At 42.8% G+C, this 144179-nt stretch overlaps 2 protein-coding genes and 1 long non-coding RNA gene across 11 annotated transcripts; 1 reads left to right on the top strand and 2 right to left on the bottom strand.

Moving 5' to 3' along the window:
• Positions 1-72391: 72391 nt before the first annotated feature.
• Positions 72392-99514, bottom strand: MAPK9 (mitogen-activated protein kinase 9). Of its 9 annotated transcripts, none has more exons than XM_042826076.1 (12): positions 99447-99514; positions 95356-95530; positions 91210-91339; positions 90010-90068; positions 89511-89649; positions 87807-87972; positions 86452-86523; positions 82707-82889; positions 81637-81761; positions 81074-81137; positions 80518-80589; positions 72392-79898 (listed from the first exon to the last, which is right to left on the bottom strand). In XM_042826076.1, the coding sequence occupies exons 2-12, from the start codon at positions 95475-95477 to the stop codon at positions 79756-79758; spliced, it is 1275 nt and encodes a 424-aa protein (XP_042682010.1). In that variant the 5' UTR covers positions 95478-95530; positions 99447-99514; the 3' UTR covers positions 72392-79755. The 9 variants fall into 9 exon arrangements, with proteins under 9 accessions (XP_042682010.1, XP_042682003.1, XP_042682011.1 ...); XM_042826069.1 differs by lacking the exon at positions 99447-99514 and adding an exon at positions 98962-99130; XM_042826077.1 differs by lacking the exon at positions 99447-99514 and adding an exon at positions 98962-99130 and having other exon boundaries at positions 72392-79826.
• LOC122164249 lies at positions 98874-101872 on the top strand. Its single transcript, XR_006170172.1, has 3 exons — positions 98874-99175; positions 101419-101487; positions 101570-101872. It is a non-coding gene; the product is annotated as an uncharacterized LOC122164249 (long non-coding RNA).
• GFPT2 (glutamine-fructose-6-phosphate transaminase 2) lies at positions 100612-116492 on the bottom strand. Its single transcript, XM_042826068.1, has 19 exons — positions 116391-116492; positions 111751-111858; positions 111030-111128; positions 110249-110374; positions 109652-109710; positions 109014-109148; positions 107428-107489; positions 106516-106595; positions 106122-106239; positions 105266-105429; positions 105062-105157; positions 104854-104951; positions 104404-104524; positions 103962-104119; positions 103712-103826; positions 102990-103117; positions 102176-102343; positions 101622-101783; positions 100612-100979 (listed from the first exon to the last, which is right to left on the bottom strand). The coding sequence occupies exons 1-19, from the start codon at positions 116395-116397 to the stop codon at positions 100935-100937; spliced, it is 2049 nt and encodes a 682-aa protein (XP_042682002.1). The 5' UTR covers positions 116398-116492; the 3' UTR covers positions 100612-100934.
• Between the last annotated feature and the right edge of the window lie 27687 nt (positions 116493-144179).

Raw genomic sequence — 144179 nt, 5'->3', positions numbered from 1 at the left:
CATGCCCCAAGAACCCCCCAGCTGCAGCAGAGCTGCCAGACCCACTAGCCAGGCGTTCCCTGGCAGGAAATCTTGCCCTGCTTTTTCGATGGGGGGGATTGTGGACCCACAGCTCTTTTACAGAAAGGTGGATAAATACAGGAGAAATCAGAAATATGGCAATAGCTGCATTTCATTACTTACCTCGTTAGTCATCCAGAAAGTTATGCTCACAAAGTGATAGCAAACATGTTTATCTCTGTGTTCTGGGTGGGTGTGAAGTATAACTTGAAGGACACTCTCAAAGCTGCTACTGGCTTCCTTTAGGTTGTAAATTTCTCTAATACGACTGAATTAATTTCTTTATTACTGTATCAGAGAAAAAGGCTGGGTTTACTTAATATCCAAAGGTGCTGGGCCTAGATAGGTGGCAAGGCAGCCCTTCATCAGCAGATGGAGGGAAAAAATACAGCCTCTTTCTCTGGTGTATTTGTTTTAACATTTTTCATTGCCAACATTCAATTAGTCAGCAAGGTTAATCTTTAGCTAGAGCAAGAACTGTCTTTCTTTCCTTCTCTGTGCCAGAGTTCCCCATGCATGGAGCCTTTGTATTCAACAAGGCAGGAACTGACCTGGGGAAAAAAAAAAAGATGCTGCCTTCTCCCAAAATCTCCTTGAGAGGGCAAGCAGTGCACTGGGCTGCATTAGAACACCCCCATGGACCTAAGCCTTGTCCAAAACAACAACCCCAGCCAAACCACCAATATCTGCTCTTAAATGTCAAGCAGAGGAATTCAGTCCAGATGTGTCACTTCCTCTGCTGAAATCGCATTTTGGCAGCCCTGCTGTCCCCACCAGTCAGAACTAGCTCCTGTTGGGATTCTGAGTGGGTTTGTTGCAGATCAGAACTGTTGGGAGAGGCTGAGCGGGGACACTTCAGGAAAAAGAAAAAAAAAAAGAAAGAAAGAAAAAAAGCAGCAGTCATACTTCACACATGAACTCATTTTTTTCTGAAGTTATTGAACTTCAGAAGAAAAACTCCAGATTGTGAACCTCAGATCTCTTCCCAGCAGAGTACCCTTATCTTGGCCCAGACTGAAATGCAGACAGTGGGGCAGCTGTGAAGGGATCATTCCTTTTCCTTCTGTTATGCGGAAGTTATGGGAGGACCAAACCAGGACAGATGATTTGTCTATGCATTTGTCAGCCAAAGAACTTGGACTCTTGCAACATAAAACCACTACAGTAATAATTCTGGCTGTCCAAGGAGCACGTTAGGAAATGTAAAAGCTGGAGAGGAGGGGGAATACTTGTTTCTTCTTTGTGTGAACAAAAGACTCGTGCCAGTCACTCAGGGCAGCAGGCAAAGGCAGCACACGTTCATGCCACACGACCTGCAAAAACTGCAAATCTGCTGTTGTGGAGTTTCCTCAACAAAATTAGGTGAAATAACAACATGTTTGACTGCACAGGATAGGCTTGTGCCTTTGTATCTCATTTGGGGATTTATCTTCCTTGACACTTCAGAAAAAACAAGCTCTGTGAGATGCTGTTGGTTGCAATTAAACATAAAACATGAAGCAATGGGGGAAGATTGTAAATAGTTCCTTACAAGAATTTGCTACAGAGCCTCCAAGCAAGAAGAATAACCCCTCTATGAAATAACCAGTCAATATAAGAGGATATGGAGAGGCCAAAATCGTAGCAATAGATTCTATCTGTCCAGTCAAACTAGAAAACACCATCAGTGTAAATTAAATTGGAAGTCTGCTTGGTCTTGGTGCCGGATTGTATTTTTAGAGCTGAAGTGCATCCAACAGGGAATGAAGTCATACAAAATTTCATTAAGCAATAAAGGAGCCAGAACTGAACTTAGGCAGAATGGGCAGAACAAAGCACAGATGAGGAAGAGTTTAAAGGAAATGTGCTCCAAAGGAGAAAAACAAACCTCTTCGAATGGCAGGCAGGGAAAATCTTTTTTCAAAGTACATCATTCTGTGATTAAATGATAAATCTTGGCATTACGGTATTTATTCCTGACAGCATCCAAACCTTTTCTGTACATTACTTAAAAAGTCCACGGCTATTTGGCAAACAGGACAGAAGGAGAAGTGTCAGCTGTTAGGGGCTCCCGCTTTGAAGACAAATAGATGAGCAGACAAAGAAGCAAGGAAAGGCTCTATGGTTTCAGCTGCGTGGCCACAAGCCACTTCTTTGTAGCATATGGCATGCACTAACAGGTTTATTTTCCATGAGGAGGATGTATAAACTGTCTGCAACTGCTCTTCACACTTGTCATTCTAAGTCAGAAAATGTTTCTGAGGCATCCTGCAAAAGCAGCCCCTTGGTTGAAACTGAACAAAGAATCCATGGGTGCCTTGCAGGTGATTTGTGGTTGGTCCACACAGGAGTGCAGGGAAGCACCCAGGGAGGTTTATCACAGAAGCTGCCAAGGATACGGGGACACAATATGAAACAAGAGCTATGAAATGAGGAGGGGCAGGGCTGGAGGGGAGCACTGCTGGGAAATGAAGCTAAATTCAGGTCAGGGAAGAGAAGCAGCAAGTGGCAGCACGGCACTGTGTCTCTCCCCCAATGCCTGTGGGCGCCAGGGCTGCCAGCACCTGCTGCATCTCCCCCAGGCTGCAGCCTGCCCCGAGGCCCATTAGACACCATGATTAATATGCAGGGACTAAAGTGACTGGCAAAGATAATCACGCAGCAAGTCAATTGGCTGGCAAAGTTAATTATGCAGTGAGTCAAATGAGTGGCAAACCAACTGACTGAGGCAGAAGAAAGAAACATTTGGCAGTGACAAATGGCAAAACAAGTTACTTCGACAGGGGGTCAAGCGGGCTGGACACGAGATGTTTCCCAGCACAGATGCTGGCAGGATGTCAGCATGGCCACTCCTGGCACCGCTCCCTGGGAGGAGAGCTGGCAGCATTCAGCCCAATCTGCCTTCTCTTCCACTCTTCAGTTACCTGTGACCATGAGTCACTTCTCTCTGCCTTAGGCCTGCTCACTGTCCCCACTGTACATCAGTTGAGAAAGTATTTTGCATTTTCTGCAGCTAAATATAAAACAGGCATATCGACCTGCAAGGGAAAAATACGAACCAAACCTGAAGCAGCCCATGGGTACACCCCTGGTGCAGCCATCAGCAATAACCTCTCCTGCACATCAGAAGCTAAGTGGAAAGGAACCATTTTTCTTTCACCATTAGCAGTCTAAGGGGGAAGAAAATGCATGGGCTCAGACAGAGAGGTTTCTGCTAACACACACCAGCAGAGCACACGGTTTTGGAAGCCAGCTGGAATTTATTTCTCCTGACTGTGAGCAGTGGCACATCTCAAGGGCTTAGTGATGGAAGATGGCAGAGAGCTTAAGATCCCTCTGGGAAAGGTTACGTATTTTATTTCCATATATCTAATATATATGGAAATATCCTATATATATGGAAATATTATATTATCAAAAGAGTAACAGACTTAAACTGATCTGTGAAAGGCTTAAGAGAGGCAGGCAACTGATTTTTTTGTTCTTCACGATCTATAAACATACCCAGAAGTGGTGAGATTCTCAACAGGTTGGTTTGGTTCCTCGTTTGTTTCTACGCTACGTAACTCACAATAACATCACAACTATGGACCAGAACATTTACAGACTGCCTAGAAATTAAAGAAACAAAGTTTAACCCACTGAAAAATGAATGTTAAGTCTTGCGATCTGCAATAATTTTGGTTTAGTCAGCATTTATTCTACTGGCTGATTGACATTGTTGGACAACAGGGGGCTTTGAGACTACATCTGTAGGGAAAGCTCAGGTATCTATAATGCAAAATTGTACTCAGTTCCTCCAATATAATAAAATAATTAATGTAAACTTTTCTTAATTGCCTATGAAGACGTTTTTTCAAAACGATACCTTCTGTCTGCCAAATAATGCAACATTTGCATATCTTACTCTTGCATTTATTTGAAAGCAACAAATGTTTTTTGGGATGATTCATGTTAGTGTGGTGATGAGATTAACATGAAAAAAAAAAAAGGAAAGGAAAACAAGGAAAGGCAACCCCAAAACACCAGGCAGTTTAAAACAAACAACAATAGCAAAGAATCACTCTGGTGCATGAAAAATAAATCCTTTCTAGGTCATGCTTAAATTTGCATTAATGGCCTTCTTGTCAAATTATCTCAGGGGAACTTCAGATTAGCATGCAAAAGAAGATGATACAAACTAGAGCAGTAATACTTGTTTTATTTACCAGACCATTTTCTCCAAAGGAACTAAAAATGAGAATTTTGAGGGATCTGACTTTCATCTTTTATAAAGGAAGTGCAGTTGGGAAGAGCTCACTGTAATTAGCAGCTAGTCAAATAACATATAATTCCTCCCTGTATTTACTCAGCAGTGTGTACTTTAATCATGGAAAACATTAAGCTGACCCTAACACCTCCTGCAAACTGGCTCAGGAACTCATTTCTTCAATTCCTGGATCAGCTCTTCGGAAAACAAATCTTAGCAAGCACACTTAGAAGCAAACAGGGTATCCCAAATCTGCAAATGAAAACGTTTAATAAATAAGATAGGGACTGAAGAAAAAAAAACACATCATAAGCATTTCATCTGCCACTCTGATGCATAAGCAGGGTGAGGTCACCGAAGGTTTGTTGCTGCTGTCATGGAGTGGCAGGGCTGGGTTTGGATGAGATTTGGGAGCTGATAGGGATTCTGGCTTGTCTTGTTGGCTGGAGCTCCAGCAGATGTGTGGGGCACTCATCGCATCGGGGTTTGGATCCACACCATCAGCATGAAACAAGACCTCTGATCCTGCTCTTTTCTTCTTATCATGCAGCTGTACAGAAAGCACGTGTTATCTTTAGCACTGCATGTCTCAAGTGGTGCTAGGAGGTGGAATTTCGAGACTGTGCTTACACTGCTGACTCTCTCCCAGCAGGTCATGGTACAACCATGGTACAAAACATCAATGACGTTTTTATTTGGCAAATCTGTTAAGCTTCACTCCATAACCAACTGACTTCCTGCTTGCACTAAGGGAATCTGGAGATAAAAGATGGACTTCTGCACCTGATGCTGAAGGGCATGTGAACATGCAGATATAAGGGTTGCCCGACCAGCAGAGGGTACATCATTCATGTGGCTGTATATGGGCCACCACAGCACAGAGCTGTGCCAAGAAGCCACTTCTCAAATGCCAAAATCTCACCACCATCCCAGCACTATAAACAAAAGAACAGCAGATAGAAGAACGCTGCCATTATCATCACTTCAGGCTGAGAAAATTGAAATATATTCTTTGAATTAACAGTCACCTTTAATAAGAGCTGAGAGCTGCCAATTTCTTGGACTTTCTTGAAACTCGTCTGAATTTTGAAGATAGACAAGACTTTCCAGCTGGAATGGGAATAGATAATCCAGCCCAGACAGTGCTATGGGAGAGAGACTTGGCAGAACAGAAGGACAGACACAGAGCACCGCGGCTGGCAGAAACTGTTCACACCTATTTATGGAGTCACCACAAGGGCGCAAGGCAGTGGAAAATCGTGCTCAAAGAAAATCTAAGGCAGCCAGGTCAAGACACAAGAAAGTGGCTAACAACTTGTTCTTAAAGAATTAGCACCTACAGCAACTGCACAGCTATCTGCTTTCATCCTGGTATTCAAATGATGATTTTTGGTAATGTAAGTCCTATACATCACTGTGGTTTGATCCGCAGTTCTACACTGCTCAGTCACGGCTTCTTTCCTTATCTGCCACCCATCTGTACTGTTGGTATGCTTGGCTCTTTTACAGTGTTGATCATGTCTGATTTAACATGCCAGGTTACATTAACAGCTCTGAAACCCAAATGGCCACACGAGTCCTGAAAAAACGTTTGGGCTGCTTTGCTGTTGTTACACATTATATTCCTCTCCTCATTGTCAGTAATTCCAACCCAAGAAGCATTTCTAGGGGACACCATCAGCCACTGAACACCCCAGGGCATCGCAGCAGCCCACAGAGCTGACACTTCATGCCAACCAACCAGCCACTGTAGAACATGCAGAGCCTGTAAGCTTTCTGGGCATCTCTCCCCCCAGTTACTTGTACCACTGACTTCTCCATACAAGGAACGAGGAAGAGGAAAAAAAAAATAAAATCAGCTTCTCCTGTGGCTTCCAATTTAATAAAAGCCTTTAAAGTTCAGTGAATTCAAAGAAAGTAACCTTTGGGGGTCTCATGAAGAATAATGAAAATAATAAGAAACTATATTGTTTCTCATATAAGCATATTCTTAAAACTGCTAGAAATGTTAGCTGTTTTGGTGGAAACTTAAACCAGAGGCAGCTCAGAATCTTGTCACACTGCTATAAGATTAAGTAGTCTATTAATCAGAAAACAGATTAGCAATACTTTGTTAAAACTAATTACGTGAGGAAAACCAGCCTGTTGTTGCATTGCCAAAATATTGGATTTTTTTTTTCTTTATTCATTGCACCATTTTAGACCAAATGTTTTGGCAGCTTAATTAGAAGCAGGTGGTGTCGTTGCCATAATTACATAGAAGTCCTCATATTTTGTCATCATGCTTAATTAGAGCCGTTGATTTAGCATGAAAGGAAAACATCCTGGCCAACTAAATACTGCAGCAGCCTTTATGGGAAACACAATGCACCTTTAGCTGGGAGCTGCTTTAGATGGCACCAGGTGTTTACTTCAGGTTTGGGACTGCATTGCATTCTCCAGTAGAAAGTAGTTAAATTAAATTGAAAGTCATTATTTGCAAATGAAACCCAGGCCTGCTGCAGTCAGTGGCAAAATTCCCACTGACTTAATGGGGACCAAAACCTTGTTGGCTTTCTTGAGCATAGTAAGAGTGATTCTGATTTATTCAGGACAAATATGGGACAACTCTACAAATATCACTGAGAACAGAATTTGGCTCATTATCTCACAGGAGTTGGGCTGGCTGCATCCAGGGAAAGTAGAGCTGGATGTGGCTTGTGTGACGCTTCAGGAGCACAGCCCTCCCCAACCTCTGCTCTGAAAGCAGATAATGACGTCACAAAGTCCTGCTGAGATGTTGTAAAGAAAGTGGTCATCTTCAGTACAGGGTCATAGAGGCTACAGCCTATCAATGTATGCACCCAAAGATCTGAACAAATGACAAAAATTCAATTGATGTATCCACCTTCATAGACCTCATTTAGAGCGGGATGTCAGCTGGGGCACTGCACCAGCTGGCACGAATGGGAAATTCACATCCAATGCCAGCTAACTAGCTGATTTTTCAGAGTGAGGAAGCAAGTGTAGACGGCAAAGCTACAGTCTGTACAGCATAAGCAGCCAGATAACCTCTCAGCCTCAGATGGTCTGTCTGGGTGAAGGAAATCATGCCACAGCACACAAAGAACTGGTGCAATCTGCATCACATGCAGCAATTTTCAACAGCCCAGACTCAACTCCACTCAGAGGCACTTGGGCTAACAGGTCTCTGAACGCAGCACACGCTACAGCTGATCCTAACTGAAACGGATAGAACAGATAATAGCATTTTTAACACCTTTGCCCTCTTTTCCACTTCTGCCATTCCATTTTTTTTTTAACATGCACATGAATTATCTTATCACTGTGTTCCTTAGACTGAGCTCCAGGGGCCTTGCATAGCTGCAGCACAGGGAGCTCCCTTTGATTTGGATACAGTGCTTCCAATATTAGAGAGCTATTAATCAAAATCACTACTACAGACTGTAGGTAATAAAGTCCTTCAAGAACCATACTTCCCTTATGCCTTCTCATTTATCCCAGCCATCTTACACTGCCTGTTCAAAGTTAGTGACAGGATTCAATTTCCCATCCCTACTTGCTAACTTCTTGCTGATCCGAGAGGCTTTAGACCATTCAATCCAGGTAGCTCTTCTGGGGGAATGGGGACACGTTAACACATTTCAAAGAACAAGCCTGGAAAATCACTTGAGGAAAACGCCCAGTTCCCCGTGACTACTTGGTCATTTGGGAAACAATCTGAAGAAATTAGTGCTATATTTCTATCTGCTTACCCAAAGGATATTTTGATTTCACTGTGTTGGGCTATTTCCATGAGCCTGATTCTGCTGCTGCACAATGGTTGGAAGCTCAGCTTCTTATCAGGAAGATCAGAATTTCCCCACTTCAACTGGGCAGAGTGCCAGAGGAGCTAGGAGTAAATACCAGCATAATCAGTGATACATTTTATCCCATTTCCAACCCATGCATCAACTTAAATCCTTGTGGCTATTATTATGTTTAATGCCAATAACCTAGTAATAATCTTATTACAGCTGTAGCTTCAATGAAGTACTTAAAACGTCACAAAGCCTTGTAAAGTGTAATCAATTTAACCGCAGATTATCAGATTTGGGGTGTTTTCCATATACATGGCTAATAAATCCTGAAATGTATTTTAAAAGCCCAACAACGAATTAAGATGATGAGGCTATAAAAGACCTTATTTATTTAGGATATTTTCATGACTGAAAGAAACAGCAAGCACATACTGGCCTTTGCGTAAACTCTGAAGCCTGCAATGAAGAAAAAGTTCCACAGAAATCTATCCCTGGACTTCTACAATTTCAAAAAAAAAAGAACAAACTTGTCCTGCAGCGTTTACCTGAAATGAGTGCTCAGCCAAGAGCAGAAACAAGAGTCAGGCTGGAGACAAAAATCTACTTTTTTTTTTTTTTTTGCACAGAGAGAAGAGATGAGAAGACAGGATCTAGCAGTTGTTAGAGCAATGGTTTGATCTGAATTTCTGTTTTGGATAAACTCCAAGCACCAAATGAGAATACTCTGTCCTATACTGCAAGGGAGTTTTAATCCACCCCAAATTCAGCAGCAGCAGCATCCTTTCCCTCGTGGCAGTGTGCATTTAGCAGAACACTGCAGTCATTCCCCAGTTCTCTGAATTCACCACTACAGAGAAGCTTCATGCTTCCTTTTTATTATTTTCCAAATGAAATGGCAGGAAAGTTTCCCCAGGGGAAAACTCACCACTCCGTCCTACAAGCTGGCTGGCTCAGCGTGCAGCACAAACACTGTGGAGCCTCCAGCAGGAACAGCAATGCCTCTGAAACGCTCAGCCTGAGCTGCCAGACACAGGACAACTCCATCCACCCAGGATGTGCTGAGGCCAGGCTAGTGCAGGTGCTCCCAAGCTGTCAGCCAGGAGCACAACATAGGCAGCTGAACTTCACTCTATACAAGTGCACAGTTGGATATGTACAGCAGTAAGGATGGTAAATTAGTGAAATCAAGCTTGGGAAATTGTTAAAATCAGCTTGTAGCAGCTGAGCTGAAACTAGGCTGACTCCTTTAATTTCTGACAGAAGAAAGGAAAAATCAATACTTTGAGCTATCACAGCTGGGGGCCACATTCCTCACTACTGCATTTTGCTTTGTTTTATTACCCAGACTTTTTCCTATTTAAATTAAAGGTGTTTCCTGGAAAGGGAAGAACTGCAGACAACACAAAAAGTATGTCTGTAGATTTTAAAATGATATTTAGGATGGAAATAGCATTAAAACAGGTCAAAGATACTCCACATCAAATTCACAGTGTTTGAGCTGTACCTCTGAGATATTGGATATCTGAGTGCAAATGAAGGAGAACCCACCTCCATCAGAGACTTTGATAATAATAAGCACCCCACCTGTAATAGCATATCTTTACATCCCAAATGAGAAAGTTATTTTTGCTTGACAGACATGTGGAAGTCCCAAAAGCAATAGGCTGATTTTCCTCATGGAAGAGTCAGAGACCAAAGCAAATACTTTGTTCAGCTCCACAAAGCACCCAAGTGGACCAGTAAGCTCATTATTCCTCTATTCATCGAAGTCCAGAACTTAGTGCTTAGTGAAATGCCCAAATTCACATCTCAGCAAAAGTTATTAGGTACACATTGAATCTAGCACTGCATTTACACACATTTTGCCTTGCACTCACCAGGGTCATCCCCATTGGCCCAGGAACTTCAGCTCAGCACTGAGTATTCAGCCCCTGCCTGAGCTGTGCCAGAGGAATATCTGTCCCCATCTCTCCAAGTTTCAATTTTAGCAACTCCTGCAATGGTCTATAAAATAGATCATTTTTTCCAGCCATAATAACTCAAGCATGTAAGATGGGGTTAAAAAGTGTATTTATCTGAAAACCACCTGAATAAAAAGATCCCTGTCAGTTTTGTTCATTGAATATTTTCTAGGAAGAGAGAATGCAAAGCATAGGTTGCTTAGGCAGTTCTTATTTCTGCCTTGCTAGAAAATTGTTGATGCCATCACACAGGCACGTGGGAAGGGTATGGATGTAATACTCCTACTGGTATGGAAGGGATATTATATAACTTATTATCATTAGTATTCACCCTTTGATCATGCACTATTGGCTTGTGTGCTGGTTGATTCACATCCTGCATAAATACCAATACAGAGGGAGTAGTTCAGCCCATTCCATTTCCTTTATGGAGGCTTTGTAACGATGGTTGTTGTTTGTTCCTTGTTGCCCAATACTGACATCACTACAAACTTCCGGGGCAGCGTAGCAGCCATCTCCCTTTCTGGTTCACCCCATTGCCTGCAAGAAATGTCAGCTCGAAGAGTCGTAAGATGCACAGCTGCAATTACGAATGAAGAATATTGCTGACCACACTGCTATGAGTGGTACATAAAGCAGCAATTAAAGGATAAGTAGATCTCTTCGACATGCCTACTTCTGGTATTTCCCTGCATTGCTCAAGCAAAAATAAAGACTTTCCTTGCTCCAAGGACAGGCCACTTGTTTCTTTTAACTGTCTCCAGTGCTGCCAGCCTGGCCCAGTGTTCCTTATCACAGAAAATAAAAATTTCCAATACAAAAGCACCCAAAGAACAGGAGGAACTCAGTGCACTACATGCAGTGGCATTTGTTTGTTGGATGACAATCACAGAATGGCCATGCCAGCATAGGCTCCTTTCAGTAACAGGCTGGTGAGGGCACATGGGACAGCTTCAGGGCTTCCTGAGTTTGCTGAACAAAGCTGTTATGCATTAGTCCCACTAGATTTCTAGGAATGGACTGCAGTCCCACATCCACAAGACTTAACAAGTGCAAAATCACTTTCAACAGAGACTTCAGTCCCAAACATGAAAAGCTGGGTGTCCCATTACCAGTCCCCCAAGCTCTCTTGTCGTTGCCTTATTTTGCTTTGATGCCTTTAGCTGTACTTCAAAAGCCTTGGCCCTGCAAACCTTAATCAAGGAAATCAAAAAGAATTTCACTAGATTAAATCAAAAGCAGATTTACAAGATTAAGGACAGCAGAATCAGGAATTCAGGTTGAAAATGAGAACTCTGAAGTGCTCAATATACAATAAAGAAATATAGTCTTCCTTATATGCCTGGGATGGGGATTTCCAAGTAGGTGTGATGGAAAAAGCACCCAGATCCCACTGAAACTCCTGGGAGTCTGGAACCTAATTGCATTAGGGTACTTAAAAAATCTCAGTCATGCTTATTAATTGTCTGTGATAAAATTTAAGTGATATATTTGCCCTTCTCTTTTACAAAGCAATAACCCAATTAATGTGTGGATAAACTAGGAGGCCAAAGGGAATTGGATTATGTCTTAGGAAAACAGAAGAGCAATTAAAGTATCACTATTATAGGACAGATTGAATTAACATAGTAATGAAAACATTGCTCCCTGTTTGGGAAAAGGGGGCTAAATCTCCAGTTATGTCTGAGGATTACCAGCAGCGAAAGCTCCTCGTCTGTGCATTGGCATCACAGCCATCATTTCATTGCACATGAAGTGGCTACACAGGAGGACTGTAAAAAACAAAGATAAAAAGAGTGAAGGTTCATTCACCTCTTTCTAATCCAAAGCTCCACTCTCCTGCCAACCTCAGTCTGCACACCCAGGGGATGCTGCTGCCCTGCTTCCAGACAGTACTTTAATTTGGAGTCCAAATGAATTCTTTAATTAATGGAGAGCAACTTCTACCTAAAGCAAGTTCATTAAACACATGAATCCAACATTGGTCATAATTTGCCCTCGAAATTAAAATAATGCCTCCAGGAAAACATAAGATTGTCTTACAAACCCATAGAAAAGTATAACCATAAACCAAAATGCCTTTTAGCAACAGAGCAACCTTATTTTACCCAGACTACCAAACCTACGGCGCAATTATAAATCTAATCTATGGGCCAACTTGGCTTTACTAAGTATAAAAGTCATGGAAAAGGGTATACAGAATGGTTATCACTAGCTCATGGCTTCTTTCTCTGTATTGTCCAAGGGCTGGAGCCTCGCTTATAGCTCAGACAGAAGTATCAGTGTGCACAGTGTTGCAGAATGAGTTATTGCCTGCTGTAACGGAATGGCTTCTGAAATCGTGGTGATAATGCTTAATCATGTATTTTGCAACTACGTTCCCCAGAGTCATAAGGGTGCAAAACAGTGCTGGAAATACATTAGCAAGAGAAAGAAAGTCTTCAGTCTCTCTTATGACTATGTTAAAACGCTGCATTTTGCTTTGTGCTTGCTGGGATGTGAGTTTAGCTTTTGTAATATTAAACAAACTGACAAGCTAATGAGTTTTGCCAGTGAACAGACTTTCAAATTTAAAAATAGGGTCAGGTTTATCTTAATGTTAACGTATCCCTGCTCTTACAGATTGTCCTGCAATAAGCACCCAGAACCTAACACACTTCACAGTAACTAAATCTTCCTTCTTAACTCCACCTCCAGTAGCAGACAATGCTTGCTAGGAATGGAGTTACATAGCACGACCGGATGTCAGCACCAAATGCAGTCCTCCTCTCTGCCTTCCTTCAGCTCTGACATTCATCACCTCTTGAATTTTGCTACCTTTTTTTTCCTATTTGCCACAGGTGGGGTGGACCCATGGAGAACCTGCCCCAGTCTTATGAAGTGTACAGACAACTTCAGTTATTTGCACTTGAATCAGTCATGGTAGACAAACATAAACTACTCATCTCAGATGACCAAAGGTGAAAGCTTGTGGCTGATGTTTGTCCTTGTCTCTACAGTTACTGCAATACGCCCATGGCAGGCTTCATTCTTCTGCTGTTTTACCCTTGGGCCCTGTGGAGCCCAGCTGTGTGATCCTAGAGATAGACAAGACATGCACTGACCCTCTGCCCAAGCCAGCAAGCTCCACAACAAAGATACTGCACTCGCTTCAAAGCTGGCTGTTGGCTCACTTTGCCCTTCTCATTTAAAGTTGATCTGATCCCATAGGTTACAGCACTTAAGAAGACTGCAGGGGATACATGGTATTAAAAAGCAGAAGCACTAGGAAACACCAGCCCTGAAGATTCCTAACCAGAGCTGAGCAATGGGTATTAAGCAAAAAATATAAAAGGTTATGAATTATTGAGAAAAGAGAAACATTTTTCATGCAAAATATCCTTAGCAGAATTGTATGAATCACACTGACTGGAGACTGGATATTTAAAGATATTGTCCTAGTTTGGGCCAATCTCAGTCCCTATTAATGCATCCGTTATTCCAAAATATCCATCAAATTTTGGCAAAGACAACATTAATTTCAGCTGGTCTGTGCTCACTGTCACGTGTGCATAAGGTCAGGATGTTGTTTCCTCCTGTTTCTGGCTAGAATTTTTCAAGTGAGAGGACATTTTAAAATGATTTTGGTGATTGTTTTAAGAAACTTGTTTTGCAAGGGTACATAGAAATGTGATCAAACATGAGCACATCCTCATGGTAAAGGGTCTTCACAAGGAAGCCTTCACTACAGCAAATATGGTCCTATGCTCTCCTTGGTGTTATCACTACAACATCTCAGATACCAGAAATATTAAGACCACAGAGAGCAAGAGATAACAAAAGAGGTACAGGGATCATCCTGGCAGTAAAGAAGAGAACGTCAGTTTCAAGATCCTGTCCAAAAGGAGCAGCTATCAATGCATTTCGAAAGGACATCCTCTTTCTAATAAGTTACAGCTGGTTGGAAGAGATTGTAGCTAGAAAAAATGGACTTTGGAAGTCTGCATTCACAATTTACCCACACATCTCCCCATCACCACCCAAGAGAGAGTTGACATTTCTGCACACTGCTAAAACCTCAGCTTGCCCGGAAAGTCATCATACAGAAAGTGTAGCCTTAAACTGGCTGACATAAGAACTGCAGTTTATCTTTTCGAGTGCTCAGCACGGAGCAGCTGTAAATTTACCAAGGGTGGGTTTTCACAACCTGCCAGGGCACGTACATATGCATACCAGGTCCAGTGTCCTAATGCAGTCATAAAAGATCAATGCTCATAAAAGCAGCCAAACAAATTTTCTGGCTCATTTGATTTTCAAGTGTGCAACCAGAAGATCTGAACACAGATTTTTTTTTCCCTCTGTTTGAAATTCTTTTAATCTTCCTAGCAAAAGAAGTTTCTTCAGATTCTGTCCTCACTTTCTTCTTTGCCTCCCCTCCAACAGCAGCCCCTCTGCTGTTTTAACAAGCTATCAGTCTCTTAACGCTTCAGAGCATTCAAACATTTCCTAACAAGTGCCTGGAGAGAGACCAGGAAGAAGGAAAATGATTATTTTCAATCCATTCCCTAGTCAAACCTCTTACATTTTAACTGCACTTGAGCTGAAATTCATTAGCAAATTGTAGGTAAAGAATTCAGAGAAAGAGTCAAAGTAGCTTTCATGGAGTCTATTCCCTGCAGTCTGGTTACCGAACGGATAAGGGGAAAAACTCACATCAATATAAACATTCATCCTTTGAAAAACCCTTTTTTTTAAGCTACTCCTCTGAAACACTGAACTTTTTCTTTCCATGGTTAATATTAATAATTCACTAGTACTGAAGTGATTCCAGCATTTTATTCCATTTTTAAGCTAGAGCATTGCTTTTATCTTCACAGACTTAAGTCAGGCAGCATTTAACTGAGATCATGTTAACATAATGAGACAAAGATCGTTCTGTGGTTAAGGCCCTGCTAATGCTTTGGAGCTCTGAGTTCAGTTCAGCTTCTGCCCTGGAGTACTTGTTGGACCCCAGGGAAGTCATTTAGTCAGATTGCTCCCAAAGGCATCTCTCTTCCACGTTTTCTGTTAGACAAAAAAGTAGAGCTTAATAGGAAATCAGTTCTTGGTTGCATGAAAAAAGCAGAATTTACAGAAATGTTTTTGGGCAAAAATTACAGCCTTTGTGGAACTGAAACCTCACATTATTAATTAAACTTGATGTGGCATTTTGGAAAGACTGGGACTTCTAAGTAAGTGAAAAAATAGTGAGCATGCAGAGATGCATAAGCTCTGTCAGAAGTGTGGGAACTCCAGTCACTTCCACACAATCACTGAGATTTGACAAGTGGAAAATTCCTGTTCAAGAAATTCCCTACTAGTCTTGCAGACAAGCTCCAACTATAAGCTCTTCCATGTAGAGATGAGCTCTAGTTACCCAAACCTATCAGTATTAGGAACAGGGGATACCTGCCATTCGCTGATACATCCATGTGCTAAACAATAGCACATGCCTAATAAGGAGCAGCTTCTTTAATATGCAAGATGGCATTATGAAATTAGAAAGAACCTTCTGACAACAGCTGCTTTCAAATGTCTCATTTACACTGTAAAAGCTGCTGCTTCCTGTAATAATTGGGAGGGAGAGGAGGGAAACCGCACGTAAGCTGATCCATGCCCCCAGGTACTGTGCACGCAGCTCCTGTCAGATCAAAGAGGAGCCATGCTTCGAGTCTGAGGGGAGAACTTGGCCTCTGGCACTTTAAAGAGAAATAAGCTGGAGCATGCCTTGTATTTAGTCAGTACTCAGCCCATATCTTTGATGTGTGATAACAGTGAGGCAGGTAAAGCGTAAGGGGAGGCCTAACAAGTCATAGCGTAAGTGGGAAACGCCGTTACAAGTCGAGGGAAGGCTGAATGAAATAACATTTGTGCTTTTCTGAGAAAGCCCAGACGTATGTCTCAGTCGTGAAAAGGTTCAGACAAAAAAAGAAAAAAAGCATAGAATCCAGAAGCCTGCAGTTACTAACCTTGGAGGTAAGGTGAGTGGCCAAAGAACCAATCCATCTGCACTTGGTGCAGGGGCTCAGAAGGAGGTGCTTGGACTGCAGGCACACTTCATATTTCATGCACACACAGAGGACCAACCCTGCTCAGGACAAGAAGAACAGCAAGATACCATTTGAGTAAGCTTTGGGTAAGGGAATCTTTCTATCCTGGTTAGATGTGCTTGAAGTCCACAATACCTCAGTGTGCAACGTTGGTAGGTTTTATACTTGCTCTTCATTTCAGATTCGTTGTTTCATAAGAAAAAAATATCCTAGGATATACATGGGGCTTAAGTCAGTACATAAGGTTATGCAGGAAGTCATGCTTGTGCACGTTACACGTGTTTAAATGGCAAAAATAAACTACTGTGTAGAAAGCATGATGTCATAAGATACCTAACTGAGAGCCAAAAACAACAAATTGGCCTGATTTGACTTGTTTTCCATTTGCAAGATGCCTTCAGCAAGTTTTTGCTCATGCTGACTTTTCAAGGAAACAAATACAAAGACTGGAAGATGCTCCTTTGTCACTTTTTGTGTAGAGGGAAGAGAGAATTTAAGTTCTCAAAATGGAAAAAAAAAAAAAACAACAACAAACTTAGGCTGCTGGTGAACATTCTTATGTCCTAAATAAATCATCTTCTGCTGCTCCTAAAGATGTGATTGATTCGAGGGTCAGAAAGAACATGACAATTGAATGCACTTGCTAATAGCCATTAGTCATCTGTCTTCAGTAAGTGACCAAATGTTGGTTTAACCTTCCTAATCCAACAAACACCATCAGCTGATCTGATGGCTCTAGCAATCAGTGTCACCCCCAGGAGATGGGAGAGGAAAAAGACTTGACAAAGTGAAAGGTAAACAGTGGCACCAGATCATCTCTGACTTTGACACTGGGGACATCCTCGTACAACCAGGATTGTCACTTAGAGCTGATGGATTTATTTATTTTCGGAAACCAATTCATGATATTTAATACCAGCTTCAATCTCAGGCTCCTTTTAGAGAACAGTCTATATGAGAGATTCCACACGAGTATAAATCTAATTATATCCTTGGCCTCGTCCAATTGGCTTTTCAAACTTCACTTATGAACCACAGAAGAAATTTGTTTGAAAGGAAGAGTATTTTTCAAAAAATAAGATGTCTGTCATACAGTTTTAACAAACTTCACACAAGTGCACGCCAGCACTTTTCTGAGCCATATGGGGATTTCTGTTGTCAGTTAAAAATTGTGAATACTCCATGCACTGGTTACTGAATAAAGCTTTTTTCATAGTAGAAGCAAACAGAAAATTTTTAGGTGATTCTTTGCATCTCATTATTACCAGCTTAAGGCACTTTCACATTTATTTAAGTTTGTATTGTTCAAAAAGCATTAAATTAGCATTAAATTTTATGAGTAGAAGCAGACAACATTTAATCTGATCTTTTCTACAGCAGCTGTAGCTGGCTACACAGCTAATGCTTTTCAAGCCAAGAGCCAACTTTTTGTTTTTGATCACACCATGTCTCATACTGGAAGTTTATTCTTAAACCAGTAATTCTTCTGACAAAGGTTTACGTTTTTGAATCAATCTGGCATAGTACAGGAGAGCCCCATCTTCCACTGAAGCAAATTCTCCTGACTCTTGTCCCCTAGAAAAGCTGAGGGTTCAAACAGGAAAATCCTGAAAATGAGGAACTCCACAGTGTCAGTTCCCTGTTCTATCTCCATCATCATAAAAATACAGGAGCGAGGGCCTTGCTCACAATCCAGCTGCTTTGGCTGATGCAGCTCCTTAATATCTCTGGAATTCCCCAAGTACTGCTCTTGCTTTGCAGCAGGATGAGCCTGAGCAACTTGTTTGTGTGAAGCCTAACACTCAGCACACAGCATTCTCAGCACGGATACAGCCTTCTTCACTGCCATTGGAATCCACCAAGGAAAGCAAGCTGAAGAAATGCTGTTTTCTTTCCACAATTAATTCGTGCTTTTCTCTGTTTCCTGAAGGCAGCTAATCTATAGGAGGCCACTGAGGGTGCACCCGGAGGTGCAGATGGCACTCTCAGGTGCAGAGATGGCATGTCATGTCAAAATCCTGACAGTGTGAAGAACAGTGGGCTCTGCAGTGACAAACTTTGCACACAAGAGGTCTTAGCAGTGGGTTCTTAGCAGAAGCCACTCCTCTGAGTCCATGTTGTTGCAGGCAAAGGGGTTCAGTTCTGCTGGAGCAGACGGGTAAGAGATTGAGCAGAGGAGATCTTGGCTCATGTTCTGTTGAATGCAAGCATTGGGATTAGCATTATGGTCAATACCTGGCTCTGCCACCAGCATTCTTCCTCTGCCCTGTTCTAGGAATGCCCTGGGGTTTATGGGGAAATGAATGGATCTTGCCTGTGCCTTGGAAACTGCCGGGTAATGGTTATTTTACCAGCTCTACTCCAAGCTACAGGACAAGCCCTGGTTACCTTCCAGAGGTGGGTCTAACCTTCTGAGATGCTACCAAGAGGCAGATGCTTTCAAAGCTGAGACACCTGTGAAGCCATTTCTTGGTATCCTACTGGAATTAACTGATGGACAAAGCAACATTTAGTGTTCATGTTGCAGAGAGACCGTGACACTGGAATTTGAGTGTGCTAGGACCTAAGAAAACACAAGTGGGCAAAGCCATTGCTTTGATATGGTATCACAACAACAGTCCCCAAAGCAAAGTAAGACAAGATAAGACAAACAACAATTAGAATACATCAGGCGATGTGAATCCCTCCATCACGGATCTCCTCTTCCTTCAGGGCTATCTCAATACTGTGTCACAAGATTTCATTGCTTCCCCAGCTTGTCTCCTCCCCCAGTCCTCAGAAACTGGGCTCCTGCACCAGTTCTGTGTGGACTGTGCACATCCTGAGCACATTTTCAATGCTAGCAAAATACCCAAAGTGTTATAACAGACAACACATCCTTCAGTGGAAAGCTGAGTCCCCATTTCAAATTCCTCTTGAACTATTAAGAATCAGTCTGTTGTTCTTTTATTTTTTGCTTTTAGACTTTTCTCTCAGTTAAAACACAATCTACATTTCTAAATGCAAATTGTCAAATCTTTGCTATTTTGGAGAATGATAGTTATGAGTTGACAAACAGTCTACTCACCATCTGAGAGAGCTTGTCACAACACACATAAATTAACCCTCCCCCACACAGAGTATGGGAGTCTATAAAAAAATGGATTTGTCTTTTCTTCTACTTCAACCCATGGAGAATTATCTTCTTTGCAGAGCTTCTTGTGATGTATTGCTGCTCAATCATGCATGCACCTTTGAAACAGCATCACAAGTTCTTCCTGACAGCAAGGAATGTGTTCCTACTCCAAGGTTACCTTTGTTCAAAATATACAATAGAAAATAGATGCTAATGAGAAAATAAATGCACAGCATAGTCTTTGGAAATGGCAGTGCTGAAGCTATCACCTTGCCTGAAGCAATAAATTCCAGGATAGCATAGGCTGTATTTTTTAAATTTATCACCTAACAAACCAGCAAGCATTGATTATATGTTTTTCCTTGAGTAATTGCCAATATCATTAATACGTTCAAAGCGATACTTAAGAAGAAAAACAGATTCTATACACAGAATACACGTGAAACGCAATGACTGAAACTCGCTGCCACAGTCCTGACAAGAGCACTACTTCAGTTAACTGGGACAAGCTCAGGAAGGAGATGAAACTGTCCATGATGTTAAGAGCAGCAACAGATCGGGAGCAGCGACCTTATGCCCTACAGCTGGGCCAGTCATGCTTGCATGGGTCCCAAGTCCCCCTCAATGTTCCCAGCTGTCAGCCCCTGTTTATGACCTCATGGAGAAACAGCTTAGAAACTGTGCAAGTACTTACAAAGCAGAATACAGTACAACTCCTGCTACTCTTTCCGCAAAGTTGGACTGTGTCTCTCTATGGTAACCTAATTTATATCTAGCTATGTTATCCAAAACTGGCTTGAAGGGCTTCTTCCACTTTCATTTGATGGAGAAAAGCCAGGTTAAAACCATCCTACAGAATTTTTTCCTGGAAGTTAATAGCAATCCTTAACCATTCACATTTAATGTTTATGTCGTCACAGCCTTCCATTGAAAGACATCCAAGAGCAGAGCAGAGCAATGATTGTCTTCTCAATTGCTACCAAGAACACTGCGGAGTGTTCTTGGTAGCAAAAAGAGTGAGGAATGGGCAACATCTTATTTTTCTCACTGTGTTTCAGTGATGTTTCCCAATCTCTTTACACTAAGGCATATCCGTACATGACAACCATGTCCCTCATTCTGGCTGTAAAAGAACTGACCTTAATACAGAAGATAGCTGTTAAGTTGTTAGAATACCAGACAGAATGCTCCTCACCTCTGTGAGAACTGAATTACTACTATTCCCCAGCAAAAGAACCGGTCCTACCCTCATTAGGAAGGTCTTCAAGTACCACTGGGTTACTGAAACAGGAACAAAATAAAGAGGAAACCTCTGTAAAAGTCCAACTCTATAGTCTAACATCTACTCTGCAAACAGGGGTTTCAGAATCAAAACAAGACCTGGATTAACATTTATGGCACTTATCTATGTTGCATTTCTCACATTACCAGTTTATGTTTCAGCTGAGGTGCTGAAATCCTATCTCAAAAAGGCGGCAGGAACAGAAAAGCCCTGGATAAGGAATAATACATTTTTCCCTATGCAACACTATAGACAAGAAATAAGCTTCTCATTTATTGCTTGTCACCATTCTAACAATGCTAAAACACTTTCATTTCTGAATATCACCCTTAAACATGTCCTGAACAATTAGTTAGAGTAAGAAGAGCAAAGTAACCAGAGTCCTGTGCAGATAAGACAAATATCATTGTAGAAGAGGAGCCTTAAGAAACCCAGTGAACATTAGATATATATCATGCACATTCTAAATTTAAGATCGAGGGTAATTATTTTAATGTGGAACTTTCAATCACTGCTCACCCTACAGAGCTTCCCCGTGGATTTGAGGTTGAGTAATGTAGTAATGACAGTATTACCACTTGTAATAGAAAGAAACATTATAGTATCATTATCAAGGAATTACTCTTGCAATTAGTAATAATTCCCACACTCACAGTCAAATAAGTAACACTTTCCCCATTAATTTAATTTTCCCTGTAAGGCTCGAGTAAGCAGCTATTCTTATCACTGTTTCAATACATCTGTCTGCTTGTTCATCTACATAGTCCCTAGTTCTCTGATTTTGAAGAGAACTGTGTCTAGTCAGATAATTTCTCAAGAATTGAACTACATGATCTGTCAGCTTACTGGGCAGGTATAAAAAGAAAGAAAGGAAAAAAAAAGAATTTCTCATGTTTGACCTGGTTTTACAATGTACTCTAAGTGGAAATCACGCCCTTCAGGTGCATTTACAGCATGAGAAGAATGATAACTCAGGACAGGGTAAAACATCATCCTGCGTGCATCCTATTTGCAATGGCTTCCACACTATTACCAATAACAGTAGCTCACAAGAGTACCACAAGAGTACTGCAGTGTAACTACTGGTGCTCCTGGGATAAAAACTCTATTCACAGGAGTGAACCGGTCTCTTTAACCTATCAGAAAGAGCTGAGGAGTTCAAGACTATGCAGTGCATGGGAAGGATTTTGATCACTTGTTGTTCCAAGTGTGTATCCTGCTCCATGGAGGCACAGCATCCCATTCAGGACCCCGGCTCCTTGATAGGGTGCTTAAGTGGGAGCCAAAATCTTACCTAGACATGGGCACTGAATTTCTGAAATCTTTGTTTTAAGTTCCAAGCACACAAAGCAAGAGAACAAAACAACTGACCTCACAACACGGCCTATGTAGTATATTAGATGGATGTGCCAGTTTTATGTATAATTCTATTACATCCCCCTTCATCTCCCAGCTGAACTCTTTGCAGAAGCCCTCCTCAATGAGATCTTACAGCTGCTTCATAAGAAAGCCTATGAATACATTCATTCTTCTTACACAACTCGAAGGCATACAGCTTCTTAGTAAATCAGACCTTCAATACACAGAGGAAAACACTGTAAAACAGTACAAGATACAGTAAGCAGTACTTGGATTGCTATGAAAAATTAAATAGAAACCACTGGATAATAGTACCATTGCTGGTGCTCCTCATGCAAATTTTGCCCGCTTCACTGATGTTACACATCATCTGTTTATTTCAGCTTACACTCCTTTAGAATTGCAAAACATCTCTCGAGACATCACAATTCTGTTATCATGCTCCAAGTCATGCAATCCTTCAAATATGAATCAAATGCCAGTTTACAGTAACTTCAAGGTGCCTCGTCTACTTCATACCTACTGCAACATCGTTCCAAACTCCTGTAGTTTTCATACTTAGAAAACTCTTCATGCCCAAATTTTTACTCATCCGGACTGTTTTAGTGCTGAGCTTAAAACTGCCCTAGCTGTTTTCGTCCAAGACTGTAAGAAGAGCAAATTCTGCACAGAGAGGTAACATCTTTCATTAGGTCAGCTTATAGAAAGGGAAAGCACTGGGAGAGCTTACTGATGCAGAAGTCAACACAGGCTAACAAAAGAGGTCTCCTTCCTGCCTATCCCCCTTTGTCTTTACAGCCAGCAATCCCATTCCCTCCATAGTTTCCATTTCACAAAGTTATACACACCAAACTGCTTCTTCTGGAACCAGGAGCATCAATTAGGATCAGATTTCTTGTTCTTCATGGCAAGATTGTCAGCCATTTTGCACCTCTCCCTGCCTTGGATAGCAGCTTGCTGCTCCTCTCTTTCAGATGCTCATTACCAGAGTCTGAGAGGCAGCCCAAAGCCTCACCAGAAGAATTATCTCTGGTTAAAAAAAAGCAAAAATTTTAAGCATTCTTGAAATGGATCTTTTTGTTTGTTTCATTTGCTCAGTCTTTTCAGAAGGAAAAGGCATGGTTTGTTTACATTAACAGTTTTAAAATCAGGAATGGGAGCGTGTTGGCTGAGACTGACTGATGTTTTCCATTGTTTAGTACTTAAAAATCCCTATGTGCTTTTCTTCTGCTCCTTAAAAGTAGTCATAATTAGAGATCCAATTCTTGCCTGCCATTGTACAAAACAGCATTTCTCAGTTCTAGCATCAAAGGGGAGTAGTGTTGAGGGGCATATCACTCAGATGATTAATGCCACAAATAGGATTTTTGTCCCCACATCACTTGTGCAAATGAATATGCAGCTTGCTTCATAGGAAAGCCTCGTTCTTGGATGATCCTAACTCATTGTGCTTTGTAAAGCCCCAAGGTCAGTAAGTTTTTTTTGCTATGAGTGAATGAAAAAAATCTTGGCGTTTCCCCAAACATAGTTAAATGAAAAACACAGAAATATCACTGAGCAGTTTGTTCTAGAGCAGTGCTCCAGCTCTGGGACCCTGTCATGATCCTGCAAATCCAAACTCTGCAAACAAAGACCTGCATTTATTGCAAAACATCTCCCAGCATTGCTGGGATTTTAGCTTGGCAAGTGCAATATCAGGACTCAGCTCAGTGTAAGATGCCCCTATTTTTATTCCTGTACAGGGCAGTGACATTCATGTTTTCTCCCAGAATCCTGGAGTCTTGGTGAAAGGAAGACAACTACGTTGTGGATCAGTTTCCCCTCCTTAGAGCCCACAGAGGGAAAGTCCACATCAAGGAGAATGTGAAAGAGTAACCTCCACAGCCTATGATTTCAGCTCCAGAACAAGAAGCTGAACTTGCCTGACCCTAAGCTCAAGCTAATAAATCCCATTACAAAGCTGCTATGTTGTTCACGGGCAAAGAAAGCCTCACTTCTGCTCTGTGATTGCTTTGTACAGCACCTAGCACTGTGGGGGGCAAGGGGTGATAGGAAGGGCTGGTGACTGTTTGTTGTCTTATTTGTGTATCAAGTGTTTTGTTTACAGAGGCAATCGCTATGCTCAGCAGACTGAGTGCTGCAGAAAGATCATAAAAAGAATTTGCCATGAATTAAAAATGAACAATACTTAAAACCCCCATTTTCCTATTCTCAACAGCAAGCAGCACAGCAAGGTAACATTTCAAAGCAAGCTTCATCAGTTTTGACACTTTAAAATGCAAAGCCTGACCTGTTCAGCATTTACATAGTTCACTGATCAATTAGGATGTGGCACTAAACAGCAGTGCTCGGGACACAGTTATTTCTCCACCTTGGCCCTTTTGACCTCCTCACGCAGTAATGAATTTTCTTCCTGCTTGCCCTGCAGAATGGCTCAACCTTAATTATCCCACAAAAGACCAGCACTGACCTAGATTTATTAGAAAATTGAGGACCTATCATAGAAAACTAGAAGTTTGATGTCACATCAAAATCAACTGTAGCACTGATACGTATCTCTGCAGATAGGACTGCAGTGCAAGCCAAAGTATCAGTATCAGCAAGCCCAGGCTGAAACGCATGGCAGCCTCTCAGGGAATCACCTCTTAACCAACAGTCCAGCACTGTCAATAAATCTCCATTCTCTGTCAGCTCTGGTATCTCAGCATCTTGCAAAGTCAAGACAGATGTGAGGGCTCACTAGAGGTGCTGAGTGTCATAAAGGTGGAGAATAGCAGCCACGAGCCACCCTGCGTGGGCAGCAACACATATCTGCAGACATGGGAGGATGAGAGCCTGTGGATCACAGCACTGATTTGGTATAAGTGGACTCAGTAGAGACCTTGAACAAGCCATTCAGCTGCTCTGTATCACACAGGGGAGACTTTCCTCACTAATTGCTCTGTTAGAGGATCAAATCCTTCACTAATTGAAGATTGTGGTTACAAATGTATTTGCATGCCCAATTTCCACCAGTTTGAATAAGTTAGGCCTAGACTGTAAGGACCTATTAAGCGTATAGGTAGGCTTCAGACAAGACAAGTTAATTAAAATCCAATCATAAATCAATGTAATTAGAAATAAAACAAATGTGAGAAGTAGCCATAATGAGAGAGCTCTTCATGAATACAGAAGAGACAAATCATGCAATTGGGTGCCAGTACTCCCTGATCTGAGATTCAGCAAGCACAAAAGCCTTTGCAGAGTTTCCTTTTGCTTTTCAGTGCCGTGTCTGTCCTTGTACATGCCTAGAGCAGTGGCAGCTTATAAATATAATCACTATGGATTGATGCACATACAACAGTTCTATTTTAAGTATTACTTTTTCGGGGGCACTCACTGGGACTGAGAGCTGAGCTGGAGAGCAGAGGCAGCTGCAGAGCAAATCTTTGGTAAGTCAGAACCTTCTTGCTGGGAAATCCACATCTTTTAAAATATGAAAATGAGACTACGACTGAAATATCAGAAGTACATAATAAATCCAGAAAACTGATGGTGGAAATTACTGCTACATCTTTGTTCTCCTATGCCTTGTCTGAGCAGTGTCTTTTTCTGGGAACTGATGGGAAGCTGTGCTGTTCAGTGTGTGAAAGAATCTTTGCATAGGAGGTTATTCAAGTAAAAGATGCCAGTTTTATCCATATTACAAGCAGTAATTACAAATTCTCTTAGTACTTTATTTTATTTTAAAGAGCCTGCATACTGAACCAAAAGCATTAAAAATATACTGATGCATCTGACTGCAAAAGAGGTCCTGAGTTACCCCAAATCTGTGCTGCCTAATCCAAGAAGAAGCTCCAAATGACATCTGGAGATCCAAGAAGGCCACATCACACAACAACGACTCAGACCTGAGGGGACACCAGGCCTGCATCCTGTGGTCCAGTAAGGAATTCAAAGGGAACAACAATTAATTAACTGAATTAGTGTAATTCAACAGCTCTGAAATACTGAGAACCTTTAAGCAGCTCTGTAATGTGCATCAGAAATCCCTGCAGGTCTGTGAACTATCTGATCTACCCTTTCACACCAAGTCAACTTGCATATGTTTGAAAAAATGCTTTTTGAATCTCTAGTTTACAGTCTTCATTAATGATTATTTCACAGTGGAAGTAATGGAGCTGGAAAATGATGTACTTAATACACCAAGTAGCTAACTTTAAAGCAACTATTTAAGTTCATGTACTACTCAACTTCAAGTCCAACGGAAGCTGCTATTTTATTTTTGTCAGATTCTCCACTGGTGTGTAGCAATGTAACATCCAGGGAGCGATAACTACTTCCATCAGATAAGAACATGTCACGATATTATCTGTCTGCCCAGAGGAGCTGGCTAAAATTCTGAAGCCCATGAGACATTCCTGTCTGGAGAAATAATTACTAGCGGAGTCTGATGCCTTTGACACAATCCTATTTGCTTTTAAATTATGTACAAAGCCTTGTTTCTCTTCACACACCAGGAATGAAACAGCAGGAGAGATCTCCAAGTCTCTTTTTAGCCAGCAAAAAGCTGCAGTCAGCATCTTCTCAAAACTGTGCTGCCGGTGCTTTCTCTCTGTGCTTTCCGTGGCTGCTATCTTTCTCAGATGCTCTGATGCCATTCTGCATTCATGCAAACCTTCACAGAAAAGCAACTTATAAAGCCTCTACAACTCCTATGATTGGTGACTTCAGACTGTGCTTTCGGTGAAAGCAAGCAGGGAGACCAACTACCTCCTTATTTTTTCTGAAACAAAGCAGCAGCCATTTACACCAACATTTACTGCAATTCAGCAGTTACTCGATTTAATGCAACTCATAAAATTTACAATTTATACTTTCTAGAGTCCTGGGGAGCTTTCAGTCGCTGAAGTGTTTTGGGGTGTGGATAAGTTCCATGCACATTGCTCTACCACCAAGACAATGTTTGACTCAAGCTACTTCTGTGCCTTCTTCCCTTGCTTGGGTCTGATCCCAGAGCAAGGAGCTTGGACTTTCACTGCAGCCTTTTTAGCTAAAAGGCCAATATTTTGGCACTGTAACCAGCTCACAGAAGCTGTACACACACAGAGTCCAGGCATCCAGCTGCCTGGCACTGATATACAAGCAACTCAAAAGCACTGCATGGTGCGTGCTACATCACTGTATTCAGCTTCCTTCTTCTCCTTAAGCAGAATGCTTCAAGATTGAAACCTTGTCGTTAGCTTTTTGAAAAAACTTTCACCGTTTATTTATGATACATCCTAGTTCAATTTTAACCTGCATGCTGAGGCAGCATCCCACGTTTTGCTGCTTGTTCAGTGACTATGGACAGCATCTCTAAACCATGTGCACATGCATGCAGCAGCACAAAAGACAGCCCTACAGGAGTCTGCTCTGTACCTTTGCAAGTTTGCTCAGCACCATGCATTCCTCCTCATCACACTACATTGCTGTATTTGCAAATGGGAGGCATTTGCATTCAGACAAGTATTTAGAAGCACTCTGCATTTGTTACAGAAGTCATCATTGGAAAGGTGGTATAAATCAATGTGCTAAGGGTGAGAAATATTGATTTTCCTGCAAGGTTTATTTGCAGTATGACTGAAAGACCTAATATTAAGAGACAACAAATTGAGCTATCTCACAGCTCGGGGGCAGTTTGGACAGAACTACACAGTAACATGGGGAGAACAAGCAGGCACCATGCCACCCTATGGCTAGGGCCCAGCAATGAGAGAAGCACTCCCAGAATACAGCCAGTACTGAGAATAGCAGAGGATCAGAACCTGCAAAAAAGAGTACTCCTACATAGCAACCCCAAGCTCACCTGCTGTGTCTGAAGCTCTTCCACACACCACAGAGTGAGCACAGGTGATCTTCCACCTCTTTGAGCTCCAGTTGCTCTCCAAGAGCATTTGATGGCCACTTCTCCCCCAGCATCCTGCATGGGGCTGCTGTAGGGAGCTGGGCTCACCCCTTGTGCCTGCTGAGGGCCTGGGCACAGGAGAATGCATGTAGGTTTGGTGCCTAGAAATAACAATCTTGTTATTGTAGATATTTAAATATTTTTTTTTCTTCGTTCTTATGTTTGCATCGTAAGTCTCCATCCACCTGGTCCCTGCAGGCCCACCACCTGCTCCTCGTTCCGAGCCCAGGTCCATGGTGTGCCCTCTTTCAGGGAGCAGCAAAGAGGGCAAACACAGCCTGGTCAACTCTGCTCACTGTCCAAATTGTGGTGGCAGGAAAGTGCTGGAAGTGTTAAAACCTTGCCAGCACAGGTTTTTGCCTGTTACTTCAGGAAATTAATTTCTACCAAGTTTTGCAATTTCCCCTCCTGCTCCATGGACCCAGTGATAGTTGTTTGTCACTGCTGCTCAGAAGAAAGGTGGTTCTCAGGAAGGCAATGAGGCATTTGACAGGCTTTCCAGTGAGTGTGAAAACATCACACAATGTCATACAATAGCACTGTAAGCAGCAATACCTCTCAGAGGACCTGTACAGTTACATCTTGAGGGAGTGATGAAAGCTCCTTTTGTGAGGATAAAGAAAGAGCTCAGGGAGGATACAGCCCAGAGCAGGGAAAAATATTAACAAGCAAGAGATCGTTAGATGCTTGGTCTCACTGACATCATGCAAATAAATTGGTGTGGAAATCAGAAACCCCTTAATAGAGCGAGTCAGCTTCTGCCATCCTTGCACAGCCCAGCGTCCTGCAATAGTTCAGCCTGAGGCCACTTCCTGGTAATATTATTACTTCGTTAGTTTGATAAGCCTCCTCCACACACACTCTGATCTACATCAGCATATAGACAAACCGTACAGATGACATTTGTTAGAAACTTTCCTAAAGCTTATGTTGAATTAGCTTTTCTCCCCAGGCAAGCCAGGCCACGGTGTTGAAATCCTGAAGCATTTCCTTACAGAGCAGCTAAGTCCTACCTGATGTAACCTGCGGGTGTTTATTTAGTGTCAGAAACAGGCTACAATGCAACCAGAACCCTCCTGACCTTGCCGAGTAAAGAGATTGCAAAGCTTTGTAACTATTCCTTATTTCAGGAGTCATTAGTTTACTAGTGACCAGCATTGCTACCCGTTAAAAAGAACGGTATTGTTTCTCTCAGCAGCCTGAGAACACGCCTTTCTTGCCCAATCAGCCTCCTAACCTTCTCAAGTTTACCGCTTCCCATTTTTCCAGCTAAATTCTTTCATCACAAACAAGATTTAACTCATAGTCTGGATACCAGGCAGAGGTCAATGGGAAGGTATAAAATGGTATACATTACCGTAGGAATGAATAAATTAATTTCTTGGCTCCTATGGAGAATGAAACCTAAGAGGATTTGCAGTCTGTTTCAGTCAACACTTCCATATTGCTGCTTGTCTTTCTAAATATATCCTGCTCTTCTGGCTCTTTATACAGAGAATACCTCAGGTAGAGTGAGCCATATCCGTGGTTGTGTGCGAGTAATTACAATATAAGTGGGTGTCAATCAAAGAGCAACAGAACTGGTTTAACTAGCACACCGAGGGGCCTGGCAAAAGGTGCAAGTGATACCAGTTTTGGATTGGTTCTGAATTTTCAATCGTCATCCCCATCACAGTTTAGTAAGAGAGAACTAAGCTTTGACTCTAGCTAGCCAGTTCCTTCCAGTTCAGTTCTTAATGGGTAAAATGCAGGGCTCATTTCCATGTCGCCTTGTGCAGTTCAAAATCCCATTTTGAAAAGATCGCAAATTACAGCCACTTTCACATTTACCTGCGCCTTCATACCTGCATTGCACTGGTAAAAGGTTAAGGTCTAAGACAAAGATTGAAGCTTGTCTGTGATAAACAGCGAGGAGCCAACCTCATACAATGAAATTGCTTTCTTCATGAACTAAAGAGCATTGGAAACCTCCCTATCCTAGCAGCTTATTTCCTTCACGAGCATCCAAAGCAAATCCAAAGGCAGAGACACAATGAATGTCTCCAGCAGACACTAAGCAATTTGCTCAGTGATTACAGGAAGAGACTTTGACACCATTATTGGAGGTTTTACAACAGCCTACACAAATGGAGATACAAATCGGGAGATTCCAAAGTGCTCCTAATAATGCAGTCACTTTTTGCTGATGTCCCTTGTTTAATTTGGCACCAGATTGTTTCCTGCAGTGTTTCTGACACTGTGTATGGATTGGGATTTAAAGGCCACCTGAGGGCAGCCAGTGTTCTGCAAACAGTATGCTGCGTTTCAACTAACAGTTATATCCAGAAGAGGCTTTGTCCATCTTGATGCCAGTACACTCGGAACAAACATGTTGAAACACAGAAAGAAAAAAACCTATTTAAGTAGTGCTCTAGCACAAGCTGGAGCTCTTCTTAACCACATACTTTGCTTCACTGGAGCTGGTACAGCTGAAGTAAACTTCCTACTGAATACATCTCCAACTGCAACTGCAAGGTGAATAACTTTATAGAAATCAATAGGAAGGAAATTTGTCCCTTATCTCAGACATCTATAGATGTGGAATTTTTTTTGCCCATGGCAATAGTATGGGTTCTCTTGATTTTCTATCTGTTCAATCTCTCAGTTAGGTTTGTCACATTTCCAGCTGTTTAGAACATCACTTCTCACACTTAAATAGGCACAAAGCAGGAAAGTGTTCTCAATAATATAGAACAGTCACTTACCCCTGAGCAAGTAATTTATCTCAGACCAGAGTGCCAGAGTAATAACTGGGATTAAAGATAGAGCAGTCAAGACAAAAAAAAGGTAAATCAATCACTACATTAGGATATTTGAAGAATCATTTGCATGTACTCAGAAAGTATGATACTTGCTATTAAGCCTAGCTGTAGCAGAGTATCAAATTAATAAATATTCATCAAATAACCTTTTAGCAAAACTCAGTGACTACGATGGTGGCCAGCTACTGAATTCAATCTAATTGAAAACCTGAGAAGTAATGAAATGATTGCATGTCTGTCTCTTCATTAAATCAGTGTGCAAATTTGCATAGATTAATTTGTGTCAAATTAATAGCTCCACTCTTGGCTTTACGCCAAGAGGACTTATCACAAAATCAATCTATAGTTTTAATTCCGTTCTGCACTCCCAAAGTGTTGCATGGCTTGTGCTATTTTAGAAACAAAAAAAAAAAAAAAAAAAAAAAAAAAAGGAGAGCTGAATACGATTTTCACCACTTCTGTCATTTTCCCCTATTTCTTATGTTACAATGATTAATTACAATAAAATATGCACATGATTAAAAAGAAAAAAGGAAACGTGCAGTCCCAGCCATGGAGAAATGAGATCTGGTTTACTTTTCTGGGAGTAAAGTCACACTGGAATGCATGAATGCTCAACTACGTGAAATTCAGCACAGGGTTGGATGTTGGGGGCTGAAACAGACAACTTACTGCCTGTTTTATCAACCAGAGCAGCTCCCAAAACCAGTGGGGCTCTTGGTATTTTAGTACAATTCTTATTGCTTGGGTCCCCAACCTATTCTGTCCTTCCAGAGGCTGCAGAATTTGCTGTACTTATGCAGCTGTTTGATCTCCATGATGTGTAAAATAAATTTAAGCATTCTGATGTTCACTGTTTTGGAATCTGTCAGGAAAATAATTATTCCTTCAGCCCTCAGTTATTTGAAGTTAATGTTAGGGACTGCCAGTGCACTCATTTCCATTTTCAGTTTGTTTTGACTTTTCAGCCTTTTATTTTTTTATTTTTTTAATAAATACAATCAGGCTTTAATTCAGGACATTTGATTAATCAAACTCAGACCATCTGCTGCAGTCCTGTCTCCTGCTGATCTGCATTGCCTGAAGTCAGTGACATGCTTCAGGGCTGCAGTCTCACACTGTCTCTTCCTCTGTCAGCTGTCTTATTGCTAATCTGCTCTTTTCACCCAACACACAGTGACTGGGCTTTGTTTACTGTTGATGACCATTTACGATAGTTGTAATGCTAGACAATTTGTATCAAAATACAGTATGTGCAAAATCCAGTTATACAACAAACACATCAGAATGAAAATAGCATGAACCAAAGATACCCCAGTAATGTAAAAAGAAAAACAACCAAAAGAAACCTCCTCACTAAGACAACTCAAATATTTTCTGTAATACCATTAAAAGCAATTTTAGCTTCAGCTTTAATTTTAAACTTCCTACCAGTAACAGGGACTCTGCATTCACGTGTTGATTTCCCTCTCATGTTCAGAAATTGACTCCGAAACTCAGACTGAAGGTCTGTACAGAGATAACTTGCACAGCTTGGAGATTTTGATGGGAATACACCAGTTTTGTTCTAACAGAACACCTTCTGGTCATGGCTGGTTGTATTTGAAAGGGAAGGGGAAATATGCCCCTTCAACAGCTGCACCATCCAGAAGGTCCGTAATTGCTTTCAGAGACTGTCAGGTTCAGAAGTAGCACGGTTAGAAGGCAGTAATGGATAGGAGAATGTCCAGTCCCTACATAAAACCTTGATTTTATTGATGCATAGGCCTCCTGCAGAGGGATAAACATCATCTCTCTTGTTGTCAGATGTTAGAGTCAGTCTCAAAAGTCAAGAAGGAACAGCACCTTCAGAGAACAGGCCCCCCTTCAGCATCAAAGCTTATCAGAAGAAATCATTACGTTAGATATTGAAAACATAGATATACAGAGATATTTGACTGCTGTGTTTCTGAATGCTTGAGAATGGGATATAATACACTCATAATACTTGAGCATGGGGGAATTCACCAAGAGGTTTATTACTGTATGACCAAAGAATCAAAGCTCTCCTAAGCCAAATATAGAACAGAAGAAGAGGTCCATGTGCAGCTCTAGGAATGTATAGGGTAAACAAACAAATAGAGGGAGAGAAACGGGAGCCCAGAAATGTCAAGATTGCAGAGAGTAATAGCATCCACCCTTTTGAGGCAGGGACTGGTTTCCAAATGCATTATATCCTGTTATTTTCTTAGAAGCAGTTTTACTAGCAGCAAAGAAATGGACGGAAGTCTGCATCATACTGACTTTGTGATGAAACTACAAGAAAGGTTTGTCACCCTACTTAAGTGGTCACAAAAATGCAGTGCTGTTTGCCATGATACTCGGCAGCAGAGTATATGGGCTTCTCTGTACTTCCGCAGCATTTTGCCAGCCAGGAGGCACAGGAGGCAAGAAAAGCATGCAGTTTCCACACAGGGTTTTGGTTTACATGGGAGAAGAGAATAGTGTGGAATTCAGATCAGAAATCCCAGACAAACACACCCAGAGAAGCTCGCTTCTACCACTCCAGTTACTGCCATGGACAAGGCACAGCTCTGCACACCCTTGGGTTTGAGCCAGCCCTTGCTGGCACCTGTGGAGCTCCATAAGGGACTGAACACGCTGTGCTCTCTGCAGGAACAGGACAATAGCTATCTGAATGCTTATGATAACAAGCATCCTCCAGCTACTGAGGCTAATGCAATAAAGAGAATTTCATTTTGGCATAAGAAAAACCAAGGGAATGACATGATGTATTGGCAAGATTTAAATTATATGAGGCCAAAGAGGCAGCTTAAAAGAGTTAGGCCTTTATTAATCGGGTAACAGTGATGCTGCATTTCAAAACAGGCTTAACACCTGCTAATTTCATTTCAGTGCTGCTGAAGCTGAGTCAGCTAACTGAGCCTGCTGTGGATCAGGCACGTTCAGAGCAGCAAAGCTATTCCTTGCCTTCATGAAAATGTTTTTCTCTCTTTAGTAAGGACACTGAGGGGAAAGGGGGGAGAAAGGATGACCTCCTTTCTCCTTTAAACACACCAATGTCCCATGCAGCTGGGAAAGAGGATAAGACGCATCACAGAATTCAAGGAAATCCCATAGCTAATGATTATATATTTGCAATGCTGGTGGAGGAAAAGGCATATTACTCTTTCACTTGCAGACAGAGGTTTGAAACAAGCATAGTGGCTTTCTGAGCCATAGCATAGGTCAGTGAGAAGCCAAGACCCAGTCCCAGGTCCCCGTCACCACAGGGCACTACAGATTCTCCCCCTCATTGCTTTCTACCCCCTGCTAGCTAATCATCTCCTCCATGTTTCTCCATTCATTGTGAGCTCCAATTTTACGGGAAACTCAAGCACCGCCCAAGAAAGTTCATCTGTTGTTCCTATCCACATTGCACGTGTAGACTTTTTAAAAATATTGTGTTGTTCTTCCACACACTGAGTGTGATAGATGCTACCATACATGCATGCCATAAGACACCACGACCCTGAGGTATGTTATGAGACTGTAGAACAGCCACGGCCCAGACACAGAGCCAGCACAGATCTGCCTGGGCTCCGTGAACACAGGTTAAACGTTACCGGAACCAGACTGTACTGTTGGCTTCACAGCATCATCCTGGCTCTGAAAGCAGCTCAACAACTTCTGCTCTCTACTGAGAAGTCATTCTATGCTAGTTCTGCTGCTTGCAGAGCATGTTTTTTCAGTTGCCAATTTGTTTATTAAATGCTAAGGTTTCTGTAACTTCACAGAGGACTTGAAGCAGATTCTACAATAAAAACATTAGCGTGGGCCAAATTATTTTTGTCTCGCTTTCATTCTGCTTGGAGACAATTTTCACCCCAAGGCTAACGATGAGAACCTTGAGTCAGATTTTTATAATGGAGGCCATTTGCATCCTAAACTGTAACATTTGCTGTCAGCAGAAATTATAATGCTAAAACTCAATAGTTAATGATACAGCACACACCTCATTTTCTATGACAAAAAGGCATAGTAACAGCAAGAAGCACTGCAAACCAACCATAATACACTGAAGCAAGAATTACTTTACCAGGATTGGCACTTACTACAAGCTTAAATGGTTCATATATGGTACAAAAGGCAATTGTGAAATGACTGGAAATGTATTATGGAAGAAGGTAATTGGTCTTGCTGAAGATTGATTGAAGGCCATTTATTGAAAGTAGTCATCAGAAACAAAGGTTGGATCGTCTTTTCAGTTTCACCAGAGTAAAGCACTGCAATGGCGAGATCAAAGAAAATCCTAGATTTTTACTGTCTAAAGGGCTCAGGCTGATTTGAAGCAAGTGCTTCAACAGAACATTGGATCCTACCAGTCCTTGCTGGACAGCTGGAGTCTAACATTCTCACTTCTAACTGAAGTTGAAAATGTCCCCAAAGTAACTCTAGTTATTTGTGTCATTCAGCCAGTATTGTTGTTGTTGAAGAACAAAGCAATGTGTTTAAAGTCTGTTGTCCTAAGCAGAGGAGCTGACTAAACTTCTCATATCAGGACCTTTTCTGTAGTTACAGAAGCAAAGATCACTGTTGTCCCTTTCTGACGCCATTTCATTAAAGTGAATGAAGCGACAGTCTTGCAAGAATACCCAGCAAGCACCTCAGTAAGGCACAGAGCCTGGGGCATCTGCCTGTCTGCTGTACATCTGGAGAGTGCAGATAAGACAATGAGGGAAGGGAGACATTTCTGTGCAGTAACAAACAGAATTTTGTTTCGTGTCATGTAGATGCTCTACAATCACCAGAGGTCTGCAGTTAGTGAGGGATAATTGCAGCAAATACTTGGGTCACCTGAAGAACACTTGCTACAACTGACCAAACAACACTTCAACACCAGCCATCATCATCCCTCACCCACCTTCTCTCCCTCCTCCCCAAAGAAACTAACAAATTCTTATGCATTTACAACAAATCTAGGTGAAGGTTAACTTCTCCACAGTTTTTCTTTTCCCTCCTCTCCAAAGCCCTGTAAGTTATCATGTTCTGGCACTGGTATAAACCACCACAAACTCCTGTGAACTCCACCAAGAGAAAAGTGTCCTAAGTAAAAGGACATAGCTCAGAAATGTAGACTATAGAGAAAGAAGCCACAAGATTCGTCTTTCTCATTTCAAGCATAAATCTGGTCCTTCGTAAGTGCGTCATATGGCCTGCTGCAGTGAGACAGCCATGCCAGGAGGATGCAGCAGACACAGCAGGTCAAGTGCTTTCTATTCTCCAGGATCAAACATCTTTCATCCTCTGTTCAACGCTTTTTATTTTCAGAGCTCTCAGTGCAATAGGTGTTGAACTTCTCTGAAAAGCAGTTGGTGCCTGTCTACCAGGAGCTGCTTTATTGATTGCTCTGGAAGTAGACAGACATACATTTCATAAACAGCGTATCAAAGTTCAAGCATAATGGCTGTGGGCAGAACACCAGCAGAAGTACAAGAAAAAGTTTCTACTAGTAAGCGAATTAACTTGACCATATATCACTGAATTTCCTTGTACGCCCAAGCAACCCACAAACAATAACTGTGGTTACAGAGGATGATAAGCAATCACAACAAAAATAAATTAAAAAAAGCAGGGCTCGTATCTGTAGCAACCCACAAACAATAGAAAAACCTCAATCCACTTTGCTGGGTCACAGATGTTCTTCCCCAGCAGACTGTCCTAGGGCACGTGGAAGAGCCAAGGAGCAAACTGAGAAAACAACCTAGGTGACCTCACCCCATCTTCAAAATCCATAGGAGAGAAACACCACAAGTGAAAACATTCAGCACCAAATTAGCCCACGGACTACTGCTTACCTGCAACTTGAGAAACATTCAGGCTACAAGCTTCATAAAAACGTATGGTACAGAACTAAGGAAGGGGCCTAGAGGTAGGATCTTCCTCAGATATACCTTAGGGTAGCTACATTCTCTTAATTGATAGCTCAATAAAGTATGGCTGTGTAACATCTGCTGGGAAGGTGGGAGTTGCAGGATGGAGTTCAGGGGCAGTGTGCAGCTGGCAGTGATTGAGGGCTTCTCATCAGCTAAAAGGGTGCCCCACCACCAGCTGCTGCTGGGGAAGGTGGAGTGACACAGGGGAGAGGCTGTTTGGAATGATTTACAAAACTAATAGCTCAAAGAAGGAAAATGTACCCCCCTGTTCTGTTCTAACAACACAAAGAAGTGTATCTCACTCCAAAGGGAAGCCTTCTGGGGTCGCTGTGTGTCTCTTGCTGTGCTATGGGGTAATTAGAACAGTTAAGAATGAGACACAGTAGCTGACCTGATTTCCAAAACCGTCTAGATCTTTGGCATTTTGTTAACAGCAGCATGCTAGCCTGAGCTGCAGGACAGCACAAACGAGGAGTAGGAATAAAACCCAACAGTGCAGCAGTCACATACGTTCCTTTGGGATATTTCTCTTCAGACTCTGTAAGAAGAGATGAGACAGGAACGTGAATGAATCTCCCCTTAGTACTGGAGGTCTGCCTGGGAGCAGAGAGTTCCTGGAAAAAGAAAGCTGATCTCTCTAAGGGAAGATTTGTTTTTTCAAATGACATTTCGAGACAAGGAGGCCCATTTGTATTTCAGCTACAACAGCTAAGCAATAATATTAATGCTTTGAATTTGCACAGCGCTTGCCACCAGCAGCCCTAGCATGCTGACAAATATTTAAAGTGGGATTTTCCAGAGCATCTGTAGGAATTAGAAATGTAAATCACAGGATCTGTTATGCTTTAAAAGAAATCACACTCTTCATTTCCTTCTTGTGGTGCTTGTGTGCCTTTGGTGTTATCAGGGCCAGTGTTCTCAGTGCTGCTAAAAACTCATGCCTAAAATTAGGAATGAGACTTCAGCCCCCAAATAAATATAACCTCAATAAAAGTGACATGTTTGTGGTGTTTGTTTTTTTTTTTTAAGCTATTGTTGTGTCCCTGAAGAAAACACCTTTCTTTAGAAGATTATTTAAATTCTATATCTTTTCACTTAAAAGTGAACATTATCTATCAGCCACAAAGAGACATCCCTAAATCATCTCGCTTTTTTGTTTTCAGAACTTCTCAAGGACATTTCATATCCATACCTTCTCATTTGCACCAACCATCACAGCTCTAATATTAAAACTGCTTTACCTTGCACTCGGTTTTCTCCCAGATCTGTTGTGTCCAGGACATTGAACGATTCCTTTAGAGGAGAGTGCTGGCACAAGGATATATGAGATGTGGAGCTCAGTGCCAGCTCCTAGAAAGCGCTGCCCTTCCCTGCTGTTTCCCTGGAGGATGACTGCTGCCTCCCTTTGCACCAACAGCACTGAGGCCACCATGGGGATTCCTCAGCTGCCACTGCAGCAGCCAGGCACAGGGCAGTGCTAATTTATCACTGACTTCAGAGGCAGCGAGCTGCTGGCTTCCCTGCGGTCCTCATTGCAAAGTCTACAGGTAAAAATCTCTGCTAGAAGAATGATGATTCACTGAGTATCTGGGGCAGTGGCTGCTCCTCTGGATCAGGACTCTGCACTGAGCCCTGCTGAGAGCCAGACCCTTGCCAGGCTTGTTTATATATTATATATAATATTATATATATGTCAGCATGCTGGAAAGGAGTCTTTGGATATATTTTCAGCTCATGTCAGAACATCACACATGTTATTCTGATCCCAGCACTTAAATTCCAAAATACTTTAAATCTGCTCTCATATTTGATATTTTTAAAGAAGAAATGTTTACATATACATTGCCATGGTGACAGGAAAATAGAAATAAAGACAAGGAAAAAATTCTCCTAGTGCACTGAACTCTATTTAGAATACAATCACCGTTAATATATCCAAGCTGATCAATAGGGTCTCAACATCTGCTGACTACCATTTTGATCAATAGCAGTGTAGGTATGAAGATAAATTCCCATTACAAATTCCTTATAGATTTTAAGCTCTCTGCCTAGTTCATCAGCATCCACCATATAATTGACCTCAGAGAATGTGACTCAACCTCTTCCTCCAGCACCAGTCCTCCCCATGGTGAACCCCCATCCTCTGGCCATTGGTATTACTGCCCAACCGTGGTCCACGCCAGGTGACAATGTTTTCTTGGGGTTTGCTTCTGAGACCCCTGAGGCACCCCAACCTGCTGGCTGCCTCCACTGACATCTTCCCTGAGGTCTTTCAGATCTTGGGTAGGAGTAGGCTCCAGTCCAGATAAACCATTCCAGCAAGATGGGTCCTCTTTTTTGAAGGACTGTTGATTTTCACAGTAGTTGAGCTCTCAGAGCTCTAGGAACACAAACACAGGCAGAGTCATTCTGTAACATGAATGTTCTCTAACCACAAATAAATATCCTTAAGAGTTTCCCAGGCATCAGAACAAATCTTACTTTCAGGAGAGTTCTATTTTAAAGGATGAGAAAGCCAGAAAAAAAAAAAAAAAAAAAAAAGTAAAAACAACCCTGCTGCTCTGCAATGGCAATTTTTATTGAGGTCTGAAAGCAAATTGCTTGCACTTGCAGGCAGTACTTACTAAGGTCTGGGAAGAGGAGCAAGAACATACCACTTGTCTCCCTCGCACTGCCATTTATGACGGGGTCACAGACTACAGTTCTACTCTTGGATTTTAGCTATTGAAGTTACAGTCCCCGAGGGCTGTAAAAAGTTGCTGCTGTCGTATATAAATCAGTCTTTTTCATAAAAAATGACACGGTTTGACATGGAAGGATAACATTATAAGGTAACTACCGCGGAGGTTTCACGCTTGGATATGTTCAAAAGGATGTTTCTCTTTATCCCTGACCACAAATACTCACTGATGGTTTCTTGTCAGCTGCTTGAAAGCCTTAAAGAACTGCTATCTCCTCTGGGGTCTGCTCTGTGGCCAAACTTCTCATTCACCTTTGATCATCCTCCAGGGTGTTTTTGGTGTGCTTTTTTTTTTTTCTCTCCCCTGTCTGAAGAATTTCAAGTGCTACAGTTTGTTCCGGTGTGTGGGGGAGAAGAAAAGGAGGTGAAGATTTTTACAGTCGTGCACGTACATCTTGTACAAATACACACCCAAATCCTTACCTCTGTGAGAACACAAGTTCTTCTATTTTTAAGATTTTGTAAAATTAGATGCAGAAGTAAAAAGGATTTACTGCCCCAGCTCCCTTGTCTCTCACACCGCCATTTCACTCGAGGAAAAGGAGTGATTTAAAGGTATTTCCCATGCAGGCATTCAGGGCATGCTGTGAGTTCATCTCCCTTTGGGGTGTTAACACCCAGCCTAGGGCTGTTGGCATAGTCTCACTCCAGAGCAGCCTGTCCTATACACAGATAGATCGCTAGGTCTTTTCATTGGCTACACTTGCAAGCAGGCAGCTGCACCAAGTTTTACAGATTATGGAGCAGCTGTGCCACATTTTTTCCTGTTTGGCCCAGGTTGGGTGATTGCCTCTGGATGTAAACAAGCACCTGGTACAGAAATGTGTTGGTTTTGGAGCAGGCTGGGAGCTGTAGTCCTTTGGGAGACCTGTGTCGGGGAGGAGGACAAGAGGCTGCAGTGCAGCTTTTATGGCTCCTCCTGATTTGTATGTTAGAGGTTTGCATTTTGCATCCCTACATGAGTTTTTCTGTACTAAGTACATAATCTATGTCTCCACGAGTACAGAAATATAACAGACTGCTACTTCATCATAGAAAGACATGGAAGTTGAATTATCTGAGTGCCCCTGAGTGCTGGGTTTGGTGCCTGTGGGTCACAGCTGTAGGGCAGCCTCATGCAGGTGCAGGCAGGGCCAGCAGTCAGCATGGCAGGGATATCTCAGGATGGCTGTGGAGCACTCGAGTCCCTGCACCCAGCGTTTGGTTCTGATGGGGGAAAAGGATCTGTGCTAATGATGTATTTGATATGAAAGGGCACAGTGCTTCAGTGCGTAGCTTGCAATAAGAGGAAAGCTGATATGACAGCTGAGGCTTCGCAGTGGTAGAAATGGGCCTTTCAAACTCTCCGACAGGGAAAAAACAAACATTGAAGGACAAATCCAGAGCCAGCATAACAGACTGGTGGGTTTGGGGGGACATGCTTCAAATAAGCCTCCTTTGACAGCTGCTATATTTGTCTCACACTGCCTGTTCTCCACACAACATCCCCTCCCCCAGGAGCCCCTGGGCTGTAGGTAGAATGGGATTTAACCAATTCCTGAGAGTGCAGCCAAACCCATGGCAGGCAGCACAACAAGGGTGAGCACTGGGCTGCAGGTGGGAGAGAAGTACCTTGGTACAGCCTGGGCTGGCTGTGCTGTGAGGAAGGGCTGCGGGATGCTTGGGGTGCTTTGGTTAAGGAGCAGGGCTAACATGCACAGAAGGCATTCACAAATGGCAGCAAAGTTGTTTTTTTGTTTGTTTGTTTTTTTTTTTTGCTCACTGACAAATAGATGACAATAGATGACAATAGATGGATTAAATGCAGGGATCACGGAAAGGGGAAGCTGGGTTTAGAGTCTGAGCGGGGTGTGTCAGCACACTGTTATCTCTGGTTATACATAGCAAGGAGAGGAAGACATGGGATACATGGGGAAAGACATGGGACACGTGGATGTACCCATGGTTACTCGGCAGCCTAACAGCACAGCTTGGCATTCTGTGCCATGCACTCTCCTCCACCATTGTTCCCAAAACAGCACTGGGTATGTAGTGGTTCTCTGCATTAACAATCAGCCCAGACGTTAACTGCTGCAGTTCTGCCTGGTGCTCTCCATTCTCTATTTATTTTTTAATTATTATTTTTTTAATGATGATGCTTCTTTCTTCACTTTATCCCGCCGAGCCCTCGGGGCATTGTTAGTGCTCAGTGTCACTTGACCTTCTCTGTCTCAGTGACCTGCCACATCTCAACACTCTCCTTCACACACTGGCCAATTTTATCCATTTAAATGCTTCCTTAGATACATCAAAAGAAGTTGTATAAATACGTTCTTTTTTTTTTCTTTTCCCACCAAGCTTTGTGTTTCTTCTTCATTTATTTTCTCTCCTACTAATTGTGTATCTGCTTTCATTGGCCAAACCTTCAGTATCAGGTTACTGATACTGCAGACGCATCCTTTTTAAACTGAACTATGAACTAAACTATTTCTTAATTTATCTTTTATGTGCTACAATTAAATGCACTATCATTCCAGCTTGTAAACATACCAACATATTCCATGAATGCTTTGGCCTTTTTGAGTTATAGAAAGTTTAATTTCCATAAAACCACACAAAGAAACTGTGTCATTTTCTACAGTCTCACAAAATTGAAGGGGCAGAAAGACTGCCAGGATGACTGCTGAACAAATGGCTGCACAAATAAAACAGCTCAAGCATACAACGCACTCAACTTTCATTTTCTCCTGATATGTGTTAGGTGGATCTCCATTTACATTTTTTAGTATCTGGGCAGCCCATACACATTTCAGGGAATTACCCGTGCTCGGTTGGCAGTTTCTACAAAACAGAGGTGGAAGATTTTCTGAGGAAATGACCATATTTGTCCCCTTGCGAAGAGGGATGCATTTGTTTCATTCAAATGCAGAGAGACCTCCAACTGGCTCTCAATTGCAAGTTCAGGACCCAAGTATTTGGAGATATTTATCTGACAAATCAGAACAACTACCAAAAAAAAACCCAAAAACCTCCTCTAAAAATGAAAGACATGGTTATCACTGAAGATTTGCTTTCCTGTCCTTGATACCCTGGGGATCCGGACCATTTCCCAAAGCTGGTGAGCACATCACACTCCTTCTAGGTTTCTCCCTGATCATTCTAACTCTTTTTTAGTAACTCAAATGCACAATTTCTAGCCAAAGGGCTCACTGCAGCAGTGACTATTTAAAGCCTGGCCAAAATATTTGGCAGCGTTCTTCTGCCCTCTCTGGTTCCCTACTACCCCAAGCTGCCTGGCTGCCTTCTGTTGCCTAGCAAAGACTGCTTGTGTGCAGGCAGCCAAAGTGCTTCAGGTTCACATTAGCTTTATTCCAGCTTCCAGTGATCTTAAAACCAACCAAAAATGTAAGTTTTTGAGGTGAAGCTCACTAAAGAACCAATATTTTAAAGGCTTGAGGACACAAGACTATTTCAGTATGCTTTTATGTCAGGAAGCCCTTAAAATATCTTTCACTTTTTGTTAAAAAAGTTTCTTACATAACTCCCTCCCAAAATATACTTGAGGCTTTCAGTAATGTAACCAAATGCTAATAGAAAGCGAGTGCCACAGCTAATCTGCTGTTATGTTAGGTAAGTTTATATATTAGCTTGCTATATAATAAAGTAAAATAAATTATTTCCTATCAAATGTTTCCTGAATGCATTCCAGCAGGAGCTTATTGTTATTTATTCATCTCTTGGACTGCGTCTCGAAAAGCTGAAGGAGTGTATGTGACTGGAATAGCCTAACTGGAGGAGCCATAGCTCGAGAATGAAGCCAGCAAGTCATTAATTAGGGAGCTGTACAGTTTGCAGTCAGCCTTGTGTTCCTGCAAACTGCCTAAAATCTGCCTCCGTCCTCCTCCAGTTGTGAAGCACTTGGGGCTTGAGGGCATTGCCTGGGGGGGAGCTGGGGATAACCCCAAACCTGAGTGTGCTCCCCCACTTACACACGGGGCTGATGTGGTTCAGGCTCACACACTTTTCAGTAATGTTGTAAATTGTCCTCAAAATGCCAGCAGCAGAGATTGCTGTAGCCTTCAGTGTTGGAGGCAAATGCACACAAACAGATGAGGCTGTGCAGGGCTACAGCGCAAGGTGACAGCTTTCTGCTTCTCACATGACATGACTTGATCTTCCTTGGAGATATATAATATTCTTTGCATCCTATACGATGCCAAGTCTGCATTTCTGGCCATATCTATCTGCCTGTGTTTGAATGAACACCGTAGCAGAAATAGTTGAGATGGAGATGAGGGTGACATAGCAGCCATACTTTAAAACAGAAACCACTCCAGATCCTCCAGGTCTTATTTCACAATGTTGCTTTTCTGCCCTCTCTCAAATGCAATGCAGTCAGGAGAAAGGTGCCTGGCTGGCACTACGGGCCTCTTCTGTGCCACTGCCCTTGTAACCCTTTTGATTGCACTTTTAGAGGTGGCTCAAAATGTTTCAATAGCAATAGAAACAGGTATTTAAATTACATGCTATCATTACAAATATGTACAGTTACACGGCCAGTTTGTCTCTGGAAATGATGAAGTGAAAAATTCACCAGAGCTCAGCAGCTGCTCAAAAAGATGAAAAGAGTTTTCTTATTTTGTTCACTCTGGAACAAAATGCACAGGTAGAGCATCTGGTCCTCCACGAGGAGCTTCTTATGCTGCTTCCAGCAGGAAGGACTGAGAGTTGGAGCGATCTACTGACCTTCCTCAAAGCTCCTGGTGCTGCCACCTGAAGCAGACCAGAGCACCCAGCTGGATGCCTTTCATGCTACTCCCTCAATCAGCGCATTTCCAACACTGTTATTGGGATTTCATGTGCTGTCAAAAGATTGAATTCCAGTGGTTCTCTCACTCTCTGTGTTGTTTATCCTTTGGAGCACTCTAGATTATAAATTATTTTAACCATCATTTGTATATTTTGCTCCCTTTGTGCCATAAACAGAACGTGGCAAACCATTCCTACACTTCTTCCTGAAGAAAAGCTGGGAAGTTGTAAGACAGAGAAAGAAGTCTGAGTTGTAGCTGAAGTCCTTTCTCGTCCTCCAAGTGGAGGCTACGTGTTGGGAGGATGGTTCCTTGGCCTCACCTCCTGCAGCATTCCTGCGGGGAATGGCAAGGTCGACATACAGGCACCCAGCTGACAGCTAGATGAAATATTCATTTTGGTTTGAAAAAAAAACCAGTGATGTGTTAAGACTTACAGGAAAGGGAGAATGCCACGAATTTTGATCTGTTCCCAGAATGGGTGAATCCTTCATCTTCAGCTCCAAACCTGCACCCTCCAGCCAAAAAAAAAACATAGAAGGCAAAATCCCATCCAATCCTGGGGCATGGAGGGAAACAAGCTGCTTGTTACTGTGAGCAGAACATGGTGCAGGAGAGCAGCAGGCACCTTTGTCTTCTCATTAGCACCAAGGGCTGAAGCTCTTTAGAGAATGGACTTTCCTGCTGTGTATTTGCACAGAGGGAGCTGATCCAATGAGGGCAGCTGAATGCTGAGGTATAAATAATGAATTACACAATAAACACTACAAGACTGGTTAAGTTGAGGACAAAAAATAAACACAGCAAACAAAGAAATCCATCACATTAGTTAGAAATCCCATGTCAAGGTCCAGCAGGGATTCTTATCAACTTCACCCATGTGCCCAGCCCACAAACATGATTCCTTACAAACAAAATCACTTTTACACACCAAACTTTGCTATGTCTCACACCCACTCAAAGGGCAGAATGAATGCAGATTTCCCTTTCTATCTGCATTCACGGTTTCTAATTTAATCCTAACCTGTTACAGAATCAGCTTTTTGCATATTCTTTCCCAGCAGCAGTGGGGAGTTACTGCTCGATCTCTCCTCTAAAAGAAAAAATTAACAAAATATTTATTTTGACAATGGCTGCATATCAGTCAGCCAGGGAACTTTGTGACGTGCAGGGAAAATGTCTGTGTAATAAACCATGAGAAGAGCTGTGAATACTGCCAGCACTGCAGAGCTCTGGGCTCAGAGCCACTCTCCTGGCTTCATTTGAATGTTGCTATTGATCTAATCCAGAGAGAAATGATCCCAGGAGACGCTCCTTACATTATTTGTCTTGGATCTTGGGGCTGGATGGGGATTCTTTTTAGTTTTCTTCTTTATTTGTTTCTGTTATTACTGATATTAGACGCTGCTAATGAATTCCACAGACAAATGGCTCTCACCTCTCATGACACATTAACTGTGAGTGCTGAAGGATTCTACATTCTTCATCTCTTGAGCCATGAGGCCAACCCCAAACTGTCCACCTACCTGCAGCGTAACTCAGTGATCAGCCATGGGGAGCAGGGAGAAATAGGGCGCATGGGTGAACACAGCATGCAGGAATGCTCTGCAGGGCAAGCAGTGGCACACGCTGGGTCTCTTGATTCCCACACAGCCCTGAGCCGAGCAGGAGCATCTGCATCTCTGTTAAGCAGATACACAGGGAAGACAGAGCCAAGAAGGAGATGAGAGATGCCAACTGTCTGAGAGATTGATATCTGACAAGGGAAATAACAAACACCTGGCTAAAAAAGATCTGACATTCCAATGCTCAGCTTTGCACAGTGTGCACATGGGTGCTCATGACTCCTGAGCTCCTCATGCTGCACCTGTTATTTGGGTCTGGCATTAGTGCCCCCTCCAGTCCAATCAACTCAGCTGAGACACTTCTAGAAAGATTTTTATGGCAGTTGCAATTGTTGGTATGGAGAATATACAGAGTGACTCCCTGGCTGGTCTTTTTTACCAGTTTTCCAAGCAAGGATCATACAGTATCCTGTGTTGGAAAGGACCCACCAAGGATCACCGAGTCCGACTCCTAGCTCCATACAAGACCATGCAAAAATCGGACCAGGATTTCTAGCTGGGGTTTCTCCTGCAAGCAAGAAAAGTCACCAAAAGATTTTGAGAAGCAGAGGATGAAGCTCTCGTATTTCTGGCTGGTTCTCAACCCAGCAGCAGCACAGCACTGCTCCATGGGATGGCAGGTTTGTGCTCCTGCTGCTCTTGAGTGAAAGGAGGATGGGACAAGAAGGAGCGACTGCAGTTTTATCACACATCATGTTGGCTACTGGGAAGAGATCAATATCATTAGATGTACAGTATTGAGCTGAATGTGACCCAGGACACGGTGGCAAATCTGCAATACAAGCTATGCAGGGGGCACACGGGGCTCCCCACCTTTAGTGCCTCCTTTGTTTCATTATTATTTCCTTCTTTTTCCAACACCAAAGTTGCTCAGCATGAAAAGCTGGGGAGTTGGACTGAATGACCTTTAAATGTTCCTTACCACTCAAACAGTCCTAGAACTCTATGATAAAATACCTGTTTGCTCCTTGCCCACGAAGGCCCTGCAAGGTACCCGTGTGCCGAACAACCGCTCCTGTACATCCGTAGATCAGAAGTGTCAAACTCTTCTCCTGAGGTTGTCAGTAGTAGTTATCATTGCAGCCTAAGCTCTTCAGATTGTGAATGGTAATGCTGAACCTTCCAAACGGGCGATGTCATCTTGTCACCGTGAATGACAGATAATTTTGGCTCTTTCTAGATGCCTGTAATTAACATTGCTTTCTAACTTTGACACTAGCATCCAGAAACCCAGCAGATTGAGATATCCTTTGAAAACTTCGGCTTTCTCTCCTTGTCCGTTTCTTTACCCTGCAGGTCTTTAAATAAAGAAATCGCCAGCTGTTTAGTACAGAACATCCTAGAAGGGAGGTTGCAATTCAGAGCCCCAAATAAATACATGGATAAATATCAGAGTGAAGGCTGAAGCCAAGCGTTGGGTGCACACAGCCCTTCCCCGCCAGCATTCACACATGAATAATGCAGGGCATGGCGCCGGAGAGTCACGGCCTTATCTTCAAAATCAGGATTGACTGCTACCAATCTCCCTCTGCCCTGTGCTTCCTAATATCCTCTGCCATTTCTGTCTTTTATCACCTTCATGCATCTATTTCTTCACATTTTTTGCTGCTGACCTACGGCAGCACGCTTGATTAGGGCAATACAATTTAATGTGTGGTGGATGCATAATGTCAGCAGTGGGCTCAGGTACCTGAAGAGCCCAGCAAAGAATAATAACTCCCTGCTCCACAGCCTGTATCGCTGCTTAACTACGTGACGCTGAACATCAATCAGGGAAGGATTAGGCTCTCCTGGTAATAGATAAACAGCAAAATGAACAGGATCATCTAAGCTCTTCAAACAAAATGATGTATTTTTAGTCTATGAAAATTCAAACCAGGTCTCAGCCAGAGAACCAGAAAAAGCAAAACAAAGATTATTGAAAGCTTATGTTTAAACAGTTTCAGCCCAAATATTTACTGATGACACACAAAAAAATGAGAGTATGTTTTGCAAGGAAGAGCTGAACCCTTTAATTGCATAGGAAGCCAGGTTTGGGGAATCAAGAGAGAAAATAAACATGCCCCCTGCAGAATGCACTGCAAAGCCTGCACATTTATTTACATTCCCATTTCTCTTAACCTACATTCCCCATGACAGAAGTGTTGTTTTGGGTAATAATCCTTTTCATATAGGCCAAGACTACAAGAAACTATTTGCAATTCATTTCAAATATGGATTTTGGAATCTACAGTAAATCCCCTCTGCTAAGATAAAAAAAAAAAAAAAGCACAAAGAAAGAACAACATGCTGCTTAATCTTTGGGCTCATCACAGTCTGGAAGATTATTTTGACAGTTAATTTGATACATTTAACTGGGCTCCCAGTCTATATTACTCAAAGAAAGCCATCACTCATGACTTGCTGTTGTGTAGGAGCATTCCAGACAGCTGCAGCTTCTTTTGAAGAAATATTAACAAGGGGAAAGAGTGTACGTTGCTTTTTCCTTGCTGTTGGAACTTAGTCCTCCCAAAGCCCACAGCACATCCTGAGTTCCTCTCCCTGGCTCTCAGCAGCTGCTCCTGAGACAGTGCACAGACAGCAGGAAAGCAAAAGGTCTCCTTTTTGCAACCGTGGGGTTGCTTCCAGCTGCGCCTCCTTGCAAACCATGGTGTAGAAGTGTCTTCATCCCTGCATCCCAAAATACAGATGCACCCTCAGGGACAGCTATGGCCATTGGTGCACAGATACACGTGGCTGTGGGATCCGTGGAGAAGTGGGAGGCCACCACATGAGCTCTGCCATCGGCCTCCCCTGAAACTGCTTTCCTTCCTTGGGGCAGATTTGCTAAGGTGCAGCTTATTGCAGCACAAAGCACCGCTGCTCCTGCAAGTCAGAAAACAAGGGAGGCTGTTGTGCTGCAATTACAAAAAGTAGGTCAGATCCCACAAATGCAAACAGACGGGGAAAGGTGCTTGTGTTTCTCTATGCTCATCTTTTGGAATAGCTCTGTAGCAAGCACCAAAAGTCCTCAAAGGAATGGTGCTAAAGCGTAGCTGCCCAGCGTTGTTCACTGGTCCCCAATGATGCTCACAACTGGGCATCCCCTGCAAGAAGCACGGCATCCTCACACTGCAGCTGCTCCAGGCTGGAGAGCAGATGCACCAGTGCAACAGACAGAGCAGGAGGAGATAGCAGCTGCCTCTTTTCACACAACCTCTGCTGTGTGTTCTCCTCCCACAGACAATGCCAAGGAGTTGCAGAGATCAGAGACACTGGATAGTGGTCAGCAGCAGAAGCAGGGTGATTCCTGAGGTCAAGCCAGATGCTCTGGGATGCTTTTGGCCAGCAATCTACACTTTTGGCTATGTGCATACTTGTTATTTCCTGTCAGAACACGGGGCTAAAGGCAATAAGCCAACAGTTTTCTAAGGCAAGGTGAGAACTGCAGCACCATTTAATTAAGCTGTTGCTTTAAATGCGCTCCAGCGTTCCTCCAGCCTGCTGGAGACACAGGAGCTGATGAATACGTCTGCAGCCTCTTCCTCCTCTGAGAGCACACTTTAATTACCCCCCGAGCCCACTTGCACCAGATGGCACTTATATACTCTCTGCTGAGTGATGGCACTTTCTGTCCCACAGGTGATGCCAAGCACTGAACCAAGGAGGCTCCTGGACCAAAATCCTTGGGGACACCAAACAACCTGAAGGACAGATCATCCAGTACAAGGAGCTGGCTTGGTTGTATTGAGCTAAGAGAAGAAAGAGGAGCCAAGGCACCAAGTGTTCATTGTGTCCCCAACATGGATCTGCAATGTGGTTCTCCCATCTCCAAACCTTGGGGCCAAGTGGCTTTGTTGCCAGACTTGCACCTCCTATCCCCAAATCCCAGCATAGCTCAAAGAACATTCTGCTGCAATTTGCAGCAGTAGCTGCAGATGTGGTGCTCCCAACAGTGTGCTTCACACGTGCAAGGCTTTTTCCAGACTGTGCAGTGTCAAACAGTTGGCACAGGAACAGTGGTATGGGAGCAAGCTCACAGCAGCAATTCAGGTTGGCTGCATATTTCCTCAGCAGGAATATCCCTGTTCCTCAACCATGGCTGCAAATCAGGAACTGCAATGAGAAATGCTTAGTTTTCTAGAAGAAAGGACGTGGCTTTCTCTGGGGTCTGACTTCAGATGATGCATTGCTGAGGTTTGGGTTGCCCTGCCCAAGTTGTGCCCACAGACCACAAATGCTTTCCTGCTTTTTAAGATCTCAGAGAGAAGAGCCAAGAGAGATCTGTGCCTATACTGGCAGGCTCACAGCTCCCTGCATTTCTTCCCATCCATGCTGGCAGTCATCTGGATCCCCACACAGCGAGGTTCTGCAGGTATGCACAGGGACAAGCCCTTTGGCTTTATGAGGTGGGAATCAGCCCTTTGAGTCACCCATTGAGAACTACCCCATGTGCCACAGCGCAGACAGGCAGCACAGACCTTCACTCAGTAGCTGAACCTTTGTTTATTTCAGTCATCACCAGACCCTACAGAGAGCTGTGAGAGATCTCTTCTCCTTCACCACCATCACCCGAGACACCCAAAGTATTTCCAACCAGAGATTCAGCATATTCTTACCATAATAGATGTGCATAGCATTAAAAATAATTGCATTTTTTTCATTATTTTTTATGACCTAACAACTACAATTGCCAAATGCTTTTCTGCAGCCTGGCTATTAGAAGACTGCATTAGCGAATGGGAGTTCATTTGCTCCAGCTGACTCACTTTGGGCCTCATCTAAGCCCATTAAAATGACTTTCTGCTGTCTTGAGAATATTTTGGATGAGGCTCTGCTGGTGCTAAGCACACTTGGAAGAGCACCCCTTCATAGCAGAGTGCAGATGAGCCAAGGCCATGCCTGCAGTGCTCTGCTGGTGCCCAAAGGGCAGTGCCAGGACAGGATGGGGCCATTCCAGGTCTGACTCTATTGTGCACATCTTTGGGAAGCATCAAACTTGTTAACCATGAGAGCAGCAGAAAAAGAATTCTCACTATAAATATTCACAAGATCACAGGCAGCCCAACAAATCCTTTCTAAATGAAGGAAAATAAATTAGGAGAGGACGCTGGCCTGCTGATTAAATCTTAACCCCCACTCCCTGCGATGAGCTGACATTTGCTGGCTCAGATGCAGCAGTTGCACAGACAGCCCCTCCGGCTGCTGTTGACATTCAGGGATGACTCTGCCTTGGTTTTAGCACAAGAAGGTTTGATGGCACCAGTTCTGCAAGGAAAGATGAGCGCTGGTGCCCCACCACCACTGCACGGTGCAGGTGGTGCTCACCCCCAGCTTTCCTTCCTCGTACTGACAGCAAACCTGTTGGCTGTCGTATAGCCAGATCCCAATTCGCCTCAAAGAAAGGCAAACTGGAAGAAAAGGAATGCCCTTTGCAGTGTGTACTGAGCCCTGTTTAATTTTTCATTTACAATTATTTCCTGAGCAGCACTCGAGAGTTCAGGTGGTAACATTAAAAATTCCCCGCGCCCTCAGCTTTCCCTAATTAAAATTGACAACCCTCATTTTGAACCACAAACATAATTATCCAGTCCTGCTCACCGGCATGATGGCTGAGATTGTTTGTTGATAATTTATGAGCGCTGGGGAAGATGAATAACAAAGCGGAGGCTCAGAGAAGCCTCTCAGCTCCTGCCTTTGAAGTCACAGAGGTGCCAACACAGACATCCCCTTCCCGTGCCATCACTGCTAAGGTGACATCCATGGGACGTGGGCTTCTGCTACTTTGGGGGTGCTTTTCTGGAAAGTTCCTAGGAATACCAGGGCAAGTGCTCAACCCCAGCTGCTCTGTAGTAGGGAAAGCATCCCAGGTGGCTCAGGGCACCCTTGGAGGAGTTGTCATTGGGTGAGCTCTGCCCCTGCATGAGAAGTCTGTGCCACAAACCAAGCCAACAGCACACACTGCGTGACTGCCCAGGAACAGCTTGAAAAAATAGCTCCCCCAAACCAAACTGATCTTTCCCCCTTGGTTATCCCATACTTTCCTTACTATCTACGAAAAAATAGTTGCATCATAAAGCTGTAATAAATCATTTTTTTTGTGCTTAGCTCATCCACAGACCACTGTGCACAGCAGCAGCTCCTACAGCAGCAATTAGCCCCTCCATATGCTGGAGATGGAGCAGGATGCAGGGGGGCAAGCAGGGTAACATCAACCACAGAACCCAGACTCCTTCCTCAGAGCCATCACAGCTTCTTTATAGCTGTGCAGTACTGCAGGGGAGGCAGTTGCTACAGAAGGAACAGCAAGAAGACAAAGATCAGTGCATCCTCTTCGAGGTACTTTTTGCCTTCTGGAGCCCATACCTCAAGTGGGCTCTCCAAAGCCAGCCCCATGAAGCATGCTTGTTCCATGCAGGCTGAGTTTTGGGGAGGGTTTTTCATTGGTAGCCATGCAGCTGCAGGTGGAAAATCAGGTTAAACGATCCAGAGGACATGAGCAGCACCAACCACCCCAGTGATGGAGCAGACAGGCACCAGGTGTTGGCCAAGTCACTGTTTACCAGGTGAGGAGAAGCAGTGAAATAAAAGAGATGCATTTCAGTGATTGTTCAGTGTTGGGGTTATTTAGGGAAAGTTTTTGCTCTCAGGCATTTCTAGCATGGGAAATGAAGTGCTAGTTGGATTGGAGTTTTTTTCTGATAAAAACTATTGCTTGTGTTTGCAGATGGCAAGAGTGTGGGGTTATTCTGCAGACCAAAGCTGCTGTATATCTGCATCTGGAAGGAAGCTGGAATTAACATTGTGTGGCCATATACATTTATCTGTAAAAGATTCCCCTCCTGAGAGCTGGCTCAAGATGGCCATGAGGATGTTGGGTTGGACTCAGCACAGACCAATTACAGTATTCTCCATCCAAGCTCTGTCCATGCTCAAGGGTTCATCAGGTCCGACATCAATAGATGAACTACTGCCACTGCAGAAGTTTGTCCCCAGCAGGAAAAATAATTGTGATTATCATCAGAATTCATTTGCAAGATGACACCACACTGAAAGAAACAGATAGAAAAGATTCAGATCTTCCAGGCATCAAATAACTCATACCTTTAGAGTAAAAGTTCTTCTCCTGTTTTCATTTTGGAGTTGCATTAGGTCTGTTTGGTAATTTTTTCCCCCCTTCCCAAAATGGAAGTGAAAGATTTAAAGGAAAAGCAAGATGGCTCTTTCTGAAAGTGTTAAAGTTTCAATCTGAAGAGATTTTTTTTATACCAGCAGCTTAGTGAAGCCAAGAAGAATGCCTGAAATATTAAAATATTAGCACATCCACTCAAAACCCTTCTGCTTAAAGCAGAACTTGTCTCTGCCTCCAGCTGTTACGGGGGTTTTCCTCTGATTTCAGGTCATTCTCAACCTGTTTCCCTGCTGCTGTTACCATTATTCCATCAATAAGCCACATGAAAAATGACAAACCACTGAGAAACAATTAATATCCATCTATATCCTTTGACATTAGCAAAATGCTTCATTTACAAACCAGCTCTGCATGCAGCAACCCAGACACATGCCTCAATTGCACCCATTTGTCACCAACCCATTCCTCAGAGCACATAGGGTGAGTGCCAGACCCTGAACCAGGATGGGACCCTCAGCTCCTGGAAAGAAATAATAGGGGAGCTTAGCATCACCCCAAATGTGGCCTGGGTAAATCAGGAGTGTGGTTTTCTCCAAAGACTCATGAAGACTTTGGTTATGTGTGAGCATCACATGTAGCTTGTTACCTGACTTGGCTGTGTTATCAATCCCATGCAGGAGCTACCAAGATCTGTACTAAAGCTGCAGAGGAGAAGTGTCACTACAGACTCTCTACTTTTCCCTCTGAAGCATGAGGGGCAGAGGTACGAGGTGGGCACAGATGGGATCGTGGAATCTTTAAGTTGGAAGAGACCACTAAGTTCATCCAAGCCAACCACCAACCCATCCCCACCATGCCCACACCACGTCCCTCAGTGCCACATCTACCATTTTCTTGAACACCTCTAGGGATACAGGCAGTCTCAGAAAGAAGGGCTCTTCCATGAGATCACCAGCATGCGCTGAATTAAGAAGCACACAAGTTGTGTGTACACAGCTGCTGGCACCAGCTCTTATCACAGGTTTGCTATCAGCACAAAAACAGATTTAAACAATCTCTCATGAAAAACAAGGGTCAGGATTTCCCCAGTCAACACAAAGAAATTGCACATCTTGGTGTGCTGCGTGCAGGAGCAGAGCTCGCGTCTGGGATCACGCTGCTACTCCAATGCATATTAATGGCCTGAATTTAAAGCAGAGCGAGGGAAGCAGGCAGCTGGGTTGCCAAAATTCCCCATGCATACTGTGACCCAGGCAGGATGTCACCATAGCTCCCAGTGCTGGGGTCAGCATCATACCCTGTGACAAGAGGACCCGTCGCTTGGCACAGCTACCAGCAAGCAGAGCTTGAGATGATTATTCAGCTCAATCATTGGCACAATTGTCAGAAATTTCTTTTACTTTTAATCTGCCCTGTTCAGCATCTTGGTTATGCAGAATCAGAGATACTGCTATGCCTGGTGCTCACTATGTTATGTAGTTCTGGTGGTTCAAAGACAGCAAGTACTGCTACCAAGGCAGGAGTGGAGTCCCAGCATCTGCAGCTGATGGATGGAAATGAGAGGGTTTGTGTTAATTGAATACATGGATTTCATTTTCTTGTGGAAGCTTAGATTTTAGGTTACATTCCACTCTCTGTACTACAAAATAGAAGAAAAATATGTTTTTTAGTATTGAGCTAGTATTTGCACAGCTCTTGTCATTCAAGCAGAGCATCTTACAGTCACCAATTACCTCTATCTTCCCAGCATCTGCGTGAAGTAGAAAATCCCTGCATGCAATGAAGGGTGGAGAAATAAAGCACTGCAAGTTTCAGCTATCTGCAGATCCAGGAGACTCTGAACACTGCCATGGGGAAAACCCAGGGCTACATTGAAAACCATCCAAACCTATTGTGAGCACCACAAACCCCATGGCCCCGTTGGGCAGCCTGCTGACAGTGGCCAAGTGCAACTCTGGTGACATCCATAAGACTGAACCACAACCAGCCCTTCTCCTGAGCTGGGAAGGCCAGGGCAGGTTCTCCCAACCACAGATCGTGTTGTGGTGTTTGCCTGAATCCAACATCAGCACAAGCCTCCATGAGCCTACCTTCCACCTCTGCTGCCTTCATGAGTTCTGTGCTGGCAAAGGAAAGCCCTGTAGCGTGGTGATGCTCACCATCCAACAAGGGAGGAGTGCAGCAAGCCACCACCTGGGATTATGAGAGCGAGTGGTTGGCACAAAGCTTAAGGGAAGAAAAAAAGCCCTAAAACTACCCATCCCACCTCCCCTCAAAACTCATCCCTTAAATTAATGGCACCCTCAGCCCATCCACGCCGGTACAAAGCCACAGCAGACACCGCACTGCTGTTGTCAGTGTCTTCAAAATAACAAAAAAATGGGACAATATACATAATACAAAGAAACCTGCACACGATGTAATCATTGTGGTTATAATTTCCAGGAAGATCTACATGGGTTAGACTTTCTATATAATTAAATCTATAGATTTCTCTCTCATGCTTACCTTGCAGTTCCCTGAGCTCTGATGAAAAGTGTGCTGTTTGCAACAAGATTTATTGCATCCAGCATTCTATATTATAGCTGCTCTGCTAACCACAGTAAACAAGATATGAAAAGCAATCACACAGATAATGCCATAGAGGAACAAGCACCCACTCTGTCTTTAACCCTTTCTTTCATGCTGGAGGTGTCAGGCAGCATTTCCGTGCCAGCAGTCTGCTGCATTAGGGGTCTTGTTTCTGTTGTTACAGAGCCAGGGCTTGGGTTTCTCATTCACCTCATTTCCAAATTGTCAGGAGAGGTGGCTTTAACCTCCAGGGCTACCAGGGGGCACAGCCCACAGAGGGAAGAACACTAAATAGGCAGAGCCAGGCCAGCTGCCTTGCTGGGACATCCTGGTGCTGCTCTGGGCTCAGCAGGATGCCGGCCCAGGAGATGGTGCTCTCATTTGTAGTGGTTTGCACCACAAAAGCTTGAATTTGACCCTGGAGACTTAGAACCATTATTTAAAGGGCACATTTTCATACAAAGGTCAAGTGGAGATATGTACGCTTAATCAAGTCATTGCTCACAAGCGGAATAGGTCCCCTGCTGCCCACATGGCACAGAGCATTCCCTCAGCCTCCCCTCTTTCCCTCCTTTAAATCTTCATCAGATCCAGAAAAACACCCCAGGGACAGGAACAGCAAACAAAGACAAGAGTAACAATGATAAAAATCTGCTTTTCACCATTCCCATGCTACTTATGCAAACAGTGAGCACATATCCCGTGCACCTAACCAAATAAATAAAGCCCTGCTAAACATCAGCACGCGGGAGGATGAGGAAGCAAGCAGCCACTTGTTTGCTGCCTTACAGATGGAAATTGTTGTCCACTCCAATTCAGTGGAATGAGAAAAATCACTGCTCTATTACAGTATTTTCCATCCCAAACTCAGTTAACCATTTACGAACAGGACAAAGGCTCCAAAGATGCTTAATTGCTCCTTTATACAGAAGCAGCTGCTCCCTTTCCTTCCTGCCCACTTTCCTCCAGCTGTAAGCCTGCCTGCAGCCAGACAGGAGCTGTCACAGCTCTCATCCAGGCAGAAGTCCTCTAGAATAATGAGCTCCTTCTGAGTGATGCTGAGGTCGGACAGCAGCTGAAGTACAGATCGAACTGTTCTATCAAGGATAGAGAAGTTTAAACGTGCTGGAAATAAATGTAAAAATAGACCAGGGTCTGCAGCCCAAACAGAGCATATATTTAGAAGCTGTGAGTGGGAAAGAGCATAACATTCCTGGAAAACATTCAAAAAGCATCCAAAGAAGATTAAAAGATTTCCAAGCAGAGGTTTTTAAGGCAGGTTGCTAGGGATGCTGGAGAGGGCCATTAAACTCCACCCCTCAAAACATGTTCCTTAAAAAGCCATTTTTGCAAGGGGAATGTTGGTTCTGGAAACTTCTGAGAAAGGAGTTCTTTGGTATCTAGCAGGCCTGAGAAACAGCTTCAGGGCTGGTGACAAACAGCTCTGGGAAGGACCCAGAGTGACCCAACCCTTTCCTCACCCTGGCAGTAAGGGTTTGTCAGAAGCATTTTCCGCATCCAGGCTGTTCTTCAATTTCTCGAGGCAGAAACTGTCATAAAATCATTAAGGTTGGAAAAGACCACTAAGATCATCCAGTCCACCTGCCATCCAACCACCCCATCCACCTCCTCAAGTCAACCCCATCCCCAGCTTCCCTTCCTATGCCCCACATGCCCTGCTCACTGCAGCTTAACACTGCTCTTCCCTGCCCCATCCATTATATACATACGTATATATAATTTTTTTTTCCTGTATAACATATTCAGATGTTTATGCCAAATAAACTTTGGCAGGAGTGGGTCTTTCAGGCTGATAGACAGCAAGAGACTCATCTTCTGAGAAAATGACACTAATAAGGCTGAAGCTTTCTTTGCTAGTTTTTCTCCATGTTATTTCTCTTAAGAAAATAAACCTTTGTGACACACGCTGCATATACAGCTCATTAGTGCAATGCATTTGATGGAGACAGGGTGTGTAAGAAAGGGCAAGAGGCAGAGCTGGCCCTCAAGAGCCACCAAAAGCTGTCTGTGCCCCAATTTCTGCCTTCACAAGCATGGTTCCCTGTGACATAAGCTGGATCCATTGATTTTTGGCCCAGCTGAGAAACAGTCCAAGATTTGTATACAAAAATGAGGATTCTGTTATTGAAAGATTACTGTCAAGGAGCTGAAACGTGTCTGTTGTTCCAGAGCACAACCACGAGCATCTTTCTAGAACACAAAAGTAGTGATTGCTCTTGCTAGGGACAGGGGCTTAGCCTATTTGTAATATAATAGAAGAATTTCAGAGATTTGTGCCTTATTGATTTTGCCTAATGGAACAAGCACATTTCCAAGGGTTACTGTGTACTCCAGTCTGCAACACAAAGGGCAGGAGAAATCCCCTCTCCCATTCTAGCAGGCTGTCAGCATTTAATTAATCCAGCAGCTGCAGGGTAGATCCTTAGTGCAACCCTTCAAAAAAAAGACAAAACACCAATTTATGAATTGTTCTGAATGCCCCTGTGCATTATTATACTCTTACAGCTCCTAAACTGGAGGCTCCAAGGCGAGACTGCCAGGAGCAGCTGAGCACCTGTCAGGTTTCTCCCCTTTAAGGCCCTTTCAGATGCTCTCTATCCTTTAAAGCATCAAATGCTTTCCAGCAGGAGATCCTTTTTGATGCTCATTTTCTGAACGTAGATAAATGAATGCTTCCTCTGTATTTGGAAGCATGGAGGAAGTACCTGGCATTCCGTAACTGCAGCATGCACAGCACAGTGAACCCAGACATGTTCTTTGGCAGCATCCCATAATGCTCCAGCCAGTCACTCCTGCTTGTCCCCACCTCCCCTGTCATTCTGAATGCCACCACTCAATAGGTTTTCTCCCCATCAGTGCTACAAGCTACTAACTGCTTTGTCACTCCAATCTCTCCTCTTCCCAGCCCTGCAAAGACCTTCCATTCACATGAATGACAGTGGTAATCATCACCTGGTTTGGTTCATCTAGGAGAAAAAAAAAAAAAAAAAAAAGCAACACCAATTTATGAGGAGAAAAATTATTTTTATAAGCTGTAATATCTTATGTATGCTGGAGCAAAGCCAACACCTCTGTATGTCTTCAGGGAATGATGCAGAGATCAGGTTCACTGCCTGATAATTAGAATCATGCAATCTTTAAGGCTGGAAAAGAGCACTAAGATCACCAACTCCAACCCCAATGCACCCCTACTGACCATGTCCCCAAGTGCAACATCTCCACAGTTCCCAAACACTCCCAGGGATGGTGACCCCTTCCCTCCCCCACCTCCCTGGGCAGCTCTGCCACTGCATCACACTCTATCAGAGAAGAAATTTTTCCTAATATCCAACCTGAATCTCTGCTGGTACAATTAAGGCCTTTACAGAATCACGGAATGGCCAGGGTTGGAAGGAATCTCAAGGATCATGAATCTCCAACCCCCGTTTACTTCTCATTCCAATTTGAGGCTCCTGGGAGCTCCCTCCCTGGTGCACAGGGTTGCAACAAGTAGTGTTGGCCAAAGGAAGTGGATAAACAAAAGGACCCTGTGTGACCCAAATCTCCTGTTGCTCTGCTGGCCTGAGCATAGGAATGCAGAAAAGCAGCAGGTACCTTCAGAGAGGTATTAACTAAATGGGGAGAAAAAAAACCTTATCACAATACAACACAGCTTTCCATCTCCTAGACTTGGCAGGGAGTGGATAATTGAGGGTCATGTCTGGGAAACAAGTGATTTTGCAGCTTGGCATGGCACACTCCCCATTTAGAGGAGAATACTTTCTGGCACTGGGCATGGACCAGAATTTGACACCAGTAGTGACTCACTGTGAAAAGTGGGTGTTGATTGACTTGGCTTCTTCCAAACACAGCGCTACCCACAGATCAGAAGCCACGTGGCACTGATGGAGGAAACTGCTGAATTTTGGGGAGCCTTTCTCAGCTGCCTTGAGGTGTTTTCAAACTTTTTGTCTATTTTTTTTTTTAGAATCAGCAGGCTTTTACACTTCATGCTTCCTTGGCATTGAGTGAAGTGGTGCAGAATGAGAGACCCAGATACAAGAAGAGAGAAAGATGACACAAGTCAGTGTCTCTTTGGGTCAAGGCTGTGTGGCAGTGGGTCTCTTTGGATCAAGGCTAGGGTTTCTGTTCTTTTCCATTTCAAGAAAACCTTAATGGGACTCTGTTGACTTCACCTGTGGTAAACCATTAGCCTAAATCGTGGTTTATAAACAGTAAGAGAAACTGTGTCTAGGGTACCCATTACCAAGAGTTCCTCCACAGGGGTTCAGGGTGGTTGAAGAACTCCTTCAGCCATTCATTCAAGTTATACCTCCGCTGCTCATACTCCATCAGCACTGGTGGGATAAATGCTGGTTAAAGCATGACTTCAGGCACCCGATCTCCAGTTCTTACATTAAAAGTGGATGCAGCAAGAAGGGAAGGCGTAGGAAGATGCCCTACCCCTGAGCAAATTCTTTGCCATCCATCCATCTTCCCCCACGTTAACTCCCAGAGACACCACCAGAGTGCAGATAGCTGCATGCTGGACTGCCGCCAGCCCAGCACAAGTAAGGGCACATTCAAGCCCAGCATGTTTTCTGGCAAAAGCATCGAGCTTCATTTCTAACAGCTAAAGATGCTCAAAGGGCACTGTAATGGCTGCCTGAATACCAGAGGCGTTCCTGCGGCCACTTGGTTTCTTCGTGTGCCAACGCGTGGTCTGATTCACACAAGGTTCGCAAAGGATCAAATCTGCTCTTTTCAGAGACAGCTGGGAATACCCCCAGAAAAATGTGAAAAACACAGCATGTGTTGGGATCAGTGTCTCTCCCTCATTATTCCATGTAAATACACGCAGCCTGACCCTCCAAAAAGACTTTGCATTTCTCAGAAAGTGACCATCTGTCAGGCAGCAAGGGACGCTCGTTATTTAAATTAAGGAGCTATTCCCTGCTGCCATGTTCACTCACATCTTGTTACACCAGCAGTTCTCAGACACCCCATGCCCTTCACACCGTGAGCTGAGATCACAACCCACCCTGCAGCTATTGCCCATAAGGGCCCTGCTAAAGGATGCCAAAAAGATGTGGGCCAGAAGAGCCCTGGATTTGCCATTCAAGGGTGTTACACAAAGCAGAACAAAAGCATAGGGAGCCCCATAACCATACAGTGATGATTTTGGGGCACCTTAACATGCTATCTGAGTGCACTTGAGGGGAGCAGAGGTGCCACAGAGAGGTCTGCCTGCAGGCTGGGGCTGGCAGGAGCTGCCCCTGCATGCTCCCTGGGCTGCTCAGAGCCTACTGCTCCTGTGAGTTTCCAAATCACCTACACCATGCCGAGTGAAATCGGGTGAGGCCACCCAAATATTAACAGTCATTGCTGTGACTCACTGCAACACCTCATGCACAATTGCAGAAGCATGGTAATGGAGGATACCCAGCACGGCCCCAACTACACATGGTTGGCCTAAATGCTCTGAAGTGGACTTTTCCAACCCTAACAATTCTAGGACTCCTTTGGCATCTCAACAGCTTCTCCAAGCATTTGCTGCACAAACCACTCTGGAATACATTTTCTGGCTAGTTGTGCTAATCATGGGCAAATTATGTCCAGGGATATCAGGGATGTAAATGAGCAGAGCTGGTCTGAAGAATCATCTGCAGACTACTGCAGGGGCTGGAGGGTCTCCAGAGTTTCCCCCAACCCCTATGGGTCTATGATTCTGTGCATCCCCAGCTCATGCTCAGCTGGTGGAGCAGGTCCAGCTTCTTGCAGGCTGACATCTCCACCACCAGATACCCACAGCACCAGAGAGGCATTGGGATTGGAAATGTGACTTCCCTATGGCTGCAGAGACAGGCAGGAAGTCTGTGCCAACCACAAATAGAGGGCTGACTGTGGCACAACATCCAGAGGTGCCATGCAGGCCGAGAGCATTTTGCTAGAGGTAAGCTGCATGGCCAGGCACCAGAAAGGGTTGTGAAGAGCTGGAAAGAGCCATGAGAGGGCAAACTGTTCATTAAACTGAAAGAAAAAAAAAACTCTGCACTTTATGTTTTACATGAAGGGAAATGAATCCATTTTCTCATTTTTAATAAGGCAAGTCCTAAATGCCATCATCAGAATAGATCCCTTTCCTGTTCTAAGAGAGCAAATATTCTCCACAAGCAATCCCAGGCTGTGTTTATTATGGATATTGCCACATTTTTCGAGATGCAGAAATAAGAATCAACAAAGCACAGGCTGTTTATCAAACTGTTCTAAAAAAAGCCAGGAGGGAGCGGAGCTTTAGGAATGCTGAAATGACATCAGCTCTTCTTCTGATCAAAATCAAGACTGAACAAGTAGAGGTATGTGATCTTCTCAAGTGCTGAATGCTAAGTGACCACACACCAGGAAATCCTGAGCACCACATTGTAGATGGAGGTCGATGTTGCTCAAGGGGAAGCAAAGAGAAATGGAGTTGATGTATGGCAGTGCTGGAGCTGGCAATGGGTGACCACAGGCCTGATCAAATACTAGGATAACTGGACAGCTCGAGAACATGCAAAGAAATCCTGTTAAACAAGGCTAAGCAAAGATTTAGAAGGATGGATGGTCTAACAGTGCCTGCTGCCTGCCTTCTTGGCATGGCTGGGATTGGGATTTTCAAGACTTGAAGCTCTGCATCCTGAGCATTTGAGTGTTCAGTGTCCAGCCACAAAAACAGCCTCTCCTGAGCTCCTGCTACTGCCAGCCATACGATGGGGGAAAAACAAGTAAGCAAACAATATCACCGGTACACAATTTTGGAGAGCTGGACAAAAATAAATCAGAGCTTATTTCTGGAGCATTCTTCAAAAGAAGAAAGTTAAAAGCAAGTCAAAGGCTATCAGCCAGAGACAGCAATGGAAATGCCTCCTAGTGACACCAGTTCAAGCAGCCACTACAAAAGATAACCAAGCACAAGCAAGAGAATGCAGCACTTTGTGCCTGCCCTCTGGAAGTCCTATTTCTATCACAAGGCGTTTTGCCCCTCTGTGTGCCTCTAGGAACAGGCTGTACAAGGTGCAGAAGCCCCCCAGCTGCACACACAAACAAGGAATTCATTTCTTCTTGATGGCCCACAGGAAAGAGATTCCAGCAGGAAGCCCTGCTGAAAAGTGGTGCTGTCATTGCACAAGCAGGAACCCAGCCCTACAAGAGTGAACCCCCTCTGTTTTGCACTGGAAGTACCTGAGCTGAATTATTTGGTCTAGATGTGCATCACACCTCAGCAGACCCAGAGGAAAACAAGAACAGCCCAAGGAACAGTGGGAAAAAAAAGCTGAATGAACAGGAACTGGAACAAAGAGATGAGTGATAACCTTAGGTACACAGACACTCACATAATCTCTTGTAAAAGTCCAGCTCTGCAAATAGGGAACTGTGTGCTTTAACATCCCAGAGCACAAGAGCCTCTTCCACCCATCTCACGACCAATATCTGCTGGGTCCTATGGGACTGGAGGGAGTCAATTCATCTCCATGTCTCCCATTAAAGCTTTCTCCTGCTGCTTCCTGAGCAGGAGAAGCAATTCTTCACAGCCAACAAAGCACCTTTGCTACCAAATTGAGGTTAAATGAGAATTCAAAGAAATGCTTAAAAATTTCATCAGTGCCACTTGGACATATGCCTTCAGGCTGTTTATCTTTAAATGAGATGTCACATGTAATTTAGTGGCTAGATTAAGCACTGTTTTTCACACAGTCGCTTGCTATGGGCAGCCCTGTATCAGTGCACACCTTCGTTCTTTATTAGGCAAGATAAATGAAAATGGCACCATTTTTCTGCATTAGAGCCCAAATATCTGACACGTCAACACCATCTAATGGAACAAAGCACTACAGATTTCTAGAGCAGGTGTTTAATTTGCATGCTATTACCAACAAGCAGGATTAATGCTTTACTAAGTACTTACGTTGCAGTAATGAGCGAAGCAGGGTGGGGTTCTTCCTCAGCATGGCAAACAAGCACTAAAGCTCCACGCTCCTTTTACTCCTCAGGTTGTACTGCCTTGAGAGCACCAGGTGTGCTCAGCCTTGACTTCTTAGATGCGATGCTCTCCCTGCCTCCACTGCCAAGCAAGCTTGGAAGAATCTTTTTTCTCTCTAGTTAATGTTTCTAGCTGTGAAGTGGAGGCTGTGTTATGAATCCTGCTTTATAAAGCCCTTTATAACACACTAAAGTTTAGAACACATATCAAGAAGTTTCCTTTGCAGGCTGATGGGAAGTCTCACTTTTGGGTTTCACAGGCATTGGCAACCACTGCTCTCACTTGCAACTGCCCTACATATCATATACAGAAAGAAGAATGCCTGAACTTTCTGAAAGTTGCTTTCATTAGCAGGGATGCCTCCTGTTTTTCACCAGGTTGGTAAGTCCCAAGTGAGCTGCACCTGGGGCACAACACATGCACATGATGACAGCTCCCACAGCAATATGGGCCATCCCCTGCCTCATGAACCAGAGGGAAGGGAACAAAACTGAGGAGTATGACAAACAGCTGGAGGAGGACACACCAAGATCTCCTGCAAATTACTACATAAATGAGTTTAATTTTTAAGAAACACATCTCACCTGGTTTTTTCTTCAGTCAGTCAGAGGATTCTCTGCAGGTCCTTATGCCCATCAGGTCAGGAATCTTTGGTAAAAATAACTCACTCTCAGTCTGGGGCTGCCCATCATTTTTATCACCCACCCCACCTTTTGCAGAGGCTCCACCTCTCTCTCCCAGCTGTAAGGGACTCATCCATCCTTGGGTACCTCGTGGCAAATTGGGCTATGAGGGATGCGGGCCCGGAGCTGATCACACAGCTGAGAGCACCTTACCTCATCCTTAGCACTGCTTTGTTAAAAACCATCCTCATTTTCCTGAGGAGGAACCATGCTAACAAGCAGCTCCATCAGCTGCTCCTCCTGTGACAGCTGATATGATGCAGCCCACAGGCCGGAGGGAGCTGCTGCATCCAGTCATTAAATAAAGGAAAAACCTCACCTGCCGTGTTGCTGTAATCCTGCTGCATTGCCTATCATAGGAGAAATGAGGAAAAAATTCATTACTATTGATTTAAATAACCGTGCTCGCATTATTGGGTGGTGGCAACAAATGGCCAGCTGCAGGGAAGGCACTTCTGCACAGCTGTGTAAGCACTGAGGCCATGCTGGAGCCTCAGCAGAAATGCTGCAACAAATGGGGGTGTTTCAGTCTTCTAGTCCCAATGAAAACAGCGCTCAGTGATGTCAGCAGAAACTCCAGTGCGTGCACTGCTTGCTGCTGGGGCACTTCTGGCACCTGAGGGGTCTCACGGCACCTTTTAATAAAAAATAATGCATCCCCAGCTCTCCCATTCCTTCAGAGGTGGCTCATTTGCCATTTCCTAGAGCCCCATTTCTGCTGAGTGCAATTGTAAATTGAAAAACTCCTTTCAGAACAGGCAGATGAGAAATTTGTTCCCCTTTTCACTTTATGTCCGGGCATTTGCTGTGCACGAAGCTCAGATCTGTGTAAATGCCACAGCAGCAGGTGCCGTGCTGGGGGTGCCACTCTGGGGACAACACTGAACACTGTAAAATGAGTCAGGTGCTATTTACCCACCTCTAAAGAGACACGGTGAAGGTCACTGTTAGGGAAATACAGTGGGGATGTATTGGTGGCCTTTGGGGGAAGTGTCCCCATGCCGTGCCTGCTGGTTCCTGGCCTGACTGTGGAGCCCGCACAGCCTGCAGTTATCATGGAGCCTGGAGGATGATGAACAATAACTGAAAGAGGGTTGTATAGAAAATGTGAATTTCTGGAAAGCTTGCATTATTTACATGGGAACACACAGCCAGCAGAGCACAGGGTGCACAGCCCTGAGCTCAGTGTGGCAGTGGTGCTGAGCGGCTGTACATGAGCAGCTGAAAGGCATTTAACAGCTCACCACGGCCAGCAAGCAATGAATTATTTACAATATTTTACTAAGAATAATTGCTGTTTTTAAAAGTGAATTTTTCCCCCCTTCCTCCCCAGGGTCTGTAAATGGTACGGTGGCAGTAATCAGGAGTAAAAGGAAAAAACTGAACTAAAATACAAAGTCACCCAATGGTGGCTGCATGGGGTCCACTCAATCATGGTGCAGACGAGAGCATCTTGAATGTGGATCCAGCAAACGTTTATTCATTCAGTACACAACTGCAGAGATCCAAGTGAGCGTGCTGCCAGCAGCCAGCCCCAGCAGCCCAGGGATGGAGCACAGCTCTCATGCATTCATTAGAATGTCCCCAAAATGGTGGGGATGGTGAGAGACCTGCAGATGACAGCATCAATGCTGTTCTGTGCACAGAGCAGCACCTGCAGTGGTTTGAAACTCGGAGGGTTTTCCAGCTGCTGCTCCCTGCACTCCCCATGCTTCCCTCAATTAGCAGTGCCCGCTCTTCCTGTGCCTAATGATGATGTGCTCCAGGCACAAGTCCTCAAGCAAGATGCTCTTTATTGATTCCTCTATTGATTTTTTATCTTTTCCCTTCTTGTTGTTGTACATGCAAATGGATGGTAATGACTCTCCATTACCACTGCTCTTCAAGAAGCAGTGCTGCACTCGCTCGGTGCCCATGCTGAGCTCTCCCCTTCTGCCTCAGTACAATTTCACTTTTTTCACCCCAAAACAGTGCCCAAGTGCAGGGCATGCATTGATTCCCTCCCTGGGTTTTGCTGGTACCAAACCCTGCTCAGATGAAATAATGCATCTGGCGATGGGCACAGGAGGGAATGTCCCTTCAGGAAGGGGTTTTCTTAAGAAATCAATGAAGAGTCAGCAGCACGTGGGACAGATGCACAGCACCACATTAATGGGAGAGAAACTCAGAGGCAGTTGCAGAAAACCCATCAGTTCCAATTGGCAGCAGATTCCAAGTGCAGTGTTGGTGGCAAAATGCAAATAGTGCCTGGAGAATAATTGCAGAGGGATGAGGGGAACAGGAAAATGACTTCTTTTCTTCCCTCTTCTTCAGCATCTTTCCTGGGGTGGGAAGACTTTGCAGCATTCCTCCAGAGCAGAGCAGTGCTGCACTGAGCAATCCTCATACTTATGGCATGTCCCATCCCACTCCATGTAAACGGTTCCTTGCACATCAACCTCATACACTGCCCAATGCAATTGTCAGTGGGAATCACAAGAAAAAACACAAAAGCATAAAATAAGTTCCGTCTGAATGTGGTTTTGCTGTTTTTTTTGTTTGTTTGTTTGTTTGTTTGTTTCCCTAATCCCTGTCAAAGATGACCTCGGAGCTTGTGGTGGAGCAGCAAACCCACAAGTTCTGGTTCTGGTCCATCCCATCCAGCTCTGGACAGTTCAGATGAAGAACCAACAGCTGAAGATGATATTGGGAAATTCCTGACATTTTCCCCTTTTTGCAGGGGCCAAAGAACAGCACAGGAGCAGCCCTTCCCTTGGGACTGTGGTGTTCTTTGTCTGAGAGCCATCTCAGGGCAGGAATGCAGAGCAACCCAAAACAACAAGAGATGGAGCAAAACGCACCTCAGCTCCTGGATGTGCAAACGAAACAAGTACCAGCACTTGCCAAATAGCAAGGGATTGGGCTCATTGCCAACTCCTGCAATGTTTTACAATGCCATCGCCCTGCAATGCAGCTGGCTGCTCTGCCAGAACGAAGCATCCATACTCCTGCCCCAGGAGAATTCCCCTCTGTGAATGCTCTGTAGGAAGCTGAAGATTTCTGAGCATAGGTTTTCCTTGCCCTATTCTGGCCAACGCCAAATGTGCCAGGCTAAGAGCTAGGTTCTTGCTTATAGCTGCTACTAACGAGGTTAACGTCAGTAAATGAGTGTCATCATAGAGTGAAGTTGTTGTTCATGAAGGAGGTCACCAAGTGTGAACAGCAGAGGAGGAAAAGAAACAGGAATGGGATGGAGGAGGGGAGGGATGGAGGAGACAGGGAGCCCCGCAGGGCCGTAGCTGCCGGCAGAGCCACACTGCCTGCTCCTAGATCTTAAGAAGCACAGAGCTGCGGATGTGGAACGTACACCACGTTAATCTGATGACTCTCACAGATGTCTGGAGCGTTGTTGGAGCTGATGTGGAGCTGGTGTTATCTGAGCTCATTGAGCCTTTCTTGCTTTCTCTGTTTTTAAACTAGCAATAAGATTCTTTCTCATATTATGCACTGCTGGAAAGTCCCGTTTGCATGCAGACAGCTGCTGTTTTTATAGACATCATCCAAAATGCAGTTAAACACGACAGCTCGCTTGGAGCAGCAGACATTTGTTACACTGATAGCTTCCAGAGGGATTGCGGGAGCACTCTGCTTTTTTGCTACTTTAAAGCCAAAGCCTTGTCCTTATGCAAGGACAAAAGTCTCAGATGGAAACGTGCCTTGGGAAGACCCTGAGAGAACGCCGGGTGCAGCCCCCCAGCCCTACTTACAGCCCTCAGGGTTCCCTTGGGGCGGCTGCGCTCTCCCTATTACAGAAGCTCACCCCACGCACACTGCCCTTGATGTAGCCCAGCACATGGAGCGCTCTCCTCCCAGCAGCCTCCACTTTCCACCCTGTCCCCCTCACTCAGCTTTTCGCCTTTAAGTCATGAAAATTAATTCCTGGCTTGCTTTCATAAGGCGTTGCTCCCAAAAGTCTGCTGAGCTTGGCAGCGCTGTGAGTTCCCACATCAACCCAAACCCAACCGTGACACCTAGTGGGTAAAAGGTGAATACCTTTCTCGGAGTAAAAAATAAAACTTCCTCTTTGCTTTCCCATCCCGCTTCGGACTCCAGCAGCAGGAGCCCATACACCGGGCCATCAGCTGCAGGGAAGGGCTGCCCGGCCTCATCCCCAGGCACAGCCCAGCTGCTAGGGATGGCTGCATTGCACCATCGAGTTATGAATGTTTGCTTTTCTGTTTGTTTTTCTTTGCCAAAAACTTGCCATCCAACAGGACGGGACTGCTGCCAAGAGATGGGAAACAGCGAGAGACACCTGAGTGGGGCAGCCAGGAACAGGAGCCGGGCCAAGCAGGGCACAGCAGCTTTGCTGCAGGTGCAAAGCAGAGCTTTGCTCTTGTTCCCATTTGTTCAACATTTCCAGCACAGCAAATTGATCATTTACTGTTAAAAAGATCGAGTGGGATGTAGAGAAAAAAAAAGACACAACAACACAAGGAACTTATTTTCCTCTTGCAGTCAATCAATTAAAAATAAAATTATAGATGAGACCATGGGATTCACTGTTCTAAAATCATTGGAACCTGGGCTGAAAACCAACATGAGAGCAAAAAAAGCAATTCTTTAACAGAAAAACCAAGACAGCACTAGAGTCAATTTCAGATGCAGAGCACCCTGACTGCGGGTGGTTTAATTTCCTACAAAAATCAATTCACGCGTTTTCATCAAGTTCTGATTTCTAAACACAGCTCGTGACAAACCCACGTGTAAAAGGCTCAATCCTCGAAAACTGCTTCTTTCATTACAGCACACAGGTCTGGAAGCTCTGTCTGAATAATGCATGCAGGTGTCACGCAGCCCCAAAGCAATGGCACTGTGCTATCTCAAGGCACAGAGCTGAGGCCCCAGGAGCCATCCTGTTGCACCAGGCTCTCCCTGGAGGAACCGTTTCCAACACATCAAGGTTTTGACCACACTCTGTGCTCAGGATGAAGTACAAGCTCCATTCCGAGTCAGTCCAAAATAAGACATAATTTTGCAAGATATCTCAACTCCATGCAGAGTCTGGAGTGGAGTTCTTCTGTTGTCTCAAGACAAAACCACAACGCTTTGCCTTGCTGATCTTTCATTGATGAGGAAAGTCATACAAATCAAGGTGAAAGAATATGGTGCACAAATAAAGGTCAGTACAGAGGTGGAGCAGTGCCAGCAGTCTGGGTGAGCAGCACACAGCATGGGGCTGTTGTGCCCCACTGATGCTCTGAGGGCTGCACATTCCCCACCTGGAGCTCAGTAACCCCCACTGTGAGGTTGCCTGCAGACATGGGCAAAGATGGTATCCAGCCTGAAGAAGCCATTTCTTCCCTTCCCACATGCCCCGCTGCCAGCACGGAGCTCCAGGAGCAGTGGGAAGCCACGTCCCTGCTGCTCCCTGTAGTGGCCATGGGCTGTGCTGCTTCATGGCACTGTGGGCAGTAGGGCTCAGCGCACCCATCAGTATCTTCTTGTTATACATCAGCTCTGGGATGGCTTCAGGGTGAGCAATCAGCAAAATGCAGAAATAGAGAGTTCTCCTGCAAGCATTAGAGTGAATGGAAGTGTCTGTGGCAGCACTGAGGCCCACAGGTGAAGCAGAGGGGCCATCCTGGCACTGAGCACCCATCAGCTCTGCACACTGACCAAAACCTGCAGCCACCACAGGGTCCCAGCGGCCTCAAGCAGAGGGATGTGCCTCATCCACTGCCCAGAGCTCCTCTGCACTGCTGTCTCCATGTCACGCTTCCACATCACCAACCGTGCCGTCACAGCAGGGAACAGCAGCTGCTGCCTCCCTTCTCAGTGGAAGAAAACATCCATCCACGAAACTGAATCTGATCCATCCAAAACTGCAGCCATCTGTCACGTTATTAATAGGCACAGAGCTCACGCAGAGCGCCAGCACTGTCAATGCAGGAGTGGTTTTGCCGCTGGAGGAGAAGTTCAGGTTAGCAGTGCTGCTCCATCATCTGACTCGTGCCTTTCCTGACCCATGCAAAGGGAGCACGAGGAGCCCTGCACCTGCAGAGTGAAACACTTTCTTGTCACTTTTTGGTCATGTCCCAAATCTCCCAGCCCAGAAATGAAATGGCTGAGGGCAGCTCTGCAATGGGCTGTTGGTCAAATAACGTCAAAAGGAGAGGGGGAAGGAGCAGATCGTGGGGACAAGAGCCAGACCTGCAAGCAAGTGGATGCAGCACTCCATTCCCAGTATGCAAAAACAAGCGCCTGCAAGGAACCCAGGCTCCAGCAAAGTCAACTGCTTCCAAATATCTGAAAAGCTCCAAACAGATGTGGGGAGGGAGAAAGCTCTCACAAGCTGTGACAAGGCAAAGGAAGATGGGCACCAAAACACATCCTGCTGTAACAGAAAGGCACTGAGCTCTGGCAGGCACCTGCCCTGAGCAACGTTCAAGGGAAATCCTCCTCTGAGAAACCTGACAGGGCTCAGCTGGCACAGAGATGCCCAAGAAGCACAGACAGCTGCCCTGGGGGCACAGAACACAGGACCCAGGGGACAGCAGTGACAGCCACTGTCCCACAGGCCCTGGCCCCTGGCAGTACTGCTGGCCGGGCAGAGGCAGAGCGCGAGGCCCTAATTGCATGGCTTTAACCCAAGGCAGCATTGCTGTGGGCCTCTAGATGCTGAACACAAGGGACATCATTTCCAAATGGTGCTTTTCCATCACATAAATAAGAGGAATGAATGCATCACATAAATAACCCCGATGAACCGACATCATTGGCTGTAACTTGCAGGTATGTCATGCAAGCTGACCGTTTGATTAAAACACAATACACCTCAACATGCATCTTTTCCACAGACAGAAGCAAGTGGCTTAATTTAGCATTTACCATCCTTTGCCTTGAACACTGTAAAGAAAGAAATCCATTAAATCTTTTTACATTTCTTTATTCCCTTCTATTTTTTTCACTCATCTCTTCTTAGAAAGCAAACTTCTCCTAGGCTTTGGCTTACCATTCTTATTAAACTCATTACTGTGTTCTGCTTACATTTTTCCCACCCTGGAAGTCACATAAGTGAATAACTCTTCTACCTGCTGCAGAGCTGTAACATGAACAGTGGCATCTGTATATTTAAACCTGTACTGAATGTAAAATTGTACCAACACATGGCTCAGCCTTTGTTCTTCAGAAGGAATCCCAGCAGTGACCATGCAGCTGATAGCCACATGTCTCACGGGAAGATCTTATGACGTGTACACAGAAACAGCAGATTTTTCTCCTTCCCCACAGAACAGTTTGTTTGAAGATCAAATATGAATCCATCTTATTGCACGAGGTGAGAGGGGTGAGGCAGCACTTCCTTGCAGGCGTGTCAGGGTGCTGCTTTTTTGCTTTTGTACTCTTCTACTGAAAGCATTAGGTCTACCTCTGTAGCTTAAGCAACCTGAAAAGCATTCTATCATCACATAAGCAGGAGCTGTGGGATCTGCTGTGCATCCCTTTATCCAGATAGTCCGTTGCAAAGCCCTGCGGAGAAGAGATAAAACTACAAGTTCTCCATAAAAGAGCAATATTCCTGTAGGAATTAATTCACGCCATCACATCACAGGTGAAGCTTTTTCAAAGCCAAAGCCTGGCTGAGACCCAGCCCCTTAGCATTAGAAAGAAAAATGAAAAGCAATTAGATCAAAATAGCAGATAAGTTTCACTACAGCTCTCTCGGATGGTTTACAGAGCAAACAAAAAACCGTATCAGCATCTTTACAAGCTTAACTCTTCCAAATGCTACAACTGAACATTTTTTTTTTTCCTTTTTTTCCATTTAGCTGTACATCTGCCTTGTTCGGTGAGAACAAAGGGAAACACAACACTGTTAGAGCACAAGGTGAAAAGAGATTTCTACCAGTGTCCTTTTATATACATGCAGATAAATCACACATGCCCCTATGGCCACCAGTAGTCCACCTGCAACCGGCAATGAAGTCTGAAAATCCAATTATGGCACGGTCTGGATGTGAATACAGACCTGTCAATATTACCCAGAAGGGTTCTGCAATTTAGAAAAACAAATTTGAAAACACACTTCTTACTTGGCAGTAAAACCAAGAGCTGTTTGTGTGCCCAAACGTTTCAGTTCATCAGCAGAAAGCAGCTCCCAGCAGCCTCAGAAAGCTGTTATTCATTTATTTTTCATACTCAGAGTTTCTTGGTGAAATGAAAACTCAAGTGGTAAACAAAACATTTCTGTTTTAAGATAACTAAGAACACTTTCTCTTGGTTAGATAAAACATTCCACTTTAACACAAAAAAAAACAAGAGAAAGAAAACAGCCACAGTAAATAAACAGACGGCTCAAATTGCTTAAGTATACATATTTATTTGTCATTTTACAGTGGCTTTAGTACTGTTTTACGGTAAGATTTTTGGAGAAAAAAAGCTTCAGAACAAGGCTTTAACTAGCACTTCAGAACTAGTTATTGGCAGCTTTCCTCACAGAATTCTAGTTTCCTTAGAAAAAGAATCCAAAAAACGAAACAATACAAAACAACCAAGGAAGCATGACTGCTGTCCGTCCAACAAAAATACCTTCCATCATCCTGAAAACAAAGTCCAGCATCAGACAGAAGAGTCACTGCACCGAAGGGAACATGTTCCTATTGCACGAGCATCAAGAACGAGATACGACAATCGAAGCCTGTCATAGGCAGAAGAGGCCACGTGTTTATGGAATCAGACTCCAAAGCACATCTTTCTTCTGAAATTATACACCGTATCGTAACGAATATTAAGGCCAAAATATCAGAACACTGTGACAGGTGACAGGGCTTGATGCTGCTCCGTGACGTTTGGGAAAGGGGCTGCAAACAGGGCCCAAAGGGGACGGACAGAGCATTTGAGGGCAGGTACAGCCTGAAGGCATTTCCAACAGAGTTCTCACAGAACAGAGAGCCTGGGGGCGGTTGAATCATTGGTAATGTCAGATTTCCTAACAAATCACTCGAGGAGCCTACCATTCCCTTTCATAGCATGTGTTCTGGAGCAAAGCACAGAATACGTTCTCTGGAATTTATACAACAACAGTTCATTATTTCCATTTGTTCCATTTCTCTCAAAAATAGATGAAAAAAAATCATGATCTCCCTAAAGTTATCTTAAGGACCCAAGAAGGTTTCGCTGCACTGGGTACCTGCACACAAGGATCTCTGATTTGCCCTGATGGAGGTTTCTGGATGAACAACTCTCCTGGAACCACCTGTGGGACACAGTATGCCCCAGAACTTAAATAACAGGACTGTAGTTATGTGTTGCTATCTTTTCTAATCATGTTGATTTAATTAGCGTATAAAACACTTGAAACAATTGCTCCAAAGAAGCAGTAACTGCCATGGAATTTTAAACACTTCAGGAAAATTTGGAAACCCGATGAAGCTGAAAATGCACATCAGTCATTTTATAAAGTTCAGTTTGCCAACATTTAAGAAAAATATAAGTATCAAAAACAGACAAATACGTTGCTAACCATCTGTTACATTTTCTTTTAAAAAATTAGCACCAATTTAAGCCTCTGAATTCATAGAAAAGCTAGTGACACATACGGCTCTTCAAAAAGTTATTCCCCATTAGCAGACACAGTCATAGCTTGTGTTACAGGCATTAACCCGGCTTCATTACCACCAACAAACAGAACTACCCATTCAGGTAGTGGGCACAAAATGTGGCTCTTACCTGCTTGCCTTCTCCTCTGCTTTTGTTATCCTAGAAACTACGAAGTAAAGACACAGCCTGGGGAATGCACACGTGAGCAAGCACGTCACAGAGCAGCAGGCTGCTGGAGTGCTGCTCCGGGGACTCTCCTCCTATGGGATCCATAGAGCATCTATTACAGTAGAGTCCCAATGGAAGCAGATGTTGCTGCCTCACACTGCATACACATCTGGATTAGGATTAAGAGTCAAATGGTAATAGGAGATTTTTGCTTTAAGAAAAAATCCTAGTGCCCACAGCTAGCTGTGCTTTCTATAAAGCTAGAAATAAAGACTTTGCCATACTTTACACAACAGATGCCAAGCTGCTGTTGAAGTCACCCTACACATATTTATTTATGTAGGGAGATGGTTCTCAAGTGATCTCTTACTACATGTTAAATTTTAGCCCATAGAAAAAATCTCAAATATTACATCTCTGAGAACAGCTTCGAATTTAAAGGAAAACGCTGATCAAATTATCAGAATAACAACCAAATGTAAATACATCAAAGATTTTCATGTCATTCCTTCTTGCGCCGTATACTGGTTTTGTTTAGAAGAACCCTAAAGTGCTTCAAACCCAACAATTAACAAAGCTGATTTCTGTTGTGCAAAACTGCAAGCACCTTTTCAAAAAATAAGCAGCAGCATCAAGGAGTATAAACTTAAATAGTTACGTGTATATTCTCTATTTTCTTTTGAATACTTGGACCAAAATAATTTGCCATATTTTCAGTAACAAACTGCAGAAGACTTTTATTTTCTTAATAGTATACTGGACTTGTTCTACGTATATTCTTTGAAATATAGGACCCAGGTAAATTTCCATCCACAAAGCAAAGCTGTGGGATTAAAAACCAACAACTGAAAAGCGAGCTACAAAAATAGTCATTTTATAAAACAAACAGAAACGTTGATCTCTTCACTTTCCTCCAACACTGATATGAGAAAGGACGGCTTACGTAAAACATCAGTTCAGCTCCAGACATTTTCAGCATGCGGTGGGCAAAATTAAAAGTGATTTGGTAAGCTGTGTAGTAAGCTTTAAGACACCACTATTACTCATGTAATAGACAATCTAAGATACACGTAAGAGAATGAGCCAGAATGCATTTTTTTTCTGTCATACTTTGAACATGTTAAAAAAAAAAAATTGAAGACGCAGTGGCAAAGCAAAGTTATTGGATTCACCTATAGGAACTTCAGTCCAAATTCTGCATCTGGGTGCACATATCCCCGGAGCAAAACCAGTTTTGAGCAGGAATTACACAGCACACATCCCAGGAAAGAATTTGGCTCCCAGCATACAGCATCACTAAGTTTAGCATCAAGCCCTGATAGAATCCAGGTGACATACGTAGAACACACAGACAAAGGCTGGTCAGCAGTTACCCCTGCACTCCAGTACTGCCATTTCAAGAGTCACATTTCAAATGAAACGCTTCACACAAAACCAAGCCCGTGTTCAGAACCAGCACTGTGCTCAGGAAAGATTTGTCTGCACATCAACAGCTCAATTCCAGCACACACTGACTGAGGGGACTGCACTGCTGCCCAAAGCAGCACTCCCTGCTGGAAGGCTCAGCGGCTCACTTTTACTCTGAACGTCCAAATCTTACTTCATTTGTCAAATGGTAATTTTAAGCCAAACAGAAACCAATCCAGCACTGCAATTTAGCAATTGAGGTACTTGCTTTAGGTCAGAAAAATAAAAAATGTGGTATTACGTTTTTTTTTTTCCCCTCCCACTTAATTTTGAATAAACATGTATATACTCTGTTAGGACTTAAAGAGATAAAAGCCCTCTGGTCCTGAACAGGTTTTGAAACTTACCAACAAATTAGTTAATTATGAGTTTAGGTTGAGTTTTGTTTTCATTATTTTGACGACATAAACCCTTGCAGGAAAGAACACAAAGCCCCAAAAGCTGTTTGCAAACACTGGTTCTCGTCGGACTTGCTTGTTGTGTATGCTCTGTGCAGACAAAGCCCTCATTTTAACATTTGCTTCTTGTGTTTTTGGCATTTTCAATTAAAATAAACACAATTTGTCATACCATACCATTTCCTCAAAGCGTACTTACAGCTTTCAAAACGCCAGGGTTCTCCTTCTAAGGGTTTTTGGGGTTTTTTCTTTTTGAGGAAAAATGATATGAGCGCAGATAAACCTTTAAAACATACTCCATTTCTGCAATGCCAGTCAGCTACTCAGTGTTCATACATCTTTCAAGGTTTCTGGTAAAGAATCTGATTAATAGCCATAGATTCATAGATTTTCCTTTTTTTTTTTTTTTTTTTTTTTCTTTTTCCTCTTCAGGTGAGCAGTTAAGATTACAGATTGCATCTATGTTGACCATCACTTATTTTTAGTTGTACTTCATAAATTGCTTATGTTCACTGCAGTAGTGTTAACACTAAACAAAGCCTCCCATACTCATAGAGAAAGATAACATTTGTGTTTACAAAACTGAGCAGGTTTCTATTATATATATGCATATGTATACACACATTCTTAATCTTTAAATACATATAAATATTTATAAATGCCAAAGTGCAAAAAAAAAATGGTCAATTGCATCACTTTACATACATGATTTTAGTATTAGGAATAAAAGTGATTATATTGCACACCAAACTCTCTATACTTTCAAACCCCTGTGAAGTTACATGTGCATTTTGCTTTCCACAGTGATGGGATCTCACAGCATCCATAACCATTACACAGATGTTGCACCAAACTTAACCTGCAGCCAGGAATACAACCAACGTAAAGCCTGCATGCAGTGCATGTGCAGTCTCTATGTGCACACTGGAACAGCATGGGAACTTCAGCATGCATCTATTCTGCATGTGCTTTGCTGAATATAATCTGCTTATCTGCTTTCTCTGACAATTGGATGTTTATTTGGGTTCTTAGCAGTTTGTTTTCAGTTATTCTGGAAATCCACAATCATACTTTTCATCTCATACATACTCCATAGGCAATGATGTTTGGGTAGAATTTAGAAACTTCAAAGTGTGCAACAGCGAGAAGCCATTAAGAACATGAGGTATGGAATAGCTTTTCTTACAGGAAGATTCACAAAGAAGCTCAATCTCAGGGCTTTTTTTGCTCAAAACATGTGAGATAACAGTACATACCAGGAGAAGGTCAGATATCAGTTCACATCATGCAGATAGGGCTGTTCTGTGTTCAAAACCAAAAAACAACATAAGAAAACCACTTGAATCACAGAGTAATTTGGGTTGGAAGAGACCTGGAGGCCATCTGGTATCTAAATGACACGAAAAATCTTTGCAGCATTAAACCTTCTGAAACAGTAAAGGTTAAAATGATGAATGTATTACAGTGCAACTTCAGTTGAAAATGATAAAAATAAATCTTGAATAATAAACCCCAGAAGATTACTGCCATAGTGAATCAAGAATATCAAAATGCACGGTGGTGACTTTACAGAGGGCTCTGGTGTAAAACAGGAAGAGACATGGTCAGTTACTAGGCAGGTAAATGGGACAGATTTGCTCTGCAGTTGTTAGAGCAGGAGATTAATAAACTGCTGGAGATCTTTGTCCCTCATGTTCATATAAACATAAAAGCTTTTTCATCAAGTGTAACATGAAATGTATAAAATGCTGTATTCTACCACTCCTCAAAGACTTCAGACAGCCTTCTAAAAAAGGAAGGCAGAGACTACAGATGACCAGTATGAGATTGTTCACAGGATGCTGTTTTTGAAGAGAATGCTAAGCTTGTATTGTCAGGAAAGCCATCCCTTTATAAAGAACTACTGGCTTAACACCATTATGCCACTGGTCACTTCTGAAAACATTGCTAGGAACAATCAGTAAAGCATAGCTAACTTCTGAGATTCAGCTATTAGCTTCTCTGTTATTTTGGGGTTTTTTTGCTTGTTTTTAGTCTTATTCCATAGTGGTTGCAGCTTTTGATGGGCTGAAGAGGAAGGGAACAAAACCACAGCTAGTCTGAAATCACTAATAGTAATTTTGAATAGGTGTCTTTAATAATTTTAATTTACACATATAACAGTGATTAAAAAAATACAAAAGAACAGCAACCTGTACTGTATTGCTGTACAGTAGTAGCTATTTTATATATATATTTTTTGTCAGTGACAAAAATGCACTAAAAATACTCCATATATATCATCAATATCCAAATAAACTGGTTTTAAACCAAACAGCTAAAAACCCAAGCCCTCAATGTCCTACAACTCAGATTTCTTTAGAAAAAAATCATAATTCCAGATGAACATTCTGAAGTTAACATAATAGCACTGCATTGCATTTTAGTTTCTGGGACAGCCAAACTCAGTATTTTTGCTACACCAAATTAAGCTGTTTATAACCATACAGGTACAATTTGTAACATGAAAGCAATGTTTGCATTAGAAAAAACTGCTGCTTTCAAATCCTAAGGTCAGAAACAAGAGTCAGTTCTCTTCTACAAGAGTGTACTAAACATCTCCATAATGCAGCAGCTAGCTATGCCAGCACATTTGTAAGTTCTCTGTATATATTCAGGTCAGCAGTAGCTGGATCATCAGCTGAATACAGTGCCTTTAAGAAAGTGGTGTTTTACCTTGTCTTGCACATCTCTGTTACTGTCACAGTCATACAGTTTATCTCAAACACTCACACACACAAAATCCTTTAGCAGAACTTCACACAACTGCTCTGAAGGGATATGCACACATTCAGGTGTGCAGTACCTGGTAATTTAAGCCCTACTCTATCACAAACATTTTCTAAGAATGGTGCCTGTGTTACACAGTCCTGAAAACTGCATTGAGAAGTGTGTGTTGAAACAGAAATAATCTCCTCTCCTCTGACACTGTATTTAGAAAATGTACATATTCAATACATTATGATTTCCTCTCCCAGTAAAAATAGAGAGGATTTCTCAATTTGGAACTACAGCTAAGTTCTGTTCAGTAAATAATTAATTGACAAATGACTCAAAGCTACTATATCTTTATTTTTTTAATTACTCACTAGATAGAATGGACCCATTTAAAAAAATGGAAAACATTTATGCAGCTCTTTTTCAGGCCACTTAGACTGCAAGTCTCTCCAATTCACCTGTTACTGAATGAAGAGCATCACATATGTAATTTCCTTTTCTGTTTCAGTTAAAGGATCAGTATCACGAGCTAAAAAAATACAAAACAATTTAGCACTCTGCCCTCCTTTAAACAGGCACAGTCTCACAAATGTCACCCATCCTTCCTTAAAATTGAACTAAGCCACTGTATCTTCCATCCACGTTTAAATAACTAGCAAAGAGTCAGATATTTGTTGATGAAATATGAAGGTATGGCTATACTCTTTGAACACTGTGTTTTTCTCTTCTACAAGAAGATAGAACCGTTGGGAAGCGAAGATAGAAAGGGCTCAAAAAAGTGCTATATGGAAAATTAACTGCCCTTAAACACAGTACTGAGAGTGTTCAACATGCGAGTTAACACTTACACACAACACTCCAGTCATTAAATAATGCACGCTGCCATAGTCACACATTAAAACAAACTTCATAGACACTGTACATTCAAAAAACCTACAAGTGAGCAATACTGTACTAAAATGTAAACAACCATTGATGTCACAAAGCCTGCCAGTTAGGACTGAAGATGCATGAACTCACTCAAGAGAAGTTATTGGCTAGAAGTCTATTATAACTGCTCACCTGAAATAGGCTGAAACAAAGAAAAGCCTGTAATAGTGTCTAAACTTTTTTTTTTTTTTTTTTTTTTTTCCTCCTTAGACATTGATTTGCTTTCATTCTACAACATTAAGCAGGCAGTTTCATAACAACTGAGTAAACATAAAAACAGGCATTACTTTAGCAGAACATGCAGAACATGGAGTTTTTCTACTTTGTTCCATTAACTTACAAGCAATTCAGGCCCAATGGAAGCAAGAGTTCTTTTCCAAAGATAAGTCTGCAATCCTGGCTGATCATCGGCATCCTTCGAGGGGTCCTGTCAAGGCATCGAGGCTGCTGTCTGTATCTGAAGCCAATGTTTGCTCTGTTGACATGGATGAAATGTCATTGATAGATGATGACTGGGAAGGACTGGTGTTGCTATTCACTGCTGCATCTGTGCTAAGTAAACCAAACATAATAAAATCTGAGGCAAGACAATACCGCAAGCACAAATAACCACACTTCTAGGTTTGAGCACATCGTTTTCCTCAGAGAAATTCTTCGAAAACAGACAAACCATTAAACAGTAGAAATGCAAGCACTAAGTTTCCTACCACTTAAAACCTGCAGCACAACATTCCAATTACTGAGCCAAGAGAACAGCAGCAAACATCAAGATTCAACAGCAGGCAAAAATACTTCATACTATTAGCTCTCTTAAAATAAAAAGCTCTAAAGATGTCTGAATGTGCTTGAAAGGTACACATTCATTCAAAGTCAAGAGAAAGCATTCAGCATAACATACACGTGCACAACAGCTGATGTAAGGTGGCATCAATTATTTCAGCTTAGGAGGGAGCCTTCAGTGCGCTGGATTTCCAGGACTTAAAACTTGCTTTCATACAACTCATTTCACAACAATGAAAAATTACTGCCCACAGTTCAGAATCTCTGTCTGTAACAACAGAACTTTTGCCTACCTGTATTAAGTAGGATTTTTTTCATTCCTTTAGTCCAACAGATCACTCTATGCAGCACAACATTATAGAAGAACTACTGAAACGATGACTAACCTGAGGGCTGATCTTTTACCACACCATTCTTGCTTCTTTCTTCCCAATCCATTACCTCTTTGTATATTAATTCTTATAAGGTAGGAGGAATAGTAGAAAAGACAGAAAAAACATTGTTAAGATCACAAGGGATTTAAGTACTATATACAAATGCATAAAGGTACAATTAAATAGCTACAGGTCAGTCCTGTACCACTATATGGCTGAGAACTAGACTTCAGAACAGCACCTGAATTAAAATATCACAGACTTCTAAATGTAACAAAGATCCATTATTTTGCTTTGGTTCTCTGTGATATGGTACATGCAAGATGGCTCACCCTCAACTCTTCTAGAGGAAAGGATTTACTACTGCAGAGCATACGTACACACACACATATTTATTCCAAACAGAATATTTTTCCATTATCAATTTATTTTCATATTACCATAAGCAGTACTGCACATTTTGAACATGCTCCAGTCAGTTACACAATCCAGCACAAGCACAACAGGAACGCACAGCTCACAGTACAAGTTATTACAATGAATGCCATTGCTCATGCTCCCTTCTTACCTTTCCATTCTTCAATTGCATGTTCTCTCTCTTCCAGCTGTGCATCATAAATTTGAGGTGGAGGCTACAAAGAAAAGTAAGTCTACATGTTACTTATTACACTGCAGGCAAAACTCAAAATGATTTTCTTAGCCAATTGTTACCTTCCTCTGGCAGTCTACTCCCTACATCTCTAATTTACATTCATTTTACATCTACAGAACTTAGGTTCTACCACCCACTGATATGCTGTTTAAAAACATCAGCTAAAAATGAACTTTTCCAAGGTTTGGCAGGGCCTCAGATGAAGCCCACTACCCAAAATACAGCAGATTATCACCCTGCAGGCAACACTTTCCACAAAGGGAGCTACCTTCCTTTCTACAACTACTTTCAAAACTGTATCAATTCCATTTCACCAACAGCTCTTCAGGTGGTACCACTTTGAACATTAACCTGAATGCTTACGTGCATCTCTCACTAACCAAAAAATGAACTCAAGGCATGCACTTGGATCCAAACTAAAGTTGTCCTTTTAAATTATCAAACTGGTATCTTAATATTTATTTTAAATGCAAACTTACAGCTTCTGCTTCAGCTGGATCATACCAGACAGTAATATAGGGATGACGTAAGGCCTCATCTACGGAAATTCTCTTGTCTGGATCTACTACAAGCATTTTTGATAATAAATCTCTAGCTTGACTGGCTAGAAAGTAAAAATGAAAAAGAACATACGTGTAAGGAGCTGTAGATTTTAAACATCTGACAAAGCATACACAAACAGATCTGCTAAGCTTCTATGCCTCCCAACAAGTTCCATTTGTTAGTGACATGCGAATATTTAACTTCTAATCCCATGGAGTTAAATAGGTCTCACTGAGCACCGTTTTTACATCACCAGTGTAGGACTGGAGCTCCACATCTTGCTCAGTACCCAGCAGCATTAGGCTGCACTGCCAGGACAGGCACAGAGATGGCAGCTTTCCTACGCCGCTGCAGATTTCCTTCAAAAGGAGGTCACAATCCTCTAATGTCAATGTTATTTTACTGTAATCCAAAACACAAACCCTGCAGCTGACATAAACCAATCTCCATTTTCAACAGTTGTGCTGCTGCGTAGGTCACAGTTTGTCATCAACTATTGCTCATAAACCACATTTTTAAGTGCACAGTAAATGTCTACTCGTCGCAGTGCCATCTGACTGACAGTTTTTTTGTCTCAACTACAAACGTAGCATAATAAAATAACTTGGTGTAGCCAACGTTGTAACAAAACCTCATATCTGTTCATAGGATAGATTTTTTCAACTTTTTTGGTCATTTATCTAAAGTGCAGGTATAGCTGATAAGAATTACATTCCCATATGAACCAGAAAAATACAAGTAACTTTAATGAGTACTACTTTCTGAAATGTTTCAGCCACAAACATTCTTCAACACGTTCGAATGAAGCGAACTAAACAGAACAGTGAAATATCTTTGTATTTCTCAATTAATACTGAAAAATCGGAATCTGTCATACATGGAAAAAACAACAGGTATGGAACTTAAGTCAACACCTATTGCAATACAGATATTTTTTTTTTTTAATTAAACTTATTACAAACATTTTAAATTAACACCTTCAGAAGAAGAAAAAAATCTGTCTTACTTTTTAACTTGTCACGGTCTGATTCTGATGGAAATATCCAGTCTGGAAAGAGCTCTTCAAATTTAATACCTGGATATTTTGGCCTGTTTTCTACATAATTCCTCACTGTAGGCTGTAGTTTCTTCATGAATTCTGCTGAAGGCGTTCCTAGTTGTTCAATTACTTTATTCCATTGATCAATATCTGCACCATATCTTTAGGAAAATCAGCTGCAGAATTTGAAGTCTGTGCTACACAAAAACATCGCTTACAGAAATCTGAAAAGCTGAAAACCTGAACTAATAATAAAACAAGAACTTCAATCTGACATCAACAACATTGCAGAACTGCCATGCAAAAGGCTACTCTGGCAAAAATCTAAAATGTCAGTTTTGTGAGATAGGGACAGACAAGAAATGCTGCACAACTCATTAGGCTTCAATGTCTTCAGTGAATTTGTACCTACTGGCCAGGTTTAAAAACATGACTTATGAAGAGTCAAAACAAAGCTCCATTCTGTAATTATGCCCATAACATAACAACTACAGGGACAGAAAAGAAAGAAAAAGAAAGGCTGCTGGTGTATCATCTGCTCTACACCTAACAGTACCACGTGGAAGATTTCTGATGGCAGGGAAAAGTACATGAAAGAATACATAAAACGTGGTATTTCTTCCACATACTTCTACAGTATCAACAATCCTAATACAGTAAGTTTACTCAAATCAACACTTTGCATTTTTCCTGATGAAAGGGATGGGCAGCTCTAGCAATCTAACCACAAACCTTGCAAACGTATCTGAACTCAGAATCTTTTATTTCAAACTACTGATTCTCATACCAATTTCTTAACAAGACACATTTACTGCACTTTGAATTATAATTAAAAAACAATATCATTTAAGAAGCACTTAGTTTTGTTAGCATGCCAAAAACACATCCAGAAATATAATTCCCATTAAAGCTTTAGACTTCTGATGCAAAGATTAAAAATGGTATCTGCTTATTCAACACATTCCGATGGAAAGACAATATTAAAATAAGAATTAAGAAGTCAGTATTATTAACTCTCATGCTAAAACAGAGCACATACAAAGCAAGTTTTGACACACACCAGGAAATTTTGTTGGAAAAGTAATTTGTGCAAGAACTCCACCAATCCAGATTCAAGAAAAGGTTGCTGATCTGAGTGGCAGCAGCGCAGAACACCAGCTAGCCAAATTCAAGGGCATTCTGTGGTGGTTTGGGGGTGGGGGACCTACTCCACTTCAGGAATAAGAACGTAGGGAAAAAAATTGAAACAATATTTCCCCCAACATAGGTTGGATATGAAATAAGTGATGCCCATTACCAGAAACCCTATCAGAAGAAAATCTTACTGCTGATGCAAAGCATGCAGTGTCCCTCTGAATAACCTTGCAGTCGGCAGACAAAATTACCCTTTCTGTTCAACTAATGACCCTGAGGTCAAAAGTAACCCAGGACCTTGAGTCCATAGCAGAGTGTCTGTCTGCTTTGTGAGACTCTGCAAGAAAATGTTGAAAACAGAGTCCGTATTATGATCAATGAATAATAAAGCATGACTTTTCCCAAGAAATCATGACTATGCTCAGTCAGGCAGGCAGTTTCCTTCACCTCTTGCATAGAAGAGCACTGAAAACATTCTCTGGTGCTTCCACGTTTTCCATTACTTCATCTCCAGTATCTATGCTAGGTGTTTTTTTCTACGTTTCTCATCTCTAGTGCAACAGCAATTGCCAGCCTCTCAGCTCAGACTGTGGCCAGGAGCAGCTTGAGCCCCTCCACCCTGATGGTGTGGAGCACTTCAGCCCAAGCAGGGCTCTGCTGCAACTCTCCAAGAAATCCCTGCTGACCACACAGCAATGTACAAAGCACTGGATCCAAGGGCAGTTCTCATAAGACAGCCACAGGTACATCGTTAGGCAACACAGCGAACTTGGTTCCCTGATCTAAGTACCAAAGCACTAGGACATATCAAAATTTAATTTAAAAAAGGAAAATCCCGAGGCCATGCACAGTAGCATCCATCCCCCTTAACCCATGTAGTCAAAACAGACTTGAGGCTGCAGCTAGAAGAAAATGACAATTGCAATTATTCCAGACCGGTAACTGCAAAAGTCAACATGACTTATCTGCCAGTACCTCACATTAAAGGGAACTGAAAGACTCAGAAGGAAAAACCCTAAGCACAGCCATGCATTCTGAAAAGATAGAGGGGGAGACTCTTTGAAATATGGACTGGTGGAGCTTCAGTGACCTCCAGTGAACTACAAATGGTAACTTGCATATTCAATGAATACAGGCAAAATTTCCTTCCTTTTTCATGAACAAACCAAAATAGCCCATGCTGACATGCAGGTGAAAGACACATAACATATATGAAGAATTGTGTTAGGTTGGTCTGAAGGCTTTAAAAGGTAAAACAATATAGAAAGGAAGAAAGGTAGAAAACAGACTTATTTAACAATCATTTATGCAACTAACTGATAAACGATCAACTGCTGAAGATTAGTGTCATGAAATTTAAATTAAAAGTAGCCTCTACACGACATATCTATGAAAAGATTTCAGGAACACATACTTGGTATTCTAAGTGGTGGAGCCAGCTTTTCCTTGCTGACAAGCAGAAATATTATACAACGTATTACTTCTATATCTTGGACCACAGGTCCTTTGGTTTCGTGTGCCTTACAGCCCTCAGGGGCAACTGTGGTTTAATTGTATCTTCTGCATTCTATGCACTTACTGATCAATTTGGGCTATCTTGCCCTAGAACACTACTCCTATGCAAGACTATTTTTTATAAAGAATGAAATTGGTTTAAATCCAAGTTTTCCTCTAACTGGAACTTGATAATGAGTCCACTGTTTTAATTTCTTTGTCTAGGAAATATTTTTAAACACATACAATTATTTGAAGAATATGCATTTGATTAAATGCTCATTTTTATTCACCTCACAAAGTGTAAATGCTTCTTTCTGATCCAGTAATACGTTATTGAGATTTCCCAAGTCTAAGGGCATGAGGGCATAAAAATTTCTATTTCTAATACAGAAAGGTTCCCACAATTTCTATCATGTAACAAAGTACAATTCTGTGAAGACAAACTTGGGTCAAAAATACTGGAGGAGAAAGTGAAAGAATGATCATCGCAGAGAAAAAGTAAGTTCAAAATAAAGTTTTCATAAAATGATTATAAAAAATTAAAAAAATTTATTTTTCTATTAAATCATAATAGTAAGAAAAAGAGATTTCATGCAGTGTGCTTGCAATTAGCACTCACTGGACAGCAGCATCCTAATGAGTGAGAAAAAAAGTTGGGTTGAAACTCAAAAACCTCGTACATTAAAAAATAAGTTGAACAAAACAGGAAGCAAAATCCCCATGCACAGTGAATGCTGACTTTGTAGAGTTCTGCTTCTAACACTTACCTACTAAGAACAACAGTAAGAAAAAACCAATAACGCTTTCTTTTTTCTTTAACCTACCAGCATTCTATTAAAGATAGAAAAGCTGAAGCTCTTAATACAAATTCTACAGATTCAATCAGTACAAATTACAATAAATACAGTCTGCTAAGAAAATAAAATAGGAAGCTCAACAATTTGGTCAATGACACTAATTTCATAGTTAACAGTAGATCTACTAAAACATGATTGAAAACAGTGCTTTATGTTTTTATACGGATCAAAGCATGTTTCTGTTGGGAGTGGAATGAGGTTCAAGGATGACTAGGGAAGGATACGATCAGTGCCTTGGAATATCACACAACCTTTCACCAATTCTCCCATGATGCAACCAACTGACCAGATATCAACTGAAAGTAAAAATGAAATGATCAAATTATGAAGTATCATGAACAAAAGTGAGGAAAACAAACAAACAAAATGAAGACATCTAGCATCTACAATAAAACACAACGATGTGGAAAACCAAACTGCTAACATGAATTTTGAATCATTTCAACGCCAACTAATTAAACTTTTGCTAAATTTTGTTTTCAGCACTTTGCAAAATATAATCAGCAATTACACTTCTGAAACGACCGTGAAGAAGGATACAATCTCTTCCTGGGAACAGGACTTTATGGAGGACCATTTCTGCCATAATGCACCCAACAGACCAGATATCCACTATCATATGTTAGGTGTAACAAGGACAAAAGATTAAAGAGGTTTTTTAAATATCACAATTATTTATTTGTAAATTCACACTGTTTATTTATAGTCGTGCAGATAAGTATTTTTGTCCCATCCAGAACTGCCTCCATAGATGTTCTCATCCACGTGAGCACTTGCAGCAGAACAAATGCCACGTGCACCAATGTAAATTTTTCAGTGGCTCAGCAAGGTCCTGCAAGTCCCTTGTATCACACAGCTAAAGTTATAAACAGCAAGGTATCCCCAAGCCCCAGTGAAAAACCAAGAAGATATGCTAGGTTAGAAGACCAGAGGAGGCAGAATGTTACTTCACAGCTAGAAAATATCAGCAAGTAAAACAGTAATGTGGGTCAAGGACAGTTTCCTTGCCAGCAGTTTTGTTGGCTGAATGTTCAATATATTAAAGCCTGTATATATACATAGTACAACACCCAGCCTCTTTAAGTGCTATTTATATAGATTTAGGAGAATAAGCTACATGGTTTATTGGAGAATCTGAAATAGATTTTTAATGAAGTCATCACAGACACTGAGGGGACAGACTTAAAATATGCTTCACAGTAAAAATCACAGTGATAAAAAGGTTTATTATTTATGCACTGATCATTGGTTAGTTGGTTTTCTAAAACATCATGCAGCATAGGTATCTCATAGATTGGTAAGTTAAAGAAAATGGCAACAGGACAACAAAGGAAAAGGTAAGACAGCAGGGAAGCAGAAACAGTACATGCTAAATGGAGATATGGATACAGTAGAAAACTCCTATTCTCCACAAAATACTTATTGTACTTTTTATGTTTTAATAATCTCCAGTAACATGATTAGCATTAAAAATAGACATAGCAGAGGGAAATTAGCTCTGTTCCAGCCTTTTAAAGCTATTATGTTTGGAGACACATGCTTTAGACAAACAATTTAAAGCATTACTCCAGTAACTTACCATTCTCTTTATATCCCATTCCAAGGATAACCTCTGGCGCTCTGTAATATCGTGTTACTACATATGGAGTCATCATAAAATTAGTACACGCTGTTCTTGCCAGTCCAAAATCAAGGATTTTCAGTGTACAATCTGATTTTACTACTATGTTGCTGGGTTTCAAATCCTAACAAGAAATTAGTGCAGTTAAGGAAGGCTCTACATACTGAATAACACCCCCCTCCCCCAAAGTCAGTGACGCCACCAGTTCATCTCACAACAGCAGTTTTACATTCATTTACATTCACAAGAGTTTGAATTACAGACGTACATTTTGACTCTGTTCAAGTATTTGACGTGGTTTCAACCACAAATTATGCTTTCAGGTGCAGAACTTCCTTTTCTTAAGAGAGACAGGGACATCCAAATAGGAAAGCAACAAATTTTTGCAGAATGGTATTGAATCACAGCTTGCTTGCATTTTCTAATCTTCCACACAGACTTTTCTCTTGAAATAACTGAATAATTATTTACAGTAGTTGGCAGTGAAATTTGTTATCTCATCTTGTTATAATGCTGGGCCATGTGAAGCATATCAGATTTCAATATTCATCTATTAATAACAGAGGTTGGTGTCACATACATTATTTCAAGCTGCGTTTAGTCACAGACTCTTTTAAGTCATCCCTAGACATATTCCTTTGAGCTATCCAAGTTCTGTCCCTTTCCTAGCCTGGCTTCTTTCCAAAATTTGACTTCTCAACTAATCCAGAGTTTCCACTCAAGGTCTTGACAGGTCTTTTTGCTTTGGTCCCAGGCGAACCCAACACAATCCACTTTTGCTTCCCTACTTAAAGAAACTTCCTGCCTTTGTTTAGCTATTCACAGTCTGGTTAGTTTGGTTCCACCAATGGCCCTTTTCCATGTTCAACCAGCATCAGTTCTGTCCTGCTCTGTCAGCTCCAATGGGTTCAAATTTCTCAGCAAACATTTTGTCTCCCCTGTTGCTCCAAATCACAGCCAACAAGTCAGGCGGAGTTCAGCTGGAGTTCCAGCCCTCCCCCCCTCCCTTCAGTCTTACACATGTTAACTATACACAACGGTAGATTTTTTCAGCAAGGCAAAGAAGTTTGTTGCAATTTACACAGGTTCTTAATTCTGTTTATGGATTGAACGTGAAGAAAAAAAGCACGTTATACTAGAAGCTGACTGAATTTTTCAACTACCGGGGAAAAGAGATTTAAAAGATGTGTCCAGGAAATAGGAGAAAAGAAGAACAGGAAAGGAACAAAAAAACCAAGCATGACTGTCAGGTAGACTGCTGGTCATGGAAAATATAAAGAGCAGCTGCAGGAAACCAGAATCAGAGTTGCATGAAGTACGCTCAGGACTTGAAAGTTCTGAACAACCATTTGGTAACATAACTTATAAAAGTCAAATGTTAAATTAGAAAGACTCATTCTTTAGTAATTTGGAAGGTATACAGTTTCTCATGTTTTATGAGTGGATCAGTTCAGCAACACTTAAATCCACAGAACCGATCTGTTTTAAGATCTGTTAACAATACGTTGGTCTTCACCTTCAAATCTGAAAATCTCCAGGTTTAATAATGGTATGAACAAAATAGCTACAAACACACAAAAGAGCAATTCCCTGCCTACCCCTCAGGCTCATAAGAACATCTGTGTTCATAAAGAATATCAGTAATGATCTAATACTACCTACTCTGTGGATGATACCAGCTGAGTGGAGATGTTTGATACCACATAGCATCTGGTAAAGGAGATAAGACATCCTTTCATGATCCAATTCCATATGAATAACTTGGCACAAGTTGGCATCCATCAGCTCCATAACCAAATATCTGAAGCATAAGAAAACATTCATAAACCGTAAGAATATTAAGAAAGCTTATCATTTTAAGAAAAGATCATGCATTAAGACAATTTCAAAATTAGGGTCGCTCACTGGAACATATGAATACCCCAAAATTAAATCACCATGGATAAAAGATAAATATTTCCCACTTCCATTTCATGTTTGAAGCGAAACAATTTTATCTCTCAATTTATTTCAGAAGCGTCAAGAAAGACTAACTAAAACTTAAACTTAGACTTCAGTTACCCTCAACTTTCAGCATAAAGACTGTAAGACACCGGAGCTATGCTGCTATGGCTTAGATGAATATTTGTCAGGAAAACTGTAACAAAAGTCTAGTACTTACACATCCTGAAATTCTTCTAGTGACTTCTGCGGTGTAAATACATTTAATAAACTAATGATCTATAAAGAAAAAAGAAGCTTCAGCTTTAATTCAAATAAAAATCCAATTACTACAGAAATTATTATTCAAAGCCAAAAACATACTGATACTAAACACAACTTAATATTACTTGTTTCACTTAACTCACTCACGCTGAAGAACTGTTGTTCCAAATATAGTCGAAAACTGCAGCACACGTGCTGCAGGGACTAAAACAGGGCACAGACTTTTTTTTCCCTCCAAGTGATATGACACCCCTTTGTCCTTCTTCAGTACCTGAAATGTATTCTTTTTTTCCCCACATAAACAATAATCTCTTATTTTAAATCACCTACTGGGCAAGAAATTTTAACTAACGCCGCCCAACAAGAGCAGAGGCGCCCCATGCCACCCCATTCAATTTACATTGTTACACACTATTTCTGAAAGAACTCCTACCATTACTATGTTGCTATCCTTAATTACAACCTTGCCTTTATTCTGCTACTTCTGGACTTCACCAAAAGCTATTTCAGCAGCCCTAGTAGCTTTGACACCCCAGTTCAAAACTTTCACATCAGCACTGTTCGCAGTTGGCGTTGGCAGCACAATGCAACACACTGTGATCCTATATTCTTGTACGTTCAAGTGTTGACATTATGGCTTAGTATCTCAGAAGGCTCAATGACTTTGTATGCATGTATGGCATGTCTGCATTTCAGTTGTGTACATTGGCAAGTTTTCAAGCTGCACCACTATACCTTCCAAATCTACCAGTCAAACATTATATTTAATAAAACTCTTGCATAAACTCAGGAAATATAACTAGAGAGAAGCTAGAAGAGCCAAACCCACAACCAAACCCAGCGCCAAACAGGCCTTGCTGTAGCTGGATGTAAAAAGGCAACTGCACCACAGCAAAACCATCTCTGAAGCCTATACTGATGATAAACCCATAGTGACACTGCAACAAGAGCCTCCTGCTCTTGGCTCTTCATCCTCCAAACAGCTCACCCAAGAGCTGAACCTCACACTGGGAGTAACTGTAAAACCCATTGCAAATGTTTCTAGTTTCTCTCACCATCTTTTTTTCACTAGTTTGGTTAAAGATTTGCAAGAAAGCAAATCTTGAGCTTTTTAGATATGAGAGAACGAGAGAGGGAAACACAAAGGCAGACTTACATTTTTGTGATTGACACATTTTAAAAGAACAAGCTCTCTGTAAGCTCTTTTTGCGTGGGTTTGATTCTGAAAAGGACGACTCAACTTCTTTACAGCAACGTTTATTCCAAGGACCGTATCGAACGCAGCACTGCAAGTTGTCAAAGACAAACAGCTTAAGTTGAAGTCTGCTTGAGAGAGAGGCGAGGGAAGAGGGGAGATGGGAACACAGAAAGACATCAAGATTTGAGGAAATAAATATCAAATAAGCTGCTTACACTAACTTCCTTTTACATTTAGAAAAAACACATTAAAAGAGAATCTAAACAGTCCTTAAAGAAACAAAGGTAGGCTGAACAGAAGCCACCAACATTCTTATGAAAAGCCTCCTGTGCCCTTCCTTCCCTCAAATAAGACAGAATCTGCTGACCTGAGACTTTTGCTCAAAATTGAGAGATCTAAAAATCCGTTAAGCATGTTTTTAAGTAATATTTCAGTTGCCTGTATTTCCAGCTTAGTCTGTACACTTGGGAATTTTTCTGGACACTACTGCTGACTGACAGTCATTTAACATTTGCAGTATTAGCTTATCTTTCCTAAAGAACAGTCACAACATCTGATCAGTCCTGCAGGTGTCAGTGCTCTCATCTGCGTGGATAGCTTACAACTCCAAGCAATTTTAGTGCAGAAAATGAATTGCCTGGTTTCAGCAAAAACAAAAATCAATATGGAAGATTTACATGCTGCAAGAAGCCATGCAACAGCTTAAAAATGAAAATGAGCATTAATTTTGTAGCTTTTTTCAGTTGTTCTTTCCTTCTGTAGTTCAAGGTACAGGTGCAAACACTTTAAAAACTCTAAGAATCTAAGGGCTAAATTACGTGTATATCCAGAACAAGACTAAGGTTGGAATATTCTTCATTAATAACACACAGGGGATTTGACAAAATACCTGCAAATGCATGCCAGGAATGACACAGGAGTTCCAATCCATTACCTCTCTAGCTTTAAATAAGGATTCCCACATGATCTCCATTCAATGCTACTTTCATATGGTAGGAAAGAATTCTCACTCATGTCTTTTCCAAAGCTGCCACTCTGTGAGCTCCTTCCCTGCCTCATCAGGACACAGAGCACACACAGATGTGAAGAACCACCTTATTACAGCACTCTTACAAGAAGTGCAGCTCATCTCCAGCAGCAATACTCAAACTGTATGAAGTTTATCAACATCAAATCGCTGCCTTCCCTATTGGAAAAGGTACCACCAGCATGTGGCAGGGTTCACCCACAAGATGCTATTTACTGGGAGGCACAGTTCAGTGCCCACATTTCAATCACTGCACCATTTTCATTAAAGGCTTGCTACTTTTCATTTCGATTCAGTTCTGTGACACACACAAGCTGTTATTCACTGATATGATCACTCTCAGATTTAAAGGTTTTTAATTTAACTATGCAAAACAAAACACAAAATGGGAGGAAGGGAACAAGTGAGAAACTGTTTTTCTCCCAGATATGAAAGCTCCAGTGTTTCCAATATTTCATCTAAAAGACATTTTACGTACAATTTTATTTATATTAATGGCTTTAACAGCACCCTGGTATTAGCAAACAACCAGTAACCAACAGGGTACACAATAAACAACTGCTCAAGCCAGCTATGAGCAGCAAGATCACTGCAACAGTGGGACAGATATTTTAGGGAAGATGCCCCTAGCAATCTGAGCAACCAGGTATGTGTCAAGGCTCCATCCCAGCACATACAAACAACTTCACCTCCACCTTTTTTTTTTTTTTTTTTGCTTATCCACATGAGAGTAACTGACGCTGCATCTCAATAATGAATCTGTATTTGGTATCTGTGAAGAACCTCCACGTCTGTCCTTCCACCCAAAAGCAACATCAACCTGATCACAGTCAGTTCTATTAAGGTTTTCAGAGCACTTTTAAAAGTTTGTATTTTAATATTAGGAGTAAAGACACCACGTGCACAATGGACTTACAAACAAAACATCTTGACCTAAATTACAGCAAGAAATCATGCTTCAGTTCTGTAGGCAAAGGACTTTTGCCTCAAACTGCAATGTGCTCCTGCTGTGGATTTCTGCTTTACCAGCTCTGCTTTGCTCACTGTTTCCCTACCACCCAAACACGGCTTTGCAAACAGCAACAAACTCCTGACTGTTTCTTCAAGTGCAACCATAGGGAAAATTATGGACAAAGCAAACTCACACGAGTTGGTAAGATCACAGTTTTGCTATCTTGAAGGACAGAATCAATTTGTTGGGACAGAAAAATCAGATTGACTAATTAAACATCAGAAATCCAGGGCAAGAAAGGAAAAACTGATATCAAGACTGAAACAAAAACTAGTTCAAGAAAATCATTTTGTGCAAGCAGATACTCATTTGTAAATAGATTCTAAGGTTTTGAGTATGCTAGAACTTAAGAAGTGTGAAAAGTCACATATAGAAGCACGCTTTGTATATAAAATACCCAAATAAACTCTACATAAACAACCAAGTTCCTTTTTCATTTTCTGGAGTTCTCATTTGTATTTCAGTTATGCAACATGCAAATGACACTGAGATTTTCCTAGCCAAAAAATGACAGGACAGCACTCTTCGTATGGTGAGATTTCCACACCACGTACCCCTACATTTTGCATGTTTCCCCTGTGTATTTTAGGGACTTTTACAGAGAAATTTAGATTTTGCACCTTCTTCAATTTGGACATAGTTTTCAGATGTTTCACATGAAGAAAATTTATGCAATGTTTTATTCTGTTGTTCCAAAAATCAAGTTTTCTCAAAACAAGTCAATAAATCACTTCATCCCTTTCTCCACCCAAGATGCTGACCTTAGCACGACCCCAACTGTTTCGAAGCAATGCCTAGTTTTACTCATCTCATTTAGACATTAGGAACTACTTCCAATGAAAGGAGAAGCAATTACAACCAACCTAAATTCTTACATGCAATCTAGAACCAGCATATCACTAAGAATATTTATACCCAGAACACGTTTGCACTACACTAACACTTACCCAAACACTAATACCAAGATCTAGCACGCCCACCCATTCCCCACTCAACCCACTGACCAATGAAATACAGTGTTCTCTTCTCACTTATTTTTTCCCCTGTTAGCACTCCTTTCCTAAGTATAAAACATTTTTTAAGGTCTTAAAAAAGCCAGAAAGTCACGGGCTGCAGAAGGGTTGCTCGCAATATGAGTCATCGCACTTATTCTGCAGAATTTATTGGCAGACAGAAACTGCAGATTGGATTTAAAGCACCAACAACCCATCACGTGTTTCTGACTGTGATATGACAGAGTTCCTAAGTACATCTGTTTGCTCCCTCATGTATGGAATTGTAAAACCGCATCGATAAGATCTGCTGCTGTGACCCTGTAAGTTTTGCCCAACAAAACAAGGGCTGGCAGTGAGCGGTGCAGAATAGACTGCTGCAGTCTAAAAAACATTTGAAAGTGTTTACCTTTAGCTGGCCCAGAGGTGTGGTGCCATACAAGAGACTAAGGTTCAGGATCAGACTAACGACCTCACGTCCTGGGCCAGTGGAGGCTGGACACACAGCTGAGGTGACACAGCAAGGAAGAGACGGCCAGCCCAACCCCTCACAGCATCCCTTCCTGGTTAATCCATGGAGTGACAATGACACTGATTTGCCTCGTCCTGCCAGTTAATGGCAAGGCACTGCATTGATGGCTCCTAGAAATGGACAGGAGTGACTGGGAATAAAAGGGGGGAAAGAAAGGGGGCCATGATGAAGAAACGAGTAAAACCCAGAATCTCTCACCATCTCATTGCCATACCTTACACTGTAATAGCATAACTACATGGGGAAGGTGACAACTAAAACAAAAATGAAGTGGTTAATGAGAAGGAAATCTGTTGACCCTCTTCATTTATGTTGTTATCCAAATATTATTTTCCCCTAAAATCAAAACAAAAGCTAGTTTCCCACACGAACTACTGCAGGCAGGTATTTTAGTAACTAGTCCATCATAAACCTGTAGCAAGAGACAAAGCACTCATTGATTTTGATAACATTTGATATCCTGGCACCCCTATCAGAACACATTCAAGTTTTGTTATGCACGTAGAGCTTTTTATGTTTAAATAAAATATTTATTACTCACCAAACAATGCCCTGTGCCCCTGATCCTATAGGCTTCAATTGCTGGTAACGTTTTAGTACAGTGAATGTTGAATCTGCAACTTGAACACTGTAAAACTGACTATCGGATTTACTGTCACTCATGGTGTAGTGTCATGTAGTTTTCTCTCTCAAGGACCTGGTACAGGCTTCAAGATCTTAAAGAAAAAAAGAAAAATGTTCAATCTGAGTAATTCCAGGCAGACAAGATGGAAAATAGATTATGCATATTTTAACACATATGAATTTTTCAATAGCATACTATTAAATAAGCATTAGTTCAGCTTCACTTACAACTACTGCTAATGAAAAACTCCTGCAGAGGAGACAACAAATAATCATACCTTACTGAACTGTAAGCAAACATTCCCATTCCAATCCCTAAAACAAAAAGTAGCTAAGTAAACAACTGTGAAAACAAACATCACCACCCTCAGGCAACCCTTGTAGGAGACTCCAGGACTCAGAACTTCCCTAACTTTGAGTTCCTGCTATCACCACCCACTCTCCCTCCTCCTGCCTTTAATACACATTGACACCCCATGCCACAGTTAGTGTTCTTCAAGTCCTACAAGAATTAAGAGAGTTGGTAAAGTTTGAAAGAACTGGCCATGTTGTAACAGTAACTCTTATCCCAAATGCATTACAGTGATTGAGGACCATTATGTTTGTATGTTAACATCCCCTTTAATGAAGGCAAAAGAAAACTGCAGGCAAAAAGCAATTCCATCCAGGTAGTTACACTGCAGTTCACCTCTCTCATCTGCTTTTCACTCGAAGCTGGGACTGGACTTTCTGAAAGACGGAGTCCAGAGGGCAGCAAGGGGCTAGGAGGAAAAGTCATCTCATTAACTGGGTTACTTACAGGAAACAGATGAGAGGAGGAAGAGCACAAAAGCCCAAAGAAAGGAGGAATAAAATAATGTACGAACACAATGGATGTGGTGATTAGCAGTGAGCTGTGAAGATTCTGATTAGACATTTTAGAAGATACGAAGAGAAGGAGGGGAAACAAAGCCCATTTTGCAAAGGTAGAAGAGATGTAGTGCTAGAGAAGATTCCCTAAGGAAGTTACAGGCTCTCCCTCACTGGATGTTGGTGCTACACTAAAAACTGTCTGTAATGAATTAGATGTAAGTAATTACACCTGAGATTGATGTAGTGTACTACACCTCTTCAATTCCAAATCACTACAGTAGCGAGAGCACAGACCTTGCTTTCCCAGGCACCCATCTTCCCTCCATGCCTTATAACAATTACCTCAGTAATAACCAAAGAGATCTCTGAGAAACTCTCCACTTTTTAATTTCACATGCATCATGATAGTGCCATTACAACCCAGACTAAATTGCACAGCCAAGAGTTCCCCAAAACAGGAAATGAAAGCAGATCACCTCCCTATAAGCAGCTGGCCCAACCACCCAGCTGTACTGCATCATTCGTAGCTAAAGAAAGAGCACTTATTCTCTCCTTCTTCACCAGTCTACAGAACATTGGCGAGCCCATGCAAAGCAGAAGAGCCTCGACAGCAACCCAGAAGCACATCCTGGAAGGGCACAGAGCTATATAAGTAGTTTCTAGTAGCTTCAGGAATTAGAATATGGGCCTCTCCCTTCCAGCCAGCAGCAGGATGGATCAGTGTCTTCTCCATGGCCTGGGCACAGAAACACAGGAAACATGCAAGGAAAAAAGATGTAAAGTTGCAAATGCTAATGGAGACTAAAGTCAAAATGGTAACAGTTAGCTTTAAGGCATTCTGAAGAAATATCTAGAGTCCTCTTTAATTTCTAGTATCTCAAAATCTAAGCAGTATTTTACAAAGTAAATACTCAATCTGGTCACCTCCAGCAGCTATTTAGACAGTAAGGAATGAACCCCCTCTTCCTTCCTGTGTTTTATCACTCCTGAGCTATAGACACTGATGCACCACATTTTTTGATTAACAACCCCTGAGCAGCCCTGGTATTTTCTGTACATCTCCAAATGCTGGAAGACAGACACAGCTGGAAATACAAGACTAAGGAAAAGATCAAGATTCTCTCTCTGAAAAGGGGCTTAAGGGGGGGAGGGGGGGGGGTGAGTGTAGATGTGGATTACACTGGAAATCAAATGAAATATGTTAGTTACATGAGATCTATGCTGGTACTTCTTCAGAGGTTAATGAGGATCACTGTTGTTCAGTAAGTGATAAAGAAGCAGAGGAAAAGGAAGTGATCCTGAACCAAAGAAACCTCACTTTAAGAAATATTTTCTGTACAAAGTCATTATTGAAAACAGTTTAAAGACCAGGATAAGCTCTTTACACAAGACCCAAAGAGGGATTTGTGAATCACAACACACAAGCTCTATGCATTCAGACATCCTCTGGAGCTCACTGTGCTGGGCAACAGCCTACCCTGAGCCCTAGGCAGGAGTTAGGTTACTTCAGGTGTACACACTAATGTAAAGCTAAATGCCATGAGACTGTAAGTATTGACATAATTTAAGGCTCTGAGACTATTTTGAGGTAAGCCCGCTGAATAAGAAGGTCGCCCATCACTCAAGAGGGAAAAGTGCATCTGACAAGTAAGTTTCTTAAACCTGAGCTGCTACTCTGCTACCTGAGGCAATTTGATTCATCACTCCTCCTCGCAGGTACACAACATATCCCACACATCTCCCATACTGGAATCTCTTGGAAGTTGGCATTACTTCCATTTCAGAAATACACATTTTCATTCATGGCTTCCTAGCTGCAGCAAACAGGAGCAGTGCCAAATGTGGAAGTCATTCATTCATGGGACAGTCAGCAAACATACTTCTGCATATTGATAAGGGCACTCAATCAGTGTTTCAAGATAGTTTTCTATTTTTGAGCATGCATGAGATGCAGATAAATTGGGTGCAGGTTTCTGTGTTTGTTTTAATAAGGTGCTTGTAGAATTGGAAAAATTAAAAAGCATAAAGCTGATTTTACTCTATGCAAAGAGATCACAAGTGCTTACAGAAGTGGTTTTCAGCCTCAGTTCATGCAAAGTAAAATAATTTGAAAAAAAAAGGAAAACAGACACACCAAATCCACCTCCAATAAACGCTTTAGCTGTGATACAGAATCACTGTAGGGAAGTACTTAGGGGTTGAAAGCAACTGCATTACAGTGTATGTACATACTGCACCAGTCACCTCTGCAAAAGGCACCTATTAAAATGGCAACTTAGTATTAACCAGATCCATTCTCTGGATATTTTCCACGTCAAAAGCTTCTCAAGCAAACAGGTTGGAACAGCTGGGAACGTTCCCTGTGCTGTTTTGGATACAGAAATGTTATCACAGTGAACACCAAGAAACTAACTTCAGGCTAAACTGCACTGCAGACAGAAAGAACCCAGGGTGCACACACACACGAAACGACAAGGAAACCACACGGAACATTCACCTTCACAGACGTACTCTGTAAATTAACCAATACTTGCTTTATCCACTCAGCTCTCTGAGAAGCACCTCAGCCTTCAACCAGCCGAAGCTATCAGCGAGCAGATCTCACCGACTGCCACCAGCCCCGCCGTCATTTAGCTGCCAAACAAACGCTGAAAGCAAACACTGGGCGCACCTCGGCCGGGAGACGGAGGGGAAAAGTTCAATCGTGTATCTGCCGTGCAATGAGTCCGCCGTGAAATGACGGAGCAGCCGTCGAGACGAGCGAGCGCGCTCACGGAATTCCTTCACTCGTGCGGTTTGCGTCGCGGGGCGGCACAGCGCGGCTCCCCGCTGGCACCGAGCGCGGCCAGGACGGCACGGGGCGCAGAGGCCGGGCAGGGGCGGCGGTACGGCACGGGAAGGGCGAGGGGCACGGCAGGGCCGAGAAGAAGGAAAGGGCCCCCGACTCGGCCCCTCCGCCTCCTTCCCCTCTCCGGAGGGCCGGGCCCGGGGCAGCGACGCGCGGGGAAGCCCTGCCCCGGCCCCGGCTGCGCCTCGGCGGGCGGGGCCCGCGGGAAGAGCCGGGGACTCCTCTCGGCACAGGGCCGGGGGGCTCGGCTCGGCTCACTCCGGCTCCAGCCCCGCCGCACGCAAAGCCCTCCTCGCGGCCTCCCTCACCGTCTCCTCACTCGGTCGGGCTCCAGCGGGACGGGGCGCGGCGCTCGCGAGCCGCGCAGCCACCTCCGCCGCCGCCTCCACCTCCTCCTGCGCGCAGGGCCGCCCCAGCCACAATGGCCTCCCGGTGCTCCGCGCAGGCCGCGCCAGGCCTGAGCGCGCTGACGAGCAGCCACTCGGACCAATCGCGAGCCCATACCGCGAAGCTCAGCCAACGGTGGTCCGGGGGCGGGACAGACCTGGCGCTATATAAGGCAGGCCAGCGGGGAAGCACTGCAGTGGGAGAGGGGAGATTGAGCCAATCGGGGCCCGATCCCCGCCCTCCGGCGTGATGTCATCACCGTACGTCAGACTATCACCGCACTTCTGACGTCACTGGCAGCGGTGGCATCAATTGGGATTGCAGGGTGGGACCGTCTCTCCACCACAGCAAAACAAGGAGAACTTATTCAAATACACCAGTAACTCTTTACCAAATACATGTGCCACGCATGTGCATTTTTATATGGTGATGTTCTGTTCTTGACTGTTGGAACACAACAGCCCTCCTGGTGGTGTTTTGCGCTGTTGTTGCAGCTTTCAGATCATACAAGTGACTAAGAGGGGAAAAAAAGCCCCAAAACAAGAAGCATCTGTATAATAATTTCTTTAATTGCATATTAATTACATTGTACACACTTCAACCAGAAGTACCTTTTGGAAGATACACTATTTTGGAAGTTCCCTTATTTTGTTGCTCTATACAAGCCAGGCAATAAGAACTGGGGCAGTATACAAAACACTGCTGGGCCTTCTCACAGCATCAGCTTGAAAGTAGGAGGAAGAGCTGAAAACACAGCTGAGAATTTATGGCCACAGGAACTCTTTGCAAAAGGTGGCGAAATACAAACCAGGTGCAAACTGTAGGAGGAGGGGGGGCAGGAAACTGGGAGGAAGAGGACAAGCAGTTTCCAGTTTGAAGCTGTAGTAGAAAAATCCAAAAAACTGTACACAAACTCCCCATGAGTACTGAGCATGTCGACTCATTACCAATGCTGTAGTTAAGCAATGTACTAAAAAAAAAAATAACTTAAGAAATGCTATACAGTTGTACTTATAAATACTTTATCTTTAAAACTAGTTAAGTAGTGTAAAAAAAAAAAAAAAAAAAAAAAAAAATGTTCACAGTTACTCTGAAGAGAGCTGTATATATATATATATATATATATATATTGCACTGTAGAAAAGTTCATTCAGTATACCATGTGTAAACATTGATTTTTATCTTATCCTTTGGCAATTTCAGGACTTAGAAATATTTGCTGAGAGCAAAAGCACTTGGGTAACAAGGCACATCGGGAGCTTTTAAAGCTGCAAGATAAATCCTTCTGACACTGACCAGTTATCACTCTCATTCCCTTTGAAAAACATGTACCTATTGATTCAGAACAACACATTTCAATAAGCATAACACAGAGGTCTGGTGATAAAAATATCCACTATTCTTGGCTGTTATTCTACAGTAACCGATTTGGCCAAATTCCTTGGGAAATCCACCTAGAATGAAAAGACAGGCTGTCAGTGTGTGACAGAACATAACTGGCATTCTGCATTTGATAATTCATTTAGTGTGCTGTTCCGTTTGGTGCTTTTTGCTTTTTTAGAAAAGAATTCCTACTGAGTTCTGCTTTATTCTGGACACACTAATGCACACAAGAGACTACAGATCTGCAGATAACTCACTGCTGAATTCATCATTACCTGCAAGAACCTCCTAACAAATCTTAATATATTGTTTTGCACAGGATGCCTTTCCAACAGGGTCATCTTTACCAAACTGACACACCTAGACAGAGTCAACAAACTAAGCTGTACAAAGCAATAAACTCTTCTCTGTTAAAGTGCAATATCACTCTTCAATGCTTAGTTTTCTGACAAATTATTATCTGCATTCTTCACTAATCAAACTAAGCAAACAATCTTTACGTTTTTTTAGAACCATCATCCATGCCAATTCAAGAAAAGGCTGAAGAACTGGCAGTGAAATGCAACCTCTACTACCACAGTAAGTACCAGTTGCAGCAACTATTACCATAGTTCTTTGTTAGAAATGCTATGTAACCTTGCCTCTCCCTTAACATTGGTAGGAGGAAGTGCAAAACTGCTCTAACTGGAATGCTATACATAGAAAGCACTTACATCATATCCTCTGAGAACAGCCAGGTGGAATGAAAGCAACTGGAGAGGAATAACACTCAAGATTCCTTGAAGGCAGTCAACTGTGTGAGGCAGCTCAATGGTTTTGTAGGCAAATTTTGAGCTTTCTGTGTCTTCCTTAGAACACAGGATGATTGGACGACCCTGAAAGTAAAGTTCTACAGTTAAGAGCTGCTTTGAAATATTAGTTCACAGCATATCTGTACTATGTTTGAAAAAATAAAGATAGCTAACCAAGAAAATGTTATTCCTGCATAATGGGTTCTGTCACTCACTGAAAACATTCAAGTCTCATGCAACAATCATTAGAGTTTTAACATTATTTTCTTTGATTCAAGATCAAGAAACATCTACATAAAATCACTTACCATTACTGGTGTTAAACTGCAAGCTGCAATGAAGCTATAGCACCTGATTTATAACTTTTTAAGTAGAAAAAAAATACCCTCACCAAATCCTGCCTCTGAAATGTATTTGGCCACAATCCAGCATGCACAATTTCTTTCCCTACAACACTGCATTACTTTACAGCTTACCTGTCGAGCTGTGACCTGTTGCAAAGCATTCTGGCACTTGGTGAAGCAAGGATCCTTCATGATGACCATGATAACAGGCATCTGTTTATCTATTAGGGCTAGCGGACCATGTTTAAGCTCACCAGCCAGGATACCTTCAGAGTGCATATAGGTGATTTCTTTTATTTTCTAACAAAACAAATGCAAATACCAGAAAGTTAGAAGTAAATTAGATTAGAAATAAAAGCTGCAAGAAGCAAAACATCCATCAATTAAATGCAAGTGCTATTTTCAAAAATCAGTTAATGGCTAGAACAGACATTCCCGTACACTGGGATTTCCAGCAGGCTGCTGGTGGAAATGGAGCTTGCTCATGCACATGCATTTGCAGAGAATGAAATGGAGTAATCAACAGGAATTTTTAAGAGCTTAACATCTAGCACCACATTTCTAACTTCTATGAGAGATGGACATAGCTCCATTACATGAGGGTATCTGTAATTAATTTAGCAGTTCCCTGCATGAACATCTTGCCTGAACACCAGCATACTGAACAGTGTTTTATGAGGATATTTTCAAACAACCAGCATTTTAAGTGGTATTAAGTTGTAGGGTTTTTTCATTTTCTTTTTTTAAATACACTCCTTAAGTGTATTTAAGAATGACACCAAATTCACCTTATGTATGTGTTCAGTCCAACAGGATTAATCGTTCTAATTACACATGGCAGCAGTTTTACAGCAGCAGAATTAAACTGTAAATAAATATGAGAAAAAGTGCTGCAGAAACAAAAGCTCATTTCAAGTAATATCCAATGACTTTGAGAGATTCCTACCAGAGCTCCTTCCAGACAAGTGGCATAATTATATCCACGACCCATAACCAGCAGCGACCTTTGTTTGTACAGCTCAAGAGCCAAGTCATGTATCTTCTCATCCAAGGATAAGACTTCTTTAATCATCTCTATTGGATCACACAAAAAGCACATATAAATTCTCCATCAACTGGAAAAAAAAACCAGTATTTCCTAGCTTTTTGTAGTATGATTCTCTAATGATATTTTTATAACAAATATACTCAACATAATTCAGGTGTTAACTTCCTATATCTGCAACTTTGATAGAGCTTTAAACATGCTTTGTCCAATCTTATGTACAGTAACAAATTTAAGATGACTATTAGTTTAAGCAGAGTCAATGCATCCCATCTGAAATACTAAAGGAAGTTCTGAACATCTGTTTTAAAGTCAGTTTGGATTAGTTTTGTTTCCCCTATACTGGTTTAAAGTGAAAGGCATTACAAATTTTAGATTATCTATAGGAGATCAAGGAATAATTCTCAAAGCTATCCTACTGTAATTCTGATCTTTCTGCCAAGTTTTCTGGAAGTATATTTGTAAAACTGCCAATTGGTGTAGAAACTAGTAGCCTATTTTTCTTATGTTATCTACCTTTCAGGGAGAAAGGAAAAGAGCAACTTAAATATTTTTCAAATTACATTTAAATGTATTATCCATTAAACAAAATCTCCTCAAACCCAAAATAAATATCAATATACCTGGCAATGATTTTAGTCCACTAATGATTTCCCTTCTCCTTTTCTGCAGAGAAATTCGGTCTTCTGACATCATGAGGCCGAACATTACAAGAGACACAAACTGGCTGGTATAAGCCTGCAGACAAAACAGAGCATTTAGCAGCCAAGCATAAGTGAGTTACTATGATCTCAATCTGAAGTGCTACGATTAAAACTATAATTGGATTACACAGTGGTAAAGTATAAAAATTGAACACCAAACAGCTCCTACCTTTGTGCTTGCCACACCTATCTCAGGTCCAGCATTGATATGTACACCACAGTCAGTCTCTCTGGATATTGAGCTTCCCACGGTGTTTGTGATGCCAACTGTTAGAGCACGGCGTTCTTTGCAATACCTCAAAGCCATAAGGGTATCTGCAGTTTCACCTGGAAAGCATTCACAACTTGATTTAAAGTTCACGTAGGATAGCAACAGCTCCTGAAAAATACTACAGAAGAAATTATTCTGTGTTCTGAATAACTGTATCCACGCCCAGAACAAACATTTCAGCACTCACCCTTTGTCTTTGTATTTGAATCAAGACCAAAATAAACTTTCATTCAAGACAAACACAGCCCAGCATCCTCCTTTGCAACGTTCAGAAAGCAAAGGAGGTTTTTTATTTCTCTTTAGTTTGCACTCAGTAAAACAAACAGCAGAAACAGCTCACCTGACTGACTTATAAAAAAGCAGACATCATCTCTGAACACAGGTGTGTTCCTGTCCAAGAAGTCACTAGCAAGTTCCACCATCACAGGTAATTCAGTTAATTCTTCCAGTACTTGTCGAGTCTGTAATGAAGCAACACACGATATCTGTTAATATCAACACCCATAAAGACCTGACATTGAAAGAGCGAGAAAGAATCTGAATTGATTCCTACTACAAAAATAGACAGTTTGAGCTTACCAAGATGAAAAAAGTTACTTTTCTAGCATAGTAGGTAACAGCACCGGAGTTTTAATGAAGAACATGGCACAAAGGCAGATTAAACAAATGCTGCAATGCCGCAGTGAAAAGAAAAGTTTGTGGTACAGAAGGAAAAGCAGATGAAGATCTGTTGTATTAAAAACCCAGCAACTAAGAGGTATAGGTGCAGTACAGCTAAGGTTTAACATACAGCTACTGCAGCATGATAACTGGTCCCACAGCCAATAATGATCAGCCTTCGGCATCTTCTGATTTCTTTCAAATGGTCCTTCAGACCCCCCAGCAGGACTGCAATCAAACAAAAGAAAAAGCATATATCAATCGTGTATGGTATTTTCCAGCTAATAGGCTTAAAATCACGTGTGCTCAGTGCAGCTTGAATGCCTAGTCTGAGTTACCTGTGCTGTTCTCAAAATTCACCCTGCCTCTCATCGTATTGACAACTGATTCTGGTTGTTCAAAAATTTCCTTTTGCATGAATGCACTGAAGTTACCTGTTAAGAAAAACATTACAAGGTCATGCTTGTATATATACATATGGCTTGTTATTTGGAGATTGTTACAGTTACAAAGAGAATTTTCATTTACACGTTTCAACTCACCCTTCATGATTTGCTGCAATTCCATCTGCAAGGTCTGGATGACCCGGGAAGGATCGTCACTAGCTGAACGCTCCAGACGGTGAATTGAAAGCTTCCCATCAGTTACTGCTGCAATGTCATCATCTTCTAAGAAAATCACTCTGTTGGTATGCTCAATGATAGCACTACAGAGAAAAACAAAAGCAAGACAAACCCGACATTTCAGTAAGAGGTGGCAGCAGCACTCCTCAAAGCAATTAAATATGCTATATTGCTTGTCTAGCCCATTTCTATCTTCCTTTTGGGCCTAACTACAAATAGAGCCATCTCAAAGGGAATGGCTCCATCTGCTGCTCCTCATGCACTCTCACCGAAAACTGGAGCAGGAAGCTCCAGCACAGCAACTCACTTCAGCAAATTTGTGCCAATGTGATTTTGTCTCTTGTCATCTCAGATAGATCTCCACAGTCAGGATCTTGCTTCTGAGACAAGTGCATACCCAGTACCCAGGTTCCTCTTTAGTTTCGAACTTCACCACTCTTTTCTCCTCTGATATCCCAGATAGCTGGATTAAAATGCCAAAACTCACACCCAATTATAGTCTGCCCAAAGAATTGCCTGATAGTGGCAACTTGTACTCACCTTCCTGCACTGGATGCATTTTACATAGAAGGCAAGGAGGTAAGTAATTTGCAGACGCTGCACCAGTAAACAGTTCAAATACTGTTGTCAAGCCTCTACATTACTCAAATGTCTTATCTCATGGGCTTAATGAAGTAACTGATAAGCAGCTATCCTAACAGAACAGAGCTGTGCAGCAACAAAACAGCGTAAGATTTCCAGAATCATCTCACTTCTAAACAAAAGCAGCTCTTACCTTGCATCTGAAGCAAAGAAAAATTCTACTGCTTTATCCCCAACAGCATGCAGGCAGGTAGAGCTGTCCAATCTTTTCATTCGTGAATTGCACATGTTCTTCATATTCTCAATGTTGCCTGTTGAAGAAATGAGGCACTTAAAATGCAAAACCAGACCTGTTCAAGTTGGAGATTACAGGCTATTCAGGTTAAAGTTATCATAGTTGCACATTATGCAAATACTTTTCAGGGGAAGGGAGCAGTGTAAAAATAGAACACTTTCAGATAAGAAGATATTTGGAGGATCAGCTGGCAATTTTATAGTACAAAGACTAATTAACCTTGTTTCCAATAAAACAAATTAACTACAACTTTTGGCTCTTAAAAACAACATAATTAGATTTATCAACTTACATGTTCCATATAAAACAGGAATCTGTTCAGTGGAAAGCTTGTACTTGCTTCTAACTCCAATGAGCAAAGGACTCCCTCTTCTACAAAGGGAAAACATCCAAGTTTATACAAAGAAAGCTGCATGCAGAGAAGCTAAAGGACAACAGTGAAGATGAAAGACAATATCCCATTTAACCTAAATAGGAAGATCCTCCTCAACTCTGATCCTAATATTGTTATATGACAGAAACTGTATAAACTTGGCTTATTTAAGACTCTCCAAAGTTTATTATACGACTAAGTGCCATATGCTTTGGTGATTCCTTCCCAGTGATCTACATCCAGGTAGAGGGAGATGTACATGAAGGCACCAGTTTGAGTCCCAGTTTTAAATAAAGCTCACTTTGCCTCCAAACCTAACTAGCAAATAGTTCTTTGCTATTAACATACTATTCCACCCTTAAGCATTTTACACTGTCAATCTCTAAAACTGTAGGATATTAAGATAATTTTTGAATTATATAGGTCACGTGCCTTATTAAAGAGCTTACTTTAAAAATCTCACAGGAATAAAAAAGTAATTCATTTTCTCAATACCTCAGATCACAAGTTTAGCTCCTGTTAATCCCCCCACTCCTGAAAACCCAAACTCAAACTTGATATAGAGTAGTTAGTTCAGAAGATGTTTTTCAGTTTGAATGATGACACAGCTGGCTTTTTCATGACCTTAATATAGTCCCTTTTTAGACCACAGAAGCAATGGGCTTTTTAGTTGTATTACAAAACAGTCTTTATATCCAAAATAAATTGTAATTAAATAAATAAATTTGTACCTTACCCCTCCCCTTTTTAATGAAGCAGAAACATTAGCACAGTCTTAATATTCTTAACCTAAAATGGCATGAACTACACATAAAACGGGCTTTTACTAACCTGGTAGCAACAGCTTCACCTGGGTAATGGATGCTCTTGAAAACCAGTGCAAAAGCACCTTCCTGAAAACCATGGAGACAGGAAAGGAAGAAAAAAAAAATCCTGAATGACTTATCTCAATTAGTTGTGCCTCATATAACTGGGGCCCCTCTTCCTGAGGAGGGCCCAAAGGAAAGCTCTTACTACTATCAGGAATCTCCTTCTGAAGGGCAGACTGCACCTTTAAAAGGAATTGGTCACAAAGCAGAACAAGCTAACACACAGGGTGCAGCAGTTGAAAGATCAGGAAGGAAGCACTTAGGCAAGATAATTTGCCTCCTTTTATAAATAAAAACAAAACCTTCCACTGCAAGGATGAAGAAAATTTCAAGAGAGTTACTGATAATTAACATAAAAGTTGAGTTACAAATTTAGTTTTAGTAAGAATATGCACACACAGGTTTGTCTGTCATGCATTTCAAACTAAAAATTCTGCAGTCACTACTTCTAGTTTAAGCAGCAAAATCTCATTAACTCATTTACCAAAACAAACAAACCAACCAACCACCAGATCCCCGCACCCACAACAAAAACAGGAATGCACAATCAACAGCTCCACAGTATTAATGCAGCCTGCAAAATTGAGAAGTGTTCTAAAGGGAAGAGCAAAAGCTCTCCCACCCTGCAAAGAGATGTAATGCTCCCTTCTCTTACTATGCTCTGGTCTGAGACTACTCTGCGCTTGTTCTCGCACACAGATGAATTTAGCCTTCCTCTCAACTAGGTTACTGCACCACTGTTCCCTTCTGACCCATGCAGACCTTTGCTTCATGTGTATTCCAGCCCTGCTCCAAGGAGAACACTACTACAGAGCTGCTTTAGAGAGGAAGAAGAGGTCATAAAGAGTGTAAGAAACTGCAGGAAGGGGAGAGAAACCATGTGCTTGGAGACTGGGCAGGAAACAAAGCAAGCTTTCTCCAAGTTTGCAGTGCATCTATCAAAGATCTTAAGCATTCACAGTGAAGTAACAGTAGATTACTACTTCACAGTTTGGGAACCAGCTAAGCCATGAATCATTACAGCTTGTTAGATCTATTTCCAAACTTAGGAGCCAAGGCATCTTATCAGACAAACTTGAATCACTGCAGTGTTTTAAGCTTTAAAAGATCAGAATAGCCTAAGAATGCGTGCTGTCCTTTGTGAGAGATACCAAGCCTCAGAGGCTCCATCAGTTATTTCTAACTTAGTCCTTCACTCAAAAGCTGTGGTAACCTCTTTCTTAAATTAAAAAAAAAAAAAAAAAAAAAGCTAAAACTTTTTATAACTAAAAAGTTAAAACAAACCCAAAAAACAGCAACAATAAAAAACCCCAAAGCCACCCACCACCTAATGCAATTTAAAATTTAGCACTGAAAAGCCTTTGAAGTTCCCAAATTTTTAATCTGATTTCTTGGTCTGTTAAGCATTCTCCAGAGGCCAAAAAGCATTTTTTTAGAATCTTCTAAGGAATTCTGCAGAGGATCCTGAGGCATAAATGCAGAATCCTAAGGAACATCATAAATAGCTTACACTTGTTAAAGGGAAAAGAAATTGAACCTCCCACTTACCAACTGTTGAATAACTCTTTCTACCAAGGCTGAAAAACTGGTGTCTTCACTCTCTCTGTTGTCATACATATATTTGATCAGTTTAGGGATCGTTTCTGTATCTGTTTCAGACTCAAATTCATAGCCTTTGCTTTCCTGAAACATCATACAGGAAAGTAAGAAGTTTACATCCTCAGGCAACAAACACTTCATCTGTCTCCCACCAGATACTGCACAGTAAAACAGACTGCTCAAAGCACTGCATTGGAGTGGTTCATGCATAAACATGCATACATATACACACACACACCACTACAAAGCATAAAGACCCATCTGGTCACAGCTTACTCTCTGAGAAACACTGCAGTAAGACTTGCTTATCATCTGTTAAGCAACGAGACAGGAAGGAGCCCACTCCTCACATGCCTTCCATCAATTTGAACACAATGCTACTCTGGAGGTAATTACTTTGCACGAACAGTTACAAGAACATACTGCAGCTCACGAGCTCCTGAATACCTTTCTTAGACTCCCTCACACTACTATTTTATAGCTGACATCAAGAACATTGAATTAAAATTCTAACAGTCACGAAAGACCAAACAGCAGATGGTGGGGCATTTACTTTCAGTTTTAGAATCAACAAGCCACAGGCTTACCAGAAATTTTCTCAGGTCTTTGTAATTTGTGATGATTCCATTATGGATAACAACAAATTCTAAAAGAAAGAAAAATAAATTATTAAATACACATGGAAAACTAAGATATTTAACCCAGAATACATGACAAGAGAAAGAAGTGCACTAGAAACTACCTGCTATCACTTTCAGACCTGCAGTTTACTATAACGTGCAGAGCAGCAAGCTGAAGCTTGGGAATTTTGAAGGCATACAAAAGTTGTTCCAAACTATATACCCAAGAGAATAGCAGCAAGACATGCCTTACAGCAATCTTTTTCCAGCTGTGACAATACTGATGCACTTAGCTTTTTAGATTCTTACAGAATGTTTTCCTTTGACTAACTTGCATGAGTTTTCAGAGAACAGACCTCTTCAGCTTTTTACAGTGCTACTTTAGCCTCAAAAGAGCCTATGTGATTGTACAAGTGTCTAACCTAAGTAGAACAGCAAAAACTTAGCCCTATGTCGTATAAGACGCAGACAGCCTCTTTTCTCACTTGCTTTAGTGTATTTGTACTATGTGGATACCAGGACTTTGAATTCTTACAGTTCTGAAGTGCTGCAGAGGATACGTACCGTTCCCTTTATCTGATCTCTGAGGGTGGCTGTTTATTGCACTTGGTACTCCATGGGTCGCCCAGCGAGTATGAGCAATTCCAAAATGCGTTTCAAAATCTGCTTTGGAATCCAAGTCATCTTGTTCTACAGAAAAGAATTTCATCTTATTCAGTATTCAAAGTTGAGTTTGTCTCTCACTCACACAAAGTTAGTAAATAAAATTCTAAGAGAATTCTTACAGCAAAAATCTAAAAGTTATCTTCTGGCTTCCTTTTAAACCATTTGCTTACTCGACATTACACTTCAGATAGTTCAAGTGGCTGATTAAAACTTTGTTTGGCAAGACTGAAGCATTCTCAGCCAATACTAACAGCTAGGCCAATAGAACACATTACTACAAATAATAGCATCAACTTACTAAAACACAACTTCACAGACGGAAGCACAGCATAAAGCAGATTGTGATGGCAGCCAGCTGCTTAAATGCTCATAAATTGTCAGAGTCCACGTTCTGACATCTCCGCTACCAGGCACAGAAATCACCAAAATAAAGCACCAAGGGAGCCCAAGTACTGAACAAAGAGGCAACTAAACGAGAGGGGAAGTAGACTGATAATTTCACAGCATGGTATCCAGAGGCCGGATTGCTTTTCAAGTGCAGACTCTTTAACCACCATTAGATTACATAATGCAGTTATTTCTGCCACAAAATCACGACAGTAAATTTCACGGTCCAACTTCCTGCTGAGATGCAGATTTTACCTGGCCAAAGTAAAGGGGTATTTTTAAAGGCACCTACTGTACAACTCTTCTTCCAGGGCCTTTACTTTTCCTCTTTTCTTGACCAGTTTGATGAACCTTTCTTTATCTTCATTATTATTTCCATCAATTGCCACTCCTGTAATACAGCACACAGACACATATTGAAAGCGTGAAATGCACTGGCTGAGAAAATACAATCGAGCACATGCAGATCCAATGGTTATTTCAAAACCATCCTTCCAAGAGATATCTGTCACTGCACCTGTGTATGTTCCAATCAAACTATCTGATTTCAAATCACTTAAAAATCAAGCCAGGTTGACATCTAACCACTGCACAGATGAAAAAAGTACAGGGTCATCTCAAATTTTGCTTGAGGATACACTGATACATTTCGCCTGGTAAAATTAGGGGACTCAAAAGTTCAAGCTTCCTCATCTTTTCACAAGGATTTACACGTACCAAAAACAATGAGGCACAAACTAAATGACCCACAAGTCTTCTTCCTCACACCTTATTTACTTTGCTTAGGTGTACCAAACTTCAACCACCATCTGATTCCAGAGTTGAACACCCAACTGGAAATCCTGAGTCAAGCTGAAAGAAACAGCTCCAAGAATTGAGACAAATATGCTGATCTTTCAATCTGAAAGATATCAGTGAAAAATCTGATGGTGCTGAAAGAACCCAAGAAATCACACAGGTAACATACGTAGCTACTGGTTGCTAAAAGTAATGCGTTGAGTTAGTTTAGATACCTGCAGAGTCATATCCCCTGTATTCTAGTCTCTGTAATCCTTTTATCAGGGTTTCAAAAATTTCCTTCCGAGTCCTGGGTACTCTGTAGTTCAGATAAGCAAAAATTCCTGTTTAAAGAGAAAAGTAAAGAAGAATTAAGAAAAGCAAATTTTTTTTTTTTTTTTTTTTTTTTTACTCATTATATCTTCAAACCCAGCTTAAAACTCTTCAATATTAGCATTACAGAGAGGCACTAGGAGGATACCACCTCTCATTTACTACAATTCTTGCTAACGGGTTTTTAAATTGAAAGAGCTCAAACACAATAAATGAATCAGGAGTATCACAGCGATCACAAACACAAGCTTTCCTGGCTGACTTGACTCTTCCCATAATACCCACCAGGAGTTAAACAGTTGAGAGAGCTTTAAAAAAAAATAAAAAAATAAAAAAAATTCCACTTTTCATGAAAACCACAGCTGAAAATGGGAACATTGTGATCTATTTTATATCCAAATCTAAAACTAGACACTCAAAGAAGGAACATATTCAGCAGTCCTAACACAAGGCGATTTTTGTAATCAAAGTCACAGCCCTAAATACCCATGGGTAGGTACTAGGCACAACACTATTTTTGAAAGGCTCCAGCTTAATCTAGTATACAACAGCCACTTCAGCAGGAAGGGAATAGAGAGGCCAACATAAAGAAAGGGCAGAAGTCAAAAGGATAAGACAACAAAGGAAAGAAACAGAAGATGCAGAACAGGCTCACCCACAAACCAAGCACTCACCCCTGGCGCTGCCTCACACAAAGCTGCCTACCAAACCCTGCACAGACATCGGATCCCTTCGCCTGCCCCAAGTCACTCAGGTCAGCTCCTACAGAGGCAGCACAGGAAAGGCACGCACCCCCTTGATGCCTACTTGGCCAACAGAAGGAGCCTGAAAGAGCCTGCATGTCTGACCTCTCTTCTCTTCAATAGGCCACTCATCAACCAAAATGCAGCTTTTTTAGGTTTTGGGTTTTTCCACCCCCCCCAGACACACACACACACACAACTCTTAAACTGAGTTTCTTGGGGTGACATCATATCTTTAGGAAAGGTTTAACAAAAAATAGCATCACCTGCAAAGGAAAGGAAAAACAAAAGGAAACAACTATTCATTACTTATTTTATTTGCCTACTGCCTTCCTTGGGATTTGTGTAACTATAAGAGTAAACTATGCCTGATATTAACCCTTGTAGATCTGCACCCCAGTACAACAGAGAAGTCTAATCTCACTGTTTCTATAGTTTCTCCAAGCAGCAAGTCAGGACTGGAACCTAAGCTCACAAAAGCCAGACTTGAAGAGCTCAACAGATAAGCAGTTAAGAGACAACCAAGTGTTTTCAATAGAAAAAGCCTTTGTTTGAAATTCAACACCCTTTCCCCCTTCAATTACATCTTTTGAACTGTAAAGAGTTGTAGGAAGAAACAGTTACAATGATGCTCCAATAAATCTTCTGTATACATATTGTTGGGAATTCGGGACTCCTTGGTCTGAAGCCACGAATGCTGCTGCTCTGACAGTGAGACCAAGGGACTGTTACATTGACAACGGCATTTATCTTGGAAGGCTTATAGGCTGGAACACAGATTTCTGCTTAAGAAGTGAGATTTATGAGGATCTTCACCTAATTGTTTATAGAAGCCCTACATTAATGGAGATATAGAAGCAATGGATACATTTAAAGAGGTATTTGGGAATTTGAACAGCAAAATACTGTTCTTCATGGATGCTTTGAAAAACTGTTCCTCCAGTTACATAAAGCCACCTTAGACTGAGAGCTTGTTGATCATTTTTCCAGACAGACGTTTACCGTTCTCTGGCAGTAACCACGAACCTCAAGAGCAGCATACAAATTTCTCAACATCATTCCAAAACATTGCTACACACCTCGTTTCAGTCTCAGCTCTACTTTCTAGGCCAGATTTCACAATGTATTTAAGATGCATCAGGCTTGTGTGTTCCATGTGGCATCTCGGACGACGCAGAGCTCCAGGAAAAACCTTCCTTTGGGACCGTCCTCACAATGCTGCCAGTGTGCTGCGATTGTTAAAGGGATCCTTGTTTGCAGGGAGCCGGGGCTGTGCTCATACACGTGAACCAGGGGAGGCTCAGAAGTCACTGGAGCCGTTACAATGAAAGCAATAGTGAAGCCTGACTTCTTAAGAAGTACACTAAGACTCTTCAACTTAAAGGAAATCTATCTTGCTCTCAGCACTGTTTCCCTGCTACTCCTCTGCTTCACAATATACCCACTCGCATATTTTCTTCGCTAATCGGTCACCGTTTTGACTAGATTTAAAGTGCATTGCTCAACATGCAGAGAAGCAACATTTGATAAAGAGCTCTTATAGCTGAATTCCTTCTGGAAGCAAATCAGTGTGACTGAACCCTTGATGAATCATAAAGAGAGGTCTGTGATGCTAGAAGTCCCTTTGTAACAGCCTCCCCAAGCTGTTAGAGGTTATTTCCAGAGCTTGCTTCTCCCCAATAAAGACCCAAGTGTTCTCAAAGTTAATGCAATACTGATGCGATACGTATCAAGTGCTGGCACAGCATAAGCATCGTAATACTTCCCTAAGTGATACAAACAAACACATAATCCAATGAAATGACTTCAGGGCCATTTCACGAGGGCATTGCTCTCTTGACCTCAATGCTAAGTCTAGTTTACAACTTTCCACTATTACCTAGTTTGCATAAAAACACAAACGATGTCAACTGTAACACAGCTTACCTTCAGAATCAGGCACTCAAAACAGAGGGTTGTTACAGATACAGAAAGCAAGGATGTCCCTCTGCATGCACACCATGACTTTAAACTTTTCCCTTTTGGGATTGCAAGCTGAGCATCAAGAAGAGGGGAGGAAAAAATATTCACTGAGTATTTTTTGTGGGAAAATTCCACAAGAAGCCTTGCAATTGCAAGATTTCACCAAAATCAAGAAGGGGGCAGCCTGTACTTGAAGTTTGAGCAAAAATAATTTTTATTTTTTTTTTTTTTAAATAAATGGGTGCCTTTAATGAGGTAAGCACATCGCTGACGCCAGAAACTTAGCTGTGAAGCAGTCCCAGACAGAACCTCCTATCCTGATGAAATGATTTTTTTTTTTAAATAGGTAATCAGTTTTAAGAATTTTTTTTTTTTTTTTTTTTTTTAAATCTGCTACCCTGTCTTTAGATACATGAGCATGGTAAATCTCAACTTCATTTCCTGAAAAGCATGTATATGTCAGTATGTAAGGACCTATGCATTTTCAAAACCCTGAACGCTGGCATCAAACCTTCATGCGCAAGTTCCTAGAGCAAGAGGAAACATAACAGGACATATTTCTATCCCTAAACCTCAAAAACTCCTGCAGCTCCTACATCAGGGCAGGGGCAGCTGCAGCTAGATGATCTTTAGATCAATCCCTTCCAAGTTAAACTATTTTTTGTGATTCTGTACAGTCAGCATAGTAAGGAGAACAGCACAGCTTTTGGGTTAACAACCACCACATTAAATGGGCCAAGATTTAAGATTGGGGAACAGATCACTGATTCCCCAGGACTTCTTACTCTCACCTATTTTGCAATATTTGCCCATTTCGCTACTGCTGAAGGTGGCGGACCTCCAAACACTGATGGAATAAACTAACGTTGTGGCCTCACTGCCTTTGCGAATTACTGCTTTGTGCCATTCCACACTGAGTCAGTCTCTCCACCCCAAGCTCACTGATCTACCAAACTCATTGAGCAGCATTAACACCCTCATTTCCCAACCACAAGTCTCTGACACCATCACGGTGTTCCTCGCTTGCAGCCCATACCTCTGGTGTGCGCTGAGCCAATCTCTCACCTGATGCTTCAGGGACAGTCAGTGATTCACGTAGGTGCCAGGTAGCACCTCCTGCTCCCATACAAGCGAAAGGCTCTGAGGCAATTCGCTTTTTGAGGTTATAAAGAGAACGCAGAGGTAGGGAAAAGCTGTCTAGCTCCGAAAGCACGCTTTTGGGGAGAAAAACAGCTTTTTGTCAGCCTGCATCTCACAAAGAAGGTTTTGTCTGTGACTGCTAAAAATGAAAAAGATTTTTCTCCTTTCAACGAAAAACTTCCCTCTGAGGCTCAAGGGAAGTCTTGGGGAGGGGACAGGTGAAGTTCTGCTCCCGTTTCCCTCACAAGCGGAATAATTGCATTAGCGGTCTTCGTGCCTTTTTAATCTCGCCCACAGCACACCTTAAGCAAGCCTATACCGGATGCAGATGTTATCTTCACCGTCTTCACAAGATAAGGAAGGTGGATAAACTCTGAGCAGCTAAGAACGGCGCTCCATACCGCCTTTGTTCGCAAACCACAGCCTCTCCGCGGGACTCCGCGCACAGCCTCAGCCCGGCGGGCAGCACCGCTCAACGCGGCGTCACAGCCCGGAGCCGTGGGTCCCCGCAGCCGCTCGCCCCTCTCCCCATGCCCACAAAATGGACGCCCCTCGCAGGGTCTCTCACCCCGCACCGTCCCGCGGGCGCGCACGGAACAAAGCAGCTCTCGTCCAGCTCCCTTCGCGGAGCCACCGGAGAGAACGCGGGTCTCCGCGCTGGCGCTGCCCGCGGCGCCGTCTCTCTCCCCCTCACTCACCGCACATGGCGAACCTTTCTCGCTGACAGGAAGCGCGACTCCCACCCGACGGCCCGGCTGAGAGCTTGCCGCCTTCTCGGCAGCCTCTTATAATGCGGCCACGCTGCCTCCGCGCTCATTGGCCGGGCCCGGGCCCCGATCCGGGTGCACGGCGGGGGCAGAGCTCTGGCGGAGGCGGAGGGCCGCGCCGGTTCGCGCCCAGACCCCGCCCGGCTCTCCCTGCCCGGGGCGCCGCGTCTCGCCCGGCCCGGCTCAGCGTGGCGCAGAGGTGGAGCGGCTGAGCTCCGCGATGCCGCTGGGCGGCCTTCCTGTCAGCGCGGTGCCTGCGGGCTGGGCAGCCCCCCGCCCGGCTGGCCAGGGAAGCTGTCCGCGCTCTGCCGCTCTGCGCCCTGCCCGCTCGCAAGCACTTAAAAGCACTCCGCAGTCGCTTCATCACCGCCACAAGGGCCAAAGGTGTCGGCCATCGGCCTCTGCCTGCGGCCGAGGATTCCCAGCAGCAGCTGCCTGAGCTCCCAGCTGGGTTGCATAGTCCTTCTGCCATTGCTCCCTTTGTGAGAAAAGCACCGCGGAGCCTCGCAGTGCTTCAGTCCTGTGCTGTGCGCTTCTTTGGGCTGGACGCAGGGCATGAAGATGCCCAGCCATGCAGATGCGACCTGCACAGCTTTGCCTTTTCTGACCAAATCTGTGGCGTTTTATCTCAGGAAGCCTCTTCTGAGCAAAGGAACAGCTGAGCATGAGGGCCTTGCAGTGTGCTGCTGGCAAATGTAGCTCAAGCGGCTGTTTGAACACACATGATTCAAGCACACTGTATCTAAACTCAAAAGCAAGGACTTAGTTTATGTAACATCTCTTCTTGTAGAAAATCCTTGACATAGGGGAGTGATTGTGGCAAACTTTGTCACTTTTGCTGTTGATGGTAAGGTTGAAAGAAGAATAAAGATCAGAACATCAGCACTTCAACTCACTAAAAGCTATGGATCTTCCTTAACGTAGAACAGGAGTTTCTAGAGGAAGTTACGCTTCAATTTTAAGACAAGATTTAAAATATCTTGAAGTCATAAAATGAAAGAACAGTATACTATCAGAAATTGTGCTTTAAACTAGCTTCTGAGAAGGAATACATCTATGAGTACTTTTACTGCCTGTGCAGTACAGCTGCACGCACCATCCTGGATACCAACCCCTTGTGTTTTCTTCCCTCCATGCCTCAGAACGGGGCCAACCAGACCCTGATTTGCCATCACAGCAGCCCCCGCTGTGCCATCAGATGGGTTGTTTTGACACCATTCCAGTTTGTCTTGTTTTCAGATCACCTTGCTCCTCCCCTCTGAAGCAATCTCTGGTCTTGTGTTTCCCCAGGCCTAGCCCAGATGGAAGGGGAAATTACTCATCTCAGCCATGTGTAGTAAAGGACATTGTTATTTACATGAAACAGTATAATAGGTCTTTTTTACTCTCTGTACAACATGGGTTTTAGTAACTTGTTAGCTCTTGATGGTGTTTTATTTTTTACACAATCATACCAAACTCATGATCTTTTCTAAGAAAACCAGCACAGGGGCTAAGAAATATACACAAATACAGATGGACAATAGCTCAAAGTTTCACCACTTTCAGCTGTTCTCCCTCCCAGTACTCAAGGTTACCTCGTTCGCAGAGAGCCCATCTGCTCCTCAGCCTCCAGTGTATTACTATAAACTACCATTGATCTCAATTTGTTGCTGTTCACGGGTTGGTGTGTCAGCACCTGGGAAGACTCAGACCTCACTGCTGCTGGTTCTGGGGTGGTAGCTAACACATGGCACAGGCAGTGGGAAAGCAGCACTGTGGGATTTTTTTTTTTTTAAGACATCACTGCAGCACTAATTAGCAAAGATCACAAATCAGAGCCCAAAGTTTCACTCTTGCAAGAAATTTCATCTTCCCATGTGATATTCCCATGGAGGATGCTAAACAAAAAAGACTCAGCTGAAAGTCTGAATTGCACTGATTAGTGGTTAATGTGCCGCTTTGACTACTTAACCAGTCAACACTTCCCAGGCTTATCTGTCTAATGCCATTTGGCTTTTCCAAGATTTTTTGGAAGTGTATTAAAGAATACACATACTGTAATTTGGTGGGCCTGTGGCTTGAAGGAACATATTTTGCAGCACTCAAACAAGATTATCAAAATGATCCCATCTCTCATTAAAACCTGTTTAAGTCTACAAGTCAAAACACGTGAAAGTATCCTCAACCATAAACACCACGAACAGGATATCTACATTCTGCTATGCTCTGGTGAAGTGCTCTTCTCAGGAGACTGCTCAGAAAATTAGTACTTTTTACAGTCTATAATTCAAAAGTTGTCATTTTTATGCTCTAAGAGGCAGGCAGCTGAGAAGCAAGTAAGGTCAAGTGATGCAATTTCACATGAAAGTCTGAATGCAAATATGAAGCGACGCTCTAAAGATCAGAAATTTTTGCCCAGCTGCTACTTTCTTTTTTCTGTCTTTGCACAAGTGAGCGAAAATAAAAGAAGGAAATAATAGGGTACAGCAAGGAGAATATTATGTCCCTGCTTTAGAATCGAGTAACAAGGGAGCTGCCTGGGGCACAGTTAGGCAAAAGTGAGGAGCAATGAAAATCATTCAGCACATGGTTGAAAAGAAGGATTTCTGCTTACGTTCTGTGTGAGCCTAGTGCTGGTACTAGTTCTTACAGTGCTCATTATCTGCCTAGAAAAGCTTTCAGCAGCAGTTCAAGGACAAACATTTCAAACTACATTTGCATAACCAAGAGATTCGGATACACATCCACGCAGCTTGTTCTTTTCTGCACTAGACACCAAAGGACTGAGCTTCCTACTGAGGAGTTTCAGTAAATACAGTTACCCCAGAGAGTAAAAGGACCAAGACATTGTCACTAGTACACAGTGACAGATGAAGTAATGATGAATGTGAACTGCAGTATAGAAGTGTGATAAACATTAGGAAAAAATGAAGAGGAGCACATAGGCAGTAGACCAGACTGCTTTATGGCCCTTTCACTGGTGACAGCGCTCAGCTTGAGCACTGTCCTATGAGGCAGCACGAGCAAGTGGATCTGGGTGTGATGCTGAAGGTGATGGGTGAGCAAATGGAAGTTCTTTCCAGTTTTATAACCCAGCTCTGATGTTTAGAAACTCCTTGTTCACCACCTTTTTCAGACTACTGAATGAATGGTGCCTGCAGATTCTGAGAACTAATAGACTCATACTGAAATAAACAGCAGCAGTTCTTGTGTTAATAATGATAACTCACTGAAAAAATAAATTGGAGAAAAGGAACAATAATGAGAATTACTTCAAAATGTAAAAATTGAGACCAAAAGCTGCCTTTGTACGTTGCAGGTCACCACCACCTTCCTCAGATAGACTCCTGTACCTTCTGCAATCCTTATATACTCTGCAATCTTCATATACTCCCAAGAAAGATATTTGCAGTGTTGAGAAAAGCTGAGCACTGTCATTGCCATCACTTCAGTTTTAATAACATAGGATGGAGTTGCTTCCTACCAAGATCTTCAGGAATATTTGGGCTACCAGCTTGAACTGATTTTTCCTTTCATTTCTTCTTAATCTGGTAGCAGAGTGACTGCTGTCGACCCACGGTCATTCCTTTTAAATTGACTGAGGTTCACAAATAGAGAAAAAAGTATAAACGTAAGGGGCTGACCTTGCTGGTGCTTGAAGAAGGCCGAGTGGTGCATGGCATAGTGCCTGGACAGGATGCAGCCGGGTCCTGTGCATCCAGCCCAGTTCCACAGCCAGTCCCAAAGATGATCAGCAAGGCACTTTGAAGTGAAAGCAACACCTTTCTTCTGCTGAGAAGTTGAAAGGAGAGGAAAGGATGTTTGCTGCACTGATGGTTCTCTCAGTGGAGGTGTCAATGAGCAATTCATGTAGGACTTGTCTAGGAAAAGGAAGTCGAAGCCTGTGTCTTCAGTTTAAGAGTACACGGTGGTGATTAACGGCTCTCAAGGTGTTGGAGAACGAGTCCAACAGCTGGGTTGAAAACACTGGAAATTCACGTTAGGAGGAGTTACACACACGTGAATCAACATCATACCTATGACAGAGAATTAAGCATTCAGGATTTAATTCAACGACAGCCTTTCAGCAGAAATACCATGATGATATACTATGTATGTGACATAAAGCCAAATGGCTAATTAGCTAGATTCGCAATACTTGAAAAACACAAAGGTGCATTTAATAATCACCCATTTAAAGCACTGGGTTTTAAACGGCATTAATGAGTTCCCTGAGTTTATGTAAATTCCTCATAGCAGGAGCTGCAAAGAATTTAATTGGAGATGGCAGGGAGAAGAAGCAGTGCTTAGAAGCATTCTGTAGCTTTGTCAAGAAAGCTTGCTTTTGGTGCAGGATTAGTTTTCTCAGCACGGTGTGTGGTCCTTAGGTAGAGTGAGAAATGCCGACAGAGGGACGTGGGTATCTGTATGGCTCCCCTACTCCTCTATCTCTGGCTCTCAGGCCTAGCTGCTCAGTATTTTTCCTAAGTACAGGACCTCACAGACCAGGTTGGAAGGAGCAGAGCAGGCTGCTCTCACCAGCAGGAATGTAGTGCTTTCCAACCTGCACACTCACTGCACAGCAGGGTGAAGTGCAATTCCTGCGCTGTTCTGGTTAATTCCTGCTTCCAAGCACATGAATCTGGCTTGGTATTTTGGTAAGAATAATTTCATTCCATTCTTCTCCTGATTTGTTTTCTCAGCTTTAATACTTCAAGGGTTTAAACTGGCCTTTGAAAGGAACACCTTTGAAGCTAGAAAATAGTTTTGCTGCTGGCTGCCCTCTGGTTTGCCCTTTAGACAGCTCTCTGGCAAGAAGCTTCTGATTATGCAAATCAAAACCTGCTGTTCTCCGGCACACATACCAGCACTATCCACACAGCAAGAGAGGGGAGGGCTGAATAAAAACCTGACTTCCCCCACCCTCACGCCCCTCTACGTGGCTTCTGCCAACCTGCCCTGTAAAAAAACTGCTGCAGGAGCAGCTGGAAAGAGCTGCAGGGGAGTGGGGTGCCAGGAGGATGAAATGCTTCTGCAGAGCTCCTCGTATCTGCAGTTCCAGGTGAAGATAAACCAATCCAACTGTCTACAAACAGCCCATGTAACAAGATGCATCTGGCTTTACCTCACACTTTCAAATCCACTGCCCTTATTATTTCAAGATAAGTATCAGAAAGCAACCTATTGAGAACTTAAGACTTTCCTTCTCTTTTTAATGCTGTCTGTGGTTAAAATAAAGGTGAGGGACTGCTGTATTTAGCACTGCAGCTATTGTTTAAAAAGAGACTGGAAGTAAAGAACCTCACAGACAAACACTGCTGAATACCCACAGTTCTAAGACGTTAACATTTAAGTTGGTGGGTATGGGACACTATTGCCCAACAGCTGATGAGATCGAAAGGTGTCATGGTTCTGTGATTTTTGGTTTTCGGTATTCCACATCATAACATCATGTGGGGCACTGGAGTTTAACTGTTAATGCTCGAGGCCTGGGTACCTGTCCAGAAGAGAAGAAGCACTACATTCCCCAGGGGACCTTGTGGTCACGGAGAGGAGGTAGAACTCCTGGCAAGGTCACTGATGCTCTTTTTTGTCCACTCTTCTTCGTCGGCTCTCCTCCTGTCTCCCTGCTGCTTAGCTGGACTGTGCATCTCACCTCAGCACTGTGGTGAGGCCTATCCACATATCCACTCATCTCACACGTGGGTTATTTCTCAGATCTTCTGTTAAGGATTTCTTGCACCACCCTGAAACTTCTGATACTGATTTCAGTCAAAGATGGGACAGAGGCTGGAAATCCTTCTGTCTCTCACTGGATTCCAGCATAAGAAAATGCTGCTTAGAAGTGAAGGATTAAATGAAAAAAATTCCGAAAACAAGAGCTTGGGCACGCAAAGGTTGATGCCTTCCCCCAAGCACCAATCCTACACTCAGAGCAGCTGTAGCTTTCATTGACCTTCCACCCTACCACCTTCCCACCAGGGCTGCACTAAGATCCACAGTATTTCCTTACCTGCAAACCGGAGATGCTCTGTGACAACATCCCACATCTTTGCACCCTCTCCACCCTGAGCACAAACCTCTGCTGAGCTCATACTGTGCAAATGGTGGGAGAGATCAGAGCAAATGCATACCAAGATTTGTCTCAATCATTTGATATGATATTTGTGATCTGGACAGAGAACATCAATCCCAATCCCATAGTATTGCATTCACAGCAACTTCTGTTTCTATGTTTTTTCATTTTAAATGCTAATAAATCATATCTACAGCTTCTTCACTCCCCCCTGCCCTCCTCCCAACAGCTTATGATTCCCCCTCTATGTCTCTACTTTTAGAATTGCAGAGTTTTTGGGTCTGCCATAACCTACCCCTTGTCAAAATCAGATTTGGGCACATTTGCATTTCACACTGGGGAATTCAAGAGAAACCATATACAAGAACTCCTTAGAGAGGCAGATATTTATGTTTCCTATATGTTAGTTATATTTTGAAATAGTTTTGCTCTTAAATATTCTCCCCAGTCATTACACTTTATTTCAGGTCAAATCCAAACTTTTTTTTTTTTTTTTTTTTTTTTTTTTTTTTTTTTTTTAGCTCTACAATTTGTCAGTGAACACAAACAGTTCTCAATTCAATCGACCAAAAATGGTTGACACACAAAACCAAAGCAGCCACAGCCCATATTTGCACAGCTGCATGCACCAGGCTCTCCTCCACCCCTCACAGATACTCGTGCTGCAGGACATGAGCAAGGCTGCAGCAGGGAGTGGGGAAGGCCACAAGTCTCTCCTGGCTTCACAAGCCATGGAAGTCCTGCCCACATTTGCAGAGGAAGTCATGCTAAAATCTTCAAGCCATGACAGTATTTGTGTTGCTGGCTTTACAGCTTTACACACAGCATTGTCACAGCCTAAAGGAGAACCTGAATGCAGTACCATCGCTTCAGATTCAGAGCTTGGTCTCTGCCATGGCATTATAGTAAGGCTTATTAAATCCAATTTACCCAGTCAGATACGTGCTGAATTTAAGGAATGAAGAGGCCATCATTTAACCAGGATGTGTACACTTATAAATCCCAGTTTTTCATGGCAGTTGGGTTACCTCTAAGCAACTTCAACGAATGCAGTTTGAACTTGGATATACTAGAACACCGTACAGTCACAAGGAATTCTCCAGTATGGAATAATCATATCTTACATCAAGTCTTCTGAATTCATTGACAGCATGCAGAGCTAAAAGAAGTCAGTCTGTCACATGCTGCTGGATTTGGACTGAGAATTTCAGTTCTGGGAAGTGACAGCAATGCGTTCTGGGGAAGGCTGGCTGGGCGCCAGCACTGACACCCTGGCACTAAGGTCCAGACGCTACTTTGCTTCTCACTGATTTCCATGAATTGAGTATTAAACTGAGTCATATTAAGGAAATCCCAGCTAAGATTCTTTGCCCTCTTCCAAGAAATGGAAGATTGTCACCTCCAATAATTACACGTTCCAGTTTAAAGAGAAAAAAAAAAATCTGATTTCATTTTCTGAGTCACATTGTTTACTGGCTGTTGAGGCGCAAAGAGCACAGATGTTTAGTGAGGAAGCACAGCACCTTCTCCATGCTGTGAACTAGAGATGCCGTCAGCCAAGGTGTTAACCTCAGTCCAACTGGGGAAAGTCATCAGAAGAAGCTCCTTTATGACATGACTTCTGCTTCAAGGATGCTATGACACATGGGATCTGCTCCCTCCATGTCTGCATAGGAGGACAAAACATAACTCAGCCAGGAAATCCAGGCAGACAGAGAAGGAGGAAACAGCGATTTTTCCCCTCGATCAACTGAGTCTCCCAGTTCCAAAGAAGTTTACCCAACTCTTTGAAAGTCTCAGGCAGCATAGCTTCATCAGCCTGCACTGACATAAGTCTCAGAACATTGTCCAGACTGTGGATGCCTCTGAAGCACCTCAGCATTCACAACTCATGCAGCTTTCAGAAGTTCACATTGGAACTTCTCGTGTGCCAAAATACTTCAGTGGATGAGGTTTCACGTGCACATTCTCTCTCTCTCTCCACCTTCCCCTTACGTATGGAAAAAGAGGCCCTCCAAGTTGTTATTTGTCAGAAAAGCTGTTGGCCCTGGATGAGAACCCAGTTCCCCCTGCAATCTAACATAGGGGAGTGTAACAGGATAGGAGAATGCCATAGGGAACGGGAGCATTTGTCATTTGAAGGCTGCTGGGAAAGAACACGGTGGGAGGAAAGGTGGCTCCTGGAGCATTCTCAGGGCACAGACCTCAAGGGAAATGGCTGCAAAAGGTTAGAAATGAGCTGCCAGGAGATGGGGAGATGCTGCTGCTCCCCACATAGGGCAACCCTGAGCAATACATCCAGTGAGCCTTGCTTCAATCCCAAGTCTGGGTATTACAGAGCAACAGTCACCATACAGTTTATTTCTGTACAGGATTTTGTGCTTTCGGTAGGAGAACAGATCCTTGTTGGAGAAAACTACACAGTTCAAACTTTTTAGGGAGTAAATTAACATCTCCCATCTCCCTCCCTTTCCTTTAAGGCATCAGCACAGAGTCTTTACTAGCAAGTATCTTCTTGGCGTTCTCCAAATAAACCTGAAATCCAGAGAAGCTCTTCAGAGTTCTTCTCCTCTGTAAAGTTCCCCCCACAGATAAAGCAAACCAGGAAAAAGAAATTCAAGTGTTTGATTTTCTGTCCAGTCACTTTTTCAGTGAAAGAGAGCAAAGAAACTCTTTCGTGCTTCTTGCTATGAATTTTCAGCTCTGTTTGCTTTGACTTGTAGCAAAGCCAAGGAATTAAAAAAGTCTGAAAATTTCCACTAATGAATTCCAGACTTCTGGACGGCAAAACCATCTGCTTGCTCCCAAGCCATGTTGTCAACAACCGAGCACAGCTGTATGAAGGGCAATAAAATATTATACAGTTGCTTGTGTTTCTACACCCCTACATTTGCAAGTTTATTGAAGTACCATTAGTTTCAATGCTAGGTTTCACAGCAACCTTCCTTTCTGCAAAAGCTTTGCAACATTGCCCTGACTGCACTGGGCAGACAGGTAACATACATGGCCCATCTTCACGGTAGTTTTTGCTTTTCAAAGTCTTACAACATGTGGCAAAGCATACTACCAGGGCTGTAATTGGCCTAGGAAGCAGGAGTTAAGATGCTGCTCATTCGTGATGCTGAACAGCTCAGGGTCTCCCCTTGCACCTGGGCAGCCCAGTGGCTCTCAGAAAGATGGCACGTATAAGCAGAAAGATACTCCATGAGCTCATGGCATCTCTCAAACCAAATCACTGCATTAACACCACAGACAGCTGGGCAAATACTTTTGTCCACTATTGGTTTGCTCACTTGAAAATGATGTGGATGCCATGCAGCAGCCTCTACAAGAGCAGAAGCCATTGCTTCCCATTACATACATTCAAGGCAAAGAACACAAAGCACAATCAGTACATTATTTCCCTGTTTGAAAAATATTGTATGATTCACAGGGGCTTTAAAGAGGACCAGGGATCCTCCCTGCCATACCTGCACACACCAGCTCCAGGTTGCTGTTTCAAAGGAAGGGCATCATTGCTGAGACCCAACAGCTATGGCATCAGCCTGAGTTCCCCTGCATTTACCTTTGCTGTTCAAGTGAATCTTTGTCCCTTTGGGCACACACAGTTGAAGGACTTGCTCCTCACATTCAGCTCACCTTCATTGTCCATCTGACAGCCTATAGTCCTGGAAAACTCCATCCTGAGGCACATGATGCATTGCTTAAGTTAATTCTTGCATCTTGGAGAAGTCTATCCTTAAGTCCAACTTCCAAGATGCACTTATAAAATAAATACAAGCTGAAAAAAAAACAAAAAAAAAAATCAGTGAAGTGAACATAGAAGTTTCAGTGCAGTATAATAGAGCCACTGCAGAAGACCTATTCTCTCCTCTTAAGTTTCCTCAAACTCTTTCTACTAGCTTTTCTTTTTATAAGGCACAGGGGAAGGGAGGACTTGGGATGAATGCTTGGAAGTTAGAAACACTCACCTAACACAGCTGGTCAGATGGTTCCAGTAAGAAATGCTCAGCAGGTTACACTTCAGTTGTTACAGCCCACCTCAATGCATCTTTTCCAGGTAGGCTGGAAAAAAAAACAACTCAGAACAGAGAAAGCCTTTTCTCCTAATGGCAGAGCCCTGAGGAGTTTCCATAAACAGTAATAAATACCACTTCGCTTGTTTTACAGACTAACAAGATCCAAGACAATCCTATTCTCCCTCTCGCTCCTCTGTTAACAGCACAAAGTACTGCTTACTCCTTGCCTTAAGCCTGCTAGATCCCTATTTGGTTGCTGACAGCAAACCACACTGAGCTACCACCTAATCCCTTAAAGTTATAGAAATATAGGCACAAAGATAACTCCACCTCCACAGACAAAACCATCTAGGTACAGCTTAGAGAGCATAAATGCTGCAGCTCTTAAATATAGCTAAGGTTCACCCACTAGTAAGAGCTCAGCCACACAGCAGAGCAATTTGCCTCATCCACACCGACTGAGAGCAGCTGTGTTAATTTACAGATGTAGAATGTAAGCTTCTCAAGGAAAAAAGCAGCAACATCCAGCTGCTTTGTGAACCTCAATTCCGTTTTCCATACAGATGGCTTAAGTAGTTAGGAAGAGAGCCGAGCTTTCAGAAGCAACATTTCTGAATGTTGTATCCATCGGGCTCTGCTGAAAGCTGTGCTTTCCTGTAAGCAGCTCAAAACTGAGCATCTCTCATGGAAGCTCAGCACAAGCAGTAAGGTGTGCTGCACGCTGCTGCAGGGAGCACCTGGTCCCACAGCTATCCTGCATGTCATCCCCTGAGGAAAAACAGCCAAGAGCAAAGCTGGAGCCTGGTTCTTCCATTCCTGTTCACACCGGTGTTTTCTTGGGTTTTACTACTTCATGTCAGCACCTGGAGAGGCAGAACCTTCCTTTACCTGAGCCTGACTGAAGGGGGACCCTTCCCTCTGATGGTTCATGAGCATGTTTGTCTGTTCACACATCTGCCCATTTTCCTTCCATTTACCTGCCAGGAAGATTTCTAAGAAAGCAGAAATTGCTGGAGGTTTCAGAGCACACAGTTGTGATGCTGAAGGCAATATGCACAATTTGCAGTTTGGGCCTGTGAGCTCAGATCTGTGTACATGGTGTTTAATGTGCAGCCGTATACATAGGAGGGATTATTCACAGCACCTACAACTCAACATCTTCATTTAGTTTTAACGAGGCAAAGAATCTGCAGAGGAGGTTGGGGGTTGGAGATTCATGATCCTTGAGGTCCCTTCCAACCCTGGCCATTCTATACTCTGTAAACAGTACTCTTATTCCTGCTCATGGGGTGAAGGATTTGCCAATAGCCTCAACAAAAGCAGCACCTGCTTTGTGATGCTAAGCATAGAAGTACCTCTGTGGCATCCTGCGGTATTGCTGTCCCAGGCACAAGCTCCCCTCAGCCTACAGCTGAACACAGAAGGCAGTGAAATACATTGCTTTGCCATGCAAGAGGTCTCCCGGATGAATCAGAAAGGCAGCCCTTGCCCTTTCAGAATTTGGCACCTGAAGATTCCAACTCTTCACACCTTGCCATACTTACTCCAACGTTGCATTGCTCAGCACTGGAGAAATCATACCCAAGAGGACACTGAGCACTTTTATTTCAGCCAACAAAATTAAAGGCAAAAAGTCCAATATCCCCCTCCTCATTTTTTTTTTTATTCTCCTGCACTGTGCATTATGGAAGGGTTCAAAGTTGTAAAAGCTTCCATTCTCTTGGCAAAAGAAAGAGCTAAAAATTTGTTTCCTAAGAAACCCACATCCACTTCTCTTTCCTCTTTTATTAAAATCTAATAACTTCTAATAAATAGTTCTTGTTTCTCCCTTCAGTGACAGCTTAGAGGAGGTTTTGGTAATGACTGTCTTTCAACTGAGCTGAGCTCAATTAACTGGGCAGAAAATTAGAAGCCATGTCTGCAAAATTAACAGGAAATACATCGCTTTCTGGCATGCAAAAATACAATTCTTTTCTACCAAATTTGGCTTAGATTTAGCAAAACATGTTCCGCAGATGGAGATTCTTTCAAAAACAAATTAGCCATCCTGAGATAACCAAGCTCTAATGGTGCTGTGAGGACAAAAAGATAAAAAACAAACAATCCAGCGATATTAATTATATTTTTTCCTCTTCTGTCAATGTATTCCTTGCCAGCTGGTTGTGTTGTATGTGGGCATAATTGTTAGAGTAATAATTGTTAGCCTAGTAATATCCTAAGGTAAAATAAGCCCATGAGTTGTTGAAAATGTCCATTTCCACCACTTGCTGTACAACATCTGGGGCCAAAGCATCCTGTGCAGCACCTTTGGAATAAATACTGAAGTGTTAGTGTGCAGAAATGGTGAATTATTCTTTTTTCCTACTGTGAATCTTCTGAAGATGATGCATGGTGTGCACTGCTTTGAGGTGCAGGCAAACATCTCTGTGAGTCAGTGCTCAGCCACTCCAGGGCTCAGCCAATGAACAGCCCTGTGCAAGCTAACAGCAAGCGAGGGAGCTCATCTCCTCTGTTCAACAAGGTTTTGCTGCGTTCATCCAGCTCTTGCCTTGCGTGCATGGGAACAGTTAGGTTCCTCTGAGCTTCCCTTGTTTTGATACAGGAAAAGAATGAAGCTGCTCTTTTGATCATGCACTACTCATGATGAATTGAAACCCACAGAGCACTTTGCCAGATCTTTTGTGGTAAAGCAGCATCCTCTCTTGTTTGCAATGAGCCTTTCTACTTCCTTCCACAAAATGAGACATCAGAGGAACACCACTGGCAGAGGAAGCTGACAAAAAGAAGGTATCCTGAGTGAAAATTATTGCCCTCCTAAAACTGTATTTAGATATCTCAAAGGTTTCCGGGAAAATAGCTCAGCACATGCATTATATTCCCCAGCACCCCAGCTGTTAGCAGCTGGATGCAGTGTTTCAGCAGCCACTCTTGAAGGAAATGTAACAGCAATTTTCAACAATAGACAGTAAGTATTCATGGATGTAACTAGGAGCCCAATTTTGCAACGTGCCCCCCCAGACTTCCCTTTGAAGCACAATCCCACAGAAGCTGCTAGCCAAGATGCTGCAGTGTGTGATCTGTAGGCTGTAGGAACGGGCTCTGAGAGGTGGATTTGCTGACCTTCACCAAGTGCTACGAATGCAGAACATCGCTCTTAAGGGACATGAAACACCCTGAGGTGAACACACAAACCAAGCTTGTAGCATTTTCCTTTCTAAAGCACCACTTAGACCAGGGGAAGGTGGTTCAGGGATTGAACGTGAACAAAGCTTTAGCAGATCCTACTTCAGTCTTGTGTTCCAATGCTACTTTTTCTTAATATGAATTTAAGTCTGGACCATTAAAAATACCCATGTACCACTTTGCTCAGTATTGCAATTCCTTTTGCCCAGACAATCTGGGAATGTAAGCCTTGAGCCTCCAGAAGCAGTTCAGCTGCACTTGAGCCCTCAGCAGGCATGTTTTCAGACTACCATGGGAGAATAGTGCTTAAGGATAGAAGAGTGTCCTTGGGAAACTGGGAAATAAACTCCACTGAATCACCAACCTGCCCAGGAGTGACCCGGTGTGAAAGAGGTTTGCATGATAAAACAGCAGCCCCACATGCCTGTCTGCCTGCAGAAGGCAGAGGCAGCTTCTGTCCCATCCCACCCAGTATCACCCCATCCCATTCCAACTGAAACCACCACCTGCCCATGCCTTCCTGCAGTGCCCCTGCATGCCTCCAGCTCTTCCCTGGGTGGATCCTGTCTGAGATCCCTTCTCTGTGTAGAACAGATCCCTTTTTCTGGTCTCCACCAGTGACTATTTCCCCGACACATTTTACATGAGCCACATGAGTTCAGACAATGAAGATCTGCATGCAGTGTGGTAGGATTTACTCTACCATAAGCTACTACAGCTCTAAAGCAAGGCTGAATTAATCTGTCTCTCACAAAACATCATATTTTGAAGTCTTTTTGAAATCTTTCACAGAAACATAGTCTGGAAAACGCTGTGCATGACTATGCCAGTAATGTCCCTAAATGTTCTCTCCAGTGAAAGGACTGAATAAAAAAAAAAAAACGCAATTCCTTCCTAACTACTCATTCTGCCTCTCCCCTCGTGCGTAGAAACACAGTCAAGTGATGGGATCATGTGCGTCTCAGTGACAAATACAGTTGAGCTAATGCAGGAAGATGTTGTGTTCAAAATGGAAATGACCAACTGAAGCTGCAGTGTCAGATATTGCATGATTGGGAATTAATCTCATCATTTTCTACAACAAATAGAAGCTCCAGAGCTTAGCAAGAGATATCAAAAGAACTACACACATGAAGTCCAAACTAGCTAGTCAGTTTACATCACAGTTGGCATGCTGGCACTGATGGATGTGTTCTTCCAGTTGGAAAGATTTGTACGGAACTATCAAAGTCCCATGAAATAACGACAAAAATAGGCAGACTTGAGTGAATATATTTGAAAATTGCTTTCGGGGGGATTGCCTGTAGATCCTCAGGGGAGAATCCATCTGATGACACAGAGAGGATGAGCTGCCTGGTTGCATGGTCACGATTTGCAGAGGTCATCACTTGACTCGAATGTTATGTTTTGTTCTCGGTGTTTCCAGTGAAGACAGTCAAAAGCAAACAAAAGTTTGTATCTCCTCAGTAGAGAATGATGAAAAGTTTTTGGATTCTGCAGCAGAAATGGATTCTAGAAATGGATCCTAGAGAGGTGATTTCAAGGGCCACCATTTTCCGCTGCTCAGCTTGAATCACTGTCCAGAGGAAAACACCTCTGTAACGTCGGTCTGTTTTTATAACTCTACAGTCATCACTCCCTTTGCAGAAAAAGGTCGTCAAGATAACAAAGAGAACAAACCCTTTGAACAAGGTAGCATAAAGAGCACTGGGAAAGCTTTTCATACAGCCAGCAGGTTTGTGGCAAGGAGAGGCCCCTTTTCAGACCCCAAGAGCAGCAGACACAGTGTCATCTTCAGTGTCCTCCACACGCAGAGCCAGACTGTGAGGCAGGGAGAGCTGCTGTTGGGACAGGTCAGCGGCCTTCATTTGCAATGCAAAACCAGCCAGAATTGTTTCTTCAATCTGATACTGCAGATTACACAGCAGTTTTGACCCTCATAAGAAGCACTTTCTTCTTGATCTTTCAGCTGAGCTGTCTTAAACAGGAAAGCAGGGCACACTGATGGAAACAGGATGCGCGATAGTAAGTTCTGCTTTCTGTACAAATCCAGACTCACACATTAGTTAAATCATATTTGCTGCAGGGGAAGAATTGTTGACTTTTTTTTTTTTTTTTTCTTCTGTCTCATCTGTTTTGCCTTTTCTCCAGAGTATCCATTCTAACATCTAATCCTAACAGTCCAAGCAACAACAGCAGTGCATGCATGACGCCACTGGTGAGGCAGGGCTCTTAGCAGCAGCAGCAGCAGCCAGAACTTGAGCCTCTGAGCAAAGTTACTCGGTGGCCATCTGAAAGTGTACACTGAATGTTTTCTTTCTCAGCTTCCACCAAAGGGTGTTTGTTTTTATCCGCTCTGTTTCTTTCCTCAGTAGCAGCAGAGACGTTTTGAATAAAGCAAGGAGGGATACTTCTGATTGTTTGGATTCCAATCAAGAAGGACAGATTTATGTGTTTACCCTGGAAATGACTTATTTGAATCATAGTTGTGAGCAGAGCCAGGGAGCCCCTTGCCTCCACCCCCAAAGCCAGTCCGCAGGGCTCTGCCACAATGTGCTTTTAATTATGAGCAGGAGCTGCTGCAGCATTTTTTGCCTCACTACAGCATTTTTCATTATGCAGGCTGCAGAACAATTAGAAAAATCATTCTATGTTAAGGAAAGAGTTTATTAAATTCATTGAGGGAATAAAAAGTGATTTTAGACTCGTATATGTTTAAAGATGTGATGATGGAGGGTGAGCAAGCAACTTAGTTGTGCCTATAGCGCAACAATGTGATGTAGTAAGGATTAATTGACAATGGACCTCAAGAGTCCATTCGGATCTTTGGTGTGTCTCTGCCCTCGGCCACCACTCACAGTTTCCGTGGATGTTTGGGACTTGGTGATGTGACCCCACGAGGAGCACTTCTGCCCTCAGCTCCACACCATGGGCTGCCCACGCAGCACTGCTCAGTGAGAACAAGAAGCTGCTTCCAAAGAGATTAAGGTATTGAAGACATTCCTCTTCACATTCAGTTTATTTTCTCATGCCTTCAGTACATAAGGGTTAATGAAATCCAAGGTGTTTCTCATTTCATGTCACTGTAAAGCACTTGGGAGGAATACCAGAACATGGATGTTCATGCTGCTGCCTGGGGGGAGAGCAGACAAAGATCCCATGGGTGAAGAAATAATTGCCACTTCTTGGTGATAAAAATTATTCATCCCAGCAACTTGGATGCTTGCACAAGGCATTTTTGCCCACTGCATTCATGTCATATTCACTCTGCCACGAGGGATGAGAGCCCAGCAGCCTCCTCAGCAGAGCGGTTTGGTAGTTATCTCTCTTGCAAAAAAGCTGTGACATCAGCAGAGGTCAGCATGGTGTGTGAGGGGTCTGCTCACCCCACTTCCCACCTGGACATGACCCAGTGCCCCAAGGCTGCCTGCTGCAGACCCCGGTGCTCGGTCTTGGGGTCTTGGGTCATGGGGTGCTGTCGGCATTTCTGCGCTGACTTTGGTCCCACAGAATCACCCTAAAGGTTGTCCAGAATTGTATCACTGCTTGAAGGGATTTCTGCCTCCACAAACCCTCAGTTTGTATCAACCTGACATGCTGATACTCTGTTTGTATTGCTGTTAGCATACTGATGAAGGACATCTCCTACTACTCCCTTGAAGGGAGAAGAAGAGAAGGACTGCAGGGCAGCCTGCTCTCCAGCGCATCAAATGACAGCCCCCAGAGGTTATCTAAGACAGCCACCGTTCATTTCCTTGGCCTTGGAGGTGGCTGCATTTCACACAACATCCTCACTTTACATTTGCAAAAAAGCTGGGTGGGGACTTTTCATAAGGGCATGCAGCAACAGGACGAGGAAATGGCTTTAAACTGGAAGAGGAGAGGTTTAGACTAGATTTTAGGAAGAAATTCTTTACTGTGAGGGGCGGCCAATGACTGGAACAGGCTTCCTTGAGAGCTGGTTGATGCTCTGTGACTATCTGTGCTCAGGACGTGGTTGGCAATGCCCCCAGTAACAGGCTGTAACTCTTGGTTAGCCCTGCAGTGGTGGGGCGGTTGAACTCAAAGATCTTTCAAAGTCCCTTCCTATAAACCATTCTGATTCTAGCTCTAAAAACGACGCTGTACTGCATGATATCCTGTTTTATGTGACATTTTAACTTTATTAGGATGAGAGATGACGAAGCTGACCAGGGAACTTCTGAGGTTTCCATGAGAATTCCTGGGCTGAGGTTCATGCACCCCTCCCAGAGTAGTCATGAGACAGTCTCTGATGCCTGAGACATGATGGTCACCCTTCCACAAGAAGGGACATTCCCAAATCCATTTATTACCTCTTCTGATATTTTCTTTTCAGCTTTGACTTTGCCTAAGACAACACAAATCCGGTTTTCTTTTTTTTTTTCTTTCTCTTTTTCAAGACCTCAAAAACTAGGAGATGTAATGATATTGAGCAAGGAGCCGCTTACCCAACTGGAGCTGCTTGAGTCACTCTCCAGATGTACCTACAGCATCCCTGCCGTGTTCTGTGGAAGTTCCTGGGGCAGATAGGACCAGATGGCATGTTTCTCCCAGGAAGGGCATTGCAGGAGCTCTTGTGGAGATATTTTCAGTCTAATAGCAAAGTTTGGGAGCAGTTTGACATTTCTTGAGTTGGGTGGGATGAATGATATTTCATTAATCATCGCTTTTGGAGTTACATCACTGTCTATGAAATTGAAAAACAAAGTATGACAAGTAGTTTGAAAGGTTTTACCATGAAATTACATAAGTCTTCTGCGGAAGGGGAGTGGAACAGGCCATCCTCATGGGTTAGTCCAGTGTGGCTTTTTGTGCTACCTAATGTCTTTTTCATCTGAGCGTGGCTGTGCCTAAACAGCACTGAAAATTACACAACTGCAAAATTGTGTCATTGCCTTCAATGGTCCCAAGAAAATACTTTTATTTTTGACATGTTAAAAGTCAGACACAGAACTACGAGAACAAGGCCTGTTAAAATGTCAGTGATATTTTTAATAACCAACACTGGGGAGTTTTTAAACGAGATGTATTTGCAAGTGGAAAATACCTAGCAACACTTTGCAAATTTCCATCGTCTTCCTTTGTTACAAGGAATAAAAAATGCCATTTTCAAATGTGACCTTTTCCCCTCTTGTATATGGCACAGATACAATAAATACCAAAAGAATGGATGAATTATTAGAAGGATCCAAGCTATGCAGCACTGGGTACCTGGGTCCAGCTGGCTGCCCTTTGCAGCAGGGGGTCCTCAGACTTGTGGGCTGTTGTGGAAGGAGCAGTTCTGTAAGCAGAACAAGACAGGATCCTGCAGCAGATGCTGGAAGCTTCTTGCCAGCCCATAGCCTGGAGAGGCCATCTGAGCACTTGGAGTTTGGGCCAGATCCTGTTTGTGTTGAAATTAATAGACTTGGACATCATTCTCAATGGGCAATGTAATCGATCTTCCAGGGGGGCTTTGCCCACGTGTGTGATTAAGTTCATGTACAAGCTCTTGAGCCCGTATTCCAACAGTCCTTTCTTTAATTAATTTTGTATTTTTCAGACATGCAAAATAAACACTGACTTCCTCTGTTAAATGAAGAGCAATAAACTGGGGTTACATACTTTTATTATTAGGAAATAGTATAATACTCAAAATTTGAAAGCATGCAGTTTAGTATGCTGTACATCTAACCCTGGGATGAAAACATCCCATTATTGATAGCATAAAAAGACTTTGCACAGTACTACTCACATATGTATTTATGTGCATACATGAAGCAAGATATGGCTAGCCCATAAAAATGTAGAGAATATCAAGCAAGAGAAGCAATATATAAAATGATAATCTTCATCTACAGTATTTGGCCACATCTGTGCTGGATCAGAGTTTGGCTGCTGAGGATGAACTTTTGAATGTGTTACTTCCATTTTTGCATCTTTGGGGAGCTCGGGAGCTTTTCCTCCAAATTTTCATGGTCTCTTTTTTTTACAGCGCAAAGGGCTGAGCAATTACAGACTTACAATGTGGTGGATACTTTGGTAGGAGAAAATGCTATACAGCATCTCCTTTTACGCCTGCTAGTAAACTTCATGTGCCCACAAAGACTCAGGCAGAAAGCTCCTCAGTGCACAACCAGGAGGTTTTAAGAACCAAGACTCAGAATGCATCGTCCGTTCTGCAACACTTCATAATGAATGCACATGAAGTCCAGTTCTTGTCCCACTTTGAAGAACTATCATCTAACAGGTTCAGTGTCAAAGAGCTCATTCTCTGGCGCTTGTTCTCCATTGACATGACTTTATGGCCAAAAGCCAACAGCGTCAAATCAAACTTTTCAAGGAGATACCCCATAATTGAGAGAAGCCCAATTTCTGCTTGCTCGAGGCTCCGCTTTCTTTCTAGCCACGAATTTGCCTGGAAGTTCTTGTGACCCCACAACCCCTGCCTCAGTCTGCAGCAGACAGTGCTCCCGATGGCCACGTTACAATCCATGGGGTTTTTAATTGAGACCCAGCTCCTCCTGTACCGCAGTGATATGCAATTTAGCAATTGGGGTAGGGGAGTTAAGACCACATCTAGGACACCTCGCTTTGATGGTGCCGTCAGCCTGCAGCCATGCTAGACTGGGGAAGTAGTTTAACCAATGCCACACTGTGGGATTTCAGACCTGGCCATGCAGCACAGGTAATGCTGCCTGCCCTGACCTTTTGACCCTCTTAATTTCTTTGTGGCTGTGGGAGGTCTTGCTGGGATGTTCCTGATTTGGGGATTGATGCTTTGCAACATTTGCCTTCTAAAACAGATTTGCTCTCTCTGTTGTGGTGAGCAGTGAGACATCATAGTAGTTCACATTTGTTTAGATTTGTGGATTTTTTTGCTGGTAACTACTTACACATCTCCTTTTGTAGCAGCTGTTTTTCTATGACTTGCATCTGTGGCATGTTTTTGAGGCCAGGAGATAACAGATTTGTTGCTGAATGTAGACATAACATACGTTGTCAAGATTCATATGCAGTGAAAATCTGTACCCCTTCATAAATCACCAGGGTTTCTTTGTTCCCTCAGTTTAAACATCCCTATCTGATCGCTCATTAGCTGAAGTCTGGCACAAATTCAGTGGCAGAATCGAGGCGATAGATAGCTGAAAAGTATTTGAGTCACAAAATCACTGAGGGGCATTTTATTCCCTTGTGCCTTTGGAAAGCAATACAGTAAAAAAATATAGCAGGCTGCTTTTCAGTTTCATACAACACTCCCAGTGTTGAGATTTAGCTGAACTGCAGCACAATTTTACCCAAAAAAGCCCACGTTCTTGGGTACACTTGTATGGCAAAGCCACAGAACAGCCAGCCAAATGCAGAGCTGGTGACAGAGCTGCTTTCTCCTGCATCTTTGAAAAAGACTGAAATTCAGTCCTGTGAGCTGGACAGTCCCTTCTGGTCTATTAGGTGAGACAAGATCTCACGTGCTTTTGTATACACAAGACCAGGGTAGAAGAGGACATGTGAGCAAACCCTGCTACCTACAAAGAAAGAGGCGTTTGGTTTTCCTGTGTCATCCTCCCCCAGGCCAATGCCTTCCCCTCCAGATGCCTTCCTGCTGCTTAGGAAGGTATCCAGAGTGACAGGCACAGAGAGCAGCATGCCTGAGAGACAGGAGACAGTATCACATAACCTATATTATCTAATCCAATATGAGCTGGGATATCCAAAGCAGCAAAACAATGCTGAGAGCTCAAAGTCCTACACTGCATCCAACGTGGGGGAGCTGCATCTGTCCCATCTCCTTGGGGCAATCTCCTTGGCTCAACGCAGCTCTAACGAGAGATGGGCAGACCAAGTCCCTCCATGGGTTGATAGTACGTGGACAGAGCCTCCTGCTCCTTATTTGAGTGCTCAGAACTAAGAGCACTCACGTTTTTCATTGCAGAAGCCTCCTTTGCTCTCCACCAGCTGGCAGCAAACCCCTCAGCTTGCTGACTACTGAGAGAAGGTAAGGAAAGGTGAGCAGAAAGAATGAGGCAGGCAGAAGCAGCAGACTTCAGGGGAGGTTCTCCTTCACTAGCCCTGGTTTCATTTATCCTGCTAAGACCCAAAGCCTTCCAGGTGTCATGCATCTAAAGGAAAACTACAAGGAAAAATACAGATTATTATGCTTTTTATTATTTTTTTTTTCTTGCATTTAAAAAGCTGAGGCAGTTTCTATTTGCTCCAAACATAGTTTCCTGCTGTTTTATGCTTTTTCTGGAAGATGGCTGGTACATCTCCCACAAAACTCCCATTAACTTTATTCAGCTCAGCATCACTGCCTTCACACACTGCATGTTACACCACCCAAGTGCACCTGACATCTCACTCTATATTCAGATGTAGAAAACCAGAATAAAGCCCTACTGTAAGTTATCAAAGGTAACATCAGATACAGTAACAAAATCTTTCCTTGTTATGCAATTTTCTAAAGGATCGCAGCTCCCAGGACCTCATTAAAGCCTTTGGTTTGGTATCACCAAGGGAGTCAAAGAAACTGGAGGGAATTCCAGGAGTTGGATTCAATGATCCTTATGAGCCCCTTCCAACTCAAGATATTCTATGATCACACGAAATAGGAATTAACAAGGAACCATTGATTCAATTATTTTCCCTAGAGAATGAGAAAACACAAAGTTTGTGTTGAAAATGGAAATAGCAAAGCAGCAGGGGAGTACTGACTGCCCGCATCACCGGGCCCATCCTCAAGGTTGCATTTTGAGAACTGGCATCTTCAGTCTGCAGCAGTGACAGTGAATGCTGGTCACCTTCTGTAAACATGTGGGAAAGAGTGCGCATGGCAGAGAAGAGAATCATTGTGGTACAGAAGTAAGGGGCTTTCTAGCCATGGGAGCAGCCTGGCTCTGGAACAGCTGCACCACACATTGTGGCATTACCCACGAGGGGGCTGTGCCAGAGGATGAATGATTTATTCCCAGATTTACAGTGCTGTAAAGCCTTGCAGAGGTGACGCGCACTAGGGAGAGAGACATGGGCTCTAGAGGGGCAGTTGGCAGCCTCCCCTATGGTCTTACCACCTCCCTGTGAGCAATGGAAGGAGGTGAAATGTGGCTGCATGTCCTTGGCCAAGCAGAGGAACAGCCAGCATTCTGGTAACCCTGCTGGGGGGCTGCTGTGACTCTGGGAGTAGTGAGCACTTTTGAGTAAGGCAGGAGCAGCGAGCCTTCCCTGCAATGCCTGTTATCCAACGCAAATAGAAGGGTCAAAATTTGACCCTTAGAACTGATGAATGATGTCAACCTGTGAAGATTAGAGCTGCTCACTTCGGGGCTTGGGGAGGGTTGGTTTGTTCTGTGCTTTAAAAATCCCACAGGCACGGAGGAAATAAATGCACCGATGCAGGCTGAAGCTCTTCTGGCTTCCAGCTCAGCTCAGGATGACTGTGGCACAATCGGTTCCAGATGCTGAATTTCCGGTGGTGGCTGACAGACACACAGACACACAGACACACAGACACACAGTAACTTCTTCAGCTCCATGGGCTCAGACACAATCCCAGACTCTACAGACAGATACCAGAAGAAAGACAGACATTACAGCTCCAGAGCCCTTTCCCCATGGGCCTGACGAGCCCACAGGCTGGCAAATGCTTTGGGTCTTTTTATGCATGTCCAGGTAGGATGATGTCCCCTGATGGTGGTGGTGGTGGTGGAGGAGCCCAGCTCGCAGAGCTCTCAGCAGTGCTGTGTCAGCCCCACGTGAGCACAGACCTCGGAGGTGCAGCACAGCACTGGAAATGCGTGGTTAACCTGCTGCTGGCTGTAGGCAGAAAATTAATGACTTGATTCCAATTACAAATATTCCAGAGAGGGCTAATGATGATTAATCTGCTGTTACAGAATTATTCTTTTATGACTTGTTATGTATTGCTCATATGAGTATATTCACTCGTGACACCTGTTCCTCTTGATAGCATCTATCACTTATTAAATCTTTGCAAGTAGTTTGGTAGGGTAACTGTCATGCATAAATAAATAGTACTCATGGCAGGTTTAATGCAGTGACTGACATTAGTGATCGACTGCCAATGCACGAGTAGAACATAGAGGATCAAAAACCTGAGACAAACTCTACATCTTGGGAGAGACTGCCTCCATTCCTCTGGTGCAGCACAGCACATCCTCTGCTGCAGTCAATAGACTCCAGGAATACCTCCAGGCAAAGGCTCGAGCTGGGACTCAGCATAAGGTCAGAGGAAAGTTAATTTTGCGGAGAATTTTTAATATGAAGATCTAAAGTTGCAATAGAATGTTAGCAACTGCTTTAGGCTGGAATTTTCCAGATACGTAAGGGGCAATAGGTCCCCAAATCCCACTGGATGGGTACCCAGCTGTCACAGCCTCTGCTGAACAGCCCAGCTTCACTCTGACTCATTACCCGTTCCACTGCTATTATTTCTTCATAAGATTTTGTTTAAGTTATTGTGCTCTTAATTTCCTGTTTCACAATCCTTTGGTGATGCCAGCAAAATATACTACTGCCGATTTCTGGATTTGCATTTGAACGCTCAGAGGATTAAAATTAACCACAGCTCCTCATTGGCTCAGGGCGATCAAAGGTTCGGTGCAGAGATCTCAGATTAATACCTCAGACTGTCGCTGCCAAAGCCCAAGTAACAGAAGAACTGGATCTCAGCTGTGTGCACTGGGGCAAACCCAAGTCCAGCACTCAGAGGTGAAGCTCCATGACTGTGGCTGAAGGTGCACGGGCCGCATCCTTGTTCTGCTCCTAGGCAAGGAAATGCACTGACAAAGCTAAGGCTGTGTTCACCATGAGTAACAAACATCCGCAGCTCAGCTCTCTGACTAAGGGCTGCTTCATCAGCACGGTCATTATTTCATCATAAATTCATTTTATTTATTTATTTTACTTTATTTTTTGCAGGAAGAAACCATTTCTCCTGATAGATGCATAACCACAGATGAAGTGGGTGTAAAACTGGGCACAAGTGAAAGATTTGTCAGCAGACATACGAGGTTTGGAGAGAAAGCCTGGAGACACATGGATTGACTTCTAACTGAGCTGTGCCCTCAGAGCTGCAGTGTTGCAAGATTTCTCTACAGAGAGCACAGGGGTGTTAAGGAAAAAGCCAGGAGCTGTGAAGCATCGGGACTGCCAGGAAATGGCAGGCTGTGGAGTATTTCAAGTGTCTCCAGTGGAACACAGAGCCCAAAGGTGGATTGCCTTGATCGCCCAGTGGGCCTGTGGCCAAACTGGAGCAAGGATCCAAGCCCCCCAAAGCTCCAGGCAGCGGATTGTATCTCAAGCTGAAAGATTTCTAGGGGCAAGATGGATTTATCTCTGGTTCTTCAAACAGATTTTGCCTCTGATTTACACACTGTCTTTTCTCGCCAGTGAAAATGGACTCGGGCCCTTCTATTCTCATTTTCATTGCAGATTAGCAAACACGTTAGAAAAGAGTCTGGTGTCAAGATGTTTGTTGAGGATGGTGGTTTGGTCAGATGGGAATAAGAGAAGTAAATTCTCCAGGGGAGGATGTTTGTAGTCCCGGTTCTTTCTTCTGACCATGTGTCCAGCCAGACAAATCCACAAACATGCAAGATGGTAACAACTGTAGCCAACAGAATTTTTCTAATTAACTTTCTGTGTGCGAAATCCAGTGTTTCTGTACCTCAGACTCCATCCAAAGTGTGTTTAAATGGATGGAAAAGCTCCCACTGGCTGCAGCAGCTACGGGTCAGAGCCCCAGGACAACAGGCAGAGCAGTGGCTCCATTTATTTTGGAAATTCCATCCGTGAGCACAGCGCCTGCTGGAGAAATCCCATTCCTCAACATGAAGCAGATCTCAGTGCTGTGGTTTGTTCCAATCTGTGCTCCAGCCAGTGACATTTTGGTACATAAATAATTGCCCTTTGGGCTCTGGAGGCATTGCTTTCCCTGCCAGCCTTCTCCTACCTCTTTCTTCATGTCCAGCACTGGTCTACAGACCTTGTGTAGCTTCAGGTGTGAAGAACAGGTCAGTTCCAAGGGCTGAAGTGGAAACTGGAAAACGCACCAAGCTAAACAGAATACCCAAGCCAAGCATTTTATGTGCATGTAACAACATGTGCTGTTACACAGGAAGACTGAAATCTCCCTGCACTCCACATGATGAACATTTTGCTGATGATGGAAGTCATTCAGATCATGCTTTGTTGCAGGGTACAAAGGAACTATTCGTCCCACAAACCTGTCAGCTTTTATAACCTCTATTTCTTAATGGTGCTGCGATTTTTTTTCTCTCTCTCCATTTTAACAAGCACCCTGGAAGGTGGTAACTGTTGAGTTCCTCAGGAGGTGAAAGAGTTTTTTTCAGTGGATGAAATTTGAGCAAACTGGAATCTCTGGAAGTGATGTTAAGTCCAAGAAAGACAGTTAACATCTGTCAAGCTTACACCATGCAGCATCCACTATAGATAGGGGAAGTTGGCTCTTGTACTACAACCAGCTGCCTGCAGGAGAGAGGAGAGGAGAGAAGGAGAGAGGGAAGGAAACGGGAGGAAGTGGGGGCCACAGTTCTGTGATGGGACGGGGGAATGAATCCTGCACCAGCTGATGCATGGCATGGCTCTAAGTCCTCCTGCCCACCTCAGTACATCAGTGGCTGTGCTACTGTCGAGCTTAGACACCAAAATGGTTATGCTAATCTTTGCACTCAGGTGTAGCCTCAGACCTGAGCTCCCATGCGTGCCATGTAGTTGCTGCCCAGGCAAGAGGCTGGCTGGGAGATACTCAGGGTTGTAATTCAGCAAAGCAAGGGAGAGGAAAGCAGAGAGAGTGGGTGCAGGTGTGGGACAGCTGCTGAACATATGGGTGGAAAGGAAGGGATAGCCTGGCCAGGCTGGGTAGCTGTCAGCAGGAGGCACACATCATCCCTGTGTGTGGAGAGAGGGATGGCAGTTGGAAGGCAAAAGCTGATTCCTGCAAAGTTAATGGCAATACTTCCAGTCACTACGTGGCATTTCATTAAAATTTCATTGCATTTCATAAAGATTTCCCCTCCATGGCTTACACCCATGGGTATTAAAAACCAGGTGTCCTGCTCATTTGGAATAAAATGTGGTGGATATTTGAATTGATACAATTTGTTGTATTTATAGTATCAATAAAGCTAAAGCCTATAAAAAGGAGGCATTTTGGGAAAACCCTGCTGAGAGTTGGGTTAACACAGGGCAGATGTTCCCTCTCCTACTGACAGTCAAAGGATCGTAATGATGGAATTTGCTCCTTTTTAATTAAAAAGGCCGAAGGTGAATAAGGATAGATGTTTGGCAAAGGATCTTAAGGTATATTTTGAAAGAGGTCTGCTTTAGTTACATACTCACAGCTGCTCGTGAGTCTAAATCTCTGAACTGACTGCTGCTTTCGTAAGCAGATGCGATATACTCCCTTATCTTCTCACTGGGAAGCACTCCGTGCTGAGCGCTTTGTTACACAACCTCACTGGCTCAGGGATGGGCGAGTGGAGGCAACAGGGGTTGCTGGGGGCTGGATTCGTCTCACTTGACAAAAAGAAACTGGAAACTGATTTCCCATCAGAGTGCAACAATTTGTTGTTTTGTATTGGGCAGAACCATGCAGCTTTGCCTTTGAAACATACAGCAAATGAAAACAGCGCGCCCTGAAGATAATTAAATATGATGCGTGAGCTTAAGCAGCACTGCAGTTCCATGTAGGACACATTTGTAAGTCTTTATTATAAAGAGAATGTGACCATCAGGCTGTGTGCTGCTGTAGGGCAATATGGGCACAGTGAGCATCAAGGAGGGAGAAGAACGTGTGGTGCAGCTGGGCTCTGGGCACGCTCTGTGCCTGGCACACCTTGCTGCTGATGTTTCCTGGCTGCAGGCAGGTCAGGAAAGCAGAAAGAGTCCATTGACTGCACGCAGCCAATCTGCCTGCAAGGGAAGGAGTCAGGGAGGTGATTTCTCAACGTGTGTGGTCACATTTCTCATGCACTGGAGAGGAAAGAGCATCTCAGAAGCTGGAAAAAAGCAGCTAAGCTAGGCTCAGCTGTCACAGGGGGAGAGAAGCACTGGGGAAAATGCAGGAGACCAATCACCCAAGCCATCATGAGGAGGTTTTGCAGCTCGCAATCAGAAGAACAAGCAGGAACCAGCCCTTGACATACAGGACAGCAGCCAAAGAGCTTGCAGAATGGGCAGGAACTTCAGGGAGATGGGTCTGAATTATGGCTCGGATAAGAGGAAGAGATCCAGGGCCGATGAGCCTCTCATTGGGCTTTCTTGGAGGGGAAAAACCTCTCCAGCAACCCAGCACTGACCTTTCCCTGTGCTCCTGCAGTCGCCTGGGCTGCGCTGGTCTCCTCCCCCAGTCAGAAGGGGTTTTCCTTAGCACCCAAGATTGGATCACGTGGGGTTTTGCTTGTTTTTGTAGACTTAAGGTTG

The sequence above is a fragment of the Centrocercus urophasianus genome, unplaced genomic scaffold (genome assembly GCF_019232065.1).
Source record: "Centrocercus urophasianus isolate 14NV4802_14NV808 unplaced genomic scaffold, USGS_Curo_1.0 seq_26, whole genome shotgun sequence".
Classification (NCBI taxonomy): Eukaryota; Metazoa; Chordata; class Aves; order Galliformes; family Phasianidae; genus Centrocercus; species Centrocercus urophasianus.
The sequence above is the reverse complement of the archived record's forward strand: the minus strand, read 5'-3'. Positions and strand labels throughout refer to the sequence as shown.

What these genes read in the sequence shown, in the direction of transcription:
- MAPK9 (XM_042826076.1), bottom strand. Translation starts at nt 95,477, where the DNA reads ATGAGTGACAGTAAATCCGATAGTCAGTTTTACAGTGTTCAAGTTGCA. An exon ending in AATGTGTCAATCACAAAAAT is followed by an intron (nt 90,069 to 91,209) that starts GTAAGTCTGCCT and finishes TTTTCTTTATAG; the next exon opens with ATCATTAGTTTATTAAATGT. An exon ending in GGTAAAAGATCAGCCCTCAG is followed by an intron (nt 79,899 to 80,517) that starts GTTAGTCATCGT and finishes TACTTAGCACAG; the next exon opens with ATGCAGCAGTGAATAGCAAC.
- GFPT2 (XM_042826068.1), bottom strand. An exon ending in TAGGTGTGGCAAGCACAAAG is followed by an intron (nt 103,827 to 103,961) that starts GTAGGAGCTGTT and finishes TTTTGTCTGCAG; the next exon opens with GCTTATACCAGCCAGTTTGT. An exon ending in AACAGGTCACAGCTCGACAG is followed by an intron (nt 101,784 to 102,175) that starts GTAAGCTGTAAA and finishes CTTTACTTTCAG; the next exon opens with GGTCGTCCAATCATCCTGTG.